The sequence below is a fragment of the Zootoca vivipara genome, chromosome Z (assembly GCF_963506605.1).
Source record: "Zootoca vivipara chromosome Z, rZooViv1.1, whole genome shotgun sequence".
In the NCBI taxonomy this organism is placed as follows: Eukaryota; Metazoa; Chordata; class Lepidosauria; order Squamata; family Lacertidae; genus Zootoca; species Zootoca vivipara.
Window position 1 is genome coordinate 38,337,441 of NC_083294.1, and position 143,814 is coordinate 38,481,254.

Genomic DNA, 143,814 nt, shown 5'->3' on the forward strand with positions numbered 1-143,814 from the left:
CAGGCTTAATTGGAGGCGAGGATCCCCAGGACTTGGCTGCAGGACTGCTTAAGTCCTGAGATGTATGGAATGCTTTGTACAGAGTGCCTCTGAGCATGTGCAAAAGTAACTGCTGATAATGACGGTATGAACCCAGATTGCGTACTGTCTTTGCCCCTTTAATCTTGTGGACTCTCATCATGCATATAACACTAGGGGTGTGATTGCTAGAATTAACCCCTAAAACTTCTGTAGCTCTGCTAGCTGCTGTATGAGGAACTGCATTTATCTGGACCTGTCTGCTCTGCTGGCACTTTGGCATGCTTTTAGATGACACTTTGGCATGCTTTTAGGTAATTTTGTGCAGGAGTTTAGTGAGCAAACCCCCCCCCCACCATGTCAATCACCCACATTGATAACTGATAGCCTTTTTGACTCCCAGTGCTGATCTCTGGCCCTGTTTGTGCTGATTCAGCAAATGGCATCAAATGTGTGCAAACAGTCTTTTGACATGCCGATAAGTGAGTCAAGTCACTAGCCTGAGATGAAGGTAGGCTATCTTGCCTAGTGATCTGTGGCAGAGGCAGGAGGCTAATTTGTAGAGCATCCTCTATCTTGCAAAGTGTAGGAGGACTGATTGGTCCATTCTATTCTAGTCTTTCAGATTTCTAAACCTTCCACTTAAAGTATAGTTCCAATGATGTTGGAACTTCAACATTCGCAAGGCTCCGGGGGAAGGGAGTCAGACAGCTGTGGTACAGTACCTGGAAAAACCTCTCTCCGTTTTTGATAGGCAGGTGGCTTGTGCCTAGGGCAATCTATGCACATAATGAAAAGCACGTAATAAACACTTACTGGAATTGTACCACTTTAGAATGCAAGGGAGCAGAGCGTAATAATAATAATAATAATAATAATAATAATAATAATAATAATAATAGTTTGTTTGCGCTCACCACGTTAAACAGCAGCAACTGACTATGCAAAAAACGGCACACATGAAAAATGACGCTTAGATTCCTTTTTGCTGACATTCTCAATTTTTATGGGATGTGGAAAAGGACTCCCATGTGTTTTCTGAAATTCACTCCCACTGCAAGCTTTCCTAGGCTTGTCAGTCGGTAACATCTCTCAACACAGTGATGCAGTATTGTGAGTACCTGTCCATTTCATTTCTCTCCATTTCCTGATTTTTCTAATCTTAAATTTGGTTGTTTCTTCAGCAATTTGAAAATTTTTCCTTAAAAAAAATGAAACCCTAAAAAAAACCCTGCACCCTTTCAATGCACATTTCTTCTAAGGCTTCTTGTGTGACATTACATTTTTGCAAGTAATTTCTGCATTTTGTACGTTATTTTCACCAATATATTCATTATGATGCACATGTTTCCCTATTACTTGCATTCTCCTTTGTTTTGGAGGATCACTGCAAAATTTGGATACATGTGGCCCCTCCCCTACTGTGCATTGCCCCCCTGCCCCCCCCAGTTTTTATCCCGGGTACGCCCCTGAAGGGTGACATTGCAATACATGTGATTACAAAACAGAAGCAACTTCTTTTTGATGATGTTTCTTGTGAGATTCTCCTAATGTCTTCAAGCCCCAATAATTTAATCAGAAAGGGTTCAGTCCTGAATTTTCAGAACACTCATTTTCTCCAGGTCATTCATCTCCTTCAGGATCAGAGCAACATTGTACCTTAATTCTTGAAATTTTCCAGCTGGCACCTGGAATATAAAAATACCCAGAAAGGTCAGGGTACAACATCTCCTTGTGAGAATATGCAATTACAGAAAACGAAATTATAAAATTATAAAATGAAATTATAAAAACAAGTTAACAGCATTACAATGATAAAACACATACTGTAAATCCCTTCCAAATGCAACAGAACAGTATAAATTCAGGAAAGGGGGTGGATCCCACACAACACACTATTTTAATTGTCAAAGGCTAGGGGCAATAAGGTGAGACGTCAGAAGCTGCATAACGAGGGTGCCAGATAGGAAAGAAGTTGTACAATTTAGAGCGGGCACCCCCAAACTGCGGCCCTCCAGATGTTTTGGCCTACAACTCCCATGATCCATAGCTAACAGGACCAGTGGTCAGGGATGATGGGAAATGTAGTCCAAAACATCTGGAGGGCCAAAGTTTGGGGGTGCCTGATTTAGAGGCTGCCACAGAGAATGCCTTTTCCCAAACTGTCATTCCCTGAGGGTGAGGGATCTACCAAGAGAGCTCTCCCCTCTGCAGATAATAATAACGTTCAACCAGTACGCAAGTACAGTGGAACCTCTACTTACGTATTTAATCTGTTCCAAATGCACATTTGTAAGTAGAAACATTTGTAAGTAGAAACAATGTTTCCCATAGGAATGCATTGGGAATGGATTAATTCGTTCCGGGCCTTTAAAAAATGCACTTTAAAGGCCGGTTGCGAGGCGGCTGCGAGGGCCCGATCCGGCCCTATGGCAGCTGGGGGCGGCGGGAGGCCGGCGACAGCGACGACGAGGGCCCGATCCAGCCCTATGGCAGCTGGGGGGGGGTGGCGGGAGGCCGGGGCAGCGGCAGAGAAAGCACGATCCGGCCGGGCGGGAGCTAGCAGCGATTCGGCCTGAGGCCAGCGGTGGCGGAGAGGGCCCGATCTGGCAGCGATCCGGCCTGAGGCCCTGCAGCGGCAGCAAGGCCCCGATTCAGCCTTCGGATGTTGAAAAAAATTGTAAGTGTTTGCCAATTATTTTACTTCGTAAGTCGAATATTTTGTAAGTCGAGTCATTCGTAACTCGAGGTACCACTGTACAAGGTTGTGCCATTAAGTCTGTCATCAAAACTGAATATCAACAGCAGATCTAACTGCTAGATTTATTAGCAGCAGCGCTGCATTTGTTACTCAGGAATTCAAAGATACCAAAATATCGGTGCAGTTTTGAAGTCAGTGGTTAAAATCAGTTTTGAAACATTTAGCTTGCCATCTTGCTTGAAAATTGCTTCCAACTATATCCAAACGTAGGAGAAAACTTGCTCCTCAGGAATAAATACACAAAATGTGCTAATGATATCTTAAAAGGTGCCTGAATGAACAACTTTCCAAAATACTTTTTTAAAAAAAACAAACACAAATGTTTGTAATGAAAAACATGAAAAAAACCTTTTCACGTTCCTTTGATGGAACAACCTCCTAAAAAACTCCAGAACAAAACAAACAAGCTGGTTGCATAACTTTGTATAAAGAAAAGCCGCACTTTCAGCAACTTCTGTGTTTCCCCCACCTCCTGGAGAGTACAGGATCTGACCTGGCCACTTAGCACATGAGTGTGCTGACTTAGACAAATGTGATAGCTCAGGATCAATTTCTCTTTCAGCCTGCCAACAGCACTAAGGATTTTCCTCATCTATTTGCCAAATCCCTTCATTAGATTCATGAACTAAATTAGAGATAATCTGTGGAAATGACTGCTTATCTCCCTGCTGCCAAACATACAGCTCAGTAGGTAGAGCACGTGACTCATAATGTAAGGGTTGTGGGTTTGAGCCCCACATTGGGCAAGAATCCTGCATTGTAGGGGCTGGACTATAAGACCCTCAGGGTCCCATCCAACTCTATGATTCTATACCAAGGTCTTCCAAGCTTGCATCTCCAGCTGCTTTAGGACTACAGTCCCCACCATCCCTGACTATTGGTCCAGCTAGCTAAGGATGATGGGAGTGGTAGTCCAAAAAACAGCTGGAGACCCAGGTTTGAGACACACTGTTCAATACCTCTCACATCACAAACTTCATACTCCAGATTAAGCTTTGTAGGATCTACATCAGTGCTGGGAAACCTGTGGCCCTCCAGATGTTGCTAGACTTCAACTCCCATCGTCCCTGAATATTTGATGATGCTGGGGTGTGTGTGCTGCTGATAGGGGCTGGATTCCAACAACATCTGGAAGGCTACCCAGCCGTGACCTACATTATGGATTTTCAAATCAAATTTAGGCAAAAAGGAGAACTTGCTCTCTGGAGAATTACAGTCAAACCTCGGTTTACACCTACCTCTGTTTACGACCGCTTCAGCGAGTGACGGCCGCGGACCCAGAAGTGTTTACATCTCAATCTGCTAGAGCCTGTCCTTGCATGCAGGGGAAGCCCCTAATTCACCAAGGGTTTGAGACCCTTTGGCTACCCTCACTTAGTTTAGCCAGCCAGTTGAAGCAGTTTTCTGAGTTGTGACTGCTGTCACATGCTGACAGTTTCTAGGAGCCACAGGTGAGAGCTGAGTGCAGGGTGGACAAGCTACCATAGAAGGAGCACGATGTGTCCCCCGCCAGGGGTGCTACCTTTCCCCTAACACCCCATACACTCCTCAGAAATGGTTGACCAACAACATATGGAGGGCCCACACTCAGCTGAATTTCTTCTGTGATGATGAGCTGATTCTCCATCCAGCTGTAGCTTTTGGAGGAGAATGTTTTGATTAAACAATGCCTAACACACTACAAACCAATTATTTCCTATTATGTAGGAATATAATTCTGGTATAGTCTGTATTTCCTTTTTGGATGAAATGACCAGGAGATGGTCGCAACAACAAATACACTTTGATTGATTGATTGATTGACTGACTGATGGATGTGCGTAAGTGGCAGGCTTAAGTGTAGTCTCATGGGAATCTTAAAGATTTTATTTTATTTTTAAAATGCAATTAAATGCGAGCTGGATAAACCATTAAGGTGAATACATAAGAAGTGCACTCCTATGAAGATCTGCTCAGATGGAAGTACCTTAAGCTCAATGGGACTTACTCCCAGGTAAGTATGTATAGGATCCCAACCTAAATGTAAGGGAAACAGTAAACACATGAAGCTGCCTTATATGAAGTCAGACTGGTGGTCTATCTAGCTCAGCAGGGACGTAGCCAGGATCAAAATTGGGGGGGGGCAAGGGGCAAGGGGGGGCCCAAGGCATGGGGAGGGGCCACAGTGGGGCAAGGAAAGCCATGGTCGTGTGGGGTGAGGGGGCGCCAGGATCAGCCCGAAATCGGGCTGCTCCGACCCCCTCCTCCCCCTCCTCAACCGGCAGGGGCGAGGGGGCGCCAGGATCAGCCCCAAACCAGGCTGCTCCGACCCCCTCCTCCCCCTCCGTGATCAGCAGGGGCGAGGGGGCGCCAGGATCAGCCCAAAATCGGGCTGTTCCGATCCCCTCCTCCCCCTCTGCGATCGCCAGGGCGGGTGGAAGGAAAGCTGGCTTTCCCTCCACCCGCCCCACAGCCAGCAAGGGAGAAGGGAGACGTCCCTTCTAGCCGGCTGGCTGTGGGGCGGGTGGAGGGAAAGCCCCAGAGCCGCGCAAAGCGTTTGGCTACCTTTCCCTCCACCCGCCCCACAGCCAGCTGGCTAGAAGGGACGTCTCCCTTCTCCCTGGCTGGCTGTGGGGCGGGTGGAGGGAAAGCCAGCCAAACGCTTTGCGCGGCTCTGGGGCTTTCCCTCCACCTGCCCCACAGCCAGCCAGGGGGAAGGGAGATGGCACCGGGCGGCGGGGGGCAGCGGGGCAGGCTGGCCACCAGCGGCCCTGCTTCTAGGGGGAGGCAACTGCCCCCTCCTGCCTACGCCCATGTAGCTCAGTATTGTCTACACTGACCGGTAGCGGCTCTCCAAGGTTTCAGATGGATGACATTCTCAGCCCTACCTGGAACTGGACCTGAGACTACTGGCATGCTCTATCACTGAGCCAGAGCCAATTCAGTTGGATATTTCAGACTTATTTGCTTTTCATGTTTCTCTCTGAATCCGGAAGAGCAAGAGATGTATAATTCCATTTTTTCACCCATCAAGCTCAGCCCTTGTTGGGGTCTCCTTCTTGGGGTTTTCCCAAAGACACTTGTGCCTCGGCACTGTTGTTTCAACTTCTTAAACCACAGCACTCACACAATGAATATTGGAAATAGAGATAATGCAATGCACTCTGGGAGCTTTAATTTATTTTGCAGCCCAGGTCATCCCATGCCTGATTCTTAAGAGCAGTCTTTCAGAGAACTCCACACAAATCCATGAATATAAATTGCTTCCAAAGGCTTTCTAAAACTCCTAGTAAACAGCTATTCACTGTCATATGAAGAATGTAAAGCGAGCCCACTATTGTTTAGCTACGGCAATACTTACTTCAAAGCGATGAGCTGACCCGTCGGACAGCTTCAGTTGCATTAAAATGGATGGCTGCAAAGCCCGTGCCAATGAGCTGAAATAAATCACATTATTACCATTAGAGCTGCTAGGGGAACAAGGAAGACTTGGACATGAGTCCTCCACATGAAGTGCAACCCCCCCCCCCAGGCAGTACCTGCTACATTCCAGAGGAATGTGTGCCTTTAAGCTGGACAGGAAACCAGATCCAATTAAAGGCCACAACAGCTGGACTCTACATGTAAGCAAATGTGGGTATATGTGTAAAAAATACAATACAAATGCTCTTAAGATATAACCACTAAATGAAAAACACAGGTATCAGAGCTGTCTTAAGCATAAGTGACATCGGGGTGCAAAGATCCGCCCAGCGCACTCCCACATCCCAGCCCAGCACAACAAACGAGTCCAAGGCGTTGGCGACTGAGTGAAGCCGGATGCCTCGTGGTGTGAGCAGTGTGTGCTGGGCAGGCCTCTCCATGGCCCTACGCCAATCCCAGGCGCACAGGAGGCTGCAGCCAGCCAGCCGTCTCAGTGCCTCACTGGCTCACTCGCGCAGAGCCACCCACAGCAAAAGAGCCTGCCGTGGCGCTCCAATGGGCGGGCCCTTCCTCAGATTCCAATTCTCAGGCCCCGGACTCTTGGCCTGGCACCCCCGAGAGCCCAGCGCCTGGGTGCCCTGCACCCCTGGCACCTATGGTTAAGATGGCCCTGTCAGGTGTTCTTCAAACCATGCACTCTTGGAGGAAACTGGTTTTATAGAACCATTTCAATGAAGGTCTAGGCCCATTTTGGCACAGAAACTTCTTTTTTCACAGGCCTCTGGCTAATTAAACACTCTATAGCCTTTTAACCGTGTGTGTGTGTGTGTGTGTGTGTGTGCGCGCGCGCATGTGCCTGTGTTATTGTTGTGTTTGCTGTTAGGCTATGTATTTTTGTGTACTGCAAAGCGCCTTGTGATACTCTGAGGAAGAGCAGCATATAAGATTTAATAGACAAATAAAATAATAAATAAATAAAATAACTCCACAGTTTAAAGCATGAAACAATATGTATTCCTGGAGACTATGGTTACATGCTTAAATAATCATTATTGTTGGTATTGTCTTACTGTTTCTTGTGACGTCATCATTCACATACTTCACTCCCCCACCACACCCCACCCCCTGAAAGAAAAACTGCTGGGGCTGCCGTTTCAAAGGCTCAAATAGCTGGGCCACTAACACAGTATTACCTACTGTGACAGGCAACTGCTCTCTTAAGGTCTCAGGAACAAGCCTTTTCTTCTTCCTATCAGAGAAGTTTTTCACTGGAGATGCCAAGGACTGATCTAAGGTCCTTCCACCAAGCCAAAAAAGGTTCCATAACATTATAATCTATCCCATAGTATGATGTCAGCTGCTTTCAACCTGGTATTCTGCCCCCCTCTAAATTCCTTAATTCCCCCAATGCTGGTCCCAGCTAAGTCCCACTCAGAGCAGACCCACTGAAATTAATGTGCATGACTAATTTTGCCCCATTAATTTCAATGGGCCCAGGTTTGGCTGAATGCAACCTATTGCTCTCTCTCTCTCTCTCCTAGCAGTAGGATTCATTTCTGAAAAGTGTTAGGAGCATTGCCATTCCTCAGTAGGGATGCACTCTCAGCAAACTAGCACGCAGGAAGTCAACAGGGTGGCAGGCGAGAGCAGTTTTCCACTACTGCGTTTCTCATTTGTGGAATTTTTTTGCATTCCTGAAAATACACTGTTTCATAAAGCTAATTAGAAACAGGATGATTGTATGATGATACCAGTCAAACTGGGCAGTTTCAAAAACAGTAATTCACTCTCTGCTACCCTGCAAAGCGACTGAAAGCTTCCATCCCCTTACCTACCACACGATCCTGGAAGCAACCTGGAGGCGTTATTGTTTATTCAAGGTTTTCTAGCTGGATGAGAAAATCTCTGCCTCAGGTGTTCATACTGCTTTACTTTTAAAACTATCTTTAGTTGCTTTTCTGGCTATTCTTGTAAACCGCCTTGAGCCTGATATGGAAGACAATCTGTAAATTAAATTAATGAATTTGTATTGACAAAAGGGGGCAGCAGGGGAGTTGAAAGGTGTTAAAACTGAAGGGGTTTTAATTTGATTTGATTTAAAACCAAAAGCACACATAATTCAAACATGGAAAATTAGATCTAAATAGAGTTAGGGCATGTGGGGAAACGTTCTGATTAAAAGTTATCAAAACAACGATGGCAACCCCACATCAGCTGAGAAAGATACCTGTCTCTCTGAAAACTGGACAAAGACCTTATAGCAACCAAACTGAAGAAAGGGCCTTTCTGGAGCCAACCTTGTTGAACTCCTATACTCCCCCTCCAGAAGTGGAAAATGAATCACTGTGTGTGCCATTCTGCCAGCCAGTTGGCCTCTACCAGAATTAGAAAAGAAACCAGCAGATGCCAAGAGCTCTATGGCCAAGAATGAACTCTCCCCGGGCCTCTAAGTGAGGCTGTTGCCTGAGGATAAACAGGAAGTTTCTGGGGGAGCTGGCAAAGGATGGAAACCAAGAAGGAAGAAAACCCAAAAATGGAACCCACGTTCTCCAAGGAAGGACTGTTTACACCTCCCAAAACAACTAAGCTGAAGAATATTTAGCTATGTGTTCTCCAGTCTTTCGTTGGTGCGCAATATATAATAAAAGCCACTGTTGACTCCAAATAAACAGAGGGATCAAGCTCCCTCAACAGCTCCCGTCAGGTCAGGTTTCTCTATGTAAAGCACGTCCAGCAGATTACCTTGAGACACTGACTTTCCCGCAACTACGTAGAGCCTTTGTTGAACCAAGGTTCCAACAGATGCCCTCAGCATACTTAGAAGGGAGACACCTGGGAATTCCCAATATGGAATGCAAATGCATTCATGGATGCAATCAGGTCAAGGATATCATGCAATACCTGCTGATTTGCTTCTTATATACAATGCACAGACAACTTTTTTAAATCTCCTATTCTCAGGCTGATCCCCCTCAGGAAGCGACAGTCGAACGCTTAGGCTTAGCTGATAAAAGATCTACAAATTACACACCTGGTAGCAAAATTTGCTCTGTTCCAGTTATGTTAATGCTTCCTAATTTTAAATATTTATGCTGTAAACTTTTTATGCTGCAAACTTTTATAGGTTATGCCGTGTGATTTCAGAGGAAGGTCTTGCTCCTGCCTTTGGCTATACACAATGAATTGACTGATTGCTTGATTGGCTTTCAGCAGATCAGCTCCCGACATCCCTGTCCATTATGGCCTGGGAAACTACCAACTATGAGAATGGCAGACTGTCAATTGGCAACAAGAACATGATCGGGGTCCCTCTGGGTTTACATCTGTCCTGGTGGTTAGGATTTTTCTCTGTGTGTGTGTAAATGTGCTGAACAGGAGCCTGAGAAGGTGCTTATTTTTAAAGATTGCAGCGGCTCTGCTGGATGAAACCAAAGGCCTGTCCAGTCCAGCATTCCGTTCTCACAGAGGCCACCCTGAGGCCCAAGGGAAGCCTGCAAGAAGGACACACTCTTTCTCATGACCCCCAGCTATTGGAAGTAACACATAATCTTCATGCTCATGTTTTCCTAATCAGGTGGGGCCTGGCTGAGGGGAAATTTGAGTTTGGCGGGGTACTTTCCCTTCTGCCCAAACTGGGCCAGCCTCCACAGACACCCACTCAAAATTCAGGCATGGGCTTCATATATCCTGTACCTGGTAGAAATGGCCACATCTACCCTCCACTTGAAGTCTTCGATTCTAGGCAGCTTACTGGCTTGCTTCTGAATGGCCTCTTCAAGAGCAGGTTGCCTGTTGGTGAGGGGGGGGGGAAAGGAAACGGCACTCAAGAAAGCAGGAGCGAGACTCTTCAGAACAGTGGTGCAATGGAACCTTTGTACCCCAAGGGCCACATTCCCTTCTGGACAATTTTCCAGGGGGGCCACACCCAGCAGTGGGCAGGATCAGAGGCAAAAGCAGCTCGAGAGGCAAAAGCAAATTTTACCTTTGTATTCCAAGCTAACTTTCTGCACACACTCACCTCTCTGCCCACCTTCATTCAGGCAAGCAAGAGAAATGGCCAGAGTTTAAAAGCAAATTCCAGCCAGACAAAAACACTCAAGGAGGGTGTGCAGCAAGACACTGGTATGGCATAGGGAAGGAGTGTGGCATAAGGAGGGTGTGTGGCCTGGAGAGAATCCCAAGGGCCAGACAGAGGGGTTGGGAGGGCCACATTTGGCCCCAGGGCCAGTGTTCGCCAACATTTCTCCAGAGGCAATGAACTGGGAAAACCAGAGTATGACTTCAGTGAATAATCTAAAGAGTAAGGTATACTGGCATGACTAAGGACTAAGGAACATAGGCCCCCTAATTCCCCCTCCTTAAAGTCTTTCCAAGGCAGAACCAATAAACTTTCTGATGAATGGCTGGTTCAGAAATATATTAAATGAAAGAATAAGAAAGAATAAGAATAAGAATTTCTTGTGGAAAGAAATATAGGTTACGGAATGATGCAAATTTCAAGAAAGGGAAAGGAAAAGACTGAAAATCTGCAAACTTACCTGTTTCCAAAGACTACAGTGGCGAAGTCCACAATGAAGTCTTCTGGAATCCTTTAAAAAAAAAAGAGCAAATTGAGGCAAACAGCACACAATCACCAATGTGATGTATGTCCTCCTCCCAATTATTAAAGGAAGAAAATATAGTAGTTTACTGGATGTGGAATTGCTTTTTATAAAGTCCCCCCTAAGGAAAGCCAGCACAACAAACTTTTGGTCAAACTATATAGAATGAAGTTTTTAAAGAGAGATTTTGGTTACAGTTGTGTATTTCAGCCTAAGCGTCTTAGACAGCTGCTTTTGTATCACAAATGCTTCTCCAATGTTTTAATCCTCTAATGTTCAATTTCTGTTTTGAATTCTGTATATTGTATTTTGTAAATTGGTTTGGGCCCCAGGTGGTGAAAAGTGGGATATACTTTTTTTTTTAAGATGAGTAAATGGAACAGGAAAGTTTCCCTAGCTGAGCGAAAACTTCACCCAGAACTTCAGGGTAGGAGAGGAGGCAAGAGGTGAAGAGGTTTGGGAGCCAACAGTTCACCAACGTAGCTGGTGATGGAGGCAAAAAGAAAAGACTGTGGCTCAGTCTGTACCAGGCATAGGCAACCATGGCTATCCAGATGTTTTGGAACTACAACTCCCATGATCCCCGATCACTGGCCCTGTTAGCTAAGGATCATGGGAGTTGTAGTTCCAAAACATCTGGAGAGCCAAGGTTGACTATGCCTGGTCTGTACTATATGTTTAAAGTGGTATCATACCAATTTAAACAGCCATCGTTTTCCCCAAAGAATCCTGGGAACTGGCATTTAGGAAACCCCTATCCCATCCACAGAGCTACAACTCCCAGAGTGGTTTAACAATCAATCCATCTTGCCAAGGAACTCTTTGAGTATTGTAGCCCTAGGCAGGTCAAGAGGTGGGTGTATCTCTGAACAACATTCAGCACCCTTAACAAACTACAGTGTCCAGGATTCTTTGGGGGCACGCCATGGTTGTTTAAAGTGGTATGATGCAGCATTAATGCAACAGCGCTGATGCATGCATTGATGCATTTTTAAACCCCAGCCAAATCTTTGCCAGCAGGTCTCGAGTTCTCTCTCATGCTATGTCCAATGGCAGGATGTTTGAAAGGCAGGCTCTGCAGCACTTTAGTGCTTATGCAAAGCCTCTGCTCTGCACCACCCGGCAGAGATTTTGACTAAGTCCACGTAACAAATGGCATGTTTTGTTTGCTAATTAGAACAAGCGATCACACCCAGACAATACAGGCGGATTCTGCTTGTTATATCACCGTCCTTTGAAAACAGAAGGAAATGTTTTAAAAGTAGGACAGGGCATCTCTTTCAGAAATACCAACTGTCTTGCTATTAACAACAATAAAAAGTGTGTGTGTGTGTGTGTGTGAAGGTATTAGTGGGTAATTACATGCATGCGAGAAAGATACAATTTAGAAGAACTGATAGAGGTCCATCTCTCACTCTCTTCTATATAACATGCACTCAGCACCACATCCAAAAAAAGGACATGTTATACAACATCAGGGTGATTCTCCTGGCTTCCAGTGAGCTCATTAGTAAACTATTACATGCAAAATTCCATCTGAGTGGGACGGCAGGGCAATGCTTCTCTCCTAAGCACCAATAATCTCTTTTGTGATAGTTGTGGGTGGGGGTGGGGAAAAGAAGATGCCAGCCATATTTCATCAGCTGATTTGTAATATTAACAGGCTACTGAATTAGCCTGTCTGAAAACTGAGATGAAGCAGAGACCAAGCCCACTTCTAAACTATACAGCAAAAGCGTTACGATACCATTTTAACCAGGTATGGCTTCACCCGAAGCACTGTAGTTAGTTAAGGATGCTGCTAGGATGCCCCTATTTCCCTCATACAGCTAAACTTCATGGAGTCCCCTGGGATAAGGGATTGATTATTAAAGCACTCTGGGAATTGTGACTATGTGATGGGAATGTGTGTGTGTGTGTGTGTGGTGGGTAGGGTTGCCAGACTCAATAGAGGACAGGACTTCTGTGCCTTTAATTGCCCTGCTCTCTTTTGAGTCTGGAAACCTTGAAGAGAAACCAGCAGACCCTTTGTTTAATTTCCAAGCAAAGGGTCTGCTGTTTTCTCTTTAAGATTTCCAGACTCAAAAGAGAGCAGGGCAATTAAAGGCACAGAAGTCCTGTCCTCTATTGAGTCTGGCAACCCTAGTGGTGGGGTATCTCCTGACCCTCTGTACCCTTATAGCAAACTAGAGTTACTAGGATGCTTGTTTAAAATGATATCATGGTGATTTAAGTGTTACATTGTGGGTGGGGCCCCCGCTTAAAGTTTTATTTATTTATTGCATTTTATAGACTGCCTTTATCTTCCAGGGATCTCAAAGGTGGTGCATATGCCCCCCCCCGCCCCATTTATTCCTCACAATGACCCTGTGAGGTGGGTTAAGCGAAGAGATGGTGACTGGCCCAAGGTCACACAGTGAGCTTCATGGCTGAGTGGGGATTCGAACCCCGCTCTCCCAGGTCCTAGTCCAACACTCTTGACCATTGCGCTTTGTGTTTCAGCTGGTTGGAGTAAGCCTAGCAGCCTACAACTGAAACCTGAAATCCGTCAAGTTCTTCGACTGTCAGAACCACTTCCTATGTGTGCCTCTCTCTGTCTCTTTCTGTGTGTGTATGTCTAACTGTGGCCTAACGTTATGTCTTCTTTTTCTCCCACTAACACTGAGTGATCAACTGTTTGTGCAATTTTAAGAAAACCTGCCCCGTTTCCAAGCCCTCACTATTCTCTCTTTGCAGAGGGCAGCGGAGCCCCCTCTATGTGCTCTGGAATGTAGGTGCTGCCTGTTGACATCACACACACTTGACTAGCCCCGCTCACAATATCCATGTGTTGAGAATGGGCACCTGCAATTTAGGTTCCCCTGAGCTCCTGGACCAGGTCTGGCTGTGGTTCCAAAATGCCTTGAAGCCCATGCTTTAAGGATGCTTGAGGGCGTTCCCCAACCACTGCTCCCATCAACGTGTGGAGACCTGCTTCATCCAAGTAACACATGAAGGGGCTCTATGGCAGGGGTGAGGAGCTTCAAGCCTGCAGGCATAATGTGGCCCTTCAAGCCTCTCCATCTGCCCCCTGTGAGTCTTTCCAGGTCCCTGCCCCTGCACTGTGCCACCCTCAGGTATGCATTCCTAGCTGGAAAGTATTTCTCAACCGTGATAATGCTTCTTGCTTTCCTGGTCGGAGAGGGGGAGGTAGAAGTATTTGTGTGTGCCACATGGAGAAAGAGAGAACAGAAATTCAGTCTACTGTACAAAAGGTACGAGTCACACCTGTTGCTCCAACCACTTTTGCACCTGGTATCACCCACCATGGGGATGCAGTCTCTCCCCCCCCCTTGGTTTTCAGCAACTACTTATCTATCATATGTCTGACGCAAGCACCTGGCAGATTGACCAAAACCAGGCATACCTGAGCTCATGTAGGTCTTCTTTAAAAACCTGCAAAATGAAAAGACAAGGAGAGTTCAAGGAGATTCTGCAAGAACAAGGGTGGGTGCCCCTCAGACGTCTGGGAAACTGAAAAGGGATCTAGAAGATAGTGAAACCGCCCCACTGCCGCCACCCCTCCCCCAGCAACTGATGCATCCAAACCTCAGGGTGGGAGTATCCCAAGTCTGGGTGACAGGCAGCTTCCATGGGTGGCTGACACCACACACCTGGCCAGTTGAAATCGTTCCCGGGGTGTGGCCTCTGTCGCATGCTGACAGCGTCTAGGAGCCAGAGGTGAGAGCTGAGTATAGAGTGGGGAGCAAAGGTGGACAAACTGCCCCAGAAAAAGGTGTTTGTGTCCCCTGCCAGAGCTAGCTCAGTACTGTCTGTCTTCACTGACAGGCAGCAGCTCTCTAGGATTTTAGGCAGAATCATTTCCCTGCCCTAACCTGTAATTGAACCTGAGACCTCCTGCACGTGAAGCAATTGCTTTACAACTGAGCTATGGCCCTATTAAAACATCTGGAGGTTCACAGGTTCCCTATCCCTTTTTTGGAGCTACCATCTTGCTCGTCTCACAGTTTAGCACATACATAGTTTTTATTGAGGATTGTGTATGCCTTCTACTCACTTCTTGCTTCAGAGACGCTGTGGGGAGCCTCAGGGCGGCTTGCAGGAGAGTATACATTCCAGAGATGAGGACAGCGAGCTGTTCATCCGATAGTTTTGCACTCTCGGCAATCACCTTCACCAGCTCTTTGCAGTCTTTTCCTTCCAAGGCGCTGACAGTGACTGTTCAGCAAAGTAACGATAAAGGTTAAGTTATTATCAACTTTGGCAGAGTCCCGCAAGTGCAATCACATAATTTCACCATGATCAGAAGCCTCCTGGAAATCACAGGCGACTCTGCAACGGCAGCAACATCTAGGGATCTGATGCCATCTAGTTGTGATTTAAAGGAGGAGGTTTGTGCACAAAAGAGGGGAGGGAAATTTAAATGGGAAACAGCATACAAACTTAAGAAGAATGGCCCTTCTAGTCAAGCATCCTGATCTCACTATGGCCATCACCAGATGCCTGCCAACTGGACCTGAGCACAACGCCACTCTCCCCACTTGTCACTCTCAGCAACTGGTATTCAGAGGCAAACTACCTTGAACAGTGGAGGCAGAACATAACCATGTGGTTTAGCAGTAAAGAACTTTCGGAATAGTCCCATTCAGTTTGTTTGTTTGTTTGAAAAAATGTTTAGGGGTACTCTCATTTTGACTCAAGAAAATCACCATTTTTATAGTTCAAATTGGGGGGGGAAATACAGCAAATAGACAAAAGTACAAAGATTCACAAAATGTTTAGAGGTATGTGTGTGCCCCTGCATCAGCCCAGAAAAAAAGCACTGGCCCCATTTATTCCCACTACTGTGGATAACTGCTCCCTCTAGCAGCAAATGCAGCTGCTGAGTGCCAACAGGATCGAAACCCAAACCTGGAAACTGAGAAACAAGAGAGGTATCAGTATACTCAGGGAAACACCAAGGTTTGCAAAGAACAGAAGAAAAAAGGGTTGAAAAATCCTAAACACATTTCAATGAGGGGGCAACCATTTTATACCCCCCCCCCAAATCCAGCCTAATGAGGACTGAGCATACTTTATGGCATCCCCAAACTTCAGCCCTCCAGATGTTTAGGACTACAATTCCCATCTTCCTTGACCACTGGTCCTGTTAGCTCGGGATCATGGGAGTTGGAGGCCAAAAATCTGGAGGGCCGCAGTTTGGGGATGCCTGCCATAGAATGTTAGGGGTGTGCAGGGGCAGGAAATGGAATCAGTGTTTGAAATTAGCCAGGTGCCAGACACATTTTGCACCTGGCTTTTGACCACTTGTGACCAAGTGAAGATGCCTGGGCGCCTGTAGGGCACCTGACAGCTCCACTATCTGGAGGTGCATGCCTGGGAATCATTTGATCTGGACTGTTTTCACACACTAATACTCGATCCTGTAGAATTCTATGTAATATTTTATTTACACTAGTGGTTTCAATCAGTGCGCTGTGAAACCCTTGAAGGATGGTCATGGGTGACGCAAGCAACCCCTGGCCTCTGTCCCTCTTTCCTTGCTTCCCTCCCCTGATGCCCTCTTGCATCTCTGCCCCTGCCCCAGCTTGCCCAGCTGTTTGTTGCAGCTCCCCAGGCGAATGGTGCCTCTGGGGCTGGCCAGGGAGTGCTGGTTGCCAGAAGATGAGTAAGCAAGCATGTGGGTAAGAGAGCCCAGCCAGCTAGTCCTCCAGCCCTTGCTGTCGGGAATGGACAGACAAGTGGGAGGCCAGGCAGGCAGGCGCTGCGCCGGCCTTTCTTGTGCTTGCTGTGTGCAAGGCCTGCCTGGGAGCTGAGTGCTTGGTGCTGAAGGGGCAGGGCCGCAGCACCCACTGCTGCCTGCCAAGGTAAGGTGCTGGCCTAACACTCACCTTTGGCCACTCTCCATTGGGCCACTAAGGCTGGGGGCATCCTCTGCCAGGCCCTGTGGGACAATGTGAAGAGGCACCTCTCTTTGGGGCTGGCGGGGACTCAGAGACCAGGGGGTGCAGCAGCTGCTGCCCAGAGGACTCCCAAGGAAAGGGGAGAGGAGATTAGGTTGGGAGGGACACTCCACAAGGGAGTGTTTGAAAACAGGTGGGAGGCTGCCAGCTCTGCAGGCAAGGGGTGACATAGCTGGCTCCTGAGCTCCGTGGGGGTGACGCAGGAAGAATGCAGTTGGTCAAGGGAGCCGTGGACTCAAAAGGGTTGGAAACCTCTGCTTTACACAATCAGAATGAATTTCTGAAGCCAAAATGCTTTTTCTGGGCAGCCTGGGCAATAGCACTCACCATAAAGAAAAAGAGGTTGGAATAGGCCAATATATATGTGGACAGTCCCTGGATCAACTGACTTTTCTTCCTTAAATTCTCAAAGCTCTTAATCTGCTTTAAGATTGTCCTGTCACCTGGCCAGAAGTTTAATTGAGAATCAATCACAGTCAGTTCAACGAATATGAGAGGCACCTGTGTTTAGGCTCATTATTCCAGGACTTCTAACAAGTTCCCACGCAACCAACAAGCCAATCCTAAAGAGACTATATCACAGCAACACTGGAAAAAAGACAACTTCAAATCAGGAACCAGCATAGTAACCAGGCAATTATGGTTCTCTCAGTTTCTCATTTTTCCAATCTTAAATTCAGTTCTCCTCATTTTGCAGCAATTTGCTTTAAAACAAAACTCATGAAAATGCATCAGTATTTTAGTGTGAAGTTTCCCTAATAAACACATTTTTACATGCAGTGTTGACTTATGTACACATATTTGCAAGCAACCAAATGTAATGCAGTTTTGTATATTATTTTTACCAATATGTCCATTTTGATGCACACTTCTTCAACTGAAAGAAGTGCAATTCACTATTTTAATTGCAAAGCAGATTTTATTTTATTTTTTATGTATTGAATTTATATACTGCTCAATACCTGGGTGTCTCAGGGCATTTCAAGGAATAAAATCAAGATATTAAACCACAAAATATATAATAAAAAGAAAAACAACAACCCAATAGCCCCCCCCACAACCCCTTTTTAAAGGGCATAGTATGAAAATTATATCAACCAAGGGCCTGGTTAAAAAGGAACGCTTTTGCCTGGCGCCTAAAGGTATATAATGAAGGCGCCAGGCAAACTTCCCTGGGGAGAGCATTCCACAGATGGGGAGCCACTGCAGAGAAGGCCCCGTTCTTGTGTTGCCACCCTCTGGACCTCTCAAGGGGGAGGCACACAAAGGAAAACCTCAGATAATGCTCTCAGGGTGTGGGTATGTTTATATGGAAAGAGGCGGACCTTGAGGTATTGTGGTCCTGAGTCATTGAAGGCTTTACAGGTAAAGCCTTTACAGCACTTTGAATCTGGCCCGGAAACTAATTGGTAGCCACTGCAGTCGGACCAGGATCGGTGTGATATGCTCAAACCGCCTTGTTCCAGTGAACAACTTGGCCGCTGTATTCTGAACCAGCTGAAGTTTCCAAACTGTCTTCAGAGGTATAACACATTGCAGTAATCTAACCTTGAGGTTACCAGAGCATAGACAACAGTAGTTAGGCTATCCCTGTCCAGATAGGGGCATAGCTGGGCCACCATCCAAAGCTGATGGAAGGTGCTCTGGGCCACTGAGGCCACCTGAGCCTCAAGCGACAGCAAAGGATCCAGGAGTACCCCCAAGCTGTGAACCTGCTCCTTCAGGGGAAGTATAACCCCATCAAGAGCAGGTGATCTCCTACCCATCTGGTCTAGGGAACACCCAGCTAACAATGCCTCAGTCTTATCTGGATTGAGCTTCAGTTTGTTGGTTCTCATCCAGTCCATTACCGAGGCAAAACACTGGTCCAACACTTCCGCTGTCTCACCTGCAGATAGAGGTGAGAAATAATACTCCTGACAACGTACTCCAAACCTCTGGATAACCCTACCCAGAGGTTCCATGTAGACGTTAAACAACCTGGGGGATAGGATTGAGCCCTGCGGTACCCCACATTGAAGGTTTCACAGGGCTGAAAAGCATTCCCCAAGTAACAGCCTCTGGGGAAGACCATCCAAGTAGGACCGGAACCACCACAAAGTGGTGCCACCCACCCCTAGTTTAGAGTCACTCAAGAAGGATACCATGGTTGATGGTATCGAAAGCTGCTAAGTGGTCGAGAACAATTAACAGGGACATGTTTCCCTTGTTTCTCTCTTGACAAAGGTCATCATACAGGGCGACCAAAGCAGTTTCTGTGCCAAAACCAGGCTGAAACCCCAATCCAGGAAGCGCCTGGATCTGGTGTGCAACCACTTGCTCCAGAACCTTGCCCAGGAAAGGGGGATAAGCAACTGGCCGGCAGATTGCAACAAATGGAAATATGCAAGTAAAATAAAACCACCCAGTGTATAAGAAGCGCAATTAACTGTTTTAACGGCAAAACTGATTAACAATATTTCCTGTGGCCATCACATTAACTAGTCAGTTTCACATCGCAGCGTTGGAAACCATCTGCAAGAAACTTAAGTTAGAAGCAGAAAAGCAGTAACAGCAAGATGGCCTGCTGTCGAGAGCAATTGATAGGAGTGTGAGGAAAGGGGCAGGCAGAGCCTGCGACTAGGCCCACTTTAGGAATGCTGGACGGAGGTTAAGCTAACCAGCGCCTAAGCAGGATAAACTTTCAAAGGGAAGAACTCGTTCCCTGAGGGCACTGATTCCCACCCCTCTACCTGTCTTGCCGGGAAAGCGTTTGTTTACCTTTGAGGAGTTTACGAAAGGTTTCCTTGTCCAGCTCTCGAACGCTCCTGACCATCGCTTCCACCTCTGGGGGTAGCCGAGCCCCCAGAAAGCTGACCCTGCTGAGGTTAGTCTCGAGTCCCGAGTGCTGGTAAAGGGGTGACAGGGCCTTCCCAATCGCAGCCATGGCAGCAGGAGCCCCCCTCCCCCAAGGCTTTGCAAAAACGAAAAAAGCGACTGTGTGCCCGGCTGTCAAGTCACGTGACTCTCCCCTTCCCGGGGAACGTTCTATTGCATTCGAGCGCCCCCTAATGGCGCTCCGAAATGTCCGAAATGTAGGATGGGAGAAAGCTTGTTTTCTCTCCGCTCTGGAGGGCAGAACTCGAACCAATGGCAAGGCAGGAGATTCGGACGAAACATCAGGGATAACTTTCTGTCATTAAGAGCAGTTTGACGGTGGAACAGACTCCCACGAGAGGTGGTGGACTCTCCTTCCTTGCAGGTTGGATGGCCATCTGTCGTGGATGCTTTAGTTGAGATTCCTGCATCGCAGAGGGTTGGACTATGGGACCTTTGGTGTCCCTTCCGACTTTACGATTCTGTATTCTATGAATTTGTCTCTCTTCGGGAAGTAAAGGGTAAAAGCTCGCGCCCCGGCAAAGAGCGTCCCTCTGCATACGTTCACACGTGTAAATCCATCCCTTGATGACTGCAACAGGAGTGTCCTATTCATGTGAGCCATGAATAGGACACTCCGCATATAATGGGCAGATATAACAGGCTTACCCAACCTGGTGCCTTCCAGATATTTTAAATTTGTTTGCATCAATTTGTTTAAATGGCTCCCAGTTAATCACAGCCAGCTTTTGTCATTTTCTTTTTTTAAAAAAAAACCTGACTAAGCATTGCTAAAAATAAAGTACCAATTCTTACATTATGGTGTGAGATAACGGTTACCTAATGTTCAGGTGGAAAGGGTGCTTCTAGTGTGGTCCATTCAACTAGATAAAGTTACCATTCAACTAGGTAAAGGTAAAGGGACCCCTGACCATTAGGTCCAGTCGTGACCGACTCTGGGGTTGCGCGCTCATCTCACATTATTGGCCGAGGGAGCCGGCGTATAGCTTCCAGGTCATGTGGCCAGCATGACAAAGCCGCTTCTGGCAAACCAGAGCAGCACACGGAAACGCCATTTACCTTCCCGCTGTAGCGGTTCCTATTTATCTACTTGCATTTTGACGTGCTTTCAAACTGCTAGGTTGGCAGGAGCGTATACACTAGTAAGATATAAAAAGCACAATGAGGTGAATCGGAAGTTAAAGGGTATGTAATGTCAAATGAAGTGTTGTTCTACGTAAATTGTTTTGTAATAAAGAATCTTATTAAAATGAAAAAACCCACTTTTATAGATACAAGCCACACTCATCTAATGATGTTATACTCCTGTATTTATGTATTTTTAACATGCTGATAAAGCCTGCAGTCCTATATCCACTTAACTGCAAAAACTTTCACTTGAAAGATAGAGGTCTTACTTCTGAGCAGGATCGCAGTGAAAGATAAATGCATATTTGTATGCAAAGGTGAGCCGTAGTGGGAATTTACGCCAGCAACACAGGCTGTGTACACGTTACCGCTTACTGTGGCCTCAGTGCGCTCCCGCTGCTGTTGTTTAAAGTCCAATGCACACGGCATTAGCCACAATCCATAGGTATTCTGTAGTTTATTTCAAAATATTCCTCTTTGATACGCTTTCCCTCAAACTAGCTTCCATCAGATCCCATCAGTTTTTAAGCTGCGATGTGTACCTTTGAGACCAGCTTTGTGACACGCGATGGAGAAAGTTTCGTTGAATGGGAGTTTGATGCAGGAAAACAAATCCAGTAATGTACACTGGGTGAAGATATCCCCACTCCCTCTTTGGCATGCCCACTGGGGTTGCCACCGAATGCTGGGTTGCCCTGCATTTAAATGTGAAATGCTACGTCCTGTATTGATACAGTTTTGTCCTGCATTTCAGGTCTCCTCTGTGTCTCTGCCCCCCCTGACAAGTTAGGGACCCTCCCCAAACGTGTGTTTTTGAAAGGGTGTGGGGAAGGTCATGTCTTTAAGCACTGAGTAGCCAGGCACAGGCAGATTTACAAATTCACGTGGAAGTGCGTGCGCACGTGTGCAGAGAATTCCAGAGGGGCTATCCTGTTGGGCTGCAAATAGGTTGCAACGGATTTCTTCAGCACCGGATGAAAATGAAAATGAAAATCGCCCTTCCATCCGTTTTGCCCTGTATCATGCCAGAACCAAGGTTGCACCCCTAGTACAGCTTTGTTTAAAAACAAAAAAACCCATATGAAACGCAGTGTGTGTGTGATCACCTTGCAGCATTTTAAGTCGCTAACGGGTGCGTAAGCTGTATTTATTCACTTATTTGTATATAGAATTATGTTCCTCTTTGTACTAGCCTGGGCAATGGCAGAAATGTAAATCCTCCTCAGTTTATTAATTTATTATTCGCAACCTATTTGCTCACAATGTAGCAGCTCTAGACAACCCCACATTCAGTTCCTGGGAATCTGCGGGTAGGACTGGGCTAGGCACTGCCATTCCCCTCCCCACCCTCCCTTCAAAAATGGCGCCGAACGCCAAGGGAAGTGGTGAGGTCGGAGGTGCGCAAAGCAGGGGAGGCTGCTCTTCAGTAGACTCTGGGAAAGGTCTTCCTTCGCCCTCTTCACGCCACGCCTCTTGCAAAGTTTCTCTCTCTTGTTGTGTCTGGAGGCCCGTTGAATCGAGCATGACCCCTTTCCAGTTGTAACTAATTTAACTGGGACTAGCCTGGTTCCCCCACACCCCCTCCACTGTATACTGATGTTAAGCCGCCTGGACACCTGTTCCCTCAAGGCTTGCAATTTGCCTTTAACCTGTAATTGGGGTGTATGGCATTCCTACACAGCCTTGAAAATGCTTAGGAGTTTGCAAAGCAACAAGTGGGGAAGAAAACTTAACTGCAATTTTTGCTCAGTATAGTGGTACCTCGGTGTATGAACACAATTGGTTCCGGAAGTCTGTTCATAAACTGAAGCGTTCATAAACTGAAGCGAACTTTCCCATTGAAAGTAATGGAAAGTGGATCAATCCGTTCCAGACGGGTCCACGGAGTACTTAAACTGAAGCGTTCATAAACTGAAACATGGGTGTAATTGGTTCCAGAAGTCTGTTCATAAATAGAAGCGTTCATAAACTGAAGCGAACTTTCCCATTAAAAGCAATGGAAAGTGAATTAATCCGTTCCAGATGGGTCCGTGGCGTTCATAAACCAAAAATTCATAAACCGAGGTGTTCATAAACCGAGGTTCGACTGTACTGGAATTGTCCCCTGCTTGCAACTAGCTATCGAAAATGGACAGCAAAGGAATGCAAAATCTAACATGCATTGTTTCTTGCACTTAAATGATATTTCCAAGGACGTGCATTTGTTTCAGAGCTGCTTAAAGTAAGTTGGACTGACAGGTTGCTAAATCTTCCATTCCCAGGGGACCTTCTATTACCTACAAGCTCCCCCTGGCCGCCCGCAGTCCAAAATGAGCATTCATATTGGCAGCCCCCAAAACGCATTCAGAAGTGGGAAGATGATTTAAAAAACAAAACAAAAAACTGGCAGAAATGTGGGGCAGGAAAAACTCACTACTTAAGGAAAGAGTACATTTTTCCAAAAACTAATGAGACAACAGGTTGCCCAATTGGGGTCCAGAAGACCCAAAATGGGCAACCTGTTGTCTCATTAGTTTTTAAAATTAAAAATACGTAGTCAATTAAAATACAGTGGTGCCTCACTAGACGAAATAAATTCGTTCCACGGGTCAATTCGTGTAACAAATTTTTCGTCTAGCGAGTCCCGGTTTCCCATAGGAATGCATTGAAACTTAATAAATGCGTTCCTATAGGCTCTGGGGGACTGGCGGCAGCATACTACGGGGCTTCGAAGAAGGTCTCCGAAGCCCCGTCCAATGCCAGCTGTGTGCGAGGCGGCGGGGGGAAAAGCTCTCTTCTCCCAGCCACCGCCTTGCCTGCCTCCCCCGACATGGAGTGCAGCTTCGGAGACCTCCAAATTTGCGCTCCATGCCGGCTTTACGCTGCGAGAGGTGGCGGCGGGGGAAGAGCTTCTCCTGCCGCCGCCTCCCGCCTGCCTCCCCCAACATGGAGCGCAGTTTCGGAGGTCTCCGAAACTGTGCTCGCTCCATGCCGGCTGTGCGTGGCAAGAAGCGGTGACGGGGGAAGAGCTTCTCCCGCCGCCGCCTCCCGCCTGCCTTCTCCAGTATGGGGTGCAGCTTCGGAAACCTCCGAAACTACACCCCATGCCGGCTTTTCGCAGCGAGAAGCGGCGGCGGGGGAATAGCTTTTCCCACTGCCGCCTCCCACCTGCCTCCCCCGACATGTAACACAGTTTCGGAAACCTCCGAAACTGCGCTCCATGCCGGGTGTGCACAGTGAGAAGCGGCAGTGGGGGAAAACCATCCCCCGCCGCCGCCTCGCACGTCTCGCCCCGCACCCCCGGCACGGAACGCAACTTCAGAAACCTCCGCAGTTGCGCTCCGTGTCTGTGGTGCAGGGCTAGAGGCGGGGGCGGGGGAAGGTCTTCCGCCGCCGCCGCCTCTCGCCACCCTCCCCCGACACGGAACCCAACTTTGGAGGTCTCCGAAGTTGCGCTCCATGTCTGGGGTGCAGGGCGAGAGGCGGTGGGAGAAGACCTTCCCCCGCCGCCGCCTCTCGCCCCACACTCTCGGCATGGAGGTCTCCGAAGTTGCGTTCCATGTCGGGGGAGGCAAGCGAGAGGCGGCGGCGGGGGACGGAGCTGAATCGCAGCGGGCGCTGCCTGCCCCCGCCTGTCTTCCCCGAGCCAAGGGGAAGAGAGGCAGGGGCAGCCGCCGCACCGCCGCGTTTTGGCTCTGTACCCCCTAGCAAAGGAAGATTAGCTGTCAGCTTCCCGCGCTGACAGCTGATCTTCCTTTGTCGCTTTCTATGGCCACGCTTCGTAAGACGAAGCGGCGGTCAAAGAAATTTTTGTCGTCTTATGAATGCCTTGCGCAACGCAAAACTCTTTCGTTTAGTGAATTTTTCGTTGTGTGAGGCATTCGTAAAGCGAGGCACCACTGTACATAGTATTCTAGTTTACTAAGCAGATAATTGTAAAGAAGTGAATTAGTCATAGTTAGGTGAACCAATATTTTTTTATTATTATTTTTTTCCATCAATGCAGTTGCACCCAGTGCAAAATAGTAATAGATATGCAAGATATGCATCAACCCCAACCCCAAAAGTCTCTGCAGACAATAAACTCTCATTTTCTTCTCCTGTAGGTCAGCACTAATTGTGCTAAGAATGCAGTAAACTAAACATTCAAATATCATAGAATCTAGAAGCGGGAACTACAGTAATATCACTGCATATGTCTTCCTGCTTCAGGTGAATAGCTTGCAGATTTGCAAGCTCCAACAAACAGTAGAATTTTCCTCCTACTTCCCTGCAGCTGGCATTTTTGGTTATTTCGAAAAAGCTGATGGATTCCTTTCCAGTTGTGGCCACAATTTCCTGAAGAACACGGAGAAATTGCTGAGGGCTCTGGTTCCATTCTTTTTCCTCCTCTTCATCCTGGTGGCCACTTGGTTGACTTTCCATTTCCCCCAAGAGCTCTGGCGCTGGAGTTGTCTGCAACGATGGAAGCAGCAAATCGTACTGAGGTGAGGCTTCAGACGAGGCTTCCCGATAGCTACATGAGGGCTGCTCCTCACTGGGGACTTCTGGATTCGACTTTCTCACTTTCTTTTTTGGTTCGAAACTCTGGTAGGAAGATTGAGTAGGAAGCATTTCGGCACTCACGGTCAGACTCTGCTCCCCTCCTGCCTTCCTTTTGGTAGCTGCCGCCGCCTCCGCCTCTGGAGCCACAGGTGAAGGGTGGTCGACCATAGTCACTTCACTTTCCGAAGGAGCAGCTCCTTCGTCACCCAATAGTCCTCCTTCATTGTCATCAAAAAGTCCAGCAAACGGGATCTCGCAATAGCAGCCCCCTCCGAAAACGCCAAGCACGTTGTCTTCACATTCCATGTCAGAAGTTTGCTCTCTCGGGTTGATGATAAAGCAGTCTATGCCACTGTCATCTCCCGTTAGGTCAGTGCAACTAGTTCCAAGGTCAACACCAAATATATTTCCCTGAAACGTAGGGCTGTTCTCCAAGTTTTTGTCCATTGTAATGTTGCTTTCGTGCAAGCTGAGCAGCTCAGTCAGTTCAGCCTCACTTAGCTCCTGCAACGGCTCCTCAAATTCGAAAATTTCTGGAAAGGTGATAGCGTTGTTTCTGGCTTCTCCGGGCAAATCAATCCCCTTCCTCACACGCATTATGAGCCTCTTCAATAAAGCATGTCACCTTTTTTATTGTAAACCCAGTAGCACCCAGTAACAGGTGTGCTGAAGCCTTAAAGCGTCCCTCCAAACCAGGAGAGATAATTTGTTTCACACACCTCTCCTGCTTGCAAAAGCCTGCAGCTAGCCAGACCGCGGCCAGTGGCATTAATTGAGCATCCATGGCTCTAAATTTGCAGCCCTCTAGTCCTGCAAATACTCTCGCGGAACCCACGTTCTCCGAATTCGCTCTATTTTTTAAAGCTCCAGTTTCAACGCCCACCCGAGCTGGCCGCACCCCCTGCCATTGCCCGCCTCCAACGGCAGAGGGCACTGCAGGGAGGGAGAAGGAGACGGCCTTTCTTCTTTCTATCCCCCCCCCCCTTATAGGGGCGCGCGCTCAGCGTATAGCCTTGCGGCTGAGGGAATCGGAAGCTGACGATAGAGGCTTCCGGTCCGAGCGACCGCTGGATCGCTGACTGGAGGCTCCGTTCGGAAGCCGGGAGTAATCGCGGAGGAGAATCGCTTTCGTACCCTTTCCCCGTTATGGCTGCTCGGCTGAGCCTTCCCGTCCGCAGGGCAGCGGGAGCCTGAGGAACGCGTAGGTCCCGCCGCCTCCGCCGCCTGCCTCTCGGCCGCCTCCGCCATGGCCGGCGAGGAGCCGCAGAAGTTCCTGGCCCCCGACGAGCCCAGCGCCCTCCTCTTCTCAGCGCCGCCCCGCGCACACGGTGCTGGTGGCGGCCTCGGCCTGTGCGATGAGGGGTCCGCCTGCCTGGACGTCAGCGACTTCGGCTGCCACCTCTCGTCCTGCCACCGCACGGACCCCCTGCGCCGCCTCCACGCCCACAGGCAAGAACGGGGGTGGGGGGGCGGCGAAGAGTGGGTGGGGAGTGTCTCCAGGTGGTCTTGCGGCCCCGTCCCCCGCCTACCTCGCAGGGTTGTTGTTGGCTGGGATGGTACCAGTCGCAACCGCATTGTATATTGAAAAGCACATGGTGTTTGGGTGCAAGGAGGCTAAGAAGATTGCTGGGGGTGAGGGTACTGTATGGGCTTTAAAAAAAGGTTTATTAATAAAACTAAGGAGAAAAGGGACTAAATACCAACATATTGGCTTCAATGGTTGAGGCTGAGTAGAAGCTAGGTAGGTTTGCCACTTCTTTTTTTAATCACCTGCTTGGCATACAGAAAATTAATAGGCAGAGCTGTTTCCATTGCTGATATATCTGCAAGGGAAAGTGTCATTTGTTCAATCAGGGCTGATTTCCTTAATAATGGATAGGTTTGATCTTCTTGCAGTCCATGTGACTGTCAAGAGTCTCCTCCAGCACCATAATTCAAAAGCATCAATTATTTGGCGATCAGCCTTCTTTATGGTCCAGCTCTCACTTCCATACATCACTACTGGGAAAACCATAGCTTGAACTAAACGGACCTTTGTAGGCAAGGTGATGTCTCTGCTTTTTAAGATGCTGTCTAGGTTTGTCATTGCTTTTCTCCCAAGAAGCAGGCGTCTTTTAATTTCGTGACTGCTGTCACCATCTGCAGTGATCAAGGAGCCCAAGAAAGTAAAATCTCTCACTGCCTCCATTTCTTCCCCTTCTATTTGCCAGGAGGTGATGGGACCAGTGGCCACGATCTTGGTTTTTTTGATGTTGAGCTTCAGACCATATTTTGCGCTCTCCTCTTTCATTTCACCCTCATTAAAAGGTTCTTTAATTCCTCCTCACTTTCTGCCATCAAGGTTGTGTCATCTGCATATCTGAGGCTGTTGATATTTCTTCCGGCAATCTTAATTCTGACTTGGGATTCATCTAGTCCAGCCTTTCGCGTGATGAATTCTGCATATAAGTTAAATAAGTTACTGAAATACCGATGTCAAATGTGACTGCCATTCTGTTTTGCAGGTGGAACTTGACTTCATGTGGCACTAGTGTAGCCAGCTCTGAATGCAGTGAAGAACTGTTTTCGTCTGTCTCTTGTCGATGACCAGGATGACTGCTTCTCACTTTTGGATGATCAGGACTTGACATCTTTTGATTTGTTCCCAGAGGGTAGTGTCTGCAGCGATGTCTCTTCTTCCATTAGTACATATTGGGACTGGTCGGACAGTGAATTTGAATGGCAGGTAAAAATGCTTTTATAGGTTGTCCTGTGCATTAATAAACTGCCTGGTCTGTATAACAACATTGAAAGCACTGTGTTTCCAACTAGTCAGTAGCCATAAGCCAATGCTACTTTTCCAAACACAGTTGGCTCCCATGTAGGTGTGTTAGGACTGAAGCCTTAATTTTCCGTATTTACTTCTAGTGTTTTAGTTTGTTGCTGAACGTTGGACTGCATTGCTTCATTCTGAAATTGATCGGATATATGTATTTTTATGTCTATAAGTTGCCTGGCAGTGACATTGCAAGTGGAAGTGACGTGCTTTCTGACATCATACCCAGTATACCAAGCTCTCCCTGCATGCTTCCAAAAAAGAAAAACAAGCACAGGAATCTTGATGAACTTCCATGGAGTGCAATGACGAACGATGAACAGGTAAAACCTTTTTGCATTTGTAACAGTAAGTGCTAATTCCCTTAATTATATAGAGAAGGTTAATTTCTCAAGTTTTATTTTCCTGTGATGTTATCCAAGGTTTCTTGAATTGTGAAAGAGATGACATTTATACCCTGCCTCCATCTAATAAAAATGTTTTTAAAGCACTCTGAAGGCCATCCATAATAGACTAAAAAGAGGATAAAGCATAAGTAGCAGATAGCAACTGGTAGGAAAGGATTGGGGAGGACAGACAGTGAGGCTTGGCTTGTTGTCTAATGAGAGCAGAGATGAGGCTACCCAAATTTCTCTGAGAAGGTCAATCCAAAGGCAGGAGGCTACAACCAAGAAATCCCTGTCCTCCTCTCACAACACATCTCCCTTTGAATGTGGAATTCTCAGTGAGCATCATTGGTAACTAACTACATGTTTTCTTAGGTGGAATATATTGAATATCTGAGTCGTAAAGTCAGCATGGAGATGGGGCTTCGAGAGCAGCTTGACATCATTAAAATTATTGATCCCACAGCTCAGATTTCTCCTACAGACAATGAGTTTATTATCGAACTGAATTGCCTCACTGATGAAAAGCTGAAACAGGTATGTGAGCTTGAGATTCTTTTTAAACCATCTCTCTTATTCTGGTATGCATGATTTTGCTGCATACTTCTATAAACAGTAACAATTAGTTGTTAATTTAAGGCAACTGAAAGACTTAATGCATTTTATTTTGGAATGACCTCCCATAAGGTAGAGCCCTCTTTGTTGGGCCCCTCAAGAGTAAGAATGCATACTTCTACAATTGTGTCAGGGTTGTTCCATCCCTTCCGTTCTCCATCATATTTTGTTGTTGTTACTCATTTGTGTTTACTTGAAAACATTTCCACCATACCTTACTTAATAAAGAGATACTTATTAAAGGTAGTGGCCTGTGGATATCCTCGTCCATCAGCATACTCTCTGGAGATGGGGATACTTGAGTATCCTGGTCCCAGGCTACTTAGGGCTTTAAAGTATATTGAAAACCAGGGAAAGCCATTGGTTTTGGTATGTGAGTACAACTCTTGGGTTTTCATTTCTTTCTGCAGCAGAGTTCCTTTTACAGAAAAGTTTTCCTGCATCTTCTATTTCTTTGCAGCAGCAGCAGCAGCATTGCAGCTCTTAGTGAAATTCTCATTACAGGAATAAACACCATTTGGTTCTGTTTCTTAGAGTCTTTATTATTTACAAAACTTTACACTGGTCATTTAATATAGAAAACAAATAAAGCAACACAATCTTTTTCTCTTTTAGCTATCCGGCCAGAGACCTAAGGCTGACTCCTTCACATACTCATTTACACTGACCCAGACTTAGCTGAACACCTGTTGCTGGGGAAATTTTCTTTTGCCTAGCAACCTGCTCAAGACCATTTTCAAAAGTTTCTTCTAGAATATTCCAACAATTGGACCTGGTAAAGCACCTGTGTGTCTAGTAGGGTTCCCCCTGTAGTTGCTTTTAAAACCAACTGAAGTTTCTGAACAATCTTCATATAGCATCATGTGGACCATACAACAATAATGCAGTAGATATTCAAAGCAGTATCATACTACTTTAAACAGTCATGGCTTTCCCCCAAAGAATCCTGGGAACTGTGGGGTGTTGTTTTTTAAGGGTGCCGAGAATTATTAGGGGATTCCATTTCCCCTCATAGAGTTGCAATTCCCAGACTTCCTTGGGGAAAGGAATTGATTGCTTAACCACCTAGGAATTTTAGTTTTGTGAGGGGAACAGGAGTTTTCCTAATAATTCTCGGCACCCTTAACTAACTGCAGTGCTCAGGATTCTTTGGGCAGAAGCCATGATTAAATTGGTATAATAGTGCTTTGGATGTTATTGTGTGGATGTGGCCTCAGTCTTTTGATTTTCGCCCACCCCAATTTTTCAAACCACACATCAGCTTTCCAACTTCGTGATGGCCTCACTCCAGTCCACATTTTGTATCCAACTGCACAACAAACAAACAAACGATTCACACTTTTTTCTGTGTATAAAAGAATAAAATTGTAGAGTTGGAAGGAACCACGAAGATCAAGGATAATCTATTCCAATCCCCTGCAATGCAGGAATCTTTTGCCCAACTGGGGCTTGAACGACCATGAGATGAAGCCTCATAATTTACCAACCCAGTTATCCTGAGTTATCCTTCGGGGCCTCAGCTCAGCTGTGTTTGCAGATTGTCAGGCATGGGCGACCCTTTGGTAAGGGAAGAGTAAAGGGCTAATATAGAACTCTAATCAGTGCTAGGAATGGGAGACCTCTCTGGCTGGAACTGCTCCTTTATGTTTCATTTTTTAATTCAGTACGATTTGTTGCTTCCATCGTTGCAGACAACTCCAGCGCCAGAGCTCTTAGGGGAAATGGAAAGTCAACCAAGTGGCCACCAGGATGAAGAGGAGGAAAAAGAATGGAACCAGAGCCCTCAGCAGTTTCCCCGTGTTCTTCAGGAAATTGTGGCCACAACTGGAAAGGAATCCATCAGGTTTTTCGAAATAACAAAAAATGCCAGCTGCAGGGAAGTAGGAGGAAAATTCTACTGCTTGTTGGAGCTTGCAAATCTGCAAGCTATTCACCTGAAGCAGGAAGACATATGCAGGGATATTACTATAGTTCCCGCTTCTAGATTCTATGATATTTGAATGTTTAGTTTACTGCATTCTTAGCACAATTAGTGCTCACCTACAGGAGAAGAAAACGAGAGTTTATTGTCTGCAGAGTTTTGGGGTTCGGGTTGTTGCATATCTTGCATATCTATTACTATTTTGCACTGGGTGCAACTGCGTTAATGGAAAAAAAATAAAAATATTGGTTCACCTAACTATGACTAGTTCACTTCTTTACACTTATCTGCTTAGTAAACTAGAACACTATGTATTTTAATTGACTACGTATTTTAATTTAAAAAATTGGGCAACCTGTTGTCTCATTAGTTTTTGTAAAACCTGTCTGGGAAAATGTCCTCTTTCCCTAACATTTCTGCCAGTGTTTCTGTTTTTTAAAAAAATCATCTTCTCACTTCTGAATGCGTTCTTGGGGCTACCAATATGAATGTTAGTTCCTTGCAGAGGTCTTTGCTGTGCCGTGATATATCCGTTGGGGCAAGCTAAGGGAGATACATTATAGCTCTCATTTTGGACTTTGGGTGGCTAGGGAGAGTTTGTAGGTAATAGAACGTCCCCCGGGAATGGAAGATTTAGCGACCTGGCAGTCCAACGTACTTTAAGCAGTTCTGCAACTAAATGCAAATGCAGGTCCTTGCGAATATCATTTAAGTGCAAGAAACAATGCATGTTAGATTTTGCATTCCTTTGCTGTCCATTTTCAATAGCTAGTTGCAAGCAGGGGACAATTCCACTACCGAGCAAAAATTGCAGTTAAGTTTTCTTCCCCACTTGTTGCTTTGCAAACTCCTAAGCATTTTCAAGGCTGTGTAGGAATGCCATACACCCCAATTACAGGTTAAAGGCAAATTGCAAGCCTTGAGGGAACAGGTGTCCAGGCGGCTTAACATCAGTATACAGTGGAGGGGGTGGGGGGGAACCAGGCTAGTCCCGGGTAAATTAGTTACAACTGGAAAGGGGTCATGCTTGATTCAACGGGCCTCCAGACACAACAAGAGAGAGATACTTTGCAAGAGGCGTGGCGTGAAGAGGGTGAAGGAAGACCTTTCCCAGAGTCTACTGAAGAGCAGCCTCCCCTGCTTTGCGCACCTCCGACCTCACCACTTCCCTTGGCGTTCAGCGCCATTTTTGAAGGGAGGGTGGGGAGGGGAATGGCAGTGCCTAGCCCAGTCCTACCCGCAGATTCCCAGGAACTGAATGTGGGGTTGTCTAGAGCTGCTACATAGTGAGCAAATAGGTTGCGAATAATAAATTAATAAACTGAGGAGGATTTACATTTCTGACATTGCCCAGGCTAGTACAAAGAGGAACATAATTATATATACAGTACAAATAAGTGAATACAGCTTACATGCCCAATAGCGACTTAACACACACACACTGTGTTTCATATGGGGTTTTTGTTTTTAAACAAAGCTGTACTAGGGGTGCAACCTTGGTTCTGGCATGATACAGGGCAAAACGGGGGGGGGGGGGTTCGTTTTCATTTTCATCTGGTGCTGAAGAAATCCGTTGCAACCTATTTGCAGCCCAACAGAATAGCCCCTCTGGAATTCTCTGCACACGTGCGCACGCACTTCCACGTGAATTTGTAAATCTGCCTGTGCCTGGCTACTCAGTGCTTAAAGACATGACCTTCCCCACACCCTTTCAAAAACACACGTTTGGGGAGGGTCCCTAACTTGTCGGGGGGGGGCAGAGACACAGAGGAGACCTGAAATGCAGGACAAAACTGTATCAATACGGGATGTAGCATTTCACATTTAAATGCAGGGCAACCCAGCATTCGGTGGTAACCCCAGTGGGCACGCCAAAGAGGAGCGGGGATATCTTCACCCAGTGTACATTACTGGATTTGTTTTCCTGCATCAAACTCCCATTCAAGGAAACTCTCCATCGCTTGTCGCAAAGCCGGTCTCAAAGGTACACATTGCAGCTTAAAAACTGATGGGATCTGATAAACTACAGAATACTATGGATTGTGGCTAATGCTGTGTGCATTGGACTTTAAACAACAGCAGCGGGAGCGCACTGAGGCCACAGTAAGCGGTAACGTGTACACAGCCTGTGTTGCTGGCGTAAATTCCCACTACGGCTCACCTTTGCATACAAATATGCATTTATCTTTCACTGCGATCCTCCTCAGAAGTAAGACCTCTATCTTTCAAGTGAACGTTTTTGCAGTTAAGTGGATATAGGACTGCAGGCTTTATCAGCATGTTAAAAATACATAAATACAGGAGTATAACATCATTAGATGAGTGGTTTGTATCTATAAAACTGGTTTTTATTTTATTTTAATAAGATTCTTTATTACAAAACAATTTACGTAGAACAACACTTCATTTGACGTTGTTGTTGTTTAGTCGTTTAGTCGTGTCCGACTCTTCGTGACCCCATGGACCATAGCACGCCAGGCACTCCTGTCTTCCACTGCCTCCCGCAGTTTGGTCAAACTCATGTTCGTAGCTTCGAGAACACTGTCCAACCATCTCGTCCTCCGTCGTCCCCTTCTCCTTGTGCCCTCAATCTTTCGCAACATCAGGGTCTTTTCCAATGATTCTTCTCTTCTCATGAGGTGGCCAAAGTATTGGAGCCTCAGCTTCACGATCTGTCCTTCCAGTGAGCACTCAGGGCTGATTTCCTTCAGAATGGATAGGTTTGATCTTCTTGCAGTCCATGGGACATTACATTACATACCCTTTAACTTCTGATTCACCTCATTGTGCTTTTTATACCTTACTAGTGTATACGCACTTCATATTTATTATTATTTTCAGTTAATTATCAGGAAAAATTTTTACTCTATAATATCCTTGAACTTCAAGATTCAATCCGAATCTGTCAGGAGATTTGTGTTATTACAGTACTATTTAAGATATTCTTTGAACATTATCCAATCTTACTGTATTCTCTCAGTCATCCTTGCAAGTTCTGAATATTCTATCATCTTTGCTTGCCAATCAGTTATTGTAGGGATTATATAATCTTTCCAACTTTTTGCTATTAAAATCCTCATGGCTGTGGTTGTGTACATAAGGAGGGTTGGGGGGGGCTGTATATCAATGAACATAAGATCTTTTTGAGTTCATTGTATAGTATGTCCCAAAATTTTCTTAGCTTCACACAGTCCCATTACATTTGCATAAACCTGACTGTAACTCAGATCATCAGCTTCTTATAGCAAAATTCCAGCTTAAACTGAAGAAAGTAGGAAAAACCACTGGGCCAGTAAGATACAATCTAAATCAAATCCCTTATGAATACACAGTGGAAGTGAGGAACAGGTTTAAGGATTTAGATTTGGTGGACAGAGTGCCTGAAGAACTATGGATGGAGGCTCGTAACATTATACAGGAGGCAGCAACGGAAACCATCCCAAGGAAAAGGAAATGCAAGAAAGCAAAATGGCTATCCAACGAGGCCTTACAAATAGCGGAGGAGAGGAGGCAAGCAAAATGCAAGGGAGATAGGGAAAGATACAAGAAACTGAATGCAGATGTCCAAAAAACAGCAAGGAGAGACAAGGGGGTCTTCTTAAATGAGCAATGCAAAGAAATAGAGGAAAACAATAGAATGGGGAAAACCAGAGATCTGTTCAAGAAAACTGGAGATATGAAAGGAACATTTCATACAAAGATTACCATAATAAAGGACAAAAGTGGCAAGGACCTAACAGAAGCAGAAGACATCAAGAAGAGGTGGCAAGAATACACAGAGGAATTATACCAGAAAGATATGGAGGTCTCATACACCCAGGGCCGGTGCTAGGGTTTTTTTGCGCCCTAGGCGAGATCACCTTCTGGCGCCCCCCCCCCCCGGCCAATCAACTGTTCTCTCAGCAGCCCTCAGAGGAGAATAGCTGCCTGCACATACATATTTATCCATTTGGATAAGCAGTGATCTGCATCGGACCAGCACAGGCCACCTGTGTATTGCGGGTACCCACTGATAAAAGTGGGCCTGATGCAGAACCCCCTTCTGTCTATAGTTGGACTGTGGAACCTGTTGCCCTGCAGGTGTTGTTGGGACTACAACTCCTATCCCCTCCCCATACAGTTGTCCATAAGGGTTGGGGCTGATGGGATTTATGCACAGAATCAGCCTTGCTATGATTCAAGCAAAAACCACAGGTTTCCATTTCCTCCTACTTTCGATAGGAAATATAGGAAACTGCCTTATATGGAGTGAGACCAATGGTCCATTTAGCTCAGTATTGATAACACTGGCTCTCCAGGGTTTCAGGCAAGAGTATCTCTCAGCCCTATCTGCATGTAAAACAAAAAAATTCTTTCAGTAGCAACTTAAAGACCAACTAAGTTTTTATTAGTTGGTCTTTAAGGTGCTACTGAAAGAATTATTTTACTTCGACTCAGACCAACACGGCTACCTACCTGTAACTGCATGTAAAACAGATGCTCTGTCAATGAGCTACAGTCCTCCCCAAACTTTTTTATTTGACCACAAAAGTTCAGGGGGCCTGTATTATATGAGGGTTGCAATTAAATTCTATGCAGAGTTAGCAAAACCTAATTCTCCATAGGTAATTCTAATTCTGTCCCTGGAAGGACAGATCGTGAAGCTGAGGCTCCAATACTTTGGCCACCTCATGAGAAGAGAAGAATCCTTGGGAAAGACCCTGATGTTGGGAAAGATTGAGGGCACTAGGAGAAGGGGACGACAGAGGACAAGATGGTTGGACAGTGTTCTCGAAGCTACGAACATGAGTTTGACCAAACTGCGGGAGGCAGTGGAAGACAGGAGTGCCTGGCGTGCTATGGTCCATGGGGTCACGAAGAGTCGGACACGACTAAACGACTAAACAACAACAACAAATTCTCCATAGGACTAAGGTGGTGGTTTGTTTCCTTGGGAATATAAATTATATTGCAGGGAAAGTAAAATGTGTGTGTGTGTGTGTGTGTGTGTGTGTGTGAGAGAGAGAGAGAGAGAGAGAGAGAGAGAGAGCATTTTCTTCGTTCAACTTCTTGCTGGGACTCCAAGCCTTTAGTTTTGCTAGCAGTACCTGATTTTTACTTCTGCCATAACACTGTAATTCTGTACATGCCTACTCTGAAGTAAGCTTCAGGGAGTTCAATGTGTTTATAGAATTGTGCTTTAGAGGACTGTAATGGATGCATTTGCTACCAAAATCAACGAGGGACACCTTTCTACAACCTTTATATTGTTAGGGAACAAGCCGCAAGCAAACGTGCGACACCCTGCAAGAGGAACGCGCGCGCAAGAAAACTTCCAACCAACTAGAGACTCTATATAGAAGAATGTTGTAACCCGCCCCCCCCCCCACTTAACAATGCAGAAACCTTTTCCTTGTAACTCTTCTTGCTCCCCTCCCCTCCTTTCTGCTTCTTTTCCTTTTCGTCTTTTTAGGTCAAAGTAAAGAAAGGCTGATTTATGCAATACGAAATTCCAGGAACAGGGCATAACGATTCTCGTGTGCCAGTGCGGATCCGTAGGAAGGGGATGAGCTCTTTCCGAGTGGGAAGAGTCCTTCACCCACTTACCTGGGTGCAAGAGACGTTGAACTTGACGGCTCTTACTTCTGAGTAGGCATGTATAGCAGGGCGCCGCTTGCCTCAAAAAGAGGCACTTCATCCTCCTGTCCCGCCACACAAACCTCTGTCCCCCCCCCCTTCGCTAGAGGAGGAGGAAAGAGAGTCAAACGCTTCGTTCCTTTCATGCTCTAAACTTGCTCGCGCAATAAATGCCGGGCAATACAAGCCCCTCGTTAAGTGCGGGGTTCAGGGGTCGAGCTTTCCAAAGAGGCCACCGCAGAGACACAGTGTTTGTTTGTTTGTTTGTTTGTTTGTATTTGGGGGGGGCGCTCCTCACCCATATCGCCTCCTCCATTCAATAACTGCCCTATCTCTCGCACACACCCCCTCGTCTTAATGTCAGCCGTCTTCCCGCCCCCTCCCGCCAAAAGGGCAGAGCGAGAAGAAGACTTTCCCCCTCTCAGGTCCCCTCAGTTGTCAAAAGTACTCCGGAGCGGCCAGTTCCCTTTCGCAATGTGCGCGCAGGGCGCTACTGAGGGGAAGGAACGCGCGCACCTCGCTTTGCGCCTCTGGGTTGTGCGAGCAGCTGCAGCGAAGCAGCCCCTCGAATTGGCGCAGAGGCTCTGAGGCGCGCTGGCGGTGGCCGCCTGGCTGGCTGGAGAGCGCGGAAGCCCGCTTAGTCTTGCCCCCGCTGGGCTCATGGCGCTCGGCCGGCCAGCTGGTGCCGTTGCTGCTGCGCGCTGGACGCGCGCTCAGGTTCCCCCCGTCGTGCGGCGCAGCCCTGCGCCCCCTGCAGGGCATTGCAGGCCAGGGAAGCGCCTCAGCAGCAAGCAGCAGCAGGAGGGAAAGCGGAGGACGGTGAGCGGCGGGCAGGGGGCAGGCTGGCAGCACCCCCTCCATGACGGCGCTCTAGGCCGTTGCCTAGCTCGCCTTTATGGACACTCCGGCCCTGCATACACCCCAGGTAGTGTGGTTGCTGACCTTGAGCCAGACATCTTGGAGAGTGAAGTCAAATGGGCCTTAGAAAGCTTTGTGCTTACTCTAGAGTAAATGGAGAGAAGGAGTTAAGCCAGGCATCCCCAAACTTTGGCCCTCCAGATGTTTTGGACTACAATTCCCATCATCCCTGACCACTGGTCCTGTTAGCCAGGGATCATCATCTTCAGGGCGATTCCAAAAAAGATGTCAATAATACTGCGAATCATAAATGTAAACCTAGGTCAGGTAGTCCTAAGGCTCTTTGCAACGATACCGTTTACCTTGGTTCATAGTTGTAGTTCCCTATTTTTAGAGAAGGGAGAGAGGGAGGGAGAGATTGTACACTTTCAAACTACACCTCCCAGAATGCTTTTATCGGTAAGCTCGGATGCAACAGCTGTAACAGCTGGTGGGGGCGCTGAGGGAAGCACTTCTATTCCTGCAATCGAAGAGGGCCTCCCTGCAATTATCTTATTCGGCTAGGCATAATATTAGTTCTATATATTTTTTATCTTACCATTTATAAGCCGCCTTTAAGGCCACTTACCCTCACAAGGCTCCATACATGCACCCCTCGAATAACAAATATTTCAGTATCATCCTATTTATTATACCATCTTAAGCGTAATCAAAATCAAATACCAGAAACAAAACCACCATACTGTACTAATCAATCTATCGTTCTATTTACAACCACTAATCTTTTAAATATTTATAGCCAATTAAAACAATCTCACCAACTTCTATTTTTATTGAAAAAAGATGAGTCTCAAGCACATAAGACAAGCATGTTGGATCAGTGACCCATAGTCCAGCATCCTGTTCTCACAGTGGCTGAACAGATGAAAAGGACTCCAATTTCACTCTCTCTCTCTCTCTCTCTCTCTCTCTCTCTCACACACACACACAGCACATTATCTTGATGTCTGTCCTCTCTGGTTCTCACCATATATGTAAGCTTAACGACACATACCTTGTCCCAGATTTTAGTTATCCATTCTCTCAAGAATGGTGTTCTTACCTCCTCCCCAATGAAATTCTGGCATAGGGGTGCCAACTTGAATAAAATATTGTGGGGGCCCAGGTAAGCCCCTCCCTGCATAATCAATCACACACACCGTCAGTCACACAAATCCATGATCAGTACACACACACCGTCCAAATGGGTGTCTGAATGCCCATCAACTTTGTGGGCGCCTGGTGCCCACAAGTATTATATTGTGGGTGCCGAAGCCCTCGTGGCCCCTAGGAGTTGGCTCCTAGGTTCTGGCATCAGTCAATAGATGATTAATTCCCTGTCCTCTGTGAGTACAATTTTCTTTAACATATCCAAATAGGAGAATTAAAGGGTTTCCATCACTATACCTTCCCAGAATTTTCTGGCATGAACCCCAAATATCTCAGCATTTGCAGCTTTACACCTCCAGCAGATACCACTGGCAGTTGGGTAAATTAGGCTCAGGCATTGTGGTGTTAGGTTCCTGCCATTGGTTAATTCGACAGCAGTCTCATCCCATTTAGATTCATTCCTCAGCAAGAGGGGAGAGAAGCAACAGCCCCCTTGCGGCTTTGAGGCTCAGTCTTTGCAGCAGACTGCAGCTGAGGCCACCTGATGCTGCATTTAGAAAAGGGAGGTGGGAAGAAATCACAGGAGGGTTCTGCATTTGTCCTTGGCAGCCAGAAGCAGGTTATTTGGGAGCAATGTTTTTAAAACTATTTTAAAAGCAGATTTTCCAGCAGCACAAACTCTGCATCAGACTCCACACACCAAAAAAGGAAAAGCCAAACAAATGCAAAGTGTGCCCTGTTCCTTCCTTACACCCTGAATAAGTGGTGGATTTCTCTATAGGGAGCTTGTAGCTCTTATCCACTATACATCAGGGATTCATCCATCTATGAAGCATTATCTGACCGAAGGGGAAGAAGAGGAGATTCCAGCCAGAAAGAAGAAAGTGATTTAATATGGTCTGGGGAGTTTAAGAATGGAAACTGAGAACATTCTCCCTTTCCATAATTTGTGTGTACACTCTGTCTCTGCAGTAGCCTGTAGTTTGTAGTTAAAGTGCTTACAAAAAATGCCTACACCTAATATGTTTGATTTTCGCCCACCCCAATTTTTCAAACCACACATCAGCTTTCCAACTTCGTGATGGCCTCACTCCAGTCCACATTTTTGTATCCAACTGCACAACAAACAAACGATTCACACTTTTTTCTGTGTATCCTATATAATAAAGTGCAAGTGTCTCTGCGTCCAGTCCCTGTGTCCCTGTGTCCGCGCTACTGTGCATGTGCCCCACGGACACAGGGATTGGATGCAGAGACTGGACGCACACACACGCTCTCTCCCCAACCCCCCACCTACCATTTCCCTGCAGCCACCAACCGCCGCTCCCAGCCGGACTGAGCGTTGGCGGCGGCGGCGGGGTGGGTGGGGAGAGAAAGTGCATGTGTGTGCGTCCAGCAAGGACAGGTCCCGGGGTTCGGAGAAGCGCTGCACAAGCGCTTCTCCAAACCCCGGGATGTCTCCTTCCTGTCGGTGGCTGGGGGAGAGGAAGGAAGGAGGAGGAAGGGCTGCTTTCTCCTCCTTCGTTCCTGTCCCCCTGCCGCCGACAGGAAGGACAGGTCCCGGGAGCACCGGATCGAGGAATCATAGAATCATAGAGTTGGAAGAGACCACAAGGGCCATCCAGTCCAAGCCCCTGCCAAGCAGGAAACACCACCAAAGCATTCTTGACATATGCCTGTCAAGCCTCTGCTTAAAGACCTCCAAAGAAGGAGACTCCACCACACTCCTTGGTAGCAAATTCCACTGCCGAACAGCTCTTACTGTCAGGAAGTTCTTCCTAATGTTTAAGTGGAATATTATTTCTTGAAGTTTGAATCCATTGCTCCGTGTCCGCTTCTCTGGAGCAGCAGAAAACAATCTTTCTCCCTTCTCCATATGACATTCTTTCATATATTTGAACATGGCTATCATATCACCCCTTAACCTTCTCTTCTCCAGGCTAAACATATCCAGCTCCCTAAGCCGTTCTTCATAAGGCATCGTTTCCAGGCCTTTGACCATTTTGGTTGCCCTCTTCTGGACACGTTCCAGCTTGTCAGTATCCTTCTTGAACTGTGGTGCCCAGAACTGGACACAGTACTCCAGGTGAGGTCTGACCAGAGCAGAATACAGTGGTACTATTACTTCCCTAGATCTAGATGCTATACTCCTATTGATGCAGCCCAGAATTGCATTGGCTTTTTTAGCTGCTGCATCACACTGTTGACTCATGTCAAGTCTGTGGTCTACTACTCCTATATCCTTTTCACAGGTACTGCTCTCAAGCCAGGTGTCACCCATCCTGTATTTGTGCCTTTCATTTTTTTTGCCCAAGTGTAGTACCTTACATTTCTCCTTGTTAAAATTCATCTTGTTTACTTTGGCCCAGTTGTCTAATCTGTTAAGGTCATTTTGAAGTGTGATCCTGTCCTCTGGGGTATTACCCACCCCTCCCAATTTGGTGTCGTCTGCAAACTTGCCCAGGATGCCCTCAAGCCCGTCATCCAAGTCACTGATGAAGATGTTGAATAAGACTGGGCCCAAGACAGAGCCCTGTGGCACCCCACTAGTCACTACTCTCCAGGATGAGGAGGAGCCATCGATGAGCACCCTTTGGGTTCGGTCAGTCAGCCAGTTACAAATCCACTGAATGGTAGCATTGTCTAGCCCACATTTTACCAGCTTCTTTACAAGAATATCATGGGGCACCTTGTCAAAGGCCTTGCTGAAATCAAGATAGGCTACATCCACTACATCCACAGAGGAGCCAGTCTGCAGAGTCAGCGCCCAGCATCGCCGCACGGAGCATCGCCTCCTCAATCCAGCAAGGCGTTGCTGGGTGCTGACTGCAGACCGGCTCCTCGATCCGGTGCTCTAGCGCCTGTTTATTTAACGGGCTGAACGACACTAGTAAAAGAATAAAATTGTAGAGTTGGAAGGAACCACGAAGATCAAGGATAATCTATTCCAATCCCCTGCAATGCAGGAATCTTTTTCCCAACTGGGGCTTGAACGACCATGAGATGAAGCCTCATAATTTACCAACCCAGTTATCCTGAGTTATCCTTCGGGGCCTCAGCTCAGCTGTGTTTGCAGATTGTCAGGCATGGGCGACCCTTTGGTAAGGGAAGAGTAAAGGGCTAATATAGAACTCTAATCAGTGCTAGGAATGGGAGACCTCTTTGGCTGGAACTGCTCCTTTATGTTTCATTTTTGTACACGAAGGTCTGTACTTGTGTCCAGAGATGTCTGTGGCTTTTGTAAGGACAGATTGCTTTCACCATGATACATTTTCTTCCACTCTGGGCAGATCCACACCATGCATTTAAAGCACACTCAACACACATCCCTTGTGTGAAGCCACTACCCTGATAAAATGCCAATTGCTTGATTCCTCATCAGATTTTACACAGCTTTAAATATTGAATATATATTGTTACCTGAATGGTGAGAGACCCGGGAAACTCCTTAGAATGAAGGTCAATGGTCAACGGAGACTGTGTTGTCTTTAGGATGCAGTATATGGGGTTTTTTTATACATATATAAAACCTGAACCCAGACCCTCCAAAGTGTCCCTATTTTCCAGGGGCGTCCCTGATTTAGAGAAGCAGTCCTGGTTTCTGATTTGACCCCAGAATGTTTCACTTTTCCTTAAGATGTCCCTATTTTCATTGGAGAAATTTTGGATGGCATGGAGTTATCCGACCCCCAAGCCATCGGAAAGCAATCTTATATAGGGAAGTCCATCGGTCTTGCAGTCCATCGGACTCTCAAGAGTCTCCTCCAGCACTATAATTCAAAAGCATCAATTCTTCGGCGATCAGCCTTCTTTATGGTCCAGCTCTCACTTCCAAACATCACTACAGTACTGGGAAAATGATAGCTTTAACTATATGGACCTTTGTCGGCAAGGTGATGTCTCTGCTTTTTAAGATGCTGTCTAGGTTTGTCATCGTTTCCAGAAAAGCCCCAAAGACATGTAAAAGGGGGCTTAACAGGCTAGGCTAAAACTGTTAACAAAGAGACTAGTTTGACCACTTCCTATAGACTCCCATCTTACATACATCAAGTCACAGGATTGGTGGTACCCAAATATAATCCAAACCAACTCCCCAATCCTATTATTATTTGTTTCTGTTGATTTATTGGTTTATTAATAGTCTGTATAAGATAATCTGTATTTTAATATTTGATGTTTTATTATGTTTTTATATATGCTGTAAGCCAGCCAGTGTGTTTGGGGAAACCCAGCCAGATGGGTGGGATATAAATATAAATATAAAACAACAACAACAGATTTATGTAGTGTACATTAATAGCTAATTACTTCCAGGCAATAGTTATGGGATAGCCATTGGACTTCCTTCCCACATGCTCCTTTCTCTTAGGTAAATAAAAGCTTGAAAATCATATATTGGAAGCACCTTCTCTATGAAGAAAGACTGTTTAGATCAGGCATAGGCAAACTCCGGCCCTCCAGATGTTTAGGACTACAATTCCCACCATCCCTGACCACTGGTCCTGTTAGCTAGGGGTGATGGGAATTGTAGTCCCAAACATCTGGAGGGCCGGAGTTTGCCTATGCCTGGTTTAGATTGAGAAAAAAGGAAGATGGGAGTTAGTTTATAAGACTTCTCCCTCTACTCACAATAAATGGAAACCATGGCCACCCAAATGAAAGAGATTGTCAGGCAATTCAGGACAGACAAGGGACAGAAATGATTTATCAGACAAAGTACTGTACCCTGCTATCATTTGTTTATCAAATTAACTGCCGCAGAATCTGGGAATGACCACTAGATGGCTTCCAAATGGGATTTTGAGAAATTAATGGTGGGTTTTTTATTGGTTTGCCCAATCATCAGGTGGTTTTAATGGAGAACACAGATCCCTCTATTTATGAGCAAACTTAAGAAACACCAGTACTGTAAGTACAAAAAAGCAGGGCCAGTTCTAGGTTTAAGGGACCCCATGGAAAACTAGTTACAGGTAGGTAGCCGTGTTGGTCTGACGCAGTCAAAATAAAAATAAAAAATCCTTCCAGTAGCACCTTAGAGACCAACTACGTTTGTTGTAGGTATGAGATTTCGTGTGCATGCACACTTCTTCAGATACACTGAAACAGAAGTCACCAGACCCTTATGTATAGTCAGAGGGTGGGGAGGGGTATTACTCAGGAGGGTGATGGGAATGGGTGAAGGGCTGATAGGAGTGGTAAACCTGTTGATGACTGTTAACGACTGTTAATGACTGCAATTGGTCTTGCAGGAAAAAGCAAGGGCTGAGGTGCTAAAGAAAGCTTGATCATGTATAATGAGATAAGAATCCTATGTCTCTGTTCATACCAGGTCTCTCCATGGTTTTAAGATTGCTAATGAGTTGCAATTCAGCAACTTCTCTTTCCAGTCTGTTTCTGAAAATTTTCTGTAATAAAACAGCTACTTTGAGATCTTGTATAGAATGTCCTGGGAGATTGAAGTGTTCTCCTACTGGTTTCTCTGTCATGTGATTCCTGATGTCAGATTTATGTCCATTTATCCTTTGGCGTAGGGTTTGGCTTGTTTGTCCAATATAGAGAGCTAAAGGGCTCTGTTGGCATTTGATGGCATACACAATGTTAGAAGATGATGTTGGCATACTGTGGGGCCATGTGGGTTCTCATTGCTGTGCCGCTGATCTGGAGGAACAGGTCATCACCAAATTTGAAGTGGTTTGGTAGCAGAGTTTGGTAGCAAAGTCCGCTGTGATTTTATCTAAAATGGTGTTCCTTATGGCTTGTAAACCATCGTTGTGTGGGAACAATCTTCTAACATTGTGTATGCCATCAAATGCCAACAGTGCCCTTCAGCTCTCTATATTGGACAAACAGGCCAAACCCTACGCCAGGTGCTTTTTCCTGCAAGACCAATTGCAGTAATTAACAGTTGTTAACAGTCATCAACAGGTTTACAACTCCTATCATATTATATAATCCCTACAATAACTGATTGGCAAGCAAAGATGATAGAATATTCAGAACTTGCAAGGATGACTGAGAGAATACAGTAAGAGGAAATTCTAATCAGAAATTTAGTAAAGATTGGATAATGTTCAAAGAATATCTTAAAAAGTACTGTAATAACACAAATCTCCTGACAGATTCGGATTGAATCTTGAAGTTCAAGGATATTATAGAGTAAATTTTTTCCCTGATAATTAACTGAAAATAGTAATAAATATGAAGTGCGTATACACTAGTAAGGAATAAAAAGCACAATGAGGTGAATCAGAAGTTAAAGGGTATGTAATGTCAAATGAAGTGTTGTTCTATGTAAATTGTTTTGTAATAAAGAATCTTATTAGAATAGGAAAAAAACCACTTTTATAGATACAAACCACACTCATCTAATGATGTTATACTCCTGTATTTATGTATTTTTAACATGCTGATAAAGCCTGCAGTCCTATATCCACTTAACTGCAAAAACGTTCACTTGAAAGATAGAGGTCTTACTTCTGAGCAGGATCGCAGTGAAAGATAAATGCATATTTGTATGCAAAGGTGAGCCGTAGTGGGAATTTACGCCAGCAACACAGGCTGTGTACACGTTACCGCTTACTGTGGCCTCAGTGCGCTCCCGCTGCTGTTGTTTAAAGTCCAATGCACACAGCATTAGCCACATTCCATAGGTATTCTGTAGTTTATTTCAAAATACTCCTCTTTGATACGCTTTCCCTCAAACTAGCTTCCATCAGATCCCATCAGTTTTTAAGCTGAGATGCGTACCTTTGAGACCGGCTTTGCGACACGCGATGGAGAAAGTTTCCTTGAATGGCAGTTTGATGCAGGAAAACAAATCCAGTAATGTACACTGGGTGAAGATATCCCCGCTCCTCTTTGGCGTGCCCACTGGGGTTACCACCGAATGCTGGGTTGCCCTGCATTTAAATGTGATACAGTTTTGTCCTGCATTTCAGGTCTCCTCTGTGTCTCTGCCCCCCCCCCCCCTGACAAGTTAGGGACCCTCCCCAAACGTGTGTTTTTGAAAGGGTGTGGGGAAGGTCATGTCTTTAAGCACTGAGTAGCCAGGCACAGGCAGATTTACAAATTCACGTGGAAGTGCGTGCGCACGTGTGCAGAGAATTCCAGAGGGGCTATCCTGTTGGGCTGCAAATAGGTTGCAACGGATTTCGTCAGCACCAGATGAAAATGAAAACGAAACCACCACCACCCCCCGTTTCGCCCTGTATCATGCCAGAACCAAGGTTGCACCCCTAGTACAGCTTTGTTTAAAAACAAACACCCCATATGAAACACAGTGTGTGTGTGTTAAGTCGCTATTGGGTGTGTAAGCTGTATTCACTTATTTGTACTGTATATAGAATTATGTTCCTCTTTGTACTAGCCTGGGCAATGGCAGAAATGTAAATCCTCCTCAGTTTATTAATTTATTATTCGCAACCTATTTGCTCACTATGTAGCAGCTCTAGACAACCCCACATTCAGTTCCTGGGAATCTGCGGGTAGGACTGGGCTAGGCACTGCCATTCCCCTCCCCAACCTCCCTTCAAAAATGGCGCCGAACGCCAAGGGAAGTGGTGAGGTCGGAGGTGCGCAAAGCAGGGGAGGCTGCTCTTCAGTAGACTCGGGGAAAGGTCTTCCTTTGCCCTCTTCATGCCACGCCTCTTGTGGTGTCTGGAGGCCCGTTGAATCAGGCATGACCCCTTTCCAGTTGTAACTAATTTACCCAGGACTAGCCTGGTTCCCCCCCCACCCCCTCCACTGTATACTGATGTTAAGTCGCTTGGACACCCATTCCCTCAAGGCTTGCAATTTGGCTTTAACCTGTAATCGGGGTGTATGGCATTCCTACACAGCCTTGAAAATGCTTAGGAGTTTGCAAAGCAACAAGTGGGGAAGAAAACTTAATTGCAATTTTTGCTCGGTACTGGAATTGTCCCCTGCTTGCAACTAGCTATTGAAAATGGACAGCAAAGGAATGCAAAATCTAACATGCATTGTTTCTTGCACTTAAATGATATTCGCAAGGACCCGCATTTGCATTTAGTTGCAGAACTGCTTAAAGTACGTTGGACTGCCAGGTCGCTAAATCTTCCATTCCCGGGGGACGTTCTATTACCTACAAACTCTCCCTAGCCGCCCAAAGTCCAAAATGAGAGCTATAATGTATCTCCCTTAGCTTGCCCCGACGGAGATATCACGGCACAGCAAAGACCTCTGCAAGGAACTAACATTCATATTGGCAGCCTCAAGAACGCATTCAGGAGTGGGAAGATTAGTTTTTTTTAATTAAAAAAAAATCACTGGCAGAAATGTTAGGGAAAAATGACAATTTCCCAGACAGGTTTTACAAAAACTAATGAGACAACAGGTTGCCCAATTGGGGTCCAGAAGACCCAAAATGGGCAACCTGTTGTCTCATTAGTTTTTTAAAATTAAAATACGTAGTCAATTAAAATGCATAGTATTGTAGATTACTAAGCAGATAATTGTAAAGAAGTGAATTAGTCATAGTTAGGTGAACCAATATTTTTCTATTTATTTTTTTCCATCAATGCAGTTGCACCCAGTGCAAAATAGTAATAGATATGCAAGATATGCATCAACCCCAACCCCAAAAGTCTCTGCAGACAATAAACTCTTGTTTTCTTCTCCTGTAGGTCAGCACTAATTGTGCTAAGAATGCAGTAAACTAAACATTCAAATATCATAGAATCTAGAAGCGGGAACTATAGTAATATCCCTGCATATGTCTTCCTGCTTCAGGTGAATAGCTTGCAGATTTGCAAGCTCCAACAAACAGTGGAATTTTTGTCCTACTTCCCTGCAGCTGGCATTTTTTGTTATTTCGAAAAACCTGATGGATTCCTTTCCAGTTGTGGCCACAATTTCCTGAAGAACACGGAGAAATTGCTGAGGGCTCTGGTTCCATTCTTTTTACTCCTCTTCATCCTGGTGGCCACTTGGTTGACTATCCACTTCCCCGAAGAGCTGCTGCTCTGGAGTTGTCTTCAAATCGCACTGCAAATTTGCTGATGGAAGCAGCAAATCGTACTGAGGTGAGGCTTCAGACGAGGCTTCCCGATAGCTAGAAGAGGGCTGCTCCTCACTGGGCACTTCTGGATTTGACTTTCTCACTTCCTTTTTCGGTTCGAAACTCTGGTAGGAAGATTGAGTAGGAAACATTTCGGCACTCACGGTCAGACTCTGCTCCCCTCCTGCCTTCCTTTTAGTAGCTGCTGCCGCCTCCGCCTCTGGAGCCACAATTGGTTGATCCACAAGTGAAGGGAGGTCGAACATAGCCAGTTCACTTTCTGAAGGAGCAGAGAAGTGACTCGATATGACTCCTTCATTGTCATCAAAAAGTCCAGCAAACGGGTTCTCGCAATAGCAGCCCCCTTCGAAAACGCCAAGCACGTTGTCTTCACATTCCATGAGAGTAGTTTGCTCTATCGGTTTGAAGAGAAAGCAGTCTATGGCACTGTCGTCTCCAGCAAACGGGATCTCGCAAAAGCAGCCCCCTCCGAAAACACCAAGCACGGTGTCTTCACATTCCATGTCAGAAGTTTGCTCTCTCGGGTTGATGATAAAGCAGTCTATGCCACTGTCGTCTCCCATTAGCTCAGTGCAACCAGTTCCAAGATCAACCCCAAATATATTTCCCTGAAACGTAGGGGTGTTCTCCAAGTTTTTGTCCATTGTAATGTTGTTTTGGTGCAAGCTGAGCAGCGGAGTCAGTTCAGCCTCACTTAGCTCCTGCAACGGCTCCTCAAATAGGGTGTTCTCCAAGTTTTCGTCCATTGTAATGTTGTTTTGGTGCAAGCTGAACTGCGGAGTCAGTTCAGCCTCACTTAGCTCCTGCAACGGCTCCTCAAATAGGGTGTTCTCCAAGTTTTCGTCCATTGTAATGTTGTTTTGGTGCAAGCTGAGCTGCTCAGTCAGTTCAGCCTCACTTAGCTCCTGCAACGGCTCCTCAAATTCGAAGATTTCTGGTAAGGTCATAGCGTTGTATCTGGATTTTCCGGCTCTGGGCAAATCAATCCCCTTCCTCACAGCGCATTACGAGCCTCTTCAATAAAGTACGTTAGCTTTTTATTGTAAACCCAGTAGCACCCAGTAACAGGTGTGCTGAAGCCTTAAAGCGTCCCTCCAAACCAGGAGAGATACTTTGTTTCACACACCTCTCCTGCTTGCAAAAGCCTGCAGCTAGCCAGACCGCGGCCAGTGGCATTAATTGAGCACCCATGGCTCTAAATTTGCAGCCCTCTAGTCCTGCAAATACTCTCGCGGAACCCACGTTCTCCGAATTCGCTCTATTTTTTAAAGCTCCAGTTTCAACGCCCACCCGAGCTGGCCGCACCCCCTGCCATTGCCCGCCTCCAACGGCAGAGGGCACTGCAGGGAGGGAGAAGGAGACGGCCTTTCTTCTTTCTATCCCCCCCCCCTCCTAGGGGCGCGCGCTCAGCGTATAGCCTTGCGGCTGAGGGATTCGGAAGCTGACGATAGAGGCTTCCGGTCCGAGCGACCGCTGGATCGCTGACTGGAGGCTCCGTTCGGAAGCCGGGAGTAATCGCGGAGGAGAATCGCTTTCGTACCCTTTCCCCGTTATGGCTGCTCGGCTGAGCCTTCCCGTCCGCAGGGCAACGGGAGCCTGAGGAACGCGTAGGTCCCGCCGCCTCCGCCGCCTGCCTCTCGGCCGCCTCCGCCATGGCCGGCGAGGAGCCGCAGAAGTTCCTGGCCCCCGACGAGCCCAACGCCCTCCTCTTCTCAGCGCCGCCCCGCGCACACGGTGCTGGTGGCGGCCTCGGCCTGTGCGATGAGGGGTCCGCCTGCCTGGACGTCAGCGACTTCGGCTGCCACCTCTCGTCCTGCCACCGCACGGACCCCCTGCGCCGCCTCCACGCCCACAGGCAAGAACGGGGGCGGGGGGGGGGCGGCGAAGAGTGGGCGGGGAGTGTCTCCAGGTGGTATTGGGGCCCCGTCCCCCGCCTACCTCGCAGGGTTGTTGTGGAGGCTGACGGAAAATGGAGAGTCGTGGGAGTTCGAAGTGACCCCAAAGGGTCGTCGACATGGGTGTGAGGTGGTGAGGATCATGCTCGCCCCGAATAGTTTCTCTCCCCCCACCTCCCAGGCTTGGGAAGCTGTGGGGGAAAGTTAGATGTTTCCTTGTGGGAAGCCCGAATGCCTATTGTAACACCTTTCCTATCTGGAAGAATGAATTGAGGGGTTATCTTTTCATATCTTCTTTTGCTTCAACATCTAAAAGTCCTCCGCAAAAGGAAAAAAAAAACTCCTGTAGTATTTAATAATGCAACATTTCCAGTAGAAGCCACTATTTTTGTTTTGGTTTTAATGATTTCCTATTGGTAAGAATGAAGGTAGGAGAATTTTCTCCATGGGTTATTTAAACCATGCACTGCAAGGCACATCTCAACACAAACTAATGGAGAAGGGGGCGGGGACTTGGATGCTGGAGCAGTGCCTGGTTTCTGAGAAGTTTTAGGGGTGGGGGATGTGGCAGACGGTTGCGACAATGGGAGTAAGCGAAATGGCTAAGCCAGTGTGGTAGCTGGGTAACCTTGGGCTAGTCACACTTATTTGAAGTCTCTCAGCCCCACGTACCTCACAGGGTGTCTGTTGTGGGGGAGGAGGGGGAAAGGAGATTGTTAGCTGCTTTGAGACTCCTTCGGGTAGTGATAAAGCGGGATATCAAATCCAAACTCCTCTTCTTATCTTCTTAAGAGAGCCAGGCTAGGGCATGGGTTTGAATCCGATGGAATGGATGGGATTGGGAGAAGCGTGCACACTGCTTTTAGCTCTTTGGAGGAAAGGAGGAAGTTCAAATGTAAGAGCCAGGCCGAATACGCAGTGCCTGGCTGGGATGGTACCAGTCACAACCGCATTGTAGACTGAAAAGCACATGGTGTTTGTGTGCAAGGAGGTTAAGAAGACTGCTGGGAGTGAGGGGACTGTACAGTATGGGCTTTTAAAAAAAGTTTTATTAATAAAACTAAGGAGAGAAGGGACGAAATACTAACATATTGGCTTCAATGGTTGAGGCTGAGTAGAAGCTAGGTAGGTTTGCCACTTCTTTTTTCAATCACCTGCTAGGCATGCAGAAAATTAATAGGCAGAGCTGTTCCCATTGCTGATATATCTGCAAGGGAAAGTGTCATTTGTTCATTTTTTTATTTGCAGTACTGCTGTTCAGGTGCACAGGAGCAGGGCCAGAAGAGAAGGTGGCAACCCTTGCAGTGGGTAGAGATAGCAGCTTCTTTTCTAGCAGGGCTGCTGTGCCTTTAACATATTCCCATGGAAGCCTTTTGCACTGTTAATATTTGCACACTAAGCAAGTTTCTGTGCCATTAATATGTTTCCTGACAAGCATAAATTTAAGAAGTTCATTTCTTTTTTTTGTAGCAGAGTGAAGGCTGCCCTGTCTTGTATCTGCCTGTTATGTAGGTACAGAACCTCTGATAGAGAAAATAAACAATAGTAAACTTCAGAAGGGTTCATGGCGGCCATAGAAATCAGTGGGACATTATTCCTTGCTTTTTTGCCTGTTGGATCCCTGAAGCAGTTTGAAACACACAAATTGCAAGATAAATACTTATAACATTAAAGCATTATACAATACTCGGGTATTTGCTTGGAGGGGGGTTCTTGTTTTTTTATCTTTATTTTAGGTCTGATTATGATTTATGTGGAAATTTTTCAATTTGGTCATGTACTTTTAATTTTTTATTTATTGTTTATGACTACTTTTCTTTGTAGTTGAGCTCCCCCCCCCCCATTTTGCAAGCCGCCATGAGCAGGGTTTGAATTCTGGAAAGGCTGCTTACGAATAAAACCGTGTATGAATGTAAACAATTTCAGTTTACAGTTACTAACACATCTGGATGCAGCAGCATATTGAGACCTGTGAAGTTCATTTGAAAAAGAGCTGCATTTACTTGTTTTCTGAAGCCCGGAAAGCTGCTAAGCTTGTGGGATAATGGAGTTTATAGATGGGGTACCATTGCTTAAGAAATATTAACTAGAGGTCTGACAGGGCTTATTTTGTCATCCTTTGAGGCCGTTGTCTGGCTCACTGTGAACTGAACATGAACAGTCCCTAATCTGCCATGTACCCTTTGCTGCCCCATAAATGGTGCATATTTTAAATGGCTACTTTGAAGCTCAATGCAAGACATGGGGATAACACACCTTGCTTACTGCATGTTATTGTGCTCTCTAGGTCTTAAGCAGATACCTGTCAACAGCTGTTCATCCTGGTGCTTATGTTAGCTGGCTTTTAATTCTAAGTAAGCTAGCAACATTGAATGTTACTGAAATACCGAGGTCAAATGTGACTGCCATTCTGTTTTGCAGGTGGAACTTGACTTCGTGTGGCACTAGTGTAGCCAGCTCTGAATGCAGTGAAGAACTGTTTTCGTCTGTCTCTGTCGGTGACCAGGATGACTGCTTCTCACTTTTGGATGATCAGGACTTGACATCTTTTGATTTGTTCCCAGAGGGTAGTGTCTGCAGCGATGTCTCTTCTTCCATTAGTACATATTGGGACTGGTCGGACAGTGAATTTGAATGGCAGGTAAAAATGCTTTTATAGGTTGTCCTGTGCATTAATAAACTGCCTGGTCTGTATAACAACATTGAAAGCACTGTGCTTCCAACTAGTCAGTAGCCATAAGCCAATGCTACTTTTCCAAACACAGTTGGCTCCCATGTAGGTGTGTTAGGACTGAAGCCTTAATTTTCCGTATTTACTTCTAGTGTTTTAGTTTGTTGCTGAACGTTGGACTGCATTGCTTCATTCTGAAATTGATCGGATATATGTATTTTTATGTCTATAAGTTGCCTGGCAGTGACATTGCAAGTGGAAGTGACGTGCTTTCTGATATCATACCCAGTATACCAAGCTCTCCCTGCATGCTTCCAAAAAAGAAAAACAAGCACAGGAATCTTGATGAACTTCCATGGAGTGCAATGACGAACGATGAACAGGTAAAACCTTTTTGCATTTGTAACAGTAAGTGCTAATTCCCTTAATTATATAGAGAAGGTTAATTTCTCAAGTTTTATTTTCCTGTGATGTTATCCAAGGTTTCTTGAATTGTGAAAGAGATGACATTTATACCCTGCCTCCATCTAATAAAAATGTTTTTAAGGAAACTCTGAAGGCGATCCATAATAGACTAAAAAGAGGATAAAGCATAAGTAGCAGATAGCAACTGGTAGGAAAGGATTGGGGAGGACAGACAGTGAGGCTTGGCTTGTTGTCTAATGAGAGCAGAGATGAGGCTACCCAAATTTCTCTGAGAAGGTCAATCCAAAGGCAGGAGGCTACAACCAAGAAATCCCTGTCCTCCTCTCACAACACATCTCCCTTTGAATGTGGAATTCTCAGTGAGCATCATTGGTAACTAACTACATGTTTTCTTAGGTGGAATATATTGAATATCTGAGTCGTAAAGTCAGCATGGAGATGGGGCTTCGAGAGCAGCTTGACATCATTAAAATTATTGATCCCACAGCTCAGATTTCTCCTACAGACAATGAGTTTATTATCGAACTGAATTGCCTCACTGATGAAAAGCTGAAACAGGTATGTGAGCTTGAGATTCTTTTTAAACCAACTCTCTTATTCTGGTATGCATGATTTTGCTGCATACTTCTATAAACAGTAACAATTAGTTGTTAATTTAAGGCAACTGAAAGACTTAATGCATTTTATTTTGGAATGACCTCCCATAAGGTAGAGCCCTCTTTGTTGGGCCCCTCAAGAGTAAGAATGCATACTTCTACAATTGTGTCAGGGTTGTTCCATCCCTTCCGTTCTCCATCATATTTTGTTGTTGTTACTCATTTGTGTTTACTTGAAAACATTTCCACCATACCTTACTTAATAAAGAGATACTTATTAAAGGTAGTGGCCTGTGGATATCCTCGTCCATCAGCATACTCTCTGGAGATGGGGATACTTGAGTATCCTGGTCCCAGGCTACTTAGGGCTTTAAAGTATATTGAAAACCAGGGAAAGCCATTGGTTTTGGTATGTGAGTACAACTCTTGGGTTTTCATTTCTTTCTGCAGCAGAGTTCCTTTTACAGAAAAGTTTTCCTGCATCTTCTATTTCTTTGCAGCAGCAGCAGCAGCATTGCAGCTCTTAGTGAAATTCTCATTACAGGAATAAACACCATTTGGTTCTGTTTCTTAGAGTCTTTATTATTTACAAAACTTTACACTGGTCATTTAATATAGAAAACAAATAAAGCAACACAATCTTTTTCTCTTTTAGCTATCCGGCCCGAGACCTAAGGCTGACTCCTTCACATACTCATTTACACTGACCCAGACTTAGCTGAACACCTGTTGCTGGGGAAATTTTCTTTTGCCTAGCAACCTGCTCAAGACCATTTTCAAAAGTTTCTTCTAGAATATTCCAACAATTGGACCTGGTAAAGCACCTGTGTGTCTAGTAGGGTTCCCCCTGTAGTTGCTTTTAAAACCAACTGATGTTTCTGAACAATCTTCATATAGCATCATGTGGACCATACAACAATAATGCAGTAGATATTCAAAGCAGTATCATACTACTTTAAACAGTCATGGCTTTCCCCCAAAGAATCCTGGGAACTGTGGGGTGTTGTTTTTTAAGGGTGCCGAGAATTATTAGGGGATTCCATTTCCCCTCATAGAGTTGCAATTCCCAGACTTCCTTGGGGAAAGGAATTGATTGCTTAACCACCTAGGAATTTTAGTTTTGTGAGGGGAACAGGAGTTTTCCTAATAATTCTCGGCACCCTTAACTAACTGCAGTGCTCAGGATTCTTTGGGCAGAAGCCATGATTAAATTGGTATAATAGTGCTTTGGATGTTATTGTGTGGATGTGGCCTCAGTCTTTTGAAAGCCAGGTGTATCCAAGCGCTTGCCATTTCGACTCTTTGCCTTGACTTCCTTATTTGTGTGTTTAGGTCAGAAGTTATATCAAGGAGCATGGCCCCCGGCAGCGGTCTGCAAGGGAGAACTGGAAGCGAAGCGGCTACAGTTGTGGGAGTGCCAGTGGAGTGAGCGGTGCCAGCGCCAGCAGCAGCAGCGCCAGCATGGTCAGCTCAGCGAGCAGTAGCGGTTCCAGCATTGGCAACTCTGGTACAAACTCCAGCGCCAACATGAGTCGGGCTCACAGCGACAGCAACTTGTCTGCAAGTGCTGCAGAGCGAATCAGGGATTCAAAAGTAAAGCTTCAGATTCAGATGGACTTTAAAAAAAACCTTATTAATATACTTGGAATCATTACAGTTAAAATGTAAATGCATTTACATGTTGCAAAAGCTCGATTAATGTTACTTTTTGAGGATTCCAGAGAAAAGGGTAGCCCCTGGTAGGTAATTTGCAGCTTAATGAGCTCTAGCGCGCTTTTATTTTGCCATCAGATTTGGAAGTATGGAATAAGAGCTAAAACAGCTTAAACAAACAAGTTCAATATTTGTTAGCATTGTGGACAGTTTAAATTTGAAATATTAGCATTTTCAGTATAGCACCATCAATTTCAATTACTCATATTTCTTCAGGAAAGCCTAGGATACTCCTGATCCCAAAGGAAAACTAGCTATTAACTTTGGATTGTAGTCAAAGAAAATGTCATCAAGATTTCTCTTTTTTGTTTTCTTTTTAAATTTTTATATCTATACAATCAAAGGTGAAGGAAAGCGGCCATTCCCAAGTCCAGTCATGTTATGAACCATAGAAAATAATAAATATGGTCTTACATTGTTGTTAAATTTATAGCTCCAAAAAAGAAATCGTTGGTTTTTTGGATTTATATACCACCCTTCTCAAGATGCCCAGGGCAGCAAAGAGATATGCAACTTTAAAAAAAGAAAGAAAACAAAGCAAAAACATTCTAAAACAGTTTAAAACATTATGAAACCAGTTACAGTTACATTCTTCCATCCCATGATTACAGGGTTCCCAGAAACAATATTCTTCAGCCACCAAATGTCTGGGCAAACAGAAATGTTTTCAAATTCCTCCTGAAAATTAATAATTGTAGAGACAAATGTGCCTCACTAGGGAGGCATTCCAAAGCCAGGGAGCCACCACTGAAAAGGTCCTGTCACCCATCTTGCTATAAATCTGCTTTCATGCAATTATGTAAAGAGTCTTTTCTCATTGAACTTTGTGTAGGGAGGATAGAGTTAGCATATCACTGTGGGCGGAGCCTTCCAGCATCATCAGATTATTGCCATATGTAGCTGAAGTTTATGAGGCATGTAGAAGAGGGTTCCTCTCTTCCTCTTCCATCCCAGTATCTTCGTTAAAAGATGATTACCTGAAAATACTGGATTGGTTTTTGGCTGTATACACAACATCTGTTTAAAGAACATCTCCCCACCCTAGTTGGAACTGTAGTTCAGAGCTATGATGCTCAGTATCCTTTAAAAATATATATTATTTATTTATTTATTTATTATTTATACACCGCCCATCTGGCTGGGTTTCCCCGGCCACTCTGGGCGGCTTCCAACAAATACCAAAACACATTAAAATATCACAGATTAAAAACTTCCCTAAACAGGGCTGCCTTTCGGTGTTTTCTAAATGTCAGGTAGTTGTTTATCTCCTTGACCTCTGATGGGAGGGCGTTCCACAAGGCGGGCGCCACTACCGAGAAGGCCCTCTGCCTGGTTCCCTTAACAAACTACAGTTCCCAGAATTCTTGGGGGAGGGGTGCTTTAAATGTATTGTGTGTGCGAAGTCCTAGTTAAATATGTGTCTTGTTTTACAGTGGTGTGCACAGTTTTGTGTAGAGACTGGGATTGACTTTGGCCATTTCCTTTATTTTGACAGAAACGTTCTAAACAGCGCAAGCTTCAGCAAAAGGCTTTGCGCAAGAGGCAACTGAAAGAGCAACGGCAGGCTCGAAAGGAGAGACTGAGTGGTTTGTTTCTTAACGAAGAGGTTCTTTCTTTAAAAGTCACTGAGGATGACCATGAAAGAGATGTGGATGTCTTGATGTGACAGGGTTGATTTATTATTATTATTATTATTGAAAAATCAGTGTTCTTTCTAAGCCTTAAGCCTATTATATTGTTTACATACACTTTTACCAAAATTTTGATTGGAGCTGGGACTAGTTAGCCTGTGTCACTCATCTATAGTTTAAAAGCAAAAAAAGGCATGTCATAAGAGATTAAGAGAATACTTTAAAAAAAGAAAAGGAAACTAAGGATAATTCATTTTGCTTTCAAATATCTGTGAGTACTCTACTGAAAAGTTTTCATTTTGTTTGTAATTCCGCCTTAACCTGATAGATATAACATTTGTTCTTTGGGTAAGAGTATTTCCTCCTCTACCCGCTTTTTTGCCTGAATGGCTTAATGCTATTTTCTTTAAAAAACAAAACAAAGAACTGCAAGTCCATTAATAGTTATTGGGTGATATATTCTGCCAGTGGACCTGGCAGGATTGCCCTTTCTTCTCCTCCCTCCGTACCCTCCCCATCTTCTCTGAAGGATCCCTCAGTTTTTGCAGAGCAGATTTGGGGAGTGTTGGGGAGGGCTGCAAGGGCAAGTTCTCTTTGCACAAGCAAGACACTACAGTTTGACATCGCACATTTTTGTTCCTACTGCAATCATATCAAGGCTTTAAGGCTAGATTTATTGAAATAATAATAATTATTTATTAAATTTTTATTTCGCCCTATGCCCATAGAACTCAGGACGGTTAGCAACATAAAAATTACAATTAAAAAGAATACATAATAAAAACAAAACAATACCCAGTAATCCCCCCATGACTGGGGAACCTTTTAAGCCAAATGCACCCCATGAGTAACGTATACGTGGCCCACAAGGGACTATTAAACCCGCGTTTCTGCTTGCCAGGGAATGCAAAACCAGGCAGACAGAAAGTGCTTGCAAGTGCCTGTCAGGCCATGAAATATGGCTACATATAGCCGGGTGGGTCACTCATGGTGTGCAGGCCTGATGTGGTGTTACAAAGCAACAGGACAATCTGGTGAAGGAAACTCCTAGAAACAAATTCACATTTCCTTCCTCTAGATGCATGTGTCTATATGTTCCAAATCACTGTAGTGTCATGTGCCTTAAAATTTATTTGAGACCTTTTCTTTAAAGTGAAGGTTTGGAGGAGAACATTGCAAAATTGAAATAAAGCAGATCACATTTTCCTGATGTTCTGAAGTCTTTCAAAATATGTTTTGTTTTCAAAGCCCTGTTCAGCTTTTTTGTGTGGGGGAAAGGCAACGGTTGAGAGATTTCCATCTTGACCGTATGTTTTTGCGTAAAACTATATTTCTTTATTCGGTTTAATGGGAAAGTGATCTCATTTGGTTAACATTTATGAGTGGTTTCATGACATTATTTTCTATAACAGAGTTAAGCAGGTGTGTTTAAAAGACCCGTTTCATGCTTTTAACCATGGTTTCTGATCTTGGTTCTTTTGCATAAACCATGGTTAAAAGCAAATGTAGTTCCCAACTCAGGTGAAAGTGGCAAACTCTGGTTAGCTTAAAACTGAAGTGGAGGTTACTGATCTCTGTACGGCCACACAGGATAAAGAGATAGAAGTGGGGAGCAGGTTCATGCATGTAATGCTAAGCTGTAGTTTAATGTTTCTGAATCACATCTAACTTTTAGGAACAGAAGATACTGTGGGTGAATTTCAAGTAGTTTCAAGTGTTGGACATTCACTAGAGAAAGGGATTTCTAGTTTAAAAGCGGTTCTTAATGATGTGATACTCCTGGCTCTAATTCTAAAAAATTTCTACAAAAGCCTTGTTTCATTAGGCAATCACACACAACACACACACACCCCTCCCCCAAAGAGGGAAACATTTGTTTTGAAGTAGCTCATAGCTCACAGGTGAAACACTTTGGAGTAAATGGGATAAGACAACAGCCTAAAACTCAGCATTATGACAAAATTTTTGAGTGCTTGATCCATTTTGCCTACCTCCTAGATCTTGAATTTTGTAGCTGCATTTTATTGAGCACATAATGTACTGTGTTTAAGGTGCCTCTCTAAATTGAACACTCTGGTCACTCAGTGAACATCCAGTTTGAATTAAATTAGCATTATAAGTGAAAAATGGAGCTATAGCCGAGCCCCCACCCCATTTATACACACTTGTTATAGAATGGAAGCAAGTTGGGGGATCTGCTTGGTAGACTTTTGCCTGGGTCCTATTTATCTTGAATGCTTTATAAGATGCATAAATAATTTAACTAGTGCAAGTGAGAAATACACAATTCACCTTCTATGGAATTGCTTATCTCACAAAGCTTAGAAGGAGCACTGAAAACTTGATTGGAAAAAAGTTGTTCTCTTAGCCTAATAAGAAGATCTGTTTTACATCTTGTTCTTGCATCTGCATTGGTTTCATTTTATGCTAGAAATTTTTTGACTGAAACAAAGCAATGACATTTGTGTAAAGCAGGATATAGGATGCTATACCCTGGTTCTGTTCAAAATGCTTGCTGAAGTTGGTGAACTCAACATTTAAGATGATCTTGTGGCTCGCAATAAGTTTTTGTTTTCTTTTTCTGTATGTTGGTCAGAGAAAATCATAGAGAATTTCTCACACAAGTATTACATCAGATTGTAAATATGACTTAAAACCTCCTTAAGGCTGGTGTAAAGTACTTGTAGAAAATCTTATAGGACATTAGCCAATTTTTTTTCTAATGCTGAAACAAAAGGACCTGTTAGTGTTCATATTTTCCCCACCCCCTTGGCACACCTGCCTTCTAAATATTAGCAAGCTGTTGACTCCTTTCTTTTTGCAAACAGGTTTTCCCAGTAGATCAGATTCTCATGACTTATCTGGAAACCCTAACTTGTGGGTGACTAGCCTGTGGCCCTCCATATGTTGTTGGGCTGAAACTCCGCTCATCCCTCAGGCTGATGGAAAGTGAAGTCCAACCACATCTGGTGGATGCACAGTTTAGCCACTTCAACATGTTCCATCTTGGATCAGTAGTTTTATACTCCCTGTGTCTTGCAGATTATTTTGGATTATTATTTGTCATGTTGGTCAAAATCAGTGGAGCAGGGGGGCAATTAACATTATAACCTTAGCTGTTATCAGATCATGTGCATCTTACTGGATCAGAATGCATTGGGGGGGGGGGAGAGATTAGAGAGATGCAGGGAGCATCAAATATGTTCTGAAACATGGTTGAGAGTTGCTTCGTAAGGGCCAATGGCATTGGCATTCTGAGGGTGTGTGCTTCATAACCAAAGCAAAGAAGATGTTTACCTTTGGCAATATACTTCAGATGGTCTTAAATACAAATAGATATATTAAATCTGGACTATTTTCCAGGTTCTCTGCAAAAGTGTATTGTATGCTGAAATGCACATGTACATACAACTGTTTGCTGTACATTCTGTATCTACTCACTATGATGTTTGTGGAAAACTCTGTTCATTCTTTATTTTTTGATGTTGTGAAGGTTTTTCCCAATAGGGTGCTGTTTTACTTTTCTCCCCCTTAAGCCCTTAATTGTAGTTTAAATTAGTGGATATGATAGTTTTGAATAACATTAAAAAGAAACATAATAATGCAACTACATGTGTTCAATGTCATACTTGGATTGCTCCTACAGATAAATGGATTATTTATGTGTATTATACAGTCATTGCATATGGTGCTTTGCAGAGTGAGTCAGGAAACACAGATAGATCGCTGTTCTCAAGAAGCTTACAACCTGATTCCTATCAAGTCAGACCATTCACTTACCGTATCAAGTTCAGTATCATCATGGATTGGTAGCAGCTTTACAAGGTTTCTGCAGTGCTCTTCCTATTGTCTTTAATTGCAACACCCTTTCCCAGGGACAGGGACTGGTGGAAATGACAGCATTGGTGTGTCAGCATGGGTCCTACCAAGGTCCTCAACCTTGACATCTACCCAACAGCACCAACTACTTAATGCAGCTAGAAGGAATTTTTTAAAATGTGCTGTACTGTACTAAGTTTTTGTCTTAATTTGCTTCCAAGCACCTTTGGTTTCCACTAGAGGGCATGCTGCAACCACACAAATAGTAGGCCCTTGGTTTAAAAAGCAAAAGTTATTGTATCAAGTAGGTGCAGATAAAAAATTTCTGGAATGCAAAACCACTCAGCAGAATTTTAGAGAATGTCGAAGGTAAAGTAAATCACTTTACATTAACAGATGATAAAATGTATATATGATGGCTAGTGCATCCACCCCGGACATGCTTGTGTGGACCATCCTTTAGATATCAAATGATGTGTGTATTAGCTTAAGGATCCTTTGAAGATGATACTGGGCAGCTTCTGTAAGTGAAGGCTAAAGGGTGTTTTAAAACATGTTCTAGCAAAATGAGATCATACTCTACTGGTGGCATCTAATTAACGTGCCAAATACGAAGTCTGAAAGACAACATATCTAGATCTGGAGGCCATTTAGTTCAGCACCCTGCCTGATAGTGTCCAGTAGCTCCTGTTTTAAGACCAGTTCCCAAACTCATCGTACCCGCTGGACCACTTACAAATTGGTTAATGATGATGATGATTGCCTTTTGTAGCTATTGTAATGTACTGTGCTCAATGGCTCATGGTTTTTAATAATTTTTTAATTGTCTTCCCCAGTGGTGCGGTGGCTCCGGGGGACGGAGCCGAATCGCAGCGGGCGCTGCTTGCCCCCACCTGCCTTCCCCGAGCCAAGGGGAAAACAGGCAGGAGCAGCCGCCGCACCGCCACGTTTCGGCTCTGCCCCCCTGGCAAAGGAAAATTAGCTGTCAGCTTCCCGCGCTGACAGCTGATCTTCCTTTGCCGCTTTCTATGGCTGCGCTTCGTAAGACGAAGCGGCGGTCAAAGAATTCTGAGAACTGTAGTTTGTTGTGGGTGCTGGGAATTATAGCTGTGTTTTGGCTGAGATGCAGATGTTTTGGCTGAGTTGCAATAAGAGCCCAGGATTAGGCACTAGGTTAGCATCTCCCAAATTATTGATCCCCTTGGGGTTGATGGGACACTGCAGGAGTTGAATAAGGACATGAAACAGTTACTCTGCCACTGAGATGCAGCCCTTCAAAGGAAACCGAGGGAGAATGATCAGTGGATATAGGAAGCTGTCATAAACCAGGTCTCCACCTATCTCAGTAATGTCTACTCTGAGGCTGTTTTTAAGCGCATGGCTTCCTGCAGAGAATCCTGGAAACCGTAGTTTGCACTGAACACAGCTATAATTCCCAGCACCCACAACAAACTACAGTTCTCAGAATTCTTTGGGGGTGAGCCATGTGCTTTAATTGTGTATGCAGCTGGGAGTAGCTTTCCAGGGTTTTTACTGCCACTTGCTGCCTCATCCTAATTGGAGATTCCAGGGATTGAACCTGAGACCTATTTCCCATGCGAATCATGTGCACGAATACTGGCTCAGTTGGACAAACCCATGTTTAGGTGTGCATATCCACCCACCTTAATGCCTTAAAAGAATCGGTGCTGGTTGCATCTTGGGAAGAGAGAGAATCATGTAGCCAGGGTGCCACTATCACCAAGAATACCCATTGCCACATGGTGAATTTCAACTACCCATTGCAAGGACCTCCCCCCAAGATCTCATGGACAGATATTTAAGGGAGAAGACACTCTCCTTTAGGTTTCCAAACTTCATGTTGTTTAAGGACTTTATAAGCCAACATAAGAACCCTGAATTTGGCTCAGTAGCAGATTGGCAGTCAGTATGATCCTTTCAAAACTGATGTTCTGTGTAATTCTTAGGACAAATCCACCTCCTTCTTTCCAAACTGGTAGATCTGGGCGGGGAACCAGTTGAAAGGAACCAGCTGCGTTTCGTCCAGCTGCAAAACAGTCGATCATAATGCCCTAGAACAAATCCACTCACTGACCGATAAAACTATTTGCAGACTGATAAAATGAGTAATTTATGGTCCTGAATACCTTGTTGGTGCATGTATTAAAATTCTGAAATATATCTGTCTGCCTGGAAATTACAGTTAATGCAATTCCATATAATGCTTGAATTCATTTATATATTTACACAACATGCTACCAGATAAAAAGTGCCAAAATGTGTATAAGGAGGTCATCACTTGAGCTTAATTGCACACAAATTTCCGGCAGACTCTGATGTTTAAGACCAACAACAACAGCCAGAGAGCGAGAATTAATGCATTAGCTCATAAATGGAGAGCTTCTACTTGCATGACAAGGGCCACATCGTCTCTAAAGGAGCTTAGTAACATTGATTTGTGATTAATCATTTTACTTAATGACTCATCTGTGATCACAGTGCAAGGAAAATGTCATGTTTGCTTAGCTGCATTAAGTCCATTTATCTTACGTGCATCCAGAAAATTGCCTATGTTGGACTGTGAATATGCTTCGGCTATACAGTTGTGAGAAGATGGATGTTGGGGTGTTTGTTAATGTGGATATTGGACACCCTACCTCTTCTTTCCAATGTGCCTTCCATTGTCCAACTGTAATCACATGGTACAGACCAATGTAACGCTGCTGGTCTGTTCTCTATAGTTAAGTGAATGGGAATGGGTTATAAGCTTGTATCTGTTTAATGCCAGCCCTACCATTTGGCAGAGAGAAGCAAGCAATTCTTTCTGCAGATGCTGGGGGACAGTGGTGGTGGGTAATCCCTCTGGCTGTTCCTCCTGAGTTTTTTTTTTTTTAGCCATCCCCTTCTGTTGTAGGGCAGTTCACTCCTAAACTAGCCTGCTACTTCAGGTGCAGAAGAGGATGCTATTCCACAGTTTGTGCTGATGTAAGATTCAAATATGCCCATCCAAATGGTTTTTGTACATGGAACGGGGAGGAGGCACCACCTTGTCCTTCACCTTAGGAAGCAAAATATCCTGGGCTGGCCCCATGTGCATCCCTTTCCTTCATCATGGTTTGGTATGCATACGTGTACCAATGCTAGCCATGGTTAAGTTTGACCAGAGAAGGGGCAGGGCATGCATCCTAGAGAAGAAGGAGGGAGAAGTCTGCAGGCCTCTCTTGAGGAGCACTTAATTGTTACTAAGAGTGAGTTCTTCCATCTGCTGTTAAGTATGCACATTCCTCAGAGATTTTGTAGCAGGTTCCTACAGAGCTTGGCATAGAACTGGACTCAGTTTGCATCTCTATTGCATGATTTAATGCACAGAAATTTATCCTTTTATGATCTAATTATGTGGTTCCCAATTAGGGATCCGCGGAATCCACCCTGGCGGTCTGCAGCACCATCCCCTGCTGGGGGGACTCACCTATCTTGTTAATTGCACAGTGAAAGCCTTCCATGGACCATCCCAGCCTCTGCTTGCGACCAATTCCTGCTTGCTTGCATATGCAGTTATTTTAACAAACAGAAGTGTGTTGGCTGTCAAGGGGGAAAATATTGAAGCGATTCTTTGAGTAACGTGATGAAGTATGACTTTTTCTGAAAATTTCCATGTTATCAGTTGAATGGCTTTGTGTAGTTGTGTATGAGCCTACTTAGCAGATGTTTTCACACACTTGAAGACTCTCAACACAAGCCTTCAAGGTAGTGATGTGAATATTTTCTACACTAAAGATAAGATTGAGGCAGTGATTAAAAAGAATATGGTTATGGGCAAGCTGAGTAGAAGGTGGAAGCCTCACTAACATTCCAACACTGGAGACCACTGACAAAGAATTGATACAGAAATAAAACATTACACCATGTGTGATTTAGCAACTTGCTTCAGAGATTACTTCCCTGCACCAAATTCTGAAAACTCATGGATAAGGAATCCTTTTGAAATGTGGTGATGTACAACTAACAGCTCTGTCTGCAGAAGAGCAAGAGGCACTTGTTGACGTAACTTGTGATGGTTCATTGAAATCATTTTTCAGAGAATGTGGACTGGACCAATTCTGGGTGAAGGTTTTCGCTGATTATAAGAAGTTAGGTGAAAAAGCTTTGAAATGTCTAGTTCCCTTTTGTTCTACATATCTTTGTGAACAAACTTTTCAACATTTTGTTATATGAAGAACAAGCACAGAAATCGGCTTGATGTTGAATCAGATTTGGGGTGGTGGTGGTTGGGGAAACCAGGAAAGTTTCCCATAAATTACCTCTCCTCCAGATTTCTCAGAGTCCAAAGCTAAAAGTCAGGAAAGTTATTGTCCCAAGTGGTGGTGGTGAAACCAGGATAGTTTCCAAGCTTGGCCTAAGATAGCTTCCTGAGCTGCATGAAGTGGGCACCAACATGCACCAGCCTTTTGGCTTGGAATTCCCTGAGCATGAAAAGATGTGTATTGGGGTGGGGATAAAGTTTTTTCCTTTTACTTTTTTGTAACCTGTGTGTGGGAAACCGTAGCAGGTGAAATGACAGTGCTTCTGTGCCCATTTGCCTCGGGGATGAGGAGAGGCAAGGGGTCGTGTTTTACTAAGACCACCACCACAGCTGCCGCTTCCATGTTGAGGGGTTGGGCCGGCCTCCGGCAGATTCTTTTGGGGGATGAAGAGGGGCTGCAGGAGGGAGCACTTGGTGGGAATGATGATGGCCACCGCTTCGACCTTGGTGCCAGGCATGTTGAACCAGATTTCAGAATAAAAGTAGGAAGTATTGAACCGGATATGGAAGGGATTGTTTGGGTCAAAAAGAGAAATTATTTCTCCCATCACATTTAGGTTTAATGTGTTTTTAACATTTTGTTGGGAGCCACCCAGAGTGGCTGGGGCAACCCAGTCAGATGGTGGCAGATATACAGTAGATATAATATATGATATAGATGATATAGATATAGATATAGTCAGGGCTTTTTCAGCCGGAACTCCCCAGAACTGAGTTCCTGCACCTTCCAGCACCTTACTTGCTTGGGCCTGTGTGCTGGCGGTCAATTCCCAAATGCTATATTCCCAAATGCTATATATAAACAACCCAGAAACACCAAAACAGTGAAGGGCCTTCACTTTGCCCCAGTGCCAGGCCCTCCCCTCAAGCTATCCAGGAACGCCATTTTGGCAAGGTACCATACGAGGAGAGGAAGTGCCCCCGTGGCTCGGGGCAACTAGAAACTACTGAATGGAAGGGTGCAAGAGAGGGAACGGGTCTTGTGTTTGAGCCTTCCGTTTAGGTCTAGAGCATGACCCAAACCATCACAGCAGTGCAAAATCTGGCTGAGTATATTATGTCTGGGTTTGCATCTTGAAGTAGCAAGAAGCAGATGCAAAAATAACTAAACGGAAGGCTCAAACGCAAGACCCATTCCCTCTCTCGCACCCTTCTATAGTTACTTTTGCATCTGCTTGCTCTTAACCCTCTAGCTGATTTTAAGTCTCTCTCACGCGTTCCCCCTTCTTTGAGACGCACCATTCACCTGTTTTATCTGTTCTGTTTCCCAAATTACTGTGTGTTTCTATTTTAATTTAAGTTCAGACCCCTGGGCTCTCACTTGTGGAGTGCCTCAGGGTTCTGTCCTCTCCCCCATGCTTTTTAACATCTACATGCAGCCGCTGGGAGAGATCATCAGGGGGTTTGGGCTGGGTGTTCATCAGTATGTGGATGATACCCAGCTCTACCTCTCTTTCAAATCAGAACCAGTGAAGGCGGTGAAGGTCCTGTGTGAGTGCCTGGAGGCGGTTGGAGGATGGATGGCAGCTAACAGATTGAGGTTGAATCCTGACAAGATAGAAGTACTGTTTTTTGGGGACAGGAGGCGGGTAGGTGTGGAGGACTCCCTGGTCCTGAATGGGGTAACTGCCCCTGAAGAACCAGGTGTGCAGCCTGGGAGTAATTTTGGACTCACAGCTGTCCATGGAGGCGCAGGTCAATTCTGTGTCCAGGGCAGCTGTCTATCAGCTCCATCTGGTACGCAGGCTGAGACCCTACCTGCCTGCGGACTGTCTCGCCAGAGTGGTGCATGCTTTGGTTATCTCCTGCTTGGACTACTGCAATGCTCTCTACGTGGGCTACCTTTGAAGGTTACCCGAAAACTATAACTATTCCAGAATGCGGCAGCTAGACTGGTGACTGGGAGAGCCTCGAAAGACCTACATTGGCTCCCAGCACGTTTCCGAGCACAATTCAAAGTGTTGGTGCTGACCTTTAAAGCCCTAAATGGCTTCGGTCCAGTATACCTGAAGGAGTGTCTCCACCCCCAACGTTCTGCCCGAACACTGAGGTCCAGTGCTGAGGGCCTTCTGGCGGTTCACTCACTGCGAGAAGCCAAGTTACAGGGAACCAGGCAGAGGGCCTTCTCGGTAGTGGCACCTGCCCTGTGGAATGCCCTCCCTCCAGATGTCAAAGAGGAAAACAACTACCAGACTTTTAGAAGACATCTGAAGGCAGCCCTGTTTAGGGAAGCTTTTAATATTTTAATGTTTAATAGATTATTGCATTCTGTTCTGTTGGAAGCCGCCCAGAGTGGCTGGGGTAGGGTATAAATAATAAGTTGTTGTTGTTGTTGTTGTTGTTGTTAATGCTGGTCTGTGACCGTAATAAAGATTATGATGCTGATGAAGCTCAACAACTTTGGCTGCTCCCCCTACAAAGAGCACAACAGCTTTGGGTGGGTGCTCCCATAAAAGTAAATGCTTCGGTTTTCGAACATTTCGGAAGTCAAACGGTCTTCCGGAGTGGATTACGTTTGAAAACTGAGGTACCACTGTATACCTAAAATCCTTTGCTTATTAGGGGCTACCCCACATTCCCCCCTCCCCAAATTGCTTTGCACAGTACACTACCATAGAGTTATCAACATTAGCAAAAGTAGAGGAGTCCGTGGCTTGGCTTTTGAAAAATAGGGGATCCTATTGGGAACCACTGAAATCCATTTGGGCAGGACTGCATCTGAATAAGATGGAAATATTGGTTGGAAAGCTTGCAAGAACAGAGATAGCTAAGACTCAGTGGCAGAGCATCTGTTTTGCATGCAGAAGGTCTGCCTGAAAAGCTGGGAAGCCACTGTTAGTGTGTATACTATGCTGAACCCGGCAATCTGGCTCGATATATAAGGTGGCTTCCTACGTTCTGCTTCCTGTGTTCCTGTTGATAGAACCCATTCCTGAGACTGCAAGTTGTTGCTTTCACAAAGAAAAGGGCAAAGAGTTTATTGCACTCTCTGCTTCCCAGATGGCAGGACAATCTTGTTGAAGCAAAGGTCTGTGTCTGAGTCTGGTCAGTGATGTCTCATGTGTGACGACCGCCTAGGAAACTCATGTATGCTGCCTTGGGTTCTGTGAGAACTTGGGGCCATCTGATGGAGTCCAGTGTTGGAAGATCATGACATTCCAAAAGAAAAAAGAAAAAAAAGAGAGCACTTATTCACAGAAGGAAATAGTTACATTCCACTTTTCAGTAGAGTTTCAAAGGTGGGTGACGCAGTTACAAATACAGTGGTACCTTAGTTCTCGAACGACTTGGCTCCTGAACAAATCGGCTCATGAATGCCGCAAACTCAGAAGTGAGTGTTCCAATTTGCAAATGTTTGGAAGCCGAACGTCCGATGCGGCTACTGCAGCTTCTGATTGAGTGCAGGAAGCTCCTGCAGGCAATCAGAAGCTGTGCTTTGGTTTTCGAACTATTTGGGGAGTCGAACGGACTCCTGGAACAGATTAAGTTCGAGAACCAAGGTACCACTGTACACAAAATAAAATAAACTGGCAACTAAGTCATTCTCATTGAAACAAATGGATTTAAGTTCTTGTTTTCAATGGGTCTTTTTATTTAGTTATGAGATTTCTTACATACCCTTCACCATAAGGCCCCAGAGCTGGTTGTTGTTGTTGTTGTTTAGTCGTTTAGTCGTGTCCGACTCTTCGTGACCCCATGGACCATAGCACGCCAGGCACTCCTGTCTTGCACTGCCTCCCGTAGTTTGGTCAAACTCATGTTCGTAGCTTCGAGAACACTGTCCAACCATCTTGTCCTCTGTCGTCCCCTTCTCCTAGTGCCCTCAATCTTTCCCAACATCAGGGTCTTTTCCAAGGATTCTTCTCTTCTCATGAGGTGGCCAAAGTATTGGAGCCTCAGCTTCACGATCTGTCCTTCCAGGGAGCACTCAGGGCTGATTTCCTTAAGAATGGATAGGTTTGATCTTCTAGCAGTCCATGGGACTCTCAAGAGTCTCCTCCAGCGCCATAATTCAAAAGCATCAATTCTTTGGCGATCAGCCTTCTTGATGGTCCAGCTCTCACTTCCATACATCACTACTGGGAAAACCATAGCTTTAACTATACGGACCTTTGTCGGCAAGGTGATGTCTCTGCTTTTTAAGATGCTGTCTAGGTTTGTCATTGCTTTTCTCCCAAGAAGCAGGCGTCTTTTAACCAGGGCTGGTTAAAAAAACTTAAAAGAAAACTCTGTATGGCAAACACTGGATATCTCCCCATAAATATGTAATTTTCTCCCTTAAAAAAAAGCTAAAATCTTTAGCGGCAGCGTATAAAAGATCAAATGGAGTATAAAAAGATCTTTGCCAGGTGCTGAAAAGACACTGGGCATGGAACTCTTTAAGTGTCCTTAAAGAGAACAATTCACATTCATGGCAGGGCCACTGCTCCCAGGTGCCTTGGATGGTGGAGAAATCTATGGAAGGGCCTTTAATGAGTGATCCTTCAGATATCCTTGTCACAAACTCTGTTTTGATTTTAAAAAAATCAAAATTAGTACATTCTATTGAGCCTGGAAACAGACTTGGACCTGGGGAAATAGGAAGGGGTTAACAAGAGAGTTGAGACTCAAAGAGAAAAAGAGGGGAGTCCCAAGAAATAAAAGAAGAAAAAAGGTAAGTCCAATAAGGTAAGTCACTACTTCCACCGCTTCTTCGTACAGTTACAATCATAATATGTAGCCTGTCTTTTTGTAAATATCGTAATTATAACAAATAGTCAGTTTACAAGTCTTCTAATTCCAATTCTCGAGTCCGACAAGATCATTCGAGACACAACCGAATTTTTTATTTTACTTTATTTATATATTCATTTTCCTTTCTCCTTTTTTCTTTTTCTTTTTCTCTTTCCTTTTTTTTCTTTTTTCTTTTTCTTTTCTTTTTCTTCTTTTTTCCTTTTTCCTTTCTCCTCTCTTCTGCAAATTCTACGAATCTTTGTGATGATTTTTGGTTAAGTTTATATAAATGTAATGATTGTTATCTGTTATGGTTTTTATTCATGTAAATCAATAAAGGCTTTTCAAAAAAAAAAAACAGACTTGGACCTGGGGCAGTTGACAAAGTTTTAACTGATTAAAAGTGTCTCATCAGCAATCAAACAGTTGTATTCTCAATCAACTGCTGTTTCCAAACCAGCCCTCACCAACCTGATGCTATCCAAATGTTTTGGACTACTACTCCAACCTGGCAGGGACTCATGCTGGTTGTAGTCCAAAACAACTGGGGAGCAGGCGGTTGTTGAAGACTGGTCCAAACAATCTTCAAAGGCAGCCCCATGCACAATTTATTACAGCAGTCTAATAATGCATGCATGGTTTCAATAAACATTCCTCATCCAACTTGTCCCTTCGCTCTAGATTAGAATGTCTTTAATTAAGCAACAGCTCCCATTTTAAGCCATTAACAATTATACTTAAAAAAAAAAAAGCTTTGTATTCTGTTTTCTGGCTATTTTGGCTTTGGCACATACTTTAAAAAATAAAACAAAACAATGAACAGTTTAGTTCTCCGTGTCCTGCTGAAGCTTTTTCTTGGGAACAAAATTCTAAATATTTTGTTTTTCCTTCCCGAGTGGATGCTGATCCAAGGAATTTTGAGCAACAGTAATCTCTTAACAATTCAAACCAATAACATGAGACTTTACAGTTGCTTACAGCAACGTATGTAGCGAACATGATTGCAGCAATTTAGAAGACAATGTAGTAATCTGAAATTCCTTGAGTTGTTAGATACTAATGCTTTTTTTGCTATAGCATCAGTTTGGCTTCTAGCGAGGAGGTGAAGGACAAAGAGACTTACCATTTTTATTTGCTTTCCCCTAAATGGAAGGTTTTCAGGGGGTGGGAAATGACAATGTGTAATTTTAACTTTGTTTAAGTTAGTAAAATCTGTCTTGTAAATGTCTAGTCCCCAACACATATCTTCAAGAGGTTTCTTTGAAGATTAAGCATTACTGTTTATATTTCACCTTATATCACAAGTATCAGTGTAGAATGGAGCATTGTTCTTCTGAGAGAAGGAATGTCATGAAAAAGAAACAGTGGTCAGGAGTGTCCTGAGATATTTTGCTCTCTGTGGTGAGAACTCCCATCCTATATACTGAATCTTCCCTAACTAGCAGTTGGACCTTATTTGAACACACAGTACCCACTACTGAATATGAAACAGGGATATTAGATACTTCTGTTGTAAATAGGAGAAATCACCATAATTTGCATGTTTGTTTGAGGTCAGGAACAGAAACCATGCTAGTGGATATGAATGTTATTTGCTATCACTGCCCCCCCCCCCCCCAGTCTGCAACTGTTATGCAAATAACTACATTGTTTTTTGAATTGTTTTGGGCTTTTCCCTTCCATTGAAATACATCAATTAATTAATTATGATTAAGTATGATAATTAAAGCATAGTGAGATAAATAGCATAGGTTTCAGCATAAACTGAACTGTAGCATAATGGAAACAGAGATTGCAATGGACACAGCATGGGGTGGAAATTGATGCCTCATATCCCTAATTTGAAGGCAGCAGGCTACCTTAGTAGGTGTAGAGCAGGTTAGCTTAGGGTATTCAGGTGGGGTGGTGAAGGACTGCAGACACTCATTGCAGAATCTGGTTTAAGATAACCTTAATATACTGGAGAACTGGGCAGGGGCAAACGAAGGCATTGCGACACCCGGGGCGGGACGTCGCTACCGTACGTAGTGATGCCGCATATGTGCTGTACATAGCGGTTTGCCGCCGCTAGCGCTTCAGCACCGTACGGACGGTGCCGGGATCCTCTGTTTGCGGCTGCAGCTGCAAATAAGGATCCTCTACATGCGGCTGTAGTGGCGACAGAGGGATCCCACCACCGTCCGTACGGTGCCCGAGCAGCACTAGCAGCAAACCACTATGTACAGTGCATGTGCGTCGTTGTTATGTACAGCCCATGTTTGCAACGCTGCACATGTGCTGTACATAGTGGATTGCTGCTGGCACTGGGATCCTCTGCTTGTGGCTGCAGCCGCAAACAGAGGGCCCTCCACATGTGGCTGTGGCGGCGTGATGGCTGCTCACGCCATCGTGCCAGGGTGAGCCCCCCGCAGACATGGCACCCAGGGCGCACCGCCCCCTGTTGCGACACCACTGGAACTGGGTCCAAACTAACAAAATGAATTTCAATAGTAGTACAGGTGAAAAGGATCTGTGGGTCTTAGTAGACCACAAGCTTAAAATGAGTCAACAGTGTAACGCAGCAGCAAAAATGGTGATGCTTTTCTAGGCTGCAGGGAAGCATAGTGTCCCAATCAAGGGAAGTGATAGTTCTTCTCTATTCTGCTTTGATCATACCCCACCTGGAGTCCTGTGTACTGTGGGACCTGCATTTATTGTCAAAATACTGTACAAAATACATGAACTTTCACCTAATATATGCCAGGCATATATATGCATGGCATAGTCCCAACTTTGCTGACATGTGATGAAGAGAATGCTTGCAGCAAAGGGGCGCTTAAACACTTTCCCTGCCTGTTGATCTCCTATCCTGCAAAAGCCCTCTTCCAAGCCTATCTGCTTTGCTCAGCCAAGCTCCTTTCAACCTAGAGAGGAAAATATTCTCCCAACCACAGAGCCACCCCTAAAAAGGTAAAGGTAAAGGACCCCTGGATGGTTAAGTCCAGTCAAAGGCAACTCTGGGGTTGGGGCACTCATCTCGCTTTACAGACCAAGGGAGCTGGTGTTTGTCTGCAGACAGTTTTTCCGGGTCATGTGGCCAGCATGACTAAGCCGCTTGTGGTGCAACAGAACACCCAAACCTAATTATCTACTTGCACCAGCATGCTTTCGAACTGCTAGGTGGGTCATTGATGCTTTAAACAGCTCATCTTTTGTTTCCCACTCCAATAATAATTTGTACATTTTGGACAATCATTTTTCCTTATTCAGAAATAGCTCTTTTTCAAACTGTGCTTTGGTCCAAAAACATTTTTCTTATCTAATTTAAGCATATCATATAATTGATGGTACTGTAACTAATCAGTAATTTGGTTCCTTACTTCTTCCATTGGTTTCAATCTGAGTTCATTCCCTGAAAAGTCCAACAAATCCCTATAAGTCGCCCACTGTCTATCCATATTTATCCTCGTCATTGTAATTGCTTCAATTGGTGATAACCATAGGGGTGTTTTTCTTTCCAATTTTTTTTTTAGGTTTTCCCCAGACTCTATAGAAATTTCTCCTAATAACATGGTTCATGAAACTCTTCTATATTTTAGCTTTCCCACACCAAAGGCATGCATTCCAACCAAACTTCATATCATAGCCTTCCAGATCTAAAATATGTGCATCCTCCAATATAATCCATTCCCTTAACCAACACAAACAAGACACCTCATAATATAATTGTAGGTCTGGCAGGGCAAAGCCATCTCTTACTTTTGTATCAGTCAGAATGCCAGACAAATTTAGAAATATCCTTTTTCCATTCCTTGAAGCAACTTGGTTTATCAACAGTCAGGACTGACTGGAGTAGGAACAACATTTTAGGGAGCACATTCATTTTAATAGCTGAAATTCTACCTAACAGGGAGAGCTTCATCCTTCCCCAAATCTCTAGCTCCTTTTTAATCTCTTTCCACAGTTTAATATAATTATCCTGGAATAGTTACAGGTAGGTAGCCGTGTTGGTCTGACGTAGTCAAAACAAAATAAAAAAAATCCTTCCAGCAATACCTTAGAGACCAACTAAGTTTGTCATAGGTTTGAGCTTTTGTGTGCATGCACACTTCTTCAGATACACTTCTGCTTCAGTGTATCTGAAGAAGTGTGCATGCACACAAAAGCTCATACCTATGACAAACTTAGTTGGTCTCTAAGGTGCTGCTGGAAGGAATTTTTTTTAGTTTATCCTGGAATAGGTTAAGGTTTCTCACTGTCAACCAGATCCCTAGGTATTTCACTTTCTTAACTATTTTTAGGCCAATTTCCGTGTTTTTTTTTGAAAGTTCCATTGCACAAGCATAAATTTTGGAACTAATTTACTTAGCACCTGTAGGGTAGGGCTGGACACAAATCACATAATTATTTTTTTCTAAGTCTTCGTTGAAATTTTGTGGTGGTTATGTCTCCACCTGCAACCTTATTGTATTTTCCCAATATGTTGTTATTGGTGGTAGCTGCTGCATTTACAACTGTTTCTAGAATCCTACTTCCGTCATTCTTGCCTATTGGGCAAGCTTTTATATACGCTGGTTGAAAGTGGTAATCAGGCTAAAGATGTTCCTGGCACTAGGGTGAAATCTGAATCCTGGCTGCAGAGTGCTACATAAAAGCTAAGTTGTAGAAACTGTCCTCAAATTACCGCTGTTTTTTATCCTCATTAATTTGCTTTGTCCGAATAAAATGGACTTGACAGCACGATTGTCTGACAAGAACTGAAAAGCAGCATTTGCTGTAAGTAATTTAAATTGAACTCTATTACCATTTACAGATTTATTCTGTTTAGAATCGATAAGAAGGGGATTGGGGCGGGGAGAGAACCACTAGCTTTAAAGCTAATGCCAATCATTTTTGGTTCAGTAGCTCTTTATATCCTATTTGCCCGCCCCCTCCACCTAAATTTAGTAATTTGTCATCTGGGGAGAGAGACAAGACTGAAGTTCCATCTAACAGATTCTGATGGAAGTCTCTGTATATTTTCAATTAAAAACAAAGGCTGGAATCGAAAGGGCCACTGTGTGACTTGATCTGCAATGTGCCCATGGTCATGGTCCGTGAACAGTACAGCAGCTCCCCATGTTACAAGGGGGACCCACTTTTAAAAATGTGTAGAACTCTTGAAAGCAATTTGGAAGTTGGCAGGTCAAAGAGGACAAGTCGAAGATACCACCGGGTCTGCCTAAGCCTCCAGGTTGTGTGCCTCATTTTTCGATCCCACCACCTATGAAGGCACTGGTCCGGTGATCAAAGTAACTTGGAAAGAAAGGCATCCTTAGCAGACTAAGGACTCAGCTACATTAGTAAAGAAACAGTGACTTGAACGTGCTATAAACATCCAACACCAGATGGTGACAGAGAGCATGAAAATTTAAAACATGATTTTCCATAGAGATTTCCCCCCTTTTGTTATAAATAGGGTTGCTGTATATCCAGAATTTCTTGGACTTAGCTGGGGTTTGGCCGTCTGAAACAGTGTCTAGGTGGAAACTGCTGAAATGTCCTGGACAATCTGGATGTATGGCAGCCCATGTCAGAAGTGTAGAAATTGGCAGTAATTGCCATTAAGAATAGCTGAAAAAAATTTTTTTAAAAAGAATTTGCCAAAAAAAGCTGAAAAACTTTGGCAAAAAAAGTTTTGTTTCCAGATTTTCACTTTTTTATATTTTATAGTTAAAGGTAAAGGTGAAGCTGGACCTGACCATTAGGTCCAGTCGTGACCGACTCTGGGGTTGCGCGCTCATCTCGCATTATTGGCCGAGGGAGCCGGCGTATAGCTTCCAGGTCATGTGGCCAGCATGACAAAGCCACTTCTGTCGAACCAGAGCAGCACACGGAAACACCGTTTACCTTCCCACCGGAGCGGTACCTATTTATCTACTTGCACTTTGACCTGCTTTCAAACTGCTAGGTTGGCAGGAGCTGGGACCGAGCAACGGGAGCTCACCCCATCACAGGGATTTGAACCGCTGACCTTCTGATCAGCAAGCCCTAGGCTCAGTGGTTTAAGCCACAGCGCCACTCTGACTTATTTATAGCGATTTCCCCCCCTGTGTCTAGATCCACCCTGGGCAACAGAGGTGGGAAAGGGAAAGATGGAAACGGACAAGTAGGTGTTTAGAACTTCTTATGTTCTTATGAAAGATGCTGTTATTAGGCAGTGGGGTGGTGATGCAAATATTGGAGTTATTCCCAAAATTGTATGCCGTGGTTATAAGCAGATACTTAAATGCTAAGCCAGTGGGATTCTTACTGACCACAGCAAGATTAGCAACAGCTCAACAATGGAATAACCAATCTGAAATACCCCTGAACATATGGGAAACTAATATCTGGGATACAGCAATGTCTGAGGGTCCCACGAGACACAGGAGGGCAATTGAAGGCATAACAAAGAGAGACACCATGCTAATGGCCAAAACCAAGATCTTGTTATACCAGCCACTCAGTCTTCTCTGTGGGGTGATTATGTTAACTGAACACTGAATGTGTGAGTTTATGTCTAAAGCCAATGGATAGAACAAACACCATTAGATGTACTGCTTGATAAGTGTTTAATGGTTCTTGCATTAATATTTGTGGGATTTTTTTTAATTTTTTTTTGGTGAGAGCTATTCAAAAACTCAGTTCTGGCACCTCTTACCATTGCTATTCTAAGAGAATGAGAGAGGTGTTCATTGCGAGTTCCAGCAACTCTTTTTCTAGAAAAAAATAGCATTGAGTATAACTCCCTGAAATGAAGGTATCTTGTGCCCAACATGGGGCTCCAACCCATGCTTGCTAGTGCTGATTGGAGTTTTAGTCCAGCAACATCTGTAGGACCTCAAGTCATAGCTGCCAAGTTTTCCCTTTTCTCGCGAGGAAGCCTATTCAGCATAAGGGAAAATCCCTTAAAATAAGGGATAACTTGGCAGCTATGCCTCAAGTATTATTCAGAGGCATCATGGGTAGCACAGAGCCATCATAGTAGTCATTGGTTGCCTTTGCCCCTATGGAGGTAGAGAATCCCCTCTTTAAAACAATCTAAGCTTGTGGTGATGGCGACATTCTTTGGCAGTCAGTTTAATGGTTTAATTAGGGGGCACTTGAGGCCCAGTTCAGATGTAATGAGAAAGCAAGGGGGCCACTTCTAATTCATAAGAAATTATGAAGCCTGATGCATGAGGCCAATGGCACCCTGTTCTCAGTGGCCTACCAGATGTCTATGAGAAATCCACATGCAGGACCTGAACGCAACAGCTCTCTCACCACCAGTAATCCCCAGAAACTGGCATGCAGAGGTACAACATAGTCCCAGGGAAAGTATCCATTGATCCTGTCTAAACCTCTTTTAAAGCATCCATCTGCTTCTTATAGGATTCTCCCCATACCTGCCTATGGGATTGGGGTAGCCTTGCCACAACAACCATCCATTATACTCCTAAATCCATAGTAGGCTGAACTACTAACTGGGTTGGTTCCACCTTTATACATCAACCATCCATTATAAGCATGAATCCAGGGCAGGCCTTTCTGCCTATTGCCTCAAGTACCTGGTTTTGGTTGTCATGAAAGGGCAGCAAAATTGAATGATTATTGCAGTTTTACTGCCAGGGAGAGATGGAAGCACTTGTGAAAAGTCTGGTCCTGAGTGCTACTCATTCCGACATGAGTAAGGGCCGTTATGGGGTAGCATTTGCTGTTCCACCTCAGGCAGCAAAATGTCTAGGGCTGGGAATGTATAATTTGTTTAGTTTTCCATGAAACAAGCTGAGTCCTCCTGTTTAACTCCCAGCTGTCTAAATGCCACAAGCACAGTATACATTTAAAGTGCTCTTATGCTTCTTGAAAACAACCATAGCTTCCACCAAAGAATCCTGGGAAATGTCATTTGTTAAGGGTGCTGAGAGTTTCACAGCACCTTTAACAAACTACAGTTACTGGAATTCATTGGGCGAAACTATGACTGTTGAAGTGGTCTAAGAGTCCTTTGAACATATGGTGCAGAGAGCCTAAAATTTCCTTTGCTAGTTAATTTTTCCAAGCAAGTCCTTTTAAAACCCACCAAAGCACACACCCAGCACGTGGATTAAACCTTCCTTCTATTTCAAATGGGCTCTAAGAGCAAATATAATATTTTTTTTCTTGTGTGTGCTGTGAACAACTATAAAAAAACACACATCAAAGGTTTGAATAACTGGTAGCTGTATATTTTGTAATGCATGCCTATTGAATTTCCATTTTGTTACTCTATTTAAAGGGGGGTATTATCATGCCCCATTTCCTGCCAGCCACTTCTATTTGTCTGCACGGCAGGGAGGCAGGACACTTTTAGGTCCAAAAGAAATTATCTCTCAGTAAATTACTCCTAACTCCATTACGGAATACTAAATGCTGTTCCTCCTGTTTGCTGTACCTGAGCAGCGCAAAGAGATAACATTGCAATTTATTTATTTGGTTTGTCATCTCTGCCTAGGTGACACGATGGGCCCATTTGAGCAGGGGAAGGTGATAAACTAACAGCTGCATTAGATCTGCAATGGAGAGTAAAGTTTACTTTGATTATGTAGTAAGTGTCAAGATGTACAGTGGTCCATGTCACTTTGACGGCTCTCCTAACGTATAATGGCTTGCCTTTTTCACAGTTGATTGGACACTAATTTTTGTCTAATAAGAGGGCTATCAATCGAAAGTGACTTCAAAAGTAGCCAGAGTTCTTTATCCTCCCCAAAGGGAAACCATTCGTGAAATTATTTTAAAATTTGTTTAGATTGCTGCTTGTATTTATTTCCCCCCCCTTAAAGCCTCTGGTTCGTTCAAAACAGCCTTTGTGTTTTCCAGCGATCTCCACTGGATTTGCAGCACTGTGTGAGGCCTTCCTATGTCAAAATAGCTTTCTGAAGGCTGCCTCTATCGATATATCAGGGGCTGTGGAACCTTAGGCCTGTGGGGGGCACTTTCTGTCTGGCCTCTGGATTCTCTTCAGGCGCATGATCATTGGTCACCCTCCTCAAATGCTTTTCCCTGGCTGGAATTTGTCTCTGAATCGTGACAATGCCTCTGGCTTGCGTAGATGAAGAAGCTTCTGACTTCTGCTTGTCTGGAATGTAGCCTACTGTACAAAGGTAATATTCGTTGCTTTGTTCAGTTGCTGGTTTTTTATAACAATCCTATGAGGAAGGTTAGGCTGAGAGGTTGCACTTGGCTCAAGACAACATATGTAGATTAGTATATGAGATCTATGTTTGCGGTGAGATCAAACGTGGGAGAAGCTTCCCCACGTCCCAATTTCCATCAGAGAAATGTTGGAGGGTATGCAACTGGAGCAATACGATCTTTCAGGTATATTGGGCCCAAGCTTTATCAGGCTTTATATACCACAACCAGCCCTTTGAACTTGGCTGAAAATGACTTCCTACAGACTCCTCCTCTAAATGAGTAATTAGATTTTTTTTTTAAAAAAAGTAATTTTGCATATTTACCCAACTTGTCTGCTTATAGAGCACTCAAAGTAGTTTGCAATACAGAGCACAACACAGTTAAAACAAATGAACATTAAAACAAAAACACCAATTTTTGAAAAACACAATCAAAAGGAAGCAGCTCAAGAGTAGTTTTAGGAACATAGGAAGCTGCTACATAACTTAATCTGACCGTTGAGCCATCTAGCTCAGTATTGTCTGCATTGACTGTACTGGCTCTCCTGGGTTTCAGGCAGGAGGCACCCCCGGTGGTGCGGCGCACCAGGGCGCCGGGCCGGAAACCATGCTGCACCCTGCAGGGGGGGGGCGCGCCAGAGCGATCTCTGCCCCTCAGCGCCAGGGCGCGTTACCTGCTTGAGACTGCCCTGTTAAACCACGTTGCAGGGTTCCCAAAAAATAACTCCGAGGCAATCAGCTTAATTCAGCAGAGCTTTTTACTACTGATTGGAAATGAGCATAATGGTCACAAATCCATACATCTTCAGGATTGGCACAGTCCTTAAGAATCCAGTTGCAGCAGACTTAACTTAAACTTACAACAAGACTAAAATCTTAGCACTTAAACATACTACAGTTGTTTCTCGAACGCTTTGGTACTCGTACATTTTTGCTCCCAGACACCGAAAACCCTGAAGTAAGTGTTCTGGTTCTCGAACATTTTTTGGAAGCCGAACTTCTGACACAGCTTGTGCTTGAGTGCAGGAAGCTCCTGCAGGCAAACGGAAGCTGTGCCTTCGTTTTTGAATAGTTTCAGGAGTTGAACAGACTCCCGGAACAGATTATATTTGAGAACTAAGGTACGACTGTATGTACAAAACACCACTCCAGAAGGAAAGAGAGACAGAAAATGAAACCCAGGCTCCTCCTGACCTTTTATTACAGGACACAATGACCTTGAGGGAAAGAAAGAGGTAACAGAACCAGTTTGAACCAGCTGTTCATTTTTCTGAAGGAATAACTCAAACATCAGGAACCTTCTGCTTGTTTCCAGGCAGAATAGGAATTTACTAATCAGCTTGAAACTTCCAGCTTGCACCAGCTTCCAGAACCTTCTTGAATTAATTAGAATTAGTTTACTTTCTGTACCAAATACAGTAATGCAAACCTGACAAGGTGAGCAAGGTGAGCAGCCTCTTCAATAATGCACAGGCAGGTGAATTGGGAGTTGGCAGGAATGTACATCTTTCCCATTGCTTCCCTTGAAATGTGGGCCAAGGAGCAGGACTTGGAAGGTTATGTCCTTCCATAGCACATGCACAAATTGGAGAGAAATGCTCTGCATAGTTTAAATCTTTTCCAGGAACTCTGTTCCTCTAAGGAGACTGATGTACTTAGTGAATCATATGAAAGAAATGATGAGCATGTTTGTGTGCATGTGACATAGACATAATATACAGGGTTTCACAGGAAGACCAGCAATTACACCCAAATGCTTACTGTAGTTATTTAGTCTTTTGCAGCAAATATTCTTGATACTGGTGCTTTGGTTGGTAAGCAAGTGTTGTCATCCAGATGTGAGGACTGGCGATGGACACCTCTCTCTGCTATCCTCGTGTCAAAAGTGTCAGATTCACTCTGAAACGTATATGTCCCATGTTTTGTGATGGTTGTGTGCTTTGGATGCCCATGTGCACATGGGAGATGAGCAAACTGGAGGCATATATGATTTTGCCTGTCCCCCATTAGTACTGTTTAAGCTTTTGGTTTTCAAAAAGAAATCAGTGAGACATGGTGGGGTAGACCTAGAAAGGAGGCTTCATTTGGTCACAGCGAACACCCAATGCAAGCGTATCAAATCGCCACACCAGCATAATATGTGTGTGTCAAGATGTGCAGTAGGGAAGCAGGGGCGCGTTTTGAAAAAGTATGACCAGACCAGGCTGGTATAGCTCAGTTGAAATTAAAAGTTTTACTTCAAAAAATAAGCATAGTGTTTTATTTCCCTATACATCATGTCGTTTTTGTAGCATTTGTCTGTGGTTGAAGCAAGAGGGGAAAAAAAAGTCTGTTCGACTTCCAAAATATTCAGAAACCAAAGTACGACTTCTGATTGGCTCCAGGAAACTCCTGCAGCCTATCGGAAGCTGCGGAAGCCATGCTTGGATGTTCAGCTTCCAAAAATTGTTTGAAAACCGGAATACTCATTTCTGGGTTTTGATTGTTCGGGAGCAACCAAGGTACTGTATGACTGTACAAGTAAAGTGAAGAAGAGCAGGAGTCTGAGGTGAAAGGGAACAGACTGCCTTCCCACCCCTTGGAAAGCAGGGAAAAAGAAGGGCAGTTGGATCAGAGGGGAGGTCCACGGCCAACTGGTGGGCCTCCTGGATGAGGAACAGCAAGACGGGCAGCAAAGTCAGTGACTGCCCTGAGCGGTGAAAGCCCTAGGTACGCCACTGGTTAGAGAGTGGTGCTGATAACCCCAAGGTGGCAGGTTCGATCCCCGTGTGGGACAGCTGCATATTCCTGTATTGCAGGGGGTTGGACTAAATGATCTCCAGAGTCCCTTCCAACTCTCTGATTCTGTGAAATGCTGGCAACTGGAGAAATTGTTGGCAAAAATATGTACATTAGTCAAAACTGCATATAAAAAGGAAAAATTCACACTAAAATGCTGGAGAATTTCTATGAGGTTTTTTTTTAAAATAATAATAATAATAATTGCAGATTGCTGCAGAAATGTGGAGAACTGAATTTCAGATAGAAAAGATTAGAAACTGAGAGAACTGAAAGTGACAGGTCTTTCCATCCCTAGTAGGTCGCCCAAGATGGACCCAGTCATCATCATCATCATCATCATCATCATCACCATCTTACTTTCCTCTCCACAAATCTTCTTTCTGGGAAGACAATGTCAAAATGGTGGTAATATTTTTTTTATAAAAATGCGTTGTTTTAAAAACGCACCCCATCATAACATTTTTGTTTGTTTACATTTTTATTTAATTCTTAGAATGTAACAACAAAAGTTAACAATAAATAAACAAAATGAAAAACCATGTCCATGTGGAGCCAACGATAGCTTCAAGTGACAGTCCCTTCATGTCCTCCTTTAGGGTAGACAATTTTGGTAATGTTCTTTTTATTAAAATGTGGTGTCATTTTAAAAATACATTTCCAACAAAGCAAATGAGTATTGGGGGGCATTTCCTCTGTTTGCACGTATCTCCATCCATGGCTTAGGACAAACACACAAATTCCTGATGGGACTCGGGAGTTTATTTATTTATTGCATTTATACCCCACCAATGGGGACTAAATGCGACTCATTCACCCTGGATGCAGCCCCTGGAGTGTTTCTACCTTGTCAAACCACAGAAGTTCTTGAGGCAGCTTATAATACACATTAAATGCAATAAAGCAACACACTATAGTGGAAGGGCAGAGCACCTGCTTTGCATGTAGAAGGTCCCAGGTTCAATCCCCAGTATGTCCTAGTAAAGCTCAGGATGTCCTGCACTTGAAATCCCAGAGAGCTGCTGCCAGTCCGTGTCAACAGTACTGAGCTAGATGAATCAGTGGTCTGACTTGGTATAAGGAAGCTTCCTATGTTTCCAAGGGGAAGCAAGCTTCATAACAGCTTTCTTCAAAGCCACACTCACACCATGCATTTAAATGATGCCACTTTGAATGTGACTTCCCCAAAAGAAGACCGGGAGTTGTAGTTTGTTATGGGTGCTGTTAAAAATTAAAGGTAAAGGGACCCCTGACCATTAGGTCCAGTTGTGACCGACTCTGGGGTTGCGCGCTCATCTCGCATTATTGGCCGAGGGAGCCGGCATATAGCTTCCAGGTCATGTGGCCAGCATGACAAAGCCGCTTCTGGCAAACCAGAGCAGCACATGGAAACGCCGTTTACCTTCCCGCTGTAGCGGTTCCTATTTATCTACTTGCACTTTGACGTGCTTTCGAACTGCTAGGTTGGCAGGAGCTGGGACCAAGCAACGGGAGCTCACCCCGTCACAGGGATTCAAACCACTGACCTTCTGATCAGCAAGCCCTAGGCTCAGTGGTTTAACCCACAGCGCCACCTGGGTCCCTGTGCTGTTAGGAGTGCTGTTAGAAGGCCCCCATTCCCCCCCCCCAGAGGTACAGTTCCCAGAGGGGATTGGTTGTTAAAGAGTGTTGCCACCTGAGGAATAGACAAGATGTTCCCTCCCAAGTTCACATACAGAAGTCAGTTTGATGGGCAACCTAAATCTTGCAGACAGCAACCTGTTGGCAAAGGTGGCTGTGCCTTAGATTCATAGAACATAGGGACATAGGGTCATAGGTAGCTGCAGAGTCAGACTATTGGTTCGTCTAGCTCAGCATTGTCTACACCGACCAGCAGAACCTGTCAGGGATCTCTATCTGCCCTACCTGGAGATGTTGGTGTCCAAACTGGGAACACAACTTCTGTCACGGAGCTATGGCCCACCCAGTATCAATGCAAATTGATTGATGCACAGGGCACAAACCCCCTTGCTTCTTCAGTTTCAAGTAAGGGGCAGAAAATGCAAGGCAGGTTTTTTCTTTGACCACTTCTTGACCGCTTGGCTTTGGGTACAGCTTTCCACCTGGAGTCCTGTGCTTCCACAGCCCCACTCCTCACGCCTTCGTTTTCTTGAAAATGAGGCTAGAATAATGCCATCCTTTCTTGTCTTCTGCCACAAACATTAATCCTGTGATTTTGATCAGCACCAAATAGGACCAAACACTGTTAAGTTGTGTGTGTGTGTTTTGTCCCCCCCCCCCAACCCCAACCCCTATTTTTATCGGCTATATCAAGTACTTTTGTCCTCATTTTCTAAAGATCGTGACTGTTGAGACAACTTTTTTTAAAAATGGATTTTTCTTCCTTACCTTCAGTGTATGTTTCTAATGCCAGTATTTTGATGCTTGGTTCACTGCTGAGCAGACTTGTGATTTTGACCTCACCACTTTTCATTATATCGATTTTTTTTTGCTCACATCTTTACATGAAAGTAAGGATTGAATAAGCGGGATTTTCTTTGGTGAGATGGATGTGTCGAAAGTTGGTTGGAAAAGGGGGGGGGTAAAATTGTTGTCAGAAAAGCTCATTTTTTTCATTGAAGTTTATTTAGCGTCACTTTTTTTAAAACAACAACTAGGGCCGTCTTTACCTGGGGGTGCAAGGGGTGTGGGGCACCCAGGTGTTGAATTCTGAGGGTGCCAGATGCCCACCGCTGAAGCTGCCTAAGCTCTTAACTATCTACCTGTTATGAAATAATAAATAATTTTCAAAGCTGGGCGCTGCTGCCGCCTCCACCCTAGCCGCTTTCTCCTCCCCAGAGTCCCGCCCTGCATGGAGAGGCGTTACTCTCTTGCCCGCTGTTGGCGCAGCTGCTGCGTCCCTCTTCTTCTTCCTCCTCCTCCTGGGGAGCTTTTAAAAGCGCCTGGATGTGAAGCTGCGCAATTGGCAATCCTTTCAACAGGTTGGACTAGGACACATTATAGCTAAAGGAGTATTAAATTAAAAGCCCATATATCTTTTTTTGGGGGGGGGGGTTGAATGCGAAAGAAAGGGAAACCACACCCACCCAAAATTCATTTTGGGCAGACCACTTTTCAAGGTGGTCACTTACATGTAACAGCAACCCACATTGAAATGATTCCTCGTGCATTCCTTATCAAAACAATTATGGCAACTTTAAGTGAATTAAGTAATTTTGTATGCCGTTGTGGCTCAGTCTGCCCCTGCCCCTATTCAGTGTCCTCCTTCAGTGCTTTGGTCCCACGGATTTTTAAAGGCAGGTGCATCCCTGCACCGAAGACAAAAAGCCCTTGGTGGAAAGTCTTTTATCTCCATCTGTATCTGATCTTAAGAGTCCCTTTTCCAATTACTGGACTAATTGTTTAAGAGATTGCTAGAATAAAAAAGAAGAAGTTTGAATTGCTAATCTGTTTTTTAAAGGGACTTAACGGGCTCAGAACCTGAGCGACATACTTCTTAAATTAATTTTCTTCATGAATACTTCCTTTCTCAATGCAGATTTGTGAGTTTGAACACCCTACTGTGCTCCTGCTTTTGTCTCCTCTTCAAACACCTGGCTTATTATTCACACATTCTCTCGTTCTCCCTCTTCCATCTTTCTTTCTCTCCCTTCCACCTCCCTTTGCCATGCACCTCCCTTTCTCCTTACATGCCATTATTTCATAATTTACCTTTTGGAAATAATATGTGTTCAGGCGTATGGGGGTGATTGGTTTCTGGGAAAGGATCAAACACGTGCATCCTGCAGTCGCCCATTTCTCCAGCTGAACCTAAAGGGTTGCCGAGCAAGTGCAGCCACAAACCATAACGTCATGCCAGTGTTTTCACATGGTTAGGAATGGAGTAGGGATGAGTGGGAAATCCAGTTCCATTCACATTTAAAGCCAAATCTATAAAATCTGCACTTTTTAGAACAACGTGAGAATGGAAACACAACCATTTGAATTTTGCACTCATGCAAATTTTGCAATGCTGTTCTGCAACAATTTTTTTTGCAAATAATAATATATTATTGGAAAGTGTGCATTAGAATGAATATATTAGTGAGAGCAACATAAAAAGCATAATATTAGGATAAAATGCCTGCAAAATGTATATATTAGTCGAGACTGCATACAAGAAATTGGCACTAAGATGTGGAATAATTTTCATAGAATCATAGAACTGTAGAGGGACTCCAAGTGTCATCTAGCCCAACCCTCTGCAATGCAAGATGATGATGATGATGATGATTTTCTGAGGGTACTCAGGGTACGTCTTTCCCCCCAAATGTTTAAAGTGTGGCATTTACTGTAACAACTTCATGGTGAGTACCAACACCACCTCCCCTTAAAAAACCTCCTCCTCCTCCTCCTCCTCCTCCTCCTCCTCCTCCTCCTTTTCTTCTTCTTCTTCTTCTTCTTCTTCTTCTTCTTCTTCTTCTTCTTCTTCTTCTTCTTCTTCTTCTTCTTCTTCTTCTTCTTCTTCTGTAAATTGCTGCAGAAATTTTGAGAATTTAAGAGTGGAATGTAAACTGAATTTAAGAATAGAAAAATGAGAAACTTAGAGAACCGAAACGGACAGATTCATCAATCCCTTTATATAGTTAAGAGTGGCAAACATTTAGGCCCAGAGCAGGTGCGGTCACAGGTGCAGAGCAGGTGTTTGCCTGTGGATCCATCAGTTTTTATTCTCTCACTTTCTAATTTCTCATGTCTTAAATTCATCCATCCATATTTCTGCAGCAATTTGTGAAGTCATGAAAAGTCTTCAGCACTTTAGTGTGAATTTCTCCTAATTAAGCACATTTTAATATGCAGGGTTGTTGTTTTTTTTACTATTGTACACCTTGTTTCAAGCAACACCCCCAAATATAATACCTTTTTGTATGTTATTTTCACAAGGCTGTTCATTCTTATGCACACTAACCTTAATGTATATGCATTTCTCTGAACATAGGGGAAGAACTGAATTTTAAGTTTAGATTACCGGCAGTGCAAATTTCGAAGTATGGCTATGTTATGGTTCTCATATCATTTCATAAAGTGCAAATCTGATAAATTCAACATTAATTGCAAACAGAATCTGATTTCTCCTCCATGCCTAACCCTCCGCTATTTGGATTGGTGTGTGTGTGTGTGTGTGTGTGTGTGTGTGTGTGTGTGTGTGTGCACTTTGGTGCATGTGAGACTGGGGTGACTATGACTGGGAAGGATTGCAACATGGCAATGGGCTCTTTGAACCAGAACCAGAAAAGCTTAGTCATCCCGTCAGTATGACTTTTTGTCACAGTCTCCTAAACCACTGGTAGCTGACATGATATTCTCCCGATGTTGCTGGACTACAACTCCCATCAGGCCTGCCAGCACTGGCAATGGTCAGGGGTGATAGGAGCTGCAGTTGAACTACATCAAAATGTCAGCATAAATGTCTTCAGCACATGGTGGAAGTGACACAATGATGATGCTGTGTGGAGGGAATTCCTATCAGAAATGACCATCATTCCAAAAATGACCATCATTCCCCACAATTCTCAGGATGTGGGACTATCAAGAGTGCCCCACCTGCTGATCTTAACGCTTGAGAGGGTCTGCAGGAAAGAGTGAGTCTTTCAGATATAGCCCCCAAACAATTTTGCACCCAGGGCACCCCCCCCTGGTGCCTCCCGATGGTATGCCCCTGTTCCTGACCCATCTGCCAACTTGGGTTACTCATTGTGGGCACCTTGGTTTTTATTATTTTTTAATCAAACAGAAGTCACTTGATGATTTATATAGCACAGGGCTTGGAAACTCCTGACCTTTCTGATGTTGCTGAACTACAACTCCCATTATCCCTATTGACCATATTGGTGGGCCAGTGAGAACTGTAGTCCAGCAACAGTCAGAAGGCACCTTTGTCCTTTGGTTTTCTTCTTTGGACACTGAGAAAAATGAAAGCCTTCATAAGGCAACAGCCATCCTGTCAGACTTCCCATCCCACCATTGGTACTTTCCCACTGGTCAAGTTTTGGTAAGCTTGAAGAAGCATGTGATGGTTAGACCTTGGGGGTGAAGCCTTTCCTTTGTCCTGCTTATTCTATTTGGGCTGGGTAAATGACTCAGAGCTCATAGCAGCCTAAAATCCAAGAGGATAGACTGACTGGGGTTAATTTTCTCTGAGATGTGTCACAGAGTACCCCAACCATGTAAACTGTGTCTTCAACAAGTTAAAAGTGATAACAGGATGTTCTGGGCAATTGTATCATCTTCCCTTCTATGGCTTATCAATTCCAAAGCATTAGTAGTGAAAAAGTTTTCCTCTTAAAAGGCATTGGGAACAGAGAACAAATCATTGAAAAGCAAAGTTGAAAATCAGCAATGGGGAAAAACAGAGCAGTAAGTGGCTTGGTTTTGTTAAGGAAGGTCTTCAAATTGGTTGCAGCTATGTCAGTTCCTGCTAGAGGATTTCACCCCAAACTGCTGCTTTCTAGGGGGCTTGCCTTATCTGACACTCAAAATGCTTCTCCTCCACTACCCAGTTATCCTTATCACAGCCCTATAAAATATCCCATGGACTGCAAGAAGATCAAACCTATCCATTCTTAAGGAAATCAGCCCTGAGTGCTCCCTGGAAGGACAGATCGTGAAGCTGAGGCTCCAATACTTTGGCCACCTCATGAGAAGAGAAGACTCCCTGGAAATGACCTTGATGTTGGGAAAGATGGAGGGCACTAGGAGAAGGGGACAACAGAGGACGAGATGGTTGGACAGTGTTCTCGAAGCTACGAACATGAGTTTGACCAAACTGCGGGAGGCAGTGGAAGACAGGAGTGCCTGGCGTGCTATGGTCCATGGGGTCACGAAGAGTCGGACACGACTAAACGACTAAACAACAACATAAAATATGCCTCTATTGCAGACAGGGAGCTAAGCCCAAGAAGGAATGGCTTTCATAGTGTGTTCATGGCATTTGTGGGATCTGACCTTCAGAATCATAGTGCACACTTGCAACCAATCCTATTAATGAATAGTCTTAAATCTTGGAATTTCTCTGTCAAGGCGTGGAGTGCAAGGATTTGGCTGATGATAACTTTACTCAAGAATGCAGATGGACCAGAGGGGAAACCTGAAAATACATTTCCCCCCCCGGAAGTTTGGTTCTGGTTTGTTTCCCATGCCAAAATGAGGGGAAGACACGTCAGCTGCCACTGGGTCAGCTTCCTTTCTGGACTGACTCCACAAAGTCACCTAGGTCCTTGGACAAACTCATGTAGCTAATTAAATTTTTTCTTCTCCTGGCTCAGTGCTTGCTTTGGTATCTGAGATGGTATCCTGAGATGGTTCATGTTATGTTGTATTTTGTTACTGTTCTGTTTTTTTTTGTTTCTATTATAACTTTAAAAAAAAGTTCAGCAGAAATCTGTTTCTATTTGGGGAAGGAAACCCACAGTGCATTCCTATGAATGAAGTGATTCCTAATTGTATACCTTGGTGTTTACTCCCAGCTAAGAGTGCACAGAGCCATAGCTAGGCTACTAGTACAGGGGTAGCCTTTGGGAACAGGGTGCCTTTTGGAAACCATTGAATTACAGCTCCCACCATTCGCCCTGCTGACTGTGGCCCATGTGATTCTAACAACATCTAAAGGGCAGTAAGCAGGCATAGAATTGCATCCCTTAGCCCCTGCACCTTTCCCAGTCCAATGACCTCCAACCAGCATGGCCAACTTTAAGAGATGATGGGAGCTGTAGCCTAATATCTAGAGGGCAGAGAAGGCTCCCCTGTGCTATGGGTGCATGCATATGAACTCTGAAACAGAGGACCCATAGTTAAAAAATAAATAAATCCAAGCTACTGTACATCCATTCTGCTTTTAGGATTCTATAATAATTGTCCATTGTATGTAACAAGTAGGTGTTATATCTAAGGATTTATTTTTTTAAATGCTCCAGATGCAACAATAGATGCAACATATTAAGTTATAACAACATATCAGCATTCTGATTTTATACAGGCAGGAAAATGCATTTTGACAGCAAATATCACCTATCATGAGGTGTGCCCTGCAGCTGGATCCCTTTAGGCTCAGAACAGAGTGCAAGTCCGCCAAATGAAGGCGACTAACAAAGATCCTTGTTGGCGCTAGCGAAAGTGGGCCCAGGGATTTTTTCGGAGTGTTCTTTTGCTCTAAGTCTCAGATCTGCAATGCTTGAAGCTTTCATTTCAGCTGAGGCGGGATCAGCGACGGCCATCACAACGGAATCCGCTGGGGGTTCGGGTGCTTTCATTGAAGCCAAAGCAGTTGTCCCAAGGGGGGTTAACCCACCCAAAAACCTATATTCATTGGGGAAGAAAGAGGAGGTCAATATCAATTACTTTAAGGGACAACATTTGCTTCCTCCAGAAACAAAGGAAGACAGAAGGGCACCAGACAAAAGGTAGATTTGCTCCAAATCTCCTTTCTTTTAAGAGTGTTCCATCCTGCTTTGGCTGGGGTGGCTTATTATGAGCAAATAATTTGATATATATGCCAAACTCCAAAATCTGCAGTTAGGCAATACCTTTGTCACGATGAACCAAAGTGTCATGAAATAATGAGTAAGCTTTAGACTCTTTCATAGCTCCTTGTCAAGCAAGATGTTACTCATATTGAGGAGACAAGGAACAAAGTACTAAACTGTTGTGGCTGTTAGGCTCATTTCCAAGAGTGGAGTTTGCAGGCCAAGTTAAGTCCATGGTGCTACAGATGATGGGGATGATGATTTAATAAAAAGTTTATTTTAAAAGCTATCATAAACAGCGGTGGTGCCAGAAAAATAGGGGTTCATTGAAGAAACAAGGAACTTTTTTGTGTGTGGTTTGGGAGAAGTTTGTCTCACATGTTAGGAGTTTTGGAAAAGGAATAAAAAAAATTCCTTCAGTAGCACCTTAAAGACCAACTAAGTTTTTATTTTGGTATGAGCTTTCGTGTGCATGCACACTTCTTCAGATACACACGAAAGCTCATACCAAAATAAAAACTTAGATGGTCTTTAAGGTGCTACTGAAGGAATATTTTTATTCTGCTTCGACTCAGACCCACACGGCTACCTACCTGTAACTTGGAAAAGGAATAGCAGTGTATTTTACTCCAAAACTCCAGCTTTACATATGCTTACAGTATTTCTGAACCAAATCCTATTGGTTTTGATTTGAGTTAACTTTTCAGGTAGCAAGCTTTGAACTACAGCCTTATTTTAATTTCCAGTTTGTGACCAAGTTATAATTTGTATGAGGATAGTGTATTTTCTTTGAATAATCACATGGACCATAGTTGGGGGGGGGGAGTTACAGGTCTGGGAGTGTGCTTGGTTCCCTGCCCACCCCCACCCCCTCTGGTGCTCAGCAGATCAGTCGCATGCATGGTGCCTCATCTTCCTGGGCACCGATAGATACGCTGGCAATTGCGTGAACAGTAAAATGTAGGCAAGAGAGGGCCTGGTCTGGGTTGGGATTCTGGTGTGGGTAGTAATGAAATTTAACCCATTGCTTTCTGCTGTGATCCCAATCTGGACTGGGCTCCCTGAGCTACGCTATTTGCAAAAAAAACAACAAAAAACAAACCCCTTCAATTTGCGCTCTCTCTCTCTCTCTCTCTCTCTCTCTCTCTCTCTCTCTCTCTCTCTCTCTCTTTGTACAAATACCAGGGATAGAGGGGTGACTTCAACAGGGTAAGGAAGAGTTAAAGCCAAATATTCCCCATGCTATTCTCCCAGTCTGGATTTCCCCCATTCCTGGCATTTATTTCTGCCACTGTCTCTTCACCCAATCTCTCCCGTTTGGCTCCAATTTGCAGAGCCACCTAGTGGGAAAAGAGGCATGATGAACGGAATGAAAACTGCTCCTTCCCCTTGCTCCTGCCTAACATGGATCATTGGCTACGAGGGAACAGAAACAGCAGCAAATAGCCGATGTGAAGGAACAGCAGGGTGTGCATGTGAGGGGGGGGGGGACGGGCTCTTTGAGCTGGTAGTGGCTCCTTGGCTGGGATGTGAGTCTTGGCTACTGCCCAGTGATGTTGATCCTTAGTGCCAGCCTGGCTTATTACTTCCTTGGGTACCAAGCCCACTTTTGTGTGCTCCGTGTCACTTGACTCCTTCCTCAAAAGAGCTTTTAACATTCTCCCATGGTGGGAACATACACGCGCACGCACATTTTTTTGATGGTGAAGTCCATTTCAATCTGATAGGGATTACTTCTGAGATATAGGATTACACTGTTAATTTTATGTCTTTTATTTGGAAAAAACTACTTTAAATACCTTTTTCTCTGTTAGAATATTTTATTGATGCTCTAAGGCAGGCATCCCCAAACTGCGGCCCTCCAGATGTTTTGGCCTACAACTCACATGATCCCTAGCTAACAGGACCAGTGGTCGTGGAAGATGGGAATTGTAGTCCAAAACATCTGGAGGGCCAAAGTTTGGGGATGCCTGCTCTAAGGATTATAGAATCTTTGCAGAAGCAGCTCAAAAACCACACTGCCGTTGTCTAAGGATGTCTGCTGTAAAAGGACCATCCAAAACAGTATTTTTTTATGTTGTTGTTAATCTCGGTTTGTTTCTATAACAATTAGTGTTATATATATTGTTGACATTATATATTACAGAAGTGCCAATTTCGGTCCCTGCTTTCCTCATGTTTGTCCTGACAGGAGTTCAGATCTGCTACCAATTTGTGATTGTAGATACTTGTACATCCTGTTTCGTAATGGCCATTGTACCACAGACAAATGAAACGAGTTAAAGGATACTACTCTAAGCTGTCTGGCATGATTGGCAAGTAAATAAATAAAATGACATGATGGGTTAGGCTCTTGATCAAAAGAATTTTTTTAAAAAAGGTTCAGGAAGCCAAATGGGGCTCTTTTTTTCAAAAGCACTGCTTTTCTCTACTGCATGGCAACCTGCTTTTGAAACAGGGTGGTTTGGAGGCAACCTTCAAGCTGTTCAAAGTTTTCCAGTGGACTAATACAAGTACCTCCACAAGTTTACACTGCTACCCTTTGGTGCTCCGCATAGCATAGGGCACCCAATTTTGAAGAACTTTGTTGCCTAAGATGGCAACTGGAGCCCATGAAAGCTTATGCCACAATAAATTTATTAGGTCTTTACGATGCTACAACACTCTTTGTTACTTATCTTTCTGGTTCGTATTTAGACTTATGGCATTATCTTGCTGGGTTTTTAATGTTTAACATTAGTTGTAAGTAGCTGAACTTCCTCCCTCCCTCCCTCCCTCCCTCCCTCCCGCCCGCCCGCCCGCCTGCCTGCCTGCTTTTTACTGAACTGATAACAATTCTCTTAAGAAACTGTTAAGAGAAACTGTTATTTCTAATGATGTACTTCTTATGGACATAGAAAACTGCCTTAGACAGAATAGGACCGTTGGTCCATCTAGCTCAGTTTTGCCTGCACTGAATTTCTCCAATGTTTCAGACAGGGAATCTTTACCAGCCCTACCTGGGGATTGCAAGGATTGAACCTGTGACCTTCTGCATGCATAACAGCCTGATCCTCTCAAGCAGAGGTTTTCAACCTTTTTGTGTCCACGGTTCCCTTGACCAACTACATTCTTTCTGCTTCATCCCTGAGGGGCTCAGGAGCCCAGTATGTCACCCCTTGCCTGCAGAGCTGGCAGCCTCCCTTGTAGAGTTCCCCCAGCCTCCTCTCCCCTCTCCTTGGGAGTCCTCCAGGCAACCGCTGCCGCCACCCCTGCCCCAGAGAGAGGTGCCTCCTCACACTGCCCCTCAGGGGCCTGGGAAGAGGATGCTTGCAGTCTTAGCGGCCAATAAAGACAGGCCAAAGGTGAACATGAGGCCAGCACCTTACCTTGGGAGGCAGAAGCGGCAGCAGCGGGTGCTGCCAGGCCTGCATGGTGGAAAGGCTCCCCTTCAGCACCAGGCACTCGGCTCCCAGGCAGGCCTTGCACACAGTAAGCACAAGAAAGGTCAGTGCAGTGCCTGCCTGCCCATACTCCCTCTTTTCTGTCCATTCCCCAACAGCAAAGGCTGGCGGACTGGCTGGGTAGCCCACTTGCTTGCTTACTCTGAGGCTGCCTCAGCAGCTCCTAGCAACCAGCACCCCCTGCCCAGCCCCAGAGGCATCATTTGCCTGGGGAGCTTATAGCCAGTGCTGCTGCAAAAAACAGCTGTGCAAGCCTTGGGAAGGCAGAGACAGTGGAAGGCATCAGAGTACCATACCTGCCAAGTCTCCCGCTGAAAAATGTGGGATCAGCAGTGGCACGGCCCCGGAAGTTGCATAGAAGCAACTTCTAAGGCCGCTCCGCCCATATGTGGGCACTGGAAATCGGGCAGAGCAGCACTGGAAGTCGCTTCTATGCATGCCCGGTGGCCATCTTGGTGGTGGCCGCATGGTGGTGGCCATCTTGGTGACGGCCGCCAACATGCGGCCACCACCAAGATGGCCACCGGGCATGTGTAGAAGCGACTTCCAGTGCCGCTCTGCCTGATTTCCGGTGCCCAGACATGGGCAGAGCAGTACCCAAAATGGAGGCTCCCTGGCAGGTAGGAAATCCGGGGGATTTCTGGGATTTTTCTCCATTCGGGAGAACAGCGGAAAACGGATTAAAATCCAGGGGTTTCCCATGAAAAACGGGATACTTGGCAGCTAAGCACAGTACCCATGATTATCATTCAAGGGCATATCTGCCAAGTTGCTGTCAGAGAAATAAGGGACAGGGCGGAAGTAGCAGACCGGAAGTAGCGCTGCCGCCATTTTGAAACTGGGCGGAGCATGCTCAGAAGTGACTTTTGGTGCTGCTTTGCCCAGTTCCAAAATGGCTGCTGCGCCAGAAGTCACACTGCAGCCATTTTGGAACTGGGCAGAGCAGCATCAAAAGTCGCTTCTGAGCATGCTCCGCCCAGTTCCAAAATGGCCGCTGCGCCAGAATAAACCGGGGAAAACAAAAAAATCTGTTTTTTTCAGCTAGGAACAGCTGGAAAAACAGGGATTTCCTGGGGAATACGGGAGACTTGGCAGCTATGTTCAAGGGACCCCAGGGCGCCATGGCACACTGCCTGAAAACCACTGCTGCAAGGAGTTTAAGACCAGCAAGGTTGCTTAGTCCTTAGAGCCTAGGACACAAATTTACATATGCTAATCTATACATATAGATGCAAATCTAGACTGACTTTGAAAAGGAAAGTATAAAAAATTATTATTGTCTTATCTGATATTAACAAAATAATTATTTTAAATGAGGGTAGAAGTGGGAGAACCAGGGCTCTATGCAAAAGACTCATTTGCAGCGCCTCTGCTTAAGACACAGCAAAGCCCACTGAAATCAGGAGACTTAAAAGCATGCCTCACTCTATGCAGGATCCGGCAGTCAGATGTGCACTCTCCCATTTTAATCTCAATATGCAACCTTCATATTGATTGGATTCTTACCTTCCAAACTGGGGGCTCATAACTGGATTCCGCAATACGGATGCCCAGGTGAGGCCAAAGGGAGTAAAGGCTGGTGGGCCTAAAGGTGGTGCCAAAGCTGGCATAGCCATGGGTGAGACTGGCACTGATCTCCACATGGAGTCAAGGAAAGGTGTTTGACTGAATGGCACGTCCAAGTACACACCCAAGGGATGTGTCAAGGCCAGGTTTGGCATGCTCCCTAAAATTTCAGTTTTCTCTCGTTTCCTCCACTTTGCCCTTCGATTTTGAAACCAAACCTTCAGAGAGAGAGAGAGAGAGAGAGAGAGAGAGAGAGAGAGAGAGAGAGAGAGAGAGAATTTGCAGTGCATTAGCAACGGTTACCACTTCCATTTACACTTCCAATATTGTCCCATCATTATTATTGACTCAGTGCAATCCTTGAGATATCTGTTAAGAGGTAAGTCTCATTTGAGTCCAATGGGACTTGTTGCCAGGCAAGTGTGTACAGGATTGCAGCCTAAAGCCCAGGAATATTATAATGGACCAATGTTTTTCCATCCGTCACCAAGAGCGGTGACCCACTTTTTATTTCCTGTTCTTGCCATTTCCTGTCAAGGCCAGAGATGGGGAACCTGTTGCCCTCCAGATGTTGCTGGACTCCAACTTCCATCAGCCCCAGCCAGAAAATGATTAGGGATGATAGGAACTGGAGTCCAAGAACATTTGGAGGTTTCTTGTCCTTGCTCTAGAGCAATCCCCCTTTTTCTTACCTTCTGTTCCCTGAAGACTGGAATAATGCCAGCGATGAAAGCCATGTTAGGGCTGCGTACATGCCATACAGTTGAATCACATTCAGACCACACAGCTTCCTCTCTACCCCAAAGAATCCAAGGAACTGCCTATGAATGCTGTTAATGCAAATGCACCACTATCTGGGAATCAATAACAAAACCAGAGCCCATGACCCCAGGAGCAGAGAAACATGTACACATGGAAAAGATGTGAAGGTCAGGGCAGAGACAAAGCACAGGTGAATGGCTTGGGGGTTGTTATTATTTATTTAGTGTCACTGATGAATATTGTTGCACCTCTAACTAGAGGAAAGAGGGCAATCCAGTCAGATGGGTGGGGTATTATTCTTATTCTTATTCATATCCCCATAAGCCATGCTATCGAAAGAACTGGCAGTAAAGGAGAACCTTCAGTAGACAGGAAATCGTAATCATAATGATATAATAGTAGGTTTGCCATATCCCTCAAAGTGAATATCCAGACAGAGTCGTTGAGGTTTTTTGGGGTGGGGTGGGGAGGAAGACATCTTATTTGGGAACATCCTCCCATTTGGGAGCTTTTCTTTGATTTTAATTTAAAAAAGAAAAAAAAAGGGGGGGAGCTCAACTTGCCATACAACCTGGGCAATTTTCAGCATTTTTCAGAAATTCCCAGACTAATAATAATAATAATAATAATAATAATAATAATAATAATAATTCTCCCTGACAGGGACTCAAGGAGGATTTCATAGAAATATAAAGGTAAAGGGACCCCTGACCGTTAGGTCCAGTCGTGACCGACTCTGGGGTTGCGCGCTCATCTCACATTATTGGCCGAGGGAGCCGGCCTACAGCTTCCAGGTCATGTGGCCAGCATGACAAAGCCGCTTCTGGCAAACCAGAGCAGCACATGGAAACACCGTTTACCTTCCCGCAGTAGCGGTTCCTATTTATCTACTTGCACTTTGATGTGCTTTCGAACTGCTAGGTTGGCAGGAGCTGGGACCAAGCAACGGGAGCTCACCCTGTCACAGGGATTCGAACCGCCGACCTTCTGATCGGCAAGCCCTAGGCTCAGTGGTTTAGCCCACAGCGCCACCTGGGTCCCTTGTCATAGAAATATGGGAACCCCTAAAAACAGAGAAATAAGAGAAAGTTCAATTTAAAGTCATCAAGATTTGGCTTCAGTTGGGTTTGGGTTTTAACCAAAAAAGGTCAGTTTTGAAGTGTATTAAATCTAAATCAGGGATGGGGTATTTCAGGCCTGGGGGGCTGAATGTGGCCCTCAACACCCTGTGTCAACACCCTGTGACTGGCCCTCATAACTATTTCCAGGTCACAGCTTCTCCTTGGCTGCATACCGGTACTCCCTCTGCAAGTTATTCTCAGAGTGCTTTAGCAATCAATCTCTGTTCCCAGTGAACTCTGGGAATTGTAGCTCTGTGAGGGGAATTGGGGTGTTCTAGGAATTCTCAGCACACCTTTGACAAACTACAGCTCCCAGGATTCTTTGGGGGAAGCCATGACGGTTTATAGGGGTAGGATACCACTTGAAGTGAACAGAGAAGATGGGGCCTTAGTTGAACTAACAACAACTTTTCTGTAACGGAGTCACTGATGTGTCAGCAAAGGAGAAAGGAGGTAGGGGGAATGGGGGGCTGAGCATGCGCCAATGCTGTGATGAGGGATTGAGGTAAGCAGTGCTATTTTTCTAGAAAAAGAGGTGCCAGAACTCGCCATGAATTTGTTCTCTTATAATGGCAATGGCACGCAGTTCTGGTGAGTTCCGGCTGGGAAAAAAAAAAACCCTGGAGGTGAGGCTGGTTTGTACCTGTGAGACATTTCTACAGTTCCCACCCATATTCCATTCTGAAAACAAGCAAAAGAGTAGTAACATCCAGATTTGGAATAGTGATTGGTTCACTTTTCTATTTCTCACATTCGGAGTCAGACATTGATTTACCTAGCACTATAAAATATGGATATGTAATAAGGTAAAAGGTAAAGGACCCCTGGATGGTTAAGTCCAGTCAAAGGCGACTATGGGGTTGCAGCACTCATCTCGCTTTCAGGCCGAGGGAGCCGGCGTTTGTCCACAGACAGCTTTCTGGGTGATGTGGCCAGCAGGACTAAACCGCTTCTGGCACAACGGGATACTGTGACGAGTGCCAGAGCGCACACAGAAACATAATAACAATAAATTTATTATTTGTATCCTCCCCACCTGATTGGGTTGCCCCAGCCACTCTGGGAGGCTTACCTGAAGTAGCTGTATCTTACCTGAACTCTGGCTTCATTAAGGCCCAGCCTCGCTGCAAGTTCCTCCCTGCCAATGGAGAAGCAAACGCATTTTGAACACGATTATTGCAGCATTCCGTATACAGTGCTACCAGTGGGCCTGCTTTATATGAGGGAAATGTCTCAGCCCCAAGGAGCTTACAATCTACAGTATAGTCCAGGCATCCCCAAACTGCGGCCCTCCAGGTGTTTTGGCCTACAACTCCCATCATCCCTAGCTAACAGGACCAGTGGTCGGGGAAGATGGGAATTGTAGTCCAAAACATCTGGAGGGCCGAAGTTTGGGGATGCCTGGTATAGTTCAACACGGGAACAACCGAGGGAAGGGATACAGGTGGAGGAAGGCATTTAAAGCACATCAGATCCCCCTCAAGAATCCTAAGAAGCATAGTTTGCTAAGGGTGCTGGGAACTGCAGCTCTGTGAGGGTTAAACTACAGTTCCCCGGATTCTTTTGGAGTTGTTTTATGTAAGGTGTGTACATGACTACAAGATCTGCTAAAGCAGAGGCTGGAGTTTCATCACGACTGGAATTGTATAGTGAGGGGCAAGGGCCATTGCTCTGTGGTAGACCATCTGCAGATGGTGCCTGGTTCGATCCCTCACTAGGGAAAGTAAAGATCCTTGCCTAAAATCACTACCAGTCAGAGATGACAAAACTGACCAAGATGGACCAATGGGCTGACTCACATAATAATAACAGCAGCAACAACAATAATCATTTTATTTATACACTGCCCATTGGGCTGGGTTGCCGCAGCCACTCCGGGCAGCTTCCAATACATATAAAATAATAACAAAACATCAAAAATCCAAAGATTCCCAACACAGGGCTGCCTTCAAGTGTCTTTTAAAAGTTGTATAGTTCTTTATCTGATGGGAGGGCATCCACAGTGTGCCACTACCGAGAAGGCCGTCTGCCTGGTTCCCTGTAACTTCACTTCTTGCAGTGAGGGAACTGCCAGAAGGCCCTCAGAGCTTGACTTCATTGTCTGGGCTGAATAACAGGGGGTGGAGATACTCCTTCAGATATACAGGGCCAAGGCTGTTTATGGCTTTAAAGGTCAACACTTTGAATTGTGCTCGGAAATATACTGGGAGCCAGTGAAGATCCTTTAGGACTGGTGTTATATGGTTCCGGCGGCCACTCCCAGTCACCGGCCTAACTGCCGCTTTCTGGATTAATTGTAGTTTCCAGGTCACCTTCATAGGTAGTCCCATGTAAGGTGTGTTGCAGTAGTCCAAGCGGGAGATAACAAGAGCATGCACCACTCATCCCCCAATATCACTTTCTGGACACAGCCAAGGAGGATGGAACAGAATCACTGCATAACAGTACCCCCCAGCTCCCAACTCCTCTAGATGGTCCAGAAGGATACCATGGTCAATAGTATCAAAAGCTGCTGAGAAATCCAGCAGAACCAGGAAACAGCTTCCACCAGGCTAGGTGTCTCCAGGAGAACATCTACCACCAGGCTAGGTGTCTCCAGGAGAACATCTACCACATCCTGAAGCAGCTTGGGCAGGGAAACATGCACTCAGAAAACTGTGTCTCCCCAGTAGGATGCCTGGTGCAAGCTAAAGACTTCCTAAAAATCACTGCTGTGTGTAAGAGAAACCTGAGGATCGCTGTGAATTTTTTTGGGCGGGTTGGCTCCCTTTGAAAATATTGGGGGGGGCATCGTCTGCCCCTCCCCCACCCCCAGATGGCACCCCTAGTTGTGCTTTATATAATTGTTTGTTTCATTGCCAGTTTTAGTTATGGATTTTTAAGGCCACAGTGTTTGCATCCTTGTGTCTGGATAGGCTCACCTAAATGTTTTAAGCAGGTGCTGAAAGAAAAAGCATACAGCAAAGGCAACTGCCTGCCTGACATCAATAGACAGGGAGTTCCAAAGTGTAGGTGCTACCACACTAAAATACCAGTTTGTTACAGGTGTAATGGTTGGCTGGCTTGCCCCTGATAAGCAATTGCTGAACAAGGTACACTGTGAGATGAAGTGGAGAGCAACAGGGAGGCATTAGCAAGATGAGCTTGGGATCATATGATGCAATAAACAACCTTGACATATAAAACATAGGAAGTTGCCCTGTACCAGGCTGGACTATTTATCCATCTCGCCTACTATTCTTGGCTCTAACCAGTTCTAACTGGTATCCCCATCACATGCTCGCTAAATCCTTTTACCTGGAAATGCCAGGAATTGAACCTGGAACCTTTGCATTTTCACAACAATTTCTTTTGGTACAGTTTTTATTTTTATTTTTTTAAATGGATCTTCTCTGTAGGTACCTGTATAGATATAGGCATTATTAATTATTATTATTATTATTATTTTGTTTGCATCCCCTCTCGACTAGGCACCCTGTGCAGAGGAACTGCCCACACTGCCCTAAATCCGGGGCTGCCCCAGCATCTCCGAGTAGGAGATGGGAACGTCCAGACTGAAACCCTGGCCAGAGACTGTTAGTGTTGACAATATTGACCCCAAAGCCAGATTTAGAGCAGACTCACAGCATACTTTTGAAGCAGGTGGCTCTCCTCCCCCAATCTTGGGCACTTTCGTTTAAGGATGAAACTACAGTTCCAACGCGGTATTTAGACGGATAGTGCAGATGGGGCCACACCTGTCCTTCCCGCTACCGAAAGCGCACCTAACCTACCTGGTGAACACATCTGGGTAGTGAGACTTGAGGAAGGCGCGCTCCAGTTCCTCCAGCTGGTAGTTGCTGAAGGTTGTCCGGTAGCGGCGCTGCTTCCTCTTCGGCTGCGCGGGCCCAGGAGCCTCGACGGCGTTGCCTGCTGCGTTCTGCGCCGGGATGTTTGGATCGCCGCTCCCTCCAGCTTCCTCTTCTCCCTTCCCCTTGTCCGCGCCGCTCCTCACCGGGAGTTCTGGTGGCATTTTTTCCGCCATCAGATGGGCCTGGGGTGGGTTCGGCGGCTGGACGGGGTCTCCCGCTTGCAGAAGTAAGGAGGGGAAAAGGATAATTTTTGTAAGTGGAGGGGGAGAGGCGAGGGAAGAAATCGCGTCCGTGCCTGCCCTTGGAGAGTCAATAACGAGAGTGAAACGGGCGTCAGGATCGCCTCCTGGAAAAGCGCGCGCCGCCACCCACACCCCTGCCGTAGCTCTGTTTACTTGGAAGTAAAGCCTCGTGGAGTTCCGCGGGATAGGAGAAAGGCTAGTTAACACCCACGGCAAATAGGCCAGTAAAGTAAAATTTAGGCTTGGAACTAAAAGTGATGTACGCCAGTCAGGGCAGGATATAGTACAGTTTTGGTGTGTTTTAAGTTTGCGCAAACCCCGACAGCACCGAATAAAGTAAGGCTGAAGTCTCACTTGCGTTTACGTAAGGTATGGGGGACGCGGGGGTAAAGTCCTGCTTTGATGGAGTTACTTGGCTGCAAAGATATTTAGGATTTGCGTTTAGGGCTGCGGCAGCGGCGATAACGGCTGAGCCTAGACAGGTGCAGGTGGAGATGAGCGAATAGTTTTTGCCCCCCCCCCCCCGAATCCTAGCAACCTTCCCACCCTGGAGTTCTCTGCCGGCAACGCTGGACAGAAAACCACACACACCCCGACTCAGTCCTCCTGGGCCCAGTGGCATTCCTGGGGTCTCCCTAAAACCCCTCTTCTCCACCTTGATGGACGGGGCGAGTTGGAAGAAGGGCGCCCCCTCACTAATCCCCCCCGGTACCGTATCGTTTTCCTCCTTTCCCGTCGCTCACCGTGGTGTCCCGCGTCGGGGCTCTGGCTGTCCAGGATGCTGTCGATGAAGTAAGAGGTGAGCAAGTGCAGGGCGGGGGCAGCGGGGGAGCTAGCGTTCTCCATAGCTACTACAGTAGCCGCCCAGCGCACGGCGCCGAGTTTTATTGGAGCGGACAGCGCCCCTATTAGATTTCATGGGCGGGCCTGGCAATGACCCTGGGCAGGTACTTGGCATCTGAGGGGGGTGGGGTGCGAGGCGTCCCCTGGGAAGAAGAACGCGAGCAGCAACCGCTTCCGGATAATGTAGCATCCCGCCCGAGGTGCAGTCTACCAGCCAGATTAGTTGAGTTGCTTCTTATCCCAAGGGTGGCTTGAGAGATTCGAAAGTTCTGTCGGAGAAACTACTACTGGAAAGGGTGCCTACTTTCCAGGCGGCCCGATTCTGGCATCTCGACCACTGTTGCTTGGCACCCGTCTTTCTCGGGAAAGGGTGGGTGGGTGCACCTGAGCAAGGATAAAAACAGTGAATTTCCGACCCCTCTATCCCTATTCTCCACGAACTTGGCAGCTGTCCTATCGTTTTCTAAAGCGATTAAAAAGCATTTTGATATGGCTACGGTTACAGAAGAAGCTGCTTTAAGAGAGAGTCAATGCGGCTGGACAAACCGGCTCGGTGTTGCCCCACAGAAGGGCAGCAGCTCTGCGGGCTTTTGGACAAGGTTCGCTCCCAGCCCCACCTGGGACTTTCTGCGTATAGATGAGCACCGGTACTGCATTTCATGCAATGTACAATTAAGTAAAAATACACCCATTTTGTTGACTTTTATTTGTTATTTTATTCTGCTCCTCTCTATCGAAAAGGGGAATAATCCCCGGCTACTTCCAAACAAGGGACCCAGGTGGCGCTGTGGGTTAAACCACTGAGCCTAGGGCTTGCCGATCAGAAGGTCGGCGGTTCGAATCCCTGTGACGGGGTGAGCTCCCATTGCTTGGTCCCAGCTCCTGCCAACCTAGCAGTTCGAAAGCACGTCAAAATGCAAGTAGATAAATAGGAACCGCTACAGCGGGAAGGTAAACAGCGTTTCCATGTGCTGCTCTGGTTTGCCAGAAGCGGCTTTGTCATGCTGGCCACATGACCTGGAAGCTATACGCCGGCTCCCTCGACCAATAATGCGAGATGAGCGCGCAACCCCAGAGTCGGTCAAGACTGAACCTAATGGTCAGGGGTCCCTTTACCCTTTACTTCCAAACACAGAGTGAGGTGGAATGGGCTATTATATTCTAAAAGAAGCCACTGTGAGGTGGATTACGTTGGACGCTTGAGAAGCTGTGTGGAAATGTACAGTTTTTGGTCTTACTGTAATTTATATTTTCTTACTGTAATTTATATTTTACAATATAATCTCGTACTGTAATGCAATGTAGTTCCAACAGCAGCAAAAAATGGTGTTCCAAATCATATTCTCTCCCACATATATAGTTTAATATAGTTATTTTGTATAATAGGTAAAGGTAAAGGGACCCCTGACCATTAGGTCCAGTTGTGACCGACTCTGGGGTTGCGCGCTCTCATCTCGTGTTATTGGCTGAGGGAGCCGGTACAGCTTCCAGGTCATGTGGCCAGCTTGACAAAGCCAGTTCTGGCAAACCAGAGCAGCACATGGAAATGCCATTTACCTTCCCACTGTAGTGGTACCTATTTATCTACTTGCACTTTGACGTGCTTTTGAACTGCTAGGTTGGCAGGAGCGGGACCGAGCAACGGGAGCTCATCCCGTCGCAGGGATTCGAACCGCCGACCTTCTGATCAGCAAGCCCTAGGCTCAGCACCACCTGAAATATTATTTCATATTTAAAACTTTCTCCATTACTGCTTCAGGTTTTCATTTGTAAACTGCTTTGAGAAGGTTTTTTCTTTTTCTTTTTTTTATAACCCCCCCTGTAAAGATTGTATTTAAACAGTACATTAAATAAATAAATGAACACCCTGCAATTTGTGAAGTTCATTACCAGACTTTGCAAAATTGCAAGACAGCAAGGATGCTAGTACTTTAATTAAAATTAAATCTAATGAAATGGATATGAGTGTGAAATATTTTTCTTTCTTTACAATGGTTTCTTACAGTCTTTGCCCTCTAACCCTTCACTCTGTTGCAAGGGTGCTAACTTGAATAAAATATTTGGGGGGGGGCAGGTAAATCCACCCTGCATAACTAATCACAAGTCACAGTGCACACACACCATTTGAATGACGATGCCCATAAACTTTGGGAGACCCTGGCCCTTTCAAATATTTTATTGGGGGGACTTAAGCCCTAGGAGTTGGCTCCTTTGCTCTCTTGAATATGCTCCCACCCTCTACACCCACACACATCTGCATTCCTGGCCTTGATGCTAGAGAAAACACTTCCTATTGCTCAAATTCTGCCCTAGTTTCAACATGAAAAACTGATGGAGGCAATCCTATGCACAGCTATGTGTGGTGTGTCAGCCCATTTGATTTCAGTGGGGTTGTTGTTGTTGTTGTTTAGTCGTTTAGTCGTGTCCGACTCTTCGTGACCCCATGGACCATAGCACGCCAGGCACTCCTGTCTTGCACCGCCTCCCGCAGTTTGGTCAGACTCATGTTGGTAGCTTCGAGAACACTGCCCAACCATCTTGTCCTCTGTCGTCCCCTTCTCCTTGTGCCCTCCATCTTTCCCAACATCAGGGTCTTTTCCAGGGAGTCTTCTCTTCTCATGGGGTGGCCAAAGTATTGGAGCCTCAGCTTCACGATCTGTCCTTCCAGTGAGCACTCAGGGCTGATTTCCTTCAGAATGGATAGGTTTGATCTTCTTGCAGTCCATGGGACTCTCAAGTGGGGTTATGGGTGCCTAATTCTGAAAAGGAACAGATTCTTAAAGCCATAAGGCTACACTCCTAGTAGTGCAGGCAGAAGCCCAGGGCCCTGCTCCAAAATGAGTAGGAGGGTGTCCATACACGGGTGGACCACATTTTGAAGTGAAATGATACAACTCACCATCTAAAGAGCCTCCTCCACCCTGCCCCAAGACTATTTATGTAAATAGCTAAAGCAGGAGCTGACCAGAGTCCAAAATTACCCAGGTTCCCTCTAGACATTTATTTATTTTTGCAAGTCTTTTCAGGAACATGTTCCCTGCACTGCATGATTCCTGCATTTCAGGGGCTTCCAGCTTTACAATTCTACGATTCTATGATTCTATCATCCTTTTCAGAAGTGGCACCAACTTTGTGGCACCTTATGGAAGAAATGTGGAAAGTCTTTTTACTGGATTCCTTTCCGGTCTTCCAGAATTCTTTTGGCTATCGTTCTCTGGTTATTTTTGAGCTGCCTTTGGATCCTGACTATAATGTAATTTAGTATATTAGTTATTCTACTGTTGTATGTAGTTTCCACCCAGGCATTACCTTTTGCAGCTTTTATATTTTAATTTTTATTGGTATTTTATTAGTGAACTTGGTTTGATGCTTTTATCAGATTTGTGTGTGTGTGTAAAACCTTGGGTCTACCTTTTAGGGAGAAAGGGAGGATAAATATTCAGAATTTATATTTCCCCGCCTTTCCATTAAGGCATCAAGGTGTTAGATGTGTACACAATTTTTCAAAGTGCCAAAGTGCAGGAAAGAGACAAGAGGAGACAGTGAACCAGCTTTATCACAGCCCAGGAAGTAAGTCCAGCCACTCCACCTGCTCTACCACAAATGTATATCCAGATGGCTGAAGAAAGTATCTGATGAAGAACATAGCTGCCAAGTTATCCCTTTTTTTAAGGGATTTTCCATTATGCTGAATAGGCTTCCTTGTGAGAAAAGGGAAAACCTGGCAGCTATGATGAAGAAGCCAAACCGAGGAAATATGAATCTGGGAGGTTCACCTTTAAATGCAACCTGAATCCGAATTCTCTCCAAGGCCTGAAAGAGTAGCACTAATGAAGATTAGGCTTACACAAGCCTGACCCAGAGCTTTGGATTTCCCTGAAGCCCATTTCTAAAGAAAGAAAATTCTAGAGAAAGAGATTTTCTGCAGTTAATCAGGCAGTGGCTTTTCCCACCTGCCTTGCCCCACCCTCCAGCCTTAGGAGCTTTCCCCAGACCATGACTTTGAGAACAGCAGAAGCAGCTGGGAAGTTTTTTTTTTTAAAAAAACAAAGTTGTGAGTCCTTATTTCTTAATTTGATCCTTTTACATAGCTTTGCATGTTTTGTAGTGTTTTATGCATAATGGCTTGCTGTTATTTTTTAATTGATTTTAGTATAGTAGTTCTTTATTTTAATTGAAAAGTGTAAACTGTTTAATTATACTTTATTTTACTGTTTACTATTATATTTTAAGGGATTATTGACTATTGCTTTATTTGATATAAGTTGTTCATTTTAAAGTTATTGTAACTTTTTGCATTGGTCCAAACTGTTATTATGTGTGTGATCTCTGCTGTCTGTTTTGTTGTTTCTTCCGCTTGTAAACCACCTTGTGTGTATATAGAAAGGTGGTATGCAAATTAAAATTGAAATGAAATGAGTGGCTATCCATAAAACAACAAAAAACAGCAGATAAGCATTAACTTGTTTCCTGAAGCTTTCAAAGATCAATAGTTTCCCATGTGAGATGTTCAGAGAAGACTAGAAAAGAGTCACCAGAAATATAAATAAACACATTTAATAAGTGCACATTTATTAGGAGTCATACTGCCAATGAGAACTCCAGGTTTCAGGTTAAGGAGTTCGAGTTTTCAGCCTGATTCTAAAAATGTTCACTCTGAAGTGAGATTCTAGTGTCAGTTCCTCAGAGGTAGTAGAGCTGCAGTTAAGAGTCCATTCAGAAATCCTTTTTATTACTCATTCATGATGATTTGTGCACTCTGTGGTACCGGTATTGGAGTAGTTATACACTATACCACTTTCAATAGCATTTACCCCTGCATAGGTTTTGGCTTTTGCTGCTTCATTTCCAATCAGTGTGTGTCCTGTAACTTCCTGCTGAGATCTTTGCAACTTTTTATATCACAAATGTTCCCATTTACTTCCCCCCTCCCTACTTTTGTTGTGCTATAATGCAACAATGCAATAACATGGGAGGAAGCATCGTAGGACAACTGATAAAGCAGATCTCCTTCCTTTTGTCTATTATGCTTCTACCATTCTGTTTCATTGGATGACCAGGGGATTCTAGAAGAATGGAATTATCTCTCTATCCCCTTCACATCATTCACTATTTTATATACCTTTAATTTATATACCCCACTCACCCACCTTTCCCCCCAAAACAAAGAAGTTTCAACCTTTACTTTCCTTTATTTTTTTATTACTGTATTACCATGTTCTAATCAGCGGTTCCCAAACTAAGGCCCAGGGGCCGGATGTGGCCCAACCTCCTTCTAAATCCGGCCCACGGACGGTCCAGGAATCAGCATGTTTTTACATGAGTAGAATGTGTCCTTTTATTTAAAATGCATCTCTGGGTTATTTGTGGGGCATAGGAATTCATTCATATTTTTCCCCCAAAATATAGTCCAGCCCCCCGCAAGGTCTGAGCGACAGTAAACCGGCCCCCTGCTGAAAAAGTTTGCTGACCCCTCTTTCTTCATAGTAGGTGAGTTGTTCCAGCAATAATCATTCTGTTGTGATTAAAAAGGTAAAAGGTAAAGGACCCCTGACAGTTAAGTCCAGTCGCAGACGACTCTGGGGTTGCGGCGCTCATCTCGCTTTACTGGCCAAGGGAGCTGGCAGTTGTTCGCAGACAGCTGGTCATGTGGCCAGCATGACAAAGCTGCTTCTGGTGAACCAGAGCAGCACATGGAAACACTGCTGGAACAGTACCTATTTATCTACTTGCACTGTGTGCTTTCAAACTGCTAGGTTGGCAGGAGCAGGGACTGAGCAACGGGAGCTCACCCCGTTTCCACCCATCGCGGGGATTTGAACCGCTGACCTTCTGATTGGCAAGCCCAAGAGGCTCAGTGGTTTAGAACACAGCGCCACCTGAGTCTGTTGTGATTACCGTACCTCAAAAAAGGATACTATAGGGAATATTTCAACCCAAATAATCAACTTGCTGGAACAACTCACCTATGATGTGTATAACAGTATTATAATAAAATAAAAAAAATTCCTTCAGTAGCACCTTAAAGACCAACTAAGTTTTTATTTTGGTATGAGCTTTCGCGTGCATGCACACTTCTTCAGATACACTTGAAACAGAAGAGTCAGACCCTTATGTATATACAGAGGGTGGGTGGTGGGTGGGTGGGAATGGGTGATGGGCTGATGGGAGTGGTAAACCTGAAGATGGCTGTTAACGACTGCTGATGACTGCAATTGGTCCTGTGGGGAAAAAGCAAGGGCTGAGGCGCTAAAGAAAGCTTGATCATGCATAATGAGATAAGAATTCTATGTCTTTGTTCATCCCAGGTGGCTCCATGGTTTTAAGCTTGGTAATGAGTTCCAATTCGGCAACTTCTCTTTCCAGTCTGTTTCTAAAAATTTTCTGTAATAAAACAGCTGCTTTGAGATCTTGTATAGAATGTCCTGGGAGATTGAAGTGTTCTCCTACTGGTTTCTCTGTCTTGTGGTTCCTGATGTCAGATTTATGTCCATTTATCCTTTGGCGTAGTGTTTGACCTGTTTGTCCAATATAGAGAGCTGAAGGGCACTGTTGGCATTTGATGGCATGCACAATGTTAGAAGATGAGCAATTAAATAGTCCTGAGATGGTATGTTGGATGTTGTTAGGACCAGTAATGATGTTGTCCGGGTGTACCGTATGTGGCAGCAAATTTGGCATCTGGGTTTATTGCAGGCTCTGGTACCAGTGTCCATGTTAAGTCTGGTGGTTGTATTATTGTGGGTGAGGAGTTGTTTAAGATTGGGTGGCTGTCTGTAGGCAATGAAAGGTCTTCCTCCCAGAGCTTGAGAAAGGGAGCTGTCATTGTCCAGGAGAGGCTGTAGATCTCTGATGATGCGTTGTACTGTTTTAACTTGGGAGCTGTATGTGATGACTAGTGGTGTTCTGTTATTTTCTTTTTTGGGTCTGTCTTGCAGCAGGTTCTCTCTAGGTATAAGTCTGGCTCTGTTGATCTGGTGTTTAACTTCATCAGGTGGATATTTTAGTTCTAAAAAGGTTTGCTGTAGATCTCTTAGGTGAGATTCTCTGTCTGTAGAGTTCGAACAGATGCGGTTGTAACGTAGGGCCTGGCTGTATACGATGGATTGTTTGGTATGTTTGGGCTGGTAGCTAGAATCATGTAAATATGTTTGTCGGTTAGTTGGTTTTCTGTATAAGGTGGTGTCTATACGTCCATCCTGTGTTTTTATAGTAGTGTCCAAAAAATATATTTCTTGCATAGATTGGTTCATTGTTAGGTTGATGGTGGGGTCAAAGTCATTGAATGTCTGGTGGAAGGTTTCCAGGGTCTGTTGTCCATGTGTCCAGATAATAAAAATATTGTCAATGTATCGTAGGTACAAGAGAGGTTTGAGTGGGTAGGAGTTTAGGAAACGTTCTAAATCTGCCATGAAGATGTTGGCATACTGTGGGGCCATGCGGGTGCCCATGGCTGTGCCGCTGATCTGGAGGAACAGGTCATCACCAAATTTGAAGTGGTTGTGGGTAAGGACAAAGTGGCAGAGTTTGGTAGCAAAGTCCGCTGTGGTTTTATCTGAAATGGTGTTCCTTATGGCTTGTAAACCATCATTGTGTAGGATGTTGGTGTATAGAGATTCCACATCCATAGTGGCTAGTATAGTATTGTTAGGAAGATTGTTCAAAGATTGTATTTTCCTCAGAAAATCTGTGGTGTCACGTACGTAGCTGGGAGCACTGATAGCATATGGTTTCAGAACAGAGTCCATATAGCCGGAAACACCCACTGTAATGGTGCCAATACCTGAGATGATGGGGCGTCCTGGATTTCCTGGTTTGTGTATTTTAGGTAGAAGATAGAAAGTTCCTGGTCGAGGTTCCACTGGTGTGTTTGTGAGGATCTGTTCTTGGATGTGTAAGGGTAGCTCCTTGACAATCTTGTTCAGTTCTTTTTTGTATGCTTGTGTGGGGTCTGAGTCCAATTTCATGTACCCTTTGTACCCTTAGGTACAATGTCCAGGTTCTTGCATTTAGTCAGAAAGAAGATGTCAGTTTGTACCTGTGCAAGTATTATAATAGTGTTCGCATTTTTATTTTCAACCTCTTTCCTAATTATCCCTAACATGGAATTTGCCTTTTTGACAGGTACCACACACTGAGTTGACACTTTCTTTGAGCTATCCACTGTGACTCCAAACTCTGCTTTCTAGACAGTTGTGGTCAGTTCAGATCCCATAATTACATCAGTTTAAGTGTACCGGTTGAGGAAATAAATAAAAATAATGTTAAGGGAATTCAGCCAGAATTTAGACCAGTTCTAGGCTGGACTTTACCAAAGAATCAAGAGTTGATGTTACACTCCAGACAAGGAAGATGCAAACAAATTAACTTTTTATTTTATTTTTATTCCAGCAATGTAACAAGAGGCATAAAACAGGACTCAACAAGTTATATAACTCCTTCCCAACTACCTCAGAATCCACACTTCCTTCTGTTTCCTTTCTTTCCCCAGAGTTATAATAAGTGAAAGAACAGGCTCAGATTATTCACATGCAGACCTTGAGACATTTAAAGAGAGATTATTTATAGATTATTCCAAGTGCTCCTGTTTTCCAGGGATGTCCCTGATTTACAGAAGCCGTCCTGGTTTCTGATTTGATGTCCTGCTTTTCCTTAGGGTGTCCCTACTTTCAATGGAGAAATATTGGAGGGTATGGTGAGATGTCCCTATTTTCATCAGAGAAATGTTGGAGGGTATGGAGTTACCCCCCCCCAAAAAAAAATCGTCTGAAGGGACTCCTGTATAGGGAAAGTTTTTCTTCTTCTAAATGTTTAATGTTTTATTATGTTTTTATATATGTTGGAAGCTGCCCAGAGTAGCTGGGGCAACCCAGTCAGACGGGTGAGGTATTAGCATTATGGAATGGGACATCCCTATTTTGATTGGAGAAATGTTGGAGGGTTTGTATTTCGGGGGGGGGTGCTTTCCTGATGCCTAATATGTGCTCTAGTTTGTTCTGAATAAATAGGTTGGTCACCTGCCTTTGCATAAAGGGTACATCTTATAATCACCACAGTTTGGTTTTTGTTGTTGTTCTGCACTCAAGTTTCCCCACACCAATCTGACAACAGCAATCAGTAAATTGTTGTTTAGTCGTTTAGTCGTGTCTGACTCTTCGTGACCCCATGGACCATAGCACGCCAGGCAGTAAATTAGCCCATCTTAAAATCAACCTTCAAGCACCACTTCCATCATCCAGGGCCAGCTCAAAACAATTTAGATCCGGAGGTGAACCATGGAATCACATTTCCCACCAGTTTAGTGATGTGCTAGTATGGAATAAATTTTGCTTTACCTGAAAAAAAGTACAAAACCAGACTTCTAAACACAACTCCAATATTCACCACACAAAGAAACACACAAAAATCAAGTTATAGTGTTTAGTGCCCTCTGGAAATTCCAAGAGGTTACATGCTTTTAGCCATGGGTAGGCAAACTAAGGCCCGGGGCCCGGATCTGACCCAATCGCCTTCTCAATCTGGCCTGCGGACGGTCCGCTGGGAATCAGTGTGTTTTTATTATGTACATCACCTTTGACAGACAAATGGAATGAAATAAAATTTTACCTGTAACCTGCATTGAGTCCCTGTCAGGAGAAAGATGGACAACAACAACAACAACAACAACAACAACAACAACAACAACAACAACAACAGTAAGTCCTATTGACCTCAATGGGACATACTTCTGAGTAAAAATGCTTAGGATTGCAGTGTGTAGGACTGCAGTCTTTACCCAGTTACCTGGGAGTAAGCTGCATTGAATTAAATGGGACTTACTTTTGAGTACACATGCAGAGGCTTGCAGTGTAAGGCTCATAAAATTGTTGGAAGTTGGGAGGGACCACAAAGGTAAACTAGTTCAACTCCATGCAATGCAGGATTTTTTTTTTTTGCCTAACATGGGCAAAATACATATATTGTGTCCTCCCTCAAAGAGGGCACGTGTTGTGGTGAGATCTGGAGACCGACCTCCTGTGTTGTGGGTGGGTAAGATTGGTCACACCTGATTGGTAGGTCCCTCGATGTTGGGTTCAACCTGGCCAATGGGGCACAGTCCAAACAGATCAATATATACCCATGCATGTGACCCAGAGCTTCCTCTTTTGGTGTGTGCATTCGGAACACCTGCCCACCTCTCCCTACTTTTAGGGCTTTTGTGCGCTTGACCTTGCTATGCTGTCCTGTGTCGTCTGTTGTTGGGACAGGTGCACGGCAGGAATTTTCCCCACTTGGCTGATTGGCTGGTGCCATTTGGGTTTTGCCTGTCACGTAGCAAATCATCACAACTTGTAAGGTTGCGGATATGAACTGGTTCAGGTGATAGGGATGGGAGAACGCTCTCACCATCCCTATGTGAAGGGTATTCTGTTAAAGGAATCCAGGGACTCAAATGGTTTGGCCAACCCTGTGAGGGAGTTATGCCCGTGCCTGAGTCCACACACACATAGCCTGTTCCCGCCATTCCGCCATTCCAGGTGTTCACCCTTGGCTGACCTATGCTGGTGCCCTGGGTCAGTGCTACCTGCAAGGGTTCATGGAGCTAGTCGAACCAGAGCCTATGCAACCACTCACTTTCTGTAATCAATAAAGTTGTGGTCTAAATTCTGCCAAAACCAAACTAAAATTTGAGTAAAGTGTGAATTTATTTAAGGGGGATGTCTTTGGTCTGAACACGCAAGTACATAGCCCAGCATGCCTTCCTTTTCAGCATAAATAATTATCCATGGAATTTATGTTTTCATTGATGGTGAATTGCTGCAGGATTAGTCATAGAATCATCAAACAGTAGAACTGGAAGGGACTCCAAGGATTGCCATATTTCAAAAAGTGAAAATCTGGACAAAAGTTGAGCAAACTTTTTGGCAAAGTTTAGCCTTTTTTTTTTGGCTGGGGGGCAAAAAAATAGAACTATTTTTTAACACTTCGACTTGGGTTACCATATGCCTGGATCCCCCCAGATGTTTTTTCACCAATTCCCATAAATTCTGCTCAGACGCTATTTCCAACGGACAAATCCCATATATGTCTGGGAAATCCTGGACATATGGCAGCCCTAATTTACTCCAACTCCTGCAATTGCCTCCCATCAAATTGAGCTACACACAGAGACACACCAACCTAGACACATAGACACAGACACACACACTTATTGCCCACTAGTGCTCACACAAACAGATAGTTTGGTGAAGTAAATAGAAATCCAGCAAATAAAAATAAGTAAAGAGATGTTCAGGGAAGGCTGACAAGGGAAAACACACACAGTCCTGGGGCCTAGTTATGGCTGTGTGGGTGCAGCTTTCAATAAAACAACTCTTAAGATGTTCAGATTGCACTTGAAGGCAGCTGTAGCCTACTAGGTGCAGACTGAGGCTGCAATTGGCCCCATAGGAGCAGAAGGGATGAGACCTTTACAACCCAGGCTAAGAAGTAGCAAGTCCTTCTGCAAATCAAATGTCAGCCACGTGGTTTTTCTAACCATAGACCAGTGTTTTCCAACAGGGGGGCATATTCCAAGAGGGCCACAGGTGGAAATCGCATAAATGGGGGGCCATGGCATGAGACCAGGGGACCACAGAGGGAAGTGAAAAGTGAAGAAAATAGAGAAGAGACTGAGAGAAAACAAAACAGAAGCGAAGTAAATAGAAAACAGAGATGTAGAGGGAACAGAGAAGTGACCGTGCTTCCCAGTGGATGGATCGCCATGTGCACTCTGCAGCTACGTCGCGTCTGCTTCCTTCTCCCACTTCCACACTCCACTGCTGCATGCACCAAGCCATCTGCATCTCATTTGTCACGGACAAGGTGTGTGGCTGCAGCATTGTTAGTGTGGGGTGTGCTGTTCTGTTTACAAACAGGAGTGCCACGGGAAGGAATCAAGGTCGGAAGAGGGCCATGATTGGAAAAAAGGTTGAGAAACACTGCCACAGATACATGGGAGGGACCTCTTTCATACCCTCCCAACATTTCTCCAATGAAAATAGGGACATCCTAAGGAATAGTTGGACATTCTGGGATCAAATCAGAAACCAAAGGCAGCTTCTCTAAATCAGGGACGTCCCTGGAAAATCAGAACCCTTGGAGGGTCTGCTCTTTTCCATAGCTATATTTGGGATTAGGGTTGACTGAGTGGTGCGGAAACCTGGCCGGCCAGAGAAAAAGAGATTGATAGAAATGTCTCCATGAACCTCTGGAAGTTCACAGAAGCATAAAATGATTGTGAGAAATGAAAGAATGTGTGACTTTGAGGTGTAGATGTTTTTCTTATCTTTTTTTTAAAAAAATTGCTTGACATTGAGAAGGCATCTCAGCAGCCATGGTGGACCAGCATTAAGTCTGATTAAATCTGGTGGGTTGCTACTTCTCAGACTGAGGTCTTCCCCAACCGGATGACCATGCTGGGAGTTATAATCTAAAATATTTGGAGGGCACCAGGTCTGGGAATGCTGGCTAGTTAGCCAGTATTTTTATCTCACTTATTTGTCTACTAAAAATGCTTCAAGGGCAAAGAAGTATTATTCGACAGATGCTTCTCTTCAAAACATCTCTCTCACAGATTTCCAGTGGTGTTTGGTCAGAATAGTTGGGGTGGGAGAGACAATTCACCCATCCCTTGTTTACATGTGTTTGGAAAATACGGTATTTTGTATGTGTTATAAAGCATGGGGAACATTTGGCCTTCCAGATGCTGCTGAACTACAACTCCCATCTTCTCTGGCCACTGGCTGTGCTCACTGGGACTGAAGGGAGCTGTAGTTTATAGCAACATATGGAGGACACATCTGCTTTATTTGTACTAGCCCAGACTTGCCGAGAGCTTCATCGTGTCTCTAATTCAAAGCATTGAGCCTAGTGACCTGATTTTAGGGTGCTGTTGAGTCTAGTTGTTTATATGGCTGTGGAAGTGGTGTTTTTGCATGTTTTGAGTAGCAGCGATTGTCAATGTTGCCATGAAATTGTCATGCTGTTTATGAGAATAGAAACTGCAAGGAAAGTGAACCCACGCTCCCTCTTGTGGAAAACATGGATAGTGGAGCAGTTGTGGGACTTTGATTTGGGGACATAGGCTACAAAATCAAAACATTGGTCTGTTTAGCTCACTAGTGTCTATGCCAGGGTTCCCCAAACTACGGCCCGGGGGCCGGATGCGGCCCACGAGGCTCATTTATGCGGCCCGCGACGACCCCCACTGCCCACTCTTACCAGCGCAGCGCAGCATGGCTGCCCACCTCTGGGTTGGAAAAAAACGCCGGAAATAGCTTGCGCACATGCGCAAGCGTCATTTCTGGCGCACTTCCGGGTCGGAGAAGGCCTGTGTGCATGCGCACAAGCTATTTCCAGCGCTTTTCCGACCCGGAAGTGTGCCGGAATTAGCAAGTGCACAGGCGCACGCTCCTGCCCTCCGTGTGATTGGCGCTATGGGCACCGGCCCAAAGCTGGGTAAGTTTGGGGACCCCTGGTTTATGCTCACTGGCAATGGCTCTCCAGAGTTTCAGACTGGACGTCCACGTCCTACGTGGAGATGTTGAACGTCAGACCTACTGCATGAAAACCATGTTCTCTAGCACACTACAGTCCTTTCCCTTAACTTAAATAAGTGACTTGGCCAGGCTCATAATACAGAAGTTGGGGTGCTCTGGCCCTCCTGATGTTGTTAGTTGACCCACCCCAGCATCTTCCACAAACTACAGTTCCCAGGATTCTCTGTGAGAAACTTATGCGTTTTAAAAGTGTGGGTGAACACTTGTGCTCTTGTGCCTTTTCTAGTACCTTGTTGTGCAGATACTTGCAAGTAAAGCTTTTCACAGCATGAGATGGGATTGTCCAGGAGGCAGCCGGCAGTCAAGGGACGAACTACATGTTGCATGCAAACACGGAAGTCATAAAAATGCCCTTTAGTGCTTATTTCCTCCTAACATACTCATTTTTGAAAGACACTTTCCCATAATATAGTGTACTTTTGTATGTTGCTTTTACTAATATATGCATATTTATGCACACTTTACCCCATATGTGCAAATTTTTGGACTTGGCTGGAGAACTGCATTGCAAAGCTCAGGGAAGTATTAATTTAGAGGGATATCTGTGTTTTGGAAAGAGAAGCACAGACCTCCCGCCTGTACACAGCTTTAATGTGTTATCTGAGAAATTCTGTGCAAGTAACTCTCAGATAATCATTGTCCTTCGAGTCAGCCAGAAGCATTCCTTTTGGGTCAACATGGCACCAAACCAGCTGCAACCACACCAGCTGCCCTCAGAAGAATGGCTTGTGAGCCTGCCACGGTGAAATAATTAGAACTGCTAAGCCCGTTGCATCATTAAAACACATGAGCTTTTTTCAGCTAGTCAAAATAAAACAAGCTAAAACAAATCACGGAACATTTTAGCTTTCTCCCTATCTGTGTTTCAGGCTGTGTATTGCTTTGTAAAGTACGACTTAGGTAAACACACCGAGCCAGCGGCCTGGCCCGGCCGAGGAGGCCGTGAGGTAATTAAAAACTGTAATAAAAAAATAAGACATCCCCTGAAAATAAGACACCGTGGGTTTTTTTTGAGGAAAAATAAAAATAAGACGGTGTCTTAAAACAGGGGGAACACCGTGTTGTAGTGAAAAGCAGCTTTAGGTAACAGGGCATGTGTGGGCGACTCTCATTTACTTTATTTTCTCACATGACTATCACTCTGCTTTATTTTTTTTAAAGGGAGGGGGGAAATCTCAAAGTGGTTTACAACTTAACTTAAAACATCAAATACAACATTACAAAATGAAGGTCAAATGCACAATTAAGGGACCATAATTACGGTAACAGAAAAACAAATGGTAGTGGACATAGGCTAGGAAACTGTTGGATATTCTGGGAGCAGGGTGGGGGGGGGGTAGGCTGATCTTCCTTGTTTGGCTTTGCTGGACCAAGGCTGTGTGGTCTTTGAGAACTAGTAACCCCATTTGTGGGCACATAACAAATTATGCAAGCTTGAACCTAGCTGCTTTATGTTAAACAATGCATTCCAACAAGTGGAAGAGTTCACCCTATCTATTCCATTCTTCATTCCCTGTCCCCCTACTTTCCCCAAGTTTTCATTTTGTCCCACTACAGTCAGCATTCCATGGTCACTGAGCATGCTTAGTTCTCATTGGTGTGTTTTGGGGATCCCCCCACATGGTTCTTTCCCCCTAATTTGTTTCGGTACTTCTGAAAACTTTGGGGTTACTTCGAGCATGCTGATACATCCAAATTGCATAGGTCCTGCTGTTTTGGTTACACAAGCTACTCACAGCTCTTGTTGGCAGTAGAGGGGGAAATTCCAGGTTGAAATAGGGCATGGCTCCCAACTCCCATAAGGTGTTAATTGTGCAGTACTATTGAACATTAGCCATTCTTGAAGTCTGCAGTGTTGAAGTGAGAAAATCTGAAAGCATCTTGGTTTGTGATCTGCCTTTCTTTAAAAAGCCTAATCCAGTAGGATCTGGAATATTTCATTTGGAACAGTAGAACACGACCTTGAAAGAAAAGCGGAAGGTACTTCACTTTTCTCCCTGTGCAGCACCCAAGGCATCATGAATTAAAGCAGATACAACAAAGTGCAATAAATATAGATATGAAAAAGTATTACCTATATAAGCAACCCTATTTTTTTTTATAAAAAAGCACTGAAAACACTTAAAGCCACTACACCCACCCCCACAAGACCCTGCTGCAACAGCCAGTAAGTGGCCAAAGGTCTCTTGGGATACAAAAAGTACCTGCTGGTGAAACAAAAGCCGAAAGGGAACAGAAAGCAGAAACTCCTGTGGATGGGATGGGAGTTTCACAATCTGGGAGCAGCCACCAAGAAGGCCCTTGCCAAGCGTGTCTGTGGTGGGTGCTAGGAAAAGGCCTCCTCAGAACACGTCCTTCAGATATATATATATATATTGTGTGTTACACTAGGCTTGCTGTTTACAAGCTGTTATAAATTAGTTGGCTCCCCAGAATGACCTTCCGAAAGAAGAATATTGTAGATCATAGTTTTCAGTGAAGGAATGTTTTGATTTGTATGTTAAACCCCTCCCATACTCTTGTTGTCTGCTGACTTGTGGCTTGTTGTCATTTCATCATGCTTATAGATCTGTTAAAGGAGATACGAAGCAATTTAGGCAGTGGTCATTCCAAACACACTGCCTCTAACCATAATAGGATGTCAAGTTAAGGCAATTGAGCTACTGAAATTTCCCCTCCCACAAAACAATGCACAATATTAGCCTTATGGATTGACAAATCAGTCCTGGGTTATTAATGTCCAGGGTGTTTGTGTGGAAGGTCCAAGCTGACAAGCATCTGAGCAGACAAATGTTGCAATTACAGCGGTGTCTCTGGTTAAGAACTTAATTCATTCCGGACGTCCATTCTTAACCTGAAACTGTTCTCCCCCCCAAAAAAACAAATATTTATTGGTTTTATAAAACTGAAAAAAACCATATAAAACACGAGAATACAACAATACAAAAAAATCACATAAAACATAAAAATACAAAAAGAAAAAAGAAAAACAACCATATTTATCATTCATGTGTCCTGACATTGTTGACTTCCTCATATCCCTCCTTGCTGCGTTTCATTGTATATCATCATTAGTAATTTCTATATCATACTTCAATCATCTTATTTTTACCTTAACTAACAAATTTCACCTCTTATTAATTCCTTAACAACATTTCAATACTTATTTAACACTTATATCTAAATCTTAATATACTACAATACCTCTACAAATCCTCTTCTACAACCTCCCTGTACTTCCAAATCTTATATTAAACATTTCCAATATTACAGTTATTTATTAAACAAATTTTGAATTTCTTCCAATCTTCTTCCACCGACTCTTCTCTCTGATCACGAAGTCTCCCAGTCAATTCAGCCAGTTCCATAAATTCAATCACCTTCATCTGCCATTCGTCCACTGTAGGTAGGTCTTCACTCTTCCAATTCTTAGCAAATAAAACCCTCGCTGCTGTTGTGGCATACAGAAAAAATGCAATATCTTTTTTTGGTAATTCCTCTCTGACTATTCCAAGTAAAAACACTTCTGGTTTCTTAATAAAGGTGTTTTTCAACACCTTTTTCATTTCATTATAAATCTTTTCCCAGAAGTTCTTTACTTGGGGGCACATCCACCACATATGGTAAAAGGTTCCTTCTGCGTTCTTACATTTCCAGCATTTGTTATCATGCTTATGATAAATCTTAGCTAGTTTTACTGGTGTAAGGTACCATCTATACATCATTTTCATCATATTTTCTCTTAAGGCATTACACGTGGTAAACTTTATATTCTTCTTCCACAATCTTTCCCAATCCTCCATCATGATATTATGACCCACATCTTTTGCCCAATCGATCAGAACAGATTTCGTTCGTTCATCTTTAGTATGCCGTTCCAACAATAAATTATACATCTTTGAAAGATTCTTTGTTTTAGACTCTAACAATTCCATCTCCAATTTAGACATTTTTGATTGAAAACCTAATTTTTTATCCATTTTGAACATTTCATTTATTTGATGATATTGTAACCAATCATTTACATTATTCTTTAACTGTTCATATGTTTTTAACTTAAAATGTTCTCCTTCAACCACCAATATATCTTTATACTTTAACCACTTGGTTTCATATTTAATTTTTATGTGCCTTAGCTTCTAAAGGTGAAATCCACCTGGGTGTTCTCCTGTCTAACAAATCCTTATATCTGTTCCACACATTATATAATGATTTTCTGATAATGTGACATTTGAAACCATTGTGAACCTTAATCTTATCATACCACAAATATGCATGCCAGCCAAATGCATTATCATGACCTTCCAAATCTAATACAGTTCATCAGTATTATCGAGTAAAAACCATTCTTTCATCCAGCAAAAGGCTGCTGCTTCAAAATATACTTTAAATCTGGTAGGGAAAAACCTCCTCTGTCTTTAGTATCAGTTAACAATTTATATTTAATTATTGGTGTTTTCCCCTGCCAGATAAATCTTGATAACACCTTATGCCATTCTAACCTGAAACTGTTCTTAACCTGAAGCACCACTTTAGCTAATGGGGCCTCCTGCTGCCATTGCGCTGCCAGAGTGTGATTTCTGTTCTCATCCTAGCAAAGTTCTTAACCTGAGGAACTATTTCTGGCTTAGCGGAGTTTGTAACCTGAAGCATTTGTAACCTGAAGCATTTGTAACTTGAGGTACCACTGTACTCTGAATTGGGAAGAAGAGGTGCAAAATCTTCTTTTTAATGAGAGCCTAAAAGTGTGTCCAGAAACATCTCTTTGGGGATTAATTAGATTTTTTGGGGGTTGGTGGTTCACTCAGTATCTGTCTCCTCTCTAACTCATGTATTCTGATCTGCAATGTAATATTAACCATATCATTTTAGAAGTCCTGTTGACCTATGTAGGGCTTGTTTCCAGGTAAATGGGGTTAAAACTGCAATCATGTTTTTTTTAGCTAGGAGCAGTGCTTTTTTTCTTCTTCTTCAGGGGGTACTCAAGGGTACGCAGTACTGAAACTTCTTTTTGTTGTTGTTAAAAAGTGTGACACTTACTGTAACAACCTATTTTTCTAGAAATAGAAAAATAATCTGTTCTGGACTAAATATTAATCTAACCAGTTCAATTTATGTGGCATCCTCCAAAGAACATAGGGATGTCCCATTCCATAATGATAATTTTACTATTTATACTATTTTACTATTTACGGCTTTGAGTCCAGTGGTACCTTGGTTCTCAAACTTAATCCATTCCAGAATTCCATTCCAAAACCAAAGCATTCCAAAACCAAGGCGCACTTTCCCATAGAAAGTAATGCAAAATGGATCAATCCGTTCCAGACTTTTAAAAACAACTCCTAAAACAGCAATTTAACATGAATTTTACTATCTAACGAAACCATTGATCCATAAAATGAAAGCAATAAACAATGTACTACAATCACATAATCAATCAGTAGCTGAACTGAGTTCCACACAGTTGTGTGTGGAGTCCCTGTAACCCAGGCCTAGAAATAAATCCAGACATGACTCATATTTTTGGTTTGGTTTTTGGCAGAATTTAGGCCACAACTTTATTGATTACAAATCAAGTGAGTGGTTGCATAGGCTCTGGTTCCAAAGCTACCTAGAGTAGTGCTGACTCAGGGTGCACCTTGAGTCAGCATCCAGGTTCACACCTGGGACAGGGTCCTGACTGGCGCCAGGCCTGATTCCCCCATGTGTGCCCAGAACTATGGCGACGGCATACCCCACTTGGGGGAATACCAACCAGTAGTCCAATGGATTCCTTTAAGAGGAATACCCGGGGACAGGATGGTAAGGGCTCATTCCTCCCCTGTCAGCGTGAACCAGAGCCTATCCGCCACAAAGAGTGTGCGTACGTGCGCTACCGCCAACCACTCACTCCTGTAACCAATCCCTTAATCCCTTAGCAATAGAGGACAGCCATAAATAATTTCCCTCATAAGATAGATGGACGCACAGGGATGCATTGCGTGTGGTGATGTCTGGGTGTCAGCTGACCATCCCACCCATCAACAAAACCCATTTCGCCACTGCGCTCTGGATGCGCCTCCTGGCCCTCTCAGTGGCAGCTGGGGAACGACTACCTCTCCAAATGCGTCGCGGGAGTAATTGCGACCAAAAGATCTTAATACCAGGCAAAGCAAGCAGTTCATTTAAGTCCTCTTGAATGCGGGATCGCATTCAAGAAGTAAACCCAGGGTACTTGGCATGTCGTTCTCACCAAGCTGGATCACCATTGCAGCGGGCTGGACCATCTTGGACATTTTGGCCCGCAACATTGGGAGAAGTTTTCCCCAAAGCATGCCTCACCTGGCGATCCAGGGCAGTCACACATGGCTAGGAAGCCCAAGCCTCTGTCCCAGTCCAGACAGGCTACTGGAATCCTGAAACCAAACCCCCTTTTCTGCCTCAAAAGGGGCCGCCTTCCTCCAACATGCCATGACCGGCTTTGAGTGGGGGCCTCCTTGTCGTTTACCAGGCATGACGTAATAATGATTTGCTTAACAGGCTGGTACTTAAGAGAAGGCAGCCAGTGCAATTGGCACCCCTGTTAAAAATATCCCCTGAAGAAAGGGGGGGGGGGAATTAGGTTATACAATTGCTTTTACACAAAGCAAATGGCTGCCCGCAACCACGATGGCTCAGCAATATGCAATAAAGAAATAGGCTACAATATGTACTTCCCGCCAAAACAAAATGGCCGCTGAACCGAAAGCAATTTAGTGGGCCCAAAGCAAGGGTAGGCCCAAGATGGCGTTCCCGCCAAGACAAGATGGCGGCAGGCTGCAAGGTGACTGGCTTAAATGCACTAACAGCAATAGGGGAACAAGGCAAGGATGGCGTTCGCGCCAAAATTCCCGCTACCAGGAATTAAACTGGTGACTTGAACTCGCTACCCACAGAAAACAAATCAGGCTGCAAAGCGGCTCATGAAACAGCTAGTCCTAGTTCCATGAGGACGACACAGGTCTCTCCAATGGTGCAAAAGCACGCGAATGACGTGCGCCACCGCAGAGATCGGGCCGTCAGCCCACACGTGCCCTGCAGACTCACTCGCTAAAACTATTGGAATTAAGAAGAGCGGGTGCTAAATAAGGGAGCAATGCTGTCTGGGAATGCAAACGGAGCTAATAATTCTGATGGAGTCGCTAAGCTACAAACCACTGTTTCACTTAGTAACTTAGAGGTAGACCGGAATGTAGGAAAACCAGTGCCAAGCACCTGACCCAATTGGGAAGGTCCAGGGGCAAATTATGGTACACTTCCATCCAAGCGACTTAGCACAGTAAGTCTCAATTCCCCCCCCCAAGAACCCCACTAGGGGAAAAGGGGGGGCGGGAGAACGAAGGGTAAGGAGGGGAGGGGGGGGTAAGGGAGGGTGGAAAGGATATACCGTATTAAGGGAAAAACCAAAGAAATTGGGACTTGGAAAAAGGAAAATAAGTAGAAGTAAATTAGGGGAATAAAAGGCAGAAAACGTAAAAACGATTCACCAAGGCTCTCCCGAAGGACCGCAGATTCCTCTTGGACTAGCAGCAGTACTACTAGGTCATGTTCCGATGCATGAAGCTGGAGAAGAAGCTTCCCTATGGCTCGTGCAGGGCTAATATAGGTGGTCCATCTGCCTCTTTGATTGACATGCCCTTAGTCCAATTGCACCCTGCAGATGGACCACCAATAGGGTGTTGTGGCTGCTCCAATTGTCCCCACACCAACACTTAGTCCTGGTTGTCGGGCCCACTGCAACCTTGCAAGGAGGACCCGATTTACAAAAATAAAAAGAGCCGCAAAACCAAAAAAGCAAAATAAATAGCAAAAACAGACAGACTCAAATTGGAAGCGTAACACTCAAAACGGAGCACGTTCGGTTTCTGAAAAATGTTCGCAAACTGGAACACTTATTTCTGAGTTTGCAGTGTTTGGCTACCAAGGTGTTTGAGAACCAAGGTACCACTGTACTGGCAATCTAGCCCTTTTAAAACATCCCCAATAGGTTAGAAAGTTTCCACATCACACTTTATATTTTACAATAATGTTTGTCCACTTCCTCCTCTTTAACTTCTTTGTGGTCTAAAGTGGTCCCATTGGAGAGTTGAGACAGAAGGGAAGATATTTACTGGTAATGGCATTTCAGAAGCCTGCAGCCTTTCATCTGGAAAAAAAGTGTTGAAGAAAAGCAAATACATTTCCTTCTCTTCAGCTTCTAATTAATGCATGTGTTACTTTACACACATGAAGACAGTTTTTCCCCCTAGGTTAACTCCTTCCTCAACAACTCTCAGCATGGAGAACCACATTGCTGTCTCTTTCTTTCATCTCTATTCATCTTGCAAATTAGGGTTGCCATATTTCAAAAAAAGGAAAGCTTTTCTTTTGGCAAAGTTGTTGGCAAGATCTCAAAAAAGAATAAGTTTATGAGCTATTTTTATTTTTTATTTTCAATTTTTAAAATTCATTTTATATCAACACTTACAAGAACAAAAATGATACAATACAACAAAAACAAAAACACAACAGACAAAACACAAACAATACAAATAATCTCTTATCTTTCCATCTATATCTCTAACCATTGTTATGTGGACTTCCCCAAGTCCCCCCATCTGATTTTCATTCCAACTCATCTTTATCAGGTTCATAAATCATAATCACAATCTTAAACACACAACTTAACCATTACTATAAATTCCTCACATTATAACACTTGCATATATCCATTTTACATTCTAAACTATCTTCTACTTCTAACCCTACAGCCTGAAATTTAAATACTGCAATATCTTTCTAAATAAACTTTAAACTTCTTCCAATCTTCTTCCACCGTCTCTTCCTTCTGGTCCTGGAGTCTCCCAGTCAGTTTGGCAAGTTACAGGGAACCAGGCAGAGGGCCTTCTCGGTAGTGGCACCCATCCTGTGGAATGCCCTCCCACCAGAGGTCAAAGAGAACAACAATTACCAGACCTTTAGAAGGCATCTCAAGGCAGCCCTGTTTAGGGAAGCTTTTAATGTTTGATTTCTGTATTTTAATGTTTTGTTGGAAGCCGCCCAGAGTGGCTGGGGGAACCCGGCCAGATGGGCGGGGTATAAATAAATTATTATTATTATTATTAGCAAGTTCCATAAAGTCCATCATCTTCATTTGCCATTCTTCAATAGTTGGTAATTCATATTTCTTCCAATACTTTGCTAATAATATTCTTGCTGCTGTTGTGGCATACAGAAAAAAAATAACATCCTTTTTGGGGATTTCTTCCCCCACTATACCAAGTAAAAAGGCTTCTGGCTTCTTAATAAATGTGTTTTTCAACACAGTTCATTATAAATCTTTTCCCAGAAGTCTTTTACCATGGGGCACGTCCACCATACATTTCCAGCATTTATTATCATATGTATGATATATTTTTGCAAGCTTAACCGGTGTTAAATACCATCTATACATCATTAGTTTTTGAGTTATTTTAAAGGAAATTCTCCAAAACCTACATTTCCAACATGGGATTTTCCAGGACATTTAAGCAATTCCGCCCGGACACTGTTTCTGACTGCTGAATCCGGGCTATGGTAATGTAAAGGTAAAGGGACCCCGACTGTCAAGTCCAGTCGCGGACGACTCTGGGGTTGCGGTGCTCATCTCTCTTTACTGGCCAAGTGAGCCGGCGTACAGCTTCCTGGTCATGTGGCCAGCATGGCTAAGCCGCTTCTGGTGAACCAGAGCAGCTGCCCTATGTAAATAGTTCCTGTCAAGACAAATCTGCTCCTGCATGAATGAAGCCTCTGAATTCCAGAAATCATAAATTAATTATCATCCCATCCTAACTCGCCCAAACTGCAAATTCTTCATAAGAGCAGTGCAGGATAGTGGTGGAAAAACTGTGGCCCAACAGTCGTTGCTGGACTTCAATACCCATCAACCTCAGCCAACATAGCCTACAGTCAGGGATAATGGGAGTTGTAGTTCACCAACCATTGGCACCGAGGAATATTTCTTGCTTAATGAGTTTTTAGAGACTGTGTGACATCAGCAGCCATCATACAAATCCTTACCCTTACCCTAAGTCAATTTGCCTAGCAACCAACATACCTTATACTAATGAGAAAAGCCAAGGGCTGCTTGGTTTACAAACCTAGAATCAAAAAGGGCTGAAATGAATGTATCTACTCTCCAACATTTCTCCAATGAAAATAGGGACGTCCCATTCCGTAATGATAATTTTACTATTTATACCTCACACATCTTACTGGGTTGCCCCAGCCACTCTGGAAGGCTTTCAACATATATTAAAACACAATAAAACATTAAACATTAAAAAAAACCTTCCCTATAGAGGATTGCCTTTGGACAGCTCAGGGGTTGGATAACTTCATACCCTCCAACATTTATCTAATGAAAATAGGGACATCCTAAGGAAAAGCGGGACATTCCGGGATCAAATCAGAAACAGGGGCGGCTTCTCTAATTCAGGGACGTCCCTGGAAAATAGGGACATTTGGACAGTCTGCGTATGTGGACATAGGCAGGTGAGCAGAAATCTGCTTGATTGCTCAACGCACACTTAGCTAGTATTTAGGTGGTGGCATAACTGCTACTTTGCAGCGCCTTTTCTCATATAGGAAGCTTGTTGCCCTGTTCTGTATTTTTTGGAAACCAAGCTGCCCTGAAGCATTTTGGATGTGACCTCTGCAATTTATAAGTGCATTAAGTCTTCTCTTGTTATTCCACTTTTTTTTTATAAAGCTGCTTTGAATGCAGCAGAATGTCATTTAACAGCTTGTAGACACTATAAATCCTTGACCACAGCTGCCTCCAGGGCTCGTCAAGTGATTTGTCAGGCTGCTTTAGCGGTTATGTTGCTTCAAACAGAAAGAAGCTGAAAGATGTTCAATCTCCAATGAAAGCCAATTGAGTTTCAAATGAATTGTGGGTGGTGCTAAGGAGCAGGCAGGGGGAGTAGTCAGTTGTTTCCTTGTTTTAATGGCTAACAAGGTTGGTTTCTCAATGGCCAGAAGTGATTCCGTCTTGTGTGTGTATGCACATAACAATATTAGGCCTTGTTTGTCTTGGCTTTAAAACTATCATATCTATGTGTGCTGTTGTTTTAAACTGTTTTTATATTCATAATTTTTAAAAATATGTATCAGGTTTTTTTGTATATGCAGTTTTATGTTAACTGTTTTATACGTGTTGCAAATTGCTTCGGGATGCCACATGGCAATTAAATGATAATTATAACAACAAATAAATAACAACATAATGGTCATAGTCATAGTGAATTGTTTTAAAATTTGGCACAGAAACCATTCCTGCTAGCCCTGATGAATGGGCAATTTTGCAAGGCTACGTAGCAGGCTGTATAACTCCTCTTCATAATTGCCTTGCGAGGCATGTAAGGGAGTTTCTGTGATGTAGTCAAAACATGTGTGGCTTGTAAATACCCTCCAACATTTCTCCGATGAAAATAGGGACATCCCATTCCATAATGATAATTTTACTATTCATACTGCACCCATCTGACTAGGTTGCCCCAGCCACTCTGTGCAGCTTCTAGCATATATAAAAACACCAGCTGGCCCTGCCACGTGTTCATTGCTGTGGCTCAGTCTGTTAAATGGAGCCTCAGAGTCCCCCTTCAGACTACCCAGACCTTCAGAGTCCCCCTGTTTTATGGGTATTCTGTTTAGGCAGGCGCATTCCTGTGACTCTCCCTACCCTGTCCCTACCCATGACCCATCTCAGCCCCTCCTCCCCCCACCCCAGCTCATCCCTGTGATTGGCCCCACCCTGTCCCAACCCATTACCTATCCCGACCCCTCCCCCATCCCCCACCCAGGTGAGTCCCCACCTCCACTCGGCCCAGCCTGGAAAGGCGAGCCGAGATGCTGTGGAGATGGAAGTTTTCCTAGGTGCAGTACCAGTATAGCCGTCACTGGAGGGTGCTGTTTTTCAACCTCTCCTGTGCTCCCAGCATGCACTTTCATCTGATTTGTGAGTTCTGGAACACGAGGTTTTTGGGGTTTTACGTGGCCTAGGTGTGACATCTGTCTACACAAATGGGCAACAGAGGACTCAGACAAAAGTGCATGCTGAGAAATAGAACCCAGAAGCTGACAGTTCCTTCTCCAAGGGTGGGGGCCCAGGTATGTAAATACAGGGGGGGGGGAGCAACAATCCATGGGGACAACATAGGGCTTAGACAAAAGTGCATGCTGGGAAACAGAATCCAGAAGCTGACAGTTCCTTCTCCAAGGGTGGGAGCCAAGGTATGGAGAAACGGGGGAGGGGCCAACACTCCCCAGAGAGAACAGAGGGCTCAGGTGGGGGTGGGGGTGGGGGAGAAGGGGGCTTGATAGCTTATGAGTCAGGACAGGGTGGGGCAAGTCACAGGCATGTGCTGGAGGGGTGGGGAAAGGGGGGGGCTCAATAGTTCATGGGTCGGGACAGGGTGGGGGCAGTCACAGGGATGAGCCGGGGTGGGGGGAGGAGGGGGCAGGATAAGTCATGTGTCTGGGCAGTGGGGGGGGGGAATCACAAGAAAGAACCACAGCAACGCATGGCCAGGCCAGCTAGTAGATAAGAAATCTTCCTTATACAGGATTGCCTTCACGGCTCAGGGGTCAGATAATTCCATACCCTCCAACATTTCTCTATTGAAAATAGCGACATCCTAAGGAAAAGTAGGACATTCCAGGATCAAATCAGAAACTGGGATGGCTTCTCTAAATAGGAGAAAAATAGAAAATAGGGACAATTGGAGGGTCTGGAGATATGCTCAGCTCAAGTTCCTTCAGACTGAGAACCACATTCCCTCATGGACTATCAACTGGTGGGGCAACTCTTCTCTATAATCGGAAAGAAACAATGAGCCTGGGTTTGGATGTAAGGCTATGATGAACCATGTATTATTTCCTGCAGCAGCAGGCCAAGTCTCTCTCCACACATACACTGCTCTCTGTCCTCTGTCCAGGCAGGCAGAAAGGTGTGTTCAAGGACACATTCCAGCCAGGAAAAAAACACTTGGGGGGACGGGACGGACGGCGACAGTAAAGGAGGGCTATTGAGGAGAGATCCCAAGAGCTAGGTGGAGAAGCCTGGAGAACTTTGTGCTCCCAGGCCTGAGATTGCACAATGATGTGGAAACAAGGCCTCTGTTTCTCTTCCGAACCATATTAATAGAACTTCTTGATAAATTGCAACCCTACAGTTTCCCACTGCAGATGTTTATGAGGGTTGGAGACATAACAATAATATTTTAGTAGAATTTGAAAGTGGTTCTGTTCACAGGAATCACTGCTAAGCGCACACATAGCTGATCTATCTGGATGGGTCGTCCCCGTCCCCCCCCCCCCCCCGCCCTGATGCGTTCTTTTGACCAAAGATAATACCAAGTCATAAGAAAACATGTTTAATCTTTGGGTGGGAGGTAGTGGACTTGGCGCTCTCTGTGTGTTTCTGAAGGCTTCTCTGAAAAACAGATTTTCCTAGAAAGGAATTAAAATAAAAGTGGATGGGAACCAGCAATAATGAATCCCCTAAACAAGAGCATATGGAGAGAAGCCACATGCACACTACCTTTATGACACCACTTTAAACTGTCATGTTTTCCCTCATAGAATTCTGGGAGTTGTGGCTCCTTAAGGGTGCTGAGAAGGGTGCTGACAGCTACAATTTCCAGAGTTTCCTATGAAGGTGGATAGATTGATAAGCCACTCTGAGAACTGTAGTTCTAGGAGGGCAATAAGGGTCTCTTGACGACCCTCAGCACACTTGACAAACTACAGCTCCCGGAATTATTTGGGGGAAGCCAAGACTGTTTAAAGTGGTATCACAGTGCTTTAAATGGATGCTGTGAAATCTATGGCCAGAGAGAGACACGTTCTCTAGAGCAAAGCTTTCCAAATTTTTGGTGACACACTTTTTAGACATGCATCATTTTGCGACACAGTGATTCAGCTTTACTAGCAAACCAGAGGTTAAACTAACCCCTTTCCAGCCCTGGGAGGAGCACGGGGAGCGTTCGTGCAACACACCTACACACTGCAGCCGACACACAGCTTGGAAAGCTCTGCTCTAAAGAGCCAGCATATTCAATTGCCCTTCCCAAAATCATGACATAACAGAACTATTTATTTAGAACAGTGGTTCCCAAAGTGGGTGTTACTGCCACCTGAGGGGGATTACCTAGGGAGCACTAAAAGGCGAAGGGGCAGCAGGGGGTGGGCACAGGAGGGATAAATGACTATCAGGCTTTGAAAAGTTGGCATCAGTGGATCAAGTTCATCAATTTTGTTGAATCAATTAAATGAAATACTGTTGTACCTTGGATCTCGAATGCCACTGCGACTCGAACGTTTTGGCTCCTGAATGCCGCACACCCGGAAGTGAGTATTCTGGCTTGCAAGTGTTCTTTGGAACCCAAACATCCGACGGGGCTTCTGACTGAGTGCAGGAAGCTCCTGTAGTCAATTGGAAGCCGCGCCTTGGTTGTTGAACGTTTTTGGAAGTCGAATGGACTTCTGGAATGGATTCCATTCAACAACCAAGGTATGACTGTAGTTTTAACTGGATTGGGAATAAATAGGGTCCTCCCTCAAAGAGGGCATGTGTTGCGGTGCGTCCTGGCACCCTGTGTTGTGGGTGGGTACGATTGGATAGCCACAACACCCTATTGGTAGGTCCCTTGATGCTGGGTTGAATCAGGGCAATGGGACGCTAGCCAAACCGATCAAGGGACCTATATATGCCCATGCACGTGACTCAGAGCTTCCTCTTTTGGTCAGTACATCAGAACACCCGCCTACCTCTCCCTACTTTTAGGGCTTGTGCGCTTGACCTTGCTATGCCGTCGTGTGTTGTCTATCATTGGGACAGGGGCATAGCAGGAATTTCCCCCACTTGGCTGATTGGCTGGTGCCACTTGGGTTTTGCCTGCCACATAGCAAATCATCACAACTTGTAAGGTTGCGGATAGGAACTGGTTCAGGTGATAGGGATGGGAGAACGCTCTCGCCATCCCTATGTGAAGGGTATTCCTTTAAAGGAATCCAGGGACTCAATGGTTTGATCAATTCTGAGAGCAGTTGTGCCCGTGCCTGAGTCCAGGGGGACATCTGGGTGGTGGGCATAGCATGCCCCCGGCTTTCCGCCATTCTGGGTGTTCATCCTAGGCTGACCTATGATGTCAGCGCTACCTGCAACAGTGCAGGGAGCTAGTCGAACCAGATCCTGTGCAAACCACTCACTTTCTGTAATCAATAAAGTTGTGGCATAAATGAGTCTTGTCTGAATTTATTTAAGGGGGGGATGTTTAAAGGTCTAAACACACAAATGCAATTAATTGTTGCTATTTTGAATTTTATTGTGTTATTATCTTTCTTAGAGGGTTGTGCAAGCTGCTGTTCTCAATGCTTTTTATAGGGTAGGGTAGGGGGCAGTGGGCTGCAGAAGTTTGGGAACTACTGATTTAGAACATGTTTGGGCTGTTTCTCCGATAAGTTCAAAGCAGCTTACAAGTACATAGGTATAAAAGCCATGCTTAAGAGCTCATGAATAGCTGAAAAATACATGACTGTTACAAAGGGAGATTTAATAACTTCCCTCCAAAGTGAGGCTGTGGAAGATATTGTCAGACTGAATAAGCATATTCTTGATTAATCGGGTCATTTGCAGGGCTGGCAGAGAATCAGGGGTGCAATAAATCAAAGACAATATTTTTTAACAGCTCTCTGCAATTTGAAGCCTTAATTGTATAACTCTCTTGTCAGAGCTAATCTGGGGACTGTTTTTCTCCCCTTAACCAATGTGACATTCTTTGAGAAACCTTGAGAGGGCTGGGTGGGTGAAATTAATGAGGATGTGTGTGGGGAATGTTGTGACTAGTAGTATGTTTCTGTGTGAGAGAAGCAGCATTTTCTAGGCTTCCGATAGCTGACACACTCACTTTTTTACTCAGTTAAATTTAGAGGCACAGCTTTAATCTTATGTCACATCTGTACCGTACTTTTGTGGGATAACCAGGCTGATGTAGCCAACATGCTTAAGCCTAATTAATGCACGAAGGGGTTGATGCCAGAGAGAAAGCTGTTCTGCCCGGCTTAGCTCACATTGTGAGGGACACTAGGTAATCAAGCCTTTATTCACCTACCAGAGAAGCTCAGTGTGTGAAGAGGTTTTGAGCTGGTTGCTGCAGCTCAGGCCACATAGCTTGGAGGAGGACATGGAAAAAGAGCTAGCATGTGTGGCCTTGTATTCTCTCTCTCTCTCTCTCTCTCTCTCTCTCTCTCTCTCTCTCTCTCTCTCTCTCTCTCTCTCTCTCTCTCTCACACACACACACACACACACACAATTGTAATTATATGCACATTTAAAGCATGCAGCTTTCCCCAAATAATCCTGGGAACTGAACTGCAGCTCTTTGAGGGGTTAAATTACAGCTCACAGTATTCATTTGGGGAAGCCATATGTTTCATATGTACAGTGTGGCACCCCAAAAGGGTTGTATTTGCAAATACACATATCCTACAGTTATGCTTGTTGGGACAGCAGAAATGGCTGCAGACCCCTGTGAAGCATATGCTCAGTGGAAAACCTGGATGTACTATGCAATGTGTGAAATGGACGTAGAAGGGACATGGAATATCATCACATTTGGTGGCCCTGTGGTATAATCCAAAATCAAGTATTTCCTCATTCATCTCTCTCTCTCTCTCTCTCTCTCTCTCTCTCTCTCTCTCTCTCTCTCTCTCTGGGTGGGTGTGGGGGTCTGTCTGTCTGTCTGTCTGTCTCGCAGAATGCTCAGGTGTGCTCCTCTTTGATCTAACTGTGTGCGAAAAGGCCCTCTGCATGATGCTGATCCAAGCCTTAATTTTGTGCCAGTTATTTAAATGCTGAAGTCAAACTGCCTTGCCTTTACACTGCACTTTGCCTAAAAGAAATGTGTTAAAAGAACAACCATGATGAGCTTTTTCCATAAATACTGGGGGTTGCCACAAGATGTCACTGCCTTTCTGCATCTTGTGCTGCTCTAGAGAAAGTGCTGATATGTAAAGATGGACCTACTACAGTACCATATATAGACACATCCCCCTCTTCCCTACCTGCTTGGGGAATGCCTGAGAATGTTGGCTTTATCACTGCAGGCAGGAGAGTGACCCTTCCTTTTTGTGCTGATAAATCATCCTACTGGGCAGGATGGGTGTGTGTGTGTGTGTGTGTGTGTGTGTGTGTGTGTGTAGCAATAATCCAGGTTAAGGGATTGTGGTGTCAGAGGAGGGACAAGGCAGGTAGGGGTCATGGCACAGACAAGCGGTAACTGTACTTGGGTACCAACCCCTTCTCTAGCTAGAGGAATTGGGCTGCTTCTGTAGTGTAGTTAGCCTTTAGGCCTACAGGTGTTGCTTTTCTTTTTTAAAAAACATTTAATTAACAGATTCAAAACAAATATTTTGTAAACAAATTAACAGAAAAACAAATCGGAAGCCATAGGGCATTTTCTGTACAGCAGTTTAAAAGCTGATTGTGTTTTTTATTTTATTTTGTTAACAAATACATAATTACATTTTTAAAGAGTAGATGGGGGGTGTTGAGAGAGGAAGGACATGAGATAAAAAAAGAGAAGACCTGAGACCACTTTCACTTGAATTGCTGAGATCCTACCAGGCGTGGTTGTCTTTGTCCATGGAGTTTTCTTGGCAGGGATACTGGAGTGGCTTGCCAGTTCCTTCTCCAGGTGGATCACGTTTAGTCAAAACTCTCCACTATGACCTGTCCATCTTGGGTGGCCCTGCATGGCATAGCTCATAGCTTCTCTGAGTTATTCAAGCCCCTTCGCCACGACAAGGCATTGATCCATGAAGGGGATGCTTTGAATTATGGTGCTGGAGGAGACTCTTGAGAGTCCCATGGACTGCAAGAAGATCAAACCTATCCATTCTGAAGGAAATCAGCCCTGAGTGCTCACTGGACGGACAGATCCTGAAGCTGAGGCTCCAATACTTAGGCCACCTCATGAGAAGAGAAGACTCCCTGGAAAAGACCCTGATGTTGGGAAAGATGGAGGGCACAAGGAGAAGGGGACGACAGAGGATGAGATGGTTGGACAGTGTTCTCGAAGCTACCAACATGAGTCTGACCAAACTGCGGGAGGCAGTGCAAGACAGGAGTGCCTGGCATGCTCTGGTCCATGGGGTCACGAAGAGTCGGACATGACTAAACGACTAAACAACAACAACCAGGCGTGGTAACTTTTTTCTTTCTAGGAGCCATTCTTTTTTTAAAAAAAAATGGATTGATTAAAGGAATGTAGTTTAGTTTAAATAATTTAGTTTTTTTTAAAAAAGGAATCCGGACCCTTAGGCAGGGAAAAGATTTGTAGCAGATTAGAATTCCTGCCATTTTACTGGTCCGAAGGACCAATATTGAGACATATCAGCTGGGATTTGTTCACTTGTTCAAAGCGCTTGAGCTCTGTCTGTCCTTGCAGGATGGCTCTTTTTGGTTTGGTTATCATCATTATGATGCCGACTGCATAAAGATTTAACAGACGTTCTCTCTGTTGTCGTCTCTCCTTCCGGAACACGTGTATTAGATTATTATACGAGGGAGAGGGCAAAGAGTAGAGGAGAAAGTGGAAAACCTTGTTTAGTACCACATTGAATTTCCATAGGTATTGAGTCAGTTTGTGCAAACAATAGCAGTGTTTTTGCTGTAGAGTTGAGCAATGTCCTTAAGTAAATCTAGAACCTAATTTGAGTATCTCTATAACTTTTAATAAAAAGGGTCATTCCAAACAGTTGAATGCTTTGTAACTATCTAGAGACAAAACAGCCAAAGGAGATTTAGAATGTGTGGCTAAATAAACCACAATCAATTTTAGGACTGGGTCTGAAATATTTCTTTTGGGCAGGACTTTTTGTCAGCCTGAACTCACTGGAACTCAGTTACGGCACCTCTCAGGTGGGCACCATTGCCATTATAAGAGAACAAGGGAGGCCTTTATGGTGAGTTCCAGCACCTCTTCTTCTAGAAAAATAGCATTGCTTTTGGGTATGAACCCTGTTTGATCAGGGTCTACAATTTGGGCAATAATGCAATAATACAATTTAGTCAGCATTCCAATATGGATCTAAATAATTTCTGATCTTGGTTCAGGAGGCAAATGGGATGGTACAACCCTCCTACTCACATGCTCCCCAGGCTGCTCCCCCCCAACTCTGGGTGGCCAAGGAATACACACAGGTTCCTCTGGGCACCTCCCTGATGGAGGAACACAAGAGACGGGGTGGTGGTCCCGATACTGCTCCTTGGCAAGGATGCAAGAGAGCCTAGGTCAGTGGCGGAGCTTCATGCTCTGGCGTCCGGGGCGGAGAGCAGGCAGGGGCATGGCTGGCACACGTTCTGGGAGCATGGTGGGGGCGTGGCACACATTCTGGGTGTGTGGCATGCTGCTTGCGGGGGCGTGGTGCCCAGCGCGGGTGGGGCAGGCAGCCACAATGGCACTCTTGGGATTGCACTGCCTGGGGCGGAGCGCCCCTATCGCCCCCCTCTTCCTACACCCCTGGCCTAGGTATGTCTCTGCATTCTCATCTGTGGAGCATCAGAGCAAGCTTGAGAGTTTGGTAGAGGGAGCTGCTGTAATTATAGGCACCCCGCCCCCAAGCATCTGACCATGATGAGTGGGGAATTCTGCTGGTTTACTGCTGGCTTCGCTTCCCAGTAGTCTCTCTGCCTTCAATGGCCATGTCCCTGTGCCGACCCATGATTGGCCCAATATCGTGGGTGGGAAATTTGAATCCCCAAGGCTGCTGGCTAGGTAAATCCACTTCCCAATGGCTGCCAGAGCTGGCACAGAAGATGGGGTAGAGAGGACACTGGGCTGCACATACCATTTCACTATTGGAGGGGTGAGTGGATATTATGCATAGCCAGACCATTGGACTGTATTGCAACTGAAATCACCAGTGTATTTCCTTGACAGGGGTTGGGGGAAAGGGGAGAGAAGAAAAAGCATGTTGTTTAGTCATTTAGTCGTGTCTGACTCTTCTTGACCCCTTGGACCAGAGCACGCCAGGCACTCCTGTCTTGCACTGCCTCCCGCAGTTTGGTCAAATTCATGTTCGTAGCTTCGAGAACACTGTCCAACCATCTCATCCTCTGTCGTCCCCTTCTCCTTGTGCCCTCCATCTTTCCCAACATCAGGGTCATTTCCAGGGAGTCTTCTCTTCTCATGAGGTGGCCAAAGTATTGGAGCCTCAGCTTCAGGATCTGTCCGTCCAGTGAGCACTCAGGGCTGATTTCCTTCAGAATGGATAGGTTTGATCTTCTTGCAGTCCATGGGACTCTCAAGAGTCTCCTCCAGCACCATAATTCAAAAGCATCAATTCTTTGGCGATCAGCCTACTTTATGGTCCAGCTCTCACTTCCATACATCACTACTGGGAAAACCATAGCTTGAACTAGATGGACCTTTGTCAGCAAGGTGATGTCTCTGCTTTTTAAGATGCTGTCTAGGTTTGTCATTGCTTTTCACCCAAGAAGCAGGCGTCTTTTAATTTCGTGACTGCTGTCACCATCTGCAGTGATCAAGGAGCCCAAGAAAGTAAAATCTCTCACTGCCTCCATTTCTTCCCCTTCTATTTGCCAGGAGGTGATGGGACCAGTGGCCATGATCTTGGTTTTTTTTTTTTTGATGTTGAGCTTCAGACCAAGAAAAAGCATAGTGATAACTAAAACAGTAATAAGACCCACAGTGCTTTTGTTTTTGGCTAGGTCAAAAAGAAGTACAGCACAGTGCTACCTGCTTAATGTGAAATAGGGAACTGCTCGTCTATCACCAGATACTGCCTCGTCTGATCGTGGCTTAGCCCTGCTTAAAGAATCTCACATTCGGTTTTGGAGTGCATGAGGAGCTGTTTTCTTCTGTCACCTGAGATTTGGGTTCTCTAGTCCAAGGAGCTATATTTGGTGAGTGTTTTTTGCAGTCTTAGCTGCTTCAGCGAAGCATTGCTTCCAGGGCCGTCAGTGGTGTCTTAATGCTGTTCCTTTCCAGCAGCCTGCACTTGGCTTTATGCAAGACCTTATTGGGAAAGCACTACAGTGGCAAAGAAGAGTCTGCTGAGCAGAGACAGTATTAAGAAATATTTAGCACCCATATACCTTCTTGCCTTCACAATGGTTGATGGGCATTACTCAAATAAGCTGTTCTGTTTGCTGTGGGTAGGGATGGGCAAATCAGCCAGTTTCAGATTTTCTCACTTTCTCATTTTTTCCAATTTTGAGTTTGCTTTCCACATCAGTTTGTGATCCCCCCCCCCCAGAGGTAGTGACACCTTGAAGAGGGTTAACCAAGGCTGAATGTAACCTCTGGACAAAGTGTGTGTGTGTGTGTGTGTGTGTGTGTGTGTGAGAGAGAGAGAGAGAGAGAGAGAGAGAGAGAGAAGAGGTTAATCTCCTTGCTCTAAATCACAAACTCTTTGGAGTGTGGCTGGAAACAAATGGCTGCCTTGTGTGTTTGGTCCAGCTTTTGCTTGTAAAGCTGACAGCCAGGAATCTTGATTCTCGTGGCATCATCCCGAATGGAAATGCTCCCCTCTGATGCCTGCTTGATTGCCATTTGCATTGACCACATGGCAGGGTTTTTCCCGGCCCGCATGCCTGAATCTCTGTCAGAACCGCTCTCTTGTACCATGCTGGGAAGGCGGTGATCTGTCATTTTCTGTCAGTTCCCTTTTTTCTTCTTCTTTTCCCCCTGTGGTCCCTTTGGGAGCGTCAAGGCAAGTAATTCATTTAGCTTGTTTTAGGAAATGTCATTTTGCTATGCCGATAAATTAGCTTGGCTGCAGTATCTCACTGAGCCTTGCAGCTTGCTTTTCCTACAGCAAACTCCTACATGTTCAGTACTTGAATATTTTATTATTATTTGCTTGAACATCTTGCATCATATTTTATGCATATTTTTTTTCCTGTTAGTCCTTTTAGCTTTACATTCCTGTTTGCAGCCAGGGTTTCTTTTTTTTTTAAAATTTATTTTTATTAAAGGTTTTCTCAGTTTACAAAGACATGGGCAGTGTCTCTCATAGCATTTTCACAGATCAGTTTCAATTGTTGAGACATTGGGGAGGAAAAGGGGGAGAGCGGTAGATAAGGGGAGGGGGTGGGGGTAGTGTGACAATGTTTCTAGTTTACTTAAAGTGTGTTGGGGGGGTTGTCAGCATCGGTTGTGCAGGTTCTTTGTTGTGCATTTGTTTTCCTTTGATGGTGAGAGTTGTTGGGGTTGGCCTAGGATATAGTTTTCTTTTGTGGTTGGCTGTGGTGGTCTGTTTTATGTGAGTAGGGTGGGCGGGTCAGGTTAGCCATATTGATTTGTATGCTGTTGGTGGATTTCTGTCGTTGTCTTGTTGCGCTGTGTATGTGATAAAGGGGAACCATACTGGGGTGAAGCCGTCTTCTTCTATTTGACCCCGTGTCAATTTCAACTTATTGGTTAATTTTTCTAATAGGGCTATTTCCCATACCGTCTGGTACCATTGGTCCATGTTTACTCCTGCCAGGTCTTTCCAGTGTCTGGTTATGGTGTTTCTGGTAGCTGAGAGTAAGTGGGTTATGAGTTCTTTGTGATGTAGGTGGGCATTATTGTCCTGGAAGATGTTTAGCAAGGCCAGTTCTGGGGTAAGTTCTAATGTTTGTTGGGTTATTTTACCTACTTCTCTTACGGTTGTTCTCCAGAATTGTTGGGCTTTGGGGCATTCCCACCACATGTGGAAATATGTGCCTGTTGATGTGCATCCTCTCCAGCATTTTGATGAGGTTCCTGGGCGTATTAGTGCCAGTTTTCGTGGTGTTAGGTACCACCTGTAGATGGTTTTCAGAGTGAGTTCTTTCCTTTTTGCTGATATGGATTTAAATGGGGGTTTAGACCACATTCTGGTCCATTGAGTGGGGTTGATTTCATAGCCTATATCTTCTTCCCATTGTTTTTTTATTGCGTCTGGGGAGTTTGTGGAATTTTGGAGCAGTATTTTATATATTGCAGATACCATCCCTTTGCCGTGACCCTTTGTCGTTAGAAGGAGGTTTTCAAAAGGTGTCAGGGGTCTTGTTGCTGCTGATTTTATTACTGGCTTGTTTAAGAGGGCATGTAATTGGTGTTGTGCTAACCAGGGTATTTGGGTGTCTTCTAGCTTATCCTGTATTTCTCGTGTTGTCAGAGGTATGTTATTTTTATAGAAGTCTGTTAGGCGATATAGGCCTTTGGTTTGCCAAGTTTTAGTTTGGATGTTTTGTGCTGCCTGGTGGAATAATGGATGGTAGACCAGGGGGAGTAGTGGGGATGTGGTTGGGGTTAGTTTGTCCGTTTCTGTTTTCCATGCTTTGAACATGGTTTGTGTGTACCTATTAAGTGTTGTGGGGATCCTTCTTAGTTTGTTTGGGAGGAATGGGTATGCTGTGGTGCTGATATTCTCAATTGTGTCTCTCTCTAAGTGTATCCATTGTTTTGTCTCATCTTCCAGTATATACGGGATTATATGTCGTATTTGATTGGCCCTGTAATATGTTTCTATGTTAGGGATTCCCCATCCTCCTTGTGAGGTGGGGAGGTGCAGGTATTTGGTGCTTATTCTTGGTTTTTTATGTGAGAAGATGAAGGAGTGCAGTTTTCTCTGCCATCTGCGGAGTTGAATTGGGGGGATCCAGACTGGGAGGGTTTGGAATAAGTAGGTTAATTTTGGGAGAGTGATCATTTTGATCATTGCCATTTTATCTGAGAGGGTGAAATTCATGTTGTCCCATCTCTTCAGGTCTTTGTTTATTTGTCGCCACAAGGGTTTATAGTTGTGTAGGTATAATTTGTTGAGATTTTTGGTTATTTGTACCCCTAGGTATCTGAACTTGGTGTGGCAGAGTTTTATTTTGGTGATGTTAGTGAGTTCTTTCTGGGTGTGGGGAGGAGTGTTGAAGCACATGGCTTCTGATTTTGCAAAGTTTACTCGCAGGCCTGACACCGTTGCGAATGTGTCGAGTTCTCTGGTTAGGGAGATTGCTGTGTTTAAGGGGTCTGATGTTGTGACCATTAGGTCATCTGCAAAGAGCCCTATTTTATATGTTCTGCCTTTTATTTCCACTCCTTTGATGTCTGTGGCTGCACGGATTCGGATTGCTAGCGGTTCTAGGGCCAGTATAAATAGGAAGGGGGATAGTGGGCATCCTTGTTTTGTGCCCCTTTGGATTTTTATGCTATTGGAGTCTATGTTGTTGATTCTGCATTTTGCTGAGGCTTGGGAGTATATTTGTTTGAGGACTTGTAGAAAGTTTGGGCCAAATTTCATGCTAGTTAATACTGCTAACAGGTATTTCCATTCTAGGCAATCAAAGGCCTTGAGGATGTCTAGAGACATGATTGTCAGTGGGGTTTTGGTTGCCTTGCTGTGTTCGATTAGGTTCAGCAGTTTCCTGATGGGGTCTGTGATATTGCGACCAGGGACGAAGCCAGTCTGATCTGGGGCTACTAAATTGCATAAGAAGTTTTTTAAGCGGTTGGCCAGGATTGATGTGAATATCTTGTAGTCTTGGTTTATTAATGAGATTGGGCGATATGATTCGACTTTGAGATTGTCCTTTAGTGGTTTTGGGATGGAGACTATTTTGGAGTGGGTCCAGGTTTGGGGGATGGGCCCCCCTTTCATGATGTCGTTAAATAGGCGAGTCATGTGTGGCATTAGGGGTTCTTTGAATTTCTTATAGAATTCTGCTGTGAAGCCGTCTGGGCCTGGGGCTTTGTGTGGTTTCAGGTTTTTTAGGACCATGTCTATTTCCTCTGGGGTGATGGGCCTGTCCATGTATTCCTGTTCTTCATCTGTTAAGGTAGGCATGGTCAGTCCTGCTATGAATTCTTTTATTCCCTTCTCAGGTGGGTTGTGGGATGTGTATAGACTAGAGTAAAATTCTGCAAATTCTGAAGTTATTTCTTTGGGGGAGAATGTTGTGTTGCCGTCTTTTTTGGTGATGCAGTGTATTCTTGTTTTGAGTGTTCTTTTCCTACATCTATTCGCTAATAGTCTGGAGTTCTTCCCTCCATATTCGTAGAAGCGTTGTTTAGAATATAGAATGTTGATCATTGTTTTGTTAATTTCTAGGGAATCTATTTCTCTTCTCTTTTGTTCTATAAGTTTAAGAAGTTTTTTGGATCCTGTTTGTTTGTAGCGTGATGAGAGGGTTGTAATTTCTTGTTCCAGTTTACTAATCTTTGTGGTGGTTTGTTTTTTAAGGAGTGTTTTCTCTTTTATGCAAGCTCCTCTGGTGACTGCTTTCATTGCGTCCCATAGGAGGGGGGTTGTTATGTTGTCTACATCATTTTCTTTGAAGTAATTTTGGAGGGTTTTTGTGAGACTTTCTCTAATTTGTTTGTTTGTGGTTAGGATGGGGTTAAAGGACCATGATGGGGTATTATGTGTTCTCTCTCCTATTTTAATAGTGACTTCTACTGGGGCATGATCTGTGATTTTAATGTTGCCTATGTTTGATGATTCTACCCAAGGGATTAGACTCTGTGTGAGCAGAATGCTGTCCAATCTGGACGTTGTGCCATGCCGTCCAGATTGGAATGTGTGGGTAGTGTCTCCCGGGTTTTGTTCACTCCAAATGTCGTAGAGACCCCTGTCTTTTAGCAGTTTTATTAACTTGTAAGAGTCCCTAGTTATTGGGGGTTTTCCACGAAGGAAAGTTGCCCATGGGGTTGTAGATTGGATGTTTTTTAGGGATATGCCTTTCATATTTAGGTTGAGGTCGCCTCCTAGGATTGCTTCCCCTTCCATGAAGGAGAGAAGTTTGTTCAGTGTCTTCTGGAAGAATTCTAGTTGTTTTGAATTTGGGGCATATATAGAGCCGATTGTCAGTTTAATTTTGCCATCTAGTGTTCCTTTGATGAAAATGAATCTGCCCTTTTTGTCCTTCAGGACTGTTGTGGCTTTGAAGTTTAGGTCTTTATTAAGTATTACAGCTACTCCGCGGGCCTTTCCTGAGCCTTGTGCCACCCATTGTTGACTGAAGCGGGGGTCGCTCAGAAGTTTGTTCCCTTTGGGGGGGGTTGTGTACTTCTTGTAGGAAGGTGATGTGTGGTTTCATGGTGTTTATGTATGAGGTAATGCGTTTTCTTTTAATGGGGTTTCCCAACCCCCTCACATTTAGTGTAATCGCTTTTAAGCTAGCCATCACGTCTATCTGTTGTGTAAGGCGATTCCTTGCCAACCCGTCCAGGTTGTCCTGTGTCTCTCACTATGTGTTGTTTACTGAACCATTGGGGTTTCGCTGACCTAGGGTGTGGTGGGTAGGGGGCTAGTGGGGTTAGAGTTAGATTTGGGTTAAAGAGTAGGGAGTAAGTTGTATAGAGTTTCCTATGTGTAGTCTTATAGGTGTTCATTTGGGGTATTTTGGGCCGTCCGGCCCTTGGCCGGTTGGCCCTGGGTCTCAGCTGATGTGGAGAGCCGTGTTCAGAGACAGGCCTTCCCCCTTGTCGTTTACGATGGGGGATGATCAGCGAGACAATGTAAAGCGTCCTTGCGACATGGATGTCGGGTTTAAGGTTTGGGAACAATGTTGCCAGTATTAATAGCAACATCATTTTTGTGTTGGGGTGTAGGTGTGAGTGTTGGTGTGCTCTCTGGTGCCACCATTGTGCTAATTAGGTAATATCTTTTAGCCTGATCGTAGGTTGGGTTGTGTGGGTTGCATTTGTTATTTTTCCTTAGAGTGGATTCGGGGTTGTGTGTTGAGGGTGTGTGTTGTGAGTTGTTGGGTTATGGGGGATGTGGGATGTGGTTGTTTGGACTGGTGTTGGAGTGGCGGTTTCTGTGGGGATGTGGGGCGGGGGGGGGGAATGTTGCTGGTGTTAGTTTTGTTCATAGCCTAGGGGGGAGAGGGGAGGGGGGAGGGAGGGGAGAGTCACCAGTCCTTCAGCTTGCGATGTTTCCCGGCTGCTTCATTTTGCTGTGGTTGTTGTTGCAGTAAGGTCGTTCCTCTGTGCTGTGTTGGTTTCGTCGGTCTTGGTCAGGCTTCTTGTGTCGTATGGTCGGCCAGATGGTTTCGTGTGTGATGGTGTTGTCTGGTTGTATTGGCGTGCTTTGTGTTTCTCTTGATTCTTTGCCTTTTTCTTCTTGTTGTTCTGGACTTTCGTCCAGCCATTTGCTGTTGTTTCTGTTTCGTTGTCTTGGTCTTGGCTGTTGCTTGGTGGGTTGTCTTGAAGCCGTTCCGGTGGGATGCTGAGTCCGAGGTCCTTCAGTAGTTGCTTGGCTTCCGTTTTGTTGGTAGCTGTGTATTGTTTTGCGTTTTTTGTTGCAATGAGGCGGAAGGGGAAGCCCCATCGGTAATTGATCCCTGTTTCTTGGAGACTTCGGGTGCATGGGCGTAAGATTTTCCTCCGGTTTAGGGTATCTTGGGACAGATCTTGTAAGGCCAGTATTTGGTTGTTTTTGTATTGAAGGTTGGTCGAATTTCTAAGGTAGTTCCAAATTTCTTCTTTCTTTTTGTAGCGTGCAAAGCACACGATGATGTCCCTTGGGGGGTCGCCGGGTTTTGGCATGGGTCTTAGAGCTCTGTGCGCCCGCTCCAGGTCGTCTATCTCGATTTTCAGGTTTGGCACTGTGTCTCTTAGCCAGCTTACTATTAGGTTCGCTGGGCTTTTCTCTTCCGCTTTTTCCGGAAAGTTGCGGAAGCGGATGTTGCAACGTCTGTTCCGATCTTCTAGGTCCGCTTGCTTGATTTTCAGTTCTTCATTCTCTGTTTCCAATTCGTTCAGTTTCTTTCTTATATGTGTGTTTTCCTCCTGGTGTTGCTCTATTGTCCTTTTTTGTGTTTGGTTTTCGTTCTCCAGAGTTACCAGTTTGGATGTTAGTTCATTGATTTGTGCCTGTAGGGGGGCTACTGTGTCCTCCAGTTGTTTTGTGAATTGTCTTGTTAGTTCTTTTGTTATTTTTTCTATTAGTCTTGTTTCCAGGTCCCTCTGATCTCTTTTGGTCATCGGGTAGTCGTCTTCTTGAAGAGGCGTTGTGTTCTCAGCGCTGTGTGCCATTTTCCTGGTTGGTGTTGTCGTGATTTCCCTGGGGTTTTTGGTTTGGGGTCTGTTTGGTGACTTCTTGGAGTAGAGTGTGTGGTTGGAAGTCGTGTTGTTAGGTTGTTGGGTAGATCAGGCTTTGTTGATTGGTGGCTATTCAGAGCGTTTGAATTAGGCGGTCATTTATGTGCTGTCTGAGTTGTGCTTTGCAGGCTTTTCTGGAATTCTCGCGTTCTCCTCAGCGCGTTCAGGGTGTGTGTGTTAGGGTCCAGTTGGGGGTGGAAGGTGGGGTTGTGGATCCACAACAGGTAGTAAAAGGATTTAAGTTTGGCAGGGTTGTTTTCAGGTAGATTTAAGCAGAACTGTATAGTGTCAGAGGGTGGGAAAGAGGGGGGAGAGGGGGTCTAGGAGGAGGGAAAAAAGGGGGGGAGGAGGGGAGGATGGGAGATTGGAGAGTAAATGGGAGTTGGAGGGAAGGAGGGGGG

At 44.7% G+C, this 143,814-nt stretch overlaps 3 protein-coding genes and 1 pseudogene across 4 annotated transcripts; 2 read left to right on the forward strand and 2 right to left on the reverse strand.

Annotated features, from left to right (window-relative positions):
* Window positions 1–1,000: 1,000 nt before the first annotated feature.
* On the reverse strand, window positions 1,001–19,743 carry COMMD5 (COMM domain containing 5). 2 transcript variants are annotated; one of them, XM_035113773.2, is made up of 7 exons: window positions 19,506–19,741; window positions 14,840–15,000; window positions 14,189–14,217; window positions 10,720–10,770; window positions 9,875–9,970; window positions 6,120–6,195; window positions 1,001–1,706 (listed from the first exon to the last, which is right to left on the reverse strand). In XM_035113773.2, exons 1-7 carry the CDS (start codon window positions 19,669–19,671, stop codon window positions 1,605–1,607), a joined length of 681 nt encoding a protein of 226 aa, XP_034969664.2. In that variant the 5' UTR covers window positions 19,672–19,741; the 3' UTR covers window positions 1,001–1,604. The 2 variants fall into 2 exon arrangements, with proteins under 2 accessions (XP_034969664.2, XP_034969665.2); XM_035113774.2 differs by lacking the exon at window positions 9,875–9,970 and having other exon boundaries at window positions 19,506–19,743.
* A 6,566-nt stretch (window positions 19,744–26,309) lies between these two features.
* Window positions 26,310–32,094, forward strand: LOC132591528 (protein FAM199X-like; annotated as a pseudogene).
* A 17,014-nt stretch (window positions 32,095–49,108) lies between these two features.
* On the forward strand, window positions 49,109–61,378 carry LOC118084336 (protein FAM199X). The gene is made up of 6 exons (XM_035113759.2): window positions 49,109–49,526; window positions 51,988–52,207; window positions 52,471–52,620; window positions 53,060–53,221; window positions 54,592–54,852; window positions 56,468–61,378. The coding sequence occupies exons 1-6, from the start codon at window positions 49,324–49,326 to the stop codon at window positions 56,636–56,638; spliced, it is 1,167 nt and encodes a 388-aa protein (XP_034969650.2). The 5' UTR covers window positions 49,109–49,323; the 3' UTR covers window positions 56,639–61,378.
* Window positions 61,379–94,038: 32,660 nt separating this feature from the next.
* On the reverse strand, window positions 94,039–101,703 carry ESX1 (ESX homeobox 1). The gene is made up of 5 exons (XM_060270579.1): window positions 101,601–101,703; window positions 100,538–100,832; window positions 97,857–97,902; window positions 94,822–95,099; window positions 94,039–94,087 (listed from the first exon to the last, which is right to left on the reverse strand). The coding sequence occupies exons 1-5, from the start codon at window positions 101,701–101,703 to the stop codon at window positions 94,039–94,041; spliced, it is 771 nt and encodes a 256-aa protein (XP_060126562.1).
* Between the last annotated feature and the right edge of the window lie 42,111 nt (window positions 101,704–143,814).

Coding starts and splice junctions, on each gene's coding strand:
- ESX1 (XM_060270579.1), bottom strand. CDS start 101,703: ATGGAGAACGCTAGCTCCCCCGCTGCCCCCGCCCTGCACTTGCTCACC. Junction 95,100..97,856: donor TTAATGAAGCCAGAGTTCAG/GTAAGATACAGC, acceptor CTCTCTCTGAAG/GTTTGGTTTCAAAATCGAAG. Junction 94,088..94,821: donor ATGAGCCCCCAGTTTGGAAG/GTAAGAATCCAA, acceptor TTTCTCTGACAG/CAACTTGGCAGATATGCCCT.
- LOC118084336 (XM_035113759.2), top strand. CDS start 49,324: ATGGCCGGCGAGGAGCCGCAGAAGTTCCTGGCCCCCGACGAGCCCAAC. Junction 49,527..51,987: donor CGCCGCCTCCACGCCCACAG/GCAAGAACGGGG, acceptor TCTGTTTTGCAG/GTGGAACTTGACTTCGTGTG. Junction 54,853..56,467: donor AGCGAATCAGGGATTCAAAA/GTAAAGCTTCAG, acceptor TTATTTTGACAG/AAACGTTCTAAACAGCGCAA.
- COMMD5 (XM_035113773.2), bottom strand. CDS start 19,671: ATGGCTGCGATTGGGAAGGCCCTGTCACCCCTTTACCAGCACTCGGGA. Junction 14,218..14,839: donor CAGCGTCTCTGAAGCAAGAA/GTGAGTAGAAGG, acceptor TTCATTTTGCAG/GTTTTTAAAGAAGACCTACA. Junction 10,771..14,188: donor GAAGACCTACATGAGCTCAG/GTATGCCTGGTT, acceptor TTTTTTTTAAAG/GATTCCAGAAGACTTCATTG.